Below are 140,388 nucleotides of genomic sequence, written 5' to 3'. Positions count from 1 at the left end.
TTTTGCTCTTTGGCTGATGCGAGGGGAAAAGCTCTTGTGGGTTATTGTTACATAGAAGAGAGTGATGCCAGAGGATGTGACCCCTGGGGAATTAGTATGCCAATCAACAGCTAGTCTCCCTGCAAGGCTGGACCAAACTGCCATGGGTTAAAATGGCCCTGGTCCCTGTGAGCTGACTCCACATTGTAGGATACCAGCACTTCTCCTATTTTGGCTACTTCTGTGTGCCTTTGGTTACCTCTGGCCACTCCCCTTCCTGCCATGGACAGTGACACTGGCCCCATTACTGGGCCTCAGGCATGGGCCCTTGCTTAGCCCAGCCTAGCCCCATGATGCTGTTATCCATGTAGGCAGCCATCAAGTGGGAGCATCTGGAGGGTTACCACGAGTGACCTCCCAGGTGGATCAGTAGATGGAAGGTTGGCCTGCCACCATCTCAGGAGCGTCAGGCCAGCTTGAAGCTTTGCTTGGCATGGCATAGAGTGCCATCAAAGGGCAGGCTCAGATGGAGGGGGTCTTGGATGCACTGACCCACTCTGTGTAGGCCCCTAAAACAATATTCAGAAAAAAATGTGCAATAATCTTTGCACTCCAGCTCTTGTACAAGGCAAAAGAACTGTGTCGTCAGTGTAAAATAATATTGGAACACTATGGTTTGTTTTCTTTGGTGGATGAGAAACCTCTTGAAAATTCACTGCTAAATCATTCAAATATAAATTAAACAATAAAGGAGCCAAAGGGCAATTTTGTCTAACTCCCCCACCAAGTCAAAAGGCTTGGTCAATTCCCCTTGGTCACCACAGCAAACCTGAGCTGTAAGATTCATATGAAATGAGCCATAACAATCTTCTATTCACACTGTAATTAGATAATTTAATACAGAGTTTCCCCCTAGGAATAGCACTGAAGCCTCCTTTAAGATTCATGAAACAAGCATATAGAGCACCATTGGGAGGGGAGGAATATTTCTCTGCTAAATGTGAAAGTACCAATAGACCATCCTCTTCTAAAACTGATCAATTCTCAGCCACAGTCACTATTTCTCTCAATCCAATCAAGCAATTTCCTTAGCAAGTATGAAGAATAGAGTTTGCCCAAAGACGATAATGGGCTGAGTAGGCAACAGCAATTTGGGTCAGAATGCTGACATTTTTTAATGATTGGAACTATTTTGGCATGTCTTGGGATGGCTCCTGAAGCATTGGTCTGGGTGAAAACAGGAGCACGAGCACCAGCCCCCCAACAAGGGTCCCCTCTAAATATTTCCTTTAGGGTTAAATCAGAATCTGGGGTTTTGCCCTGATGCAGGCAACCAATGAGAGACTTAATTTCAGCAGGGGACACATACAGCCACATGTGGGAAATGGTTGAGGGTTAAATAAGAAAAAAAAGGATTCTTAAAATAAGTTACTTCTACATTATTGTTATACCACTAACTGTCTAGAGCAGGGGTAGGGAACCTGCGGCTCGAGAGCCACATGCGGCTCTTCTGCCCTTGCACTGTGGCTCCACAAGCTGAGCCGCCGGCTTCATCCTTGCCCGCCCTGCAGGCAGCAGGGCGGGCGCATCCACGCGCTTCTCAGAATGAGCGGGTAAAAAAACCCCTATATATATAGTGTTATCTTTATTTTACATGTCAAAAATTATTTGCGGCTCCAAGTGTTTTCTTTTCCCGTGGAAAACGGGTCCAAATGGCTCTTTGAGTGTTAAAGGTTCCCTATCCCTGGTCTAGAGGCCTCTGGCCTCCTTAGCAGAGTTACATTCTCACAAGCCCTTTGACTGCAACAAGTTTAGAGGGATGTAACTCTGCACTGTCAATCACTTACTATGTATCTGGATGAAATGTTATTACTGCCTCTAATGATGTTGTGATTTTCTGTTTACGTAATAATACAATGCTAGGAGGAATAGTTCCTCATCCCCTAAATCTTAGATTTCAAACCACTACCCACAATTCAATGAGACTCATGTTTTTTTGAAAAGGGTTTTCTTTTACATCCCAGATACATGGTGGTAAGCAAGAGCAGGAAGAATGGAATGGCCATGTGTCAGCTTTTATATTCCTTCTTGATGCAGTGTTCACAACCCTCACTCTAAGCAGTTCATGTCCTTTTGCCTTGCAGAGATGGTTCCCAGTGAGGAGCCCTGCCATTTCCCTTTTCGCTATCATGGTGAAATGCACTATTCCTGCATTCCAGGCAGCTTTTCTCATCCTGAGCCCTGGTAAGAATCTGTAAGGTAGAATGGAGATTGCTGAGTGGTGTATCAACCTATGAAGCTGCCTTATACTGAGTCATCCCACCGGTCTATGTAGCTCAGAACTGTCTACTGTGCTTGGTGGCAGTCCTCCTGGCTTCTAGGCAAAGTCTTTCACAATGCTGTGCATGGATTGTTTTAAAAAGTGGGGAGGTCAGGGATTGAACCTGGGATCTTCTGCAAGCTGAGTACATGCTCTAACTGAGGCCTTGCTCTCCAAAGCATGTGTAAGGGAAGAGGGGCCATCATGGGCCTGGCCAGACCTGTCTCTTGAGGCATATGGGGAAGTCATCACTTGCTACTTTCCATTTGGGGTTAACTCCAGCTTCCAAATATTGGTTTCCTGATTCTCAAAGTCTTCCCTATCAGGTGTGCCACCACAGAGAATTATGACCGAGACCACCAGTGGAAGTACTGTGGGAAAGAGGAGAGGCCAAGAGGTGAGTCATTGGTGAGAAGAAGCCAATCTAGCAATAGCTGCCATAAGGGCTGATCTCTCTCTCTATAGTGCTTTGGTGACCTCCAGTTCTACCTCCCTTCCTACTCATCTCTTTTTGTGTGCTTCTTTGTCTTCAGAAATCAACAACTCCATTTCCTGTGAAATTGATGCCTCAATGGAGCATCAAGTTATGAACTCAGCCAACTCCAGCAGCAGAGTTAAGGTATCTGTGCACTTTCATACTTGGTCTGGTTGCAGCTAAATTGGATGAGTCAGTAAGAAAATCTCCCCATTCAGAGTTAAGACATCTCCCAATATCAGTGCTAGGAGGCAACATCATAGGAAGGCCTTGACCTCCATTCCCCGTTTGTTGGTCCTCATGGGCAACTGGTTGGCCACAATGTGAAATAGGATGTTGGAGAAGGCGGACCATTTGTCTGATCCAGCAGGCCATTTTAAAGTTCTTAAAAGAAGTACCACATTCATGGGGTCACCAGCAGTGCTATCCTAATGACCAATGGCATGTGGTGCCCAGTTCTTACTGTGGTGGCCACATAGCCATAATTCTGAGATTTACTGCATATTGACTCTTGCCATCTTTTTTGCAGGACACTGTGACCCTAACCCATGCCAAAATGGAGCAATCTGTGAAGCTCGGCGAACTGGGTTTCATTGCGTTTGTAATCCTGGTTTCTATGGGAAACATTGCGAGAAAGGTAACAAAGACTGCATCCTGGAACTATGGGCCCTGCTTGGCTTCCTCATAGCCTAATGCTAGCATTTAATAATTTGGCAAACAAATTATGAGCAACAACACCTTCATCTTTACACAAGGGTAAATTTGTCATCATTGGCTTTCTCCCTGGGGCAAAGACCTCAGCATACAGTGCACCAAACTGAATGGCTGATGTCATGATCTGGTCCTGTTCTGGCTTGATCCCGTTGTGTCTCCTGGCTGGGATGTGGGATCCTCTGATTGGGACTGTTATCTCTTGCCTGCTTTTTAGTTTTGCTTCTAGACATGGGCTAATCAGCTCGTTAGGCAGCTGCTGACTTCTGCGCTTCAAAGCACTGGGGAGTATGGGTTGCTTTGTTTTGGTGAAGGCCAAATCTCCGCCTTCTCATGAGAATGGAGGAGTGCTGCACCCCCATAGGAACTGGCACTTAAGATGTCAGGCGACATAGAAGGGGAGGGAATAAAGTGAGGGTATAATGGAAGCTTAATCTTTGGCTCCGTCAATGGAAGTCTAAATGCTTAATCCTGATTCTGTTTTCAACAAAGGAAATCTTTTAAATATGAAGTCTCATTATTGAACAGTCCAGGGACATGACAGCTGAGAGCTGTTCCTCCATTATAATGTGTTCCACTGGACTTTATAGTCCCATCATCAAGTCTGACACTCCCATCTTATTATCCTGGTGCCAAATTGACCAAATTAAGCTCTTAATGACCACGAGGAAGTACTGGCAGCTCTGAGGAACTTTGGAATCTGTCATGTATTGTATGCTAAAGGAGGGGTGGGCGGGCAAGGGATTGCTATAAATGAGGAACTGCAATTATTGCTGTTTGGCTGTTTCCAGAGGGCAAGTTGAATTGTGCGATGTGGGTATGACCTTGTAATCTTGCTCTGTAGAAAGCTGCTTTGAATCTCCGGGGCGCCTCCACATTGGTGAAAAGGAGACCTGGCTGCGGCATCAGCCTGCTGGACTGGAGGAGTGTCGTTGTTTGGGAAAGAAGAAGATTGTTTGCAAGCCTGTGCATGGAAAGGGTCAGATCTAGAAGAATCAGGTTGGGGGCAAGGGGGCAGGAGAGATTTGTTGATTAGGCCACAAAATATTAAGTAATGCCTGGAGTGGGAAACATGAATTTAGATCAGAGTCACAAAGCAAGGACAGGGGTATTTAACAGTTTCCCCAGGTGCCATTTCCCAAGTAGAGCTCATTCCTGTTCCTTGAATTCCTATTATATATGATGGTTTTAATGCACAAATTGTGGTATTATGTTAGCCGCCCTGAACATGGCTTGTGCCAGGAAAGGGTAAGGTAGAAATCTTAAAAAATAAAATAAATATTTAAAATCAGCTTGCAGGCAACCAATTATTATGGACAGGGCTTCCAGGTCAGAAAATAATCCAAATTAAATGGCAAGAATACCATTAATGCCATAAACACCTGTGCCATACCTGTCATCAGGTACACCACGGGAATTATAAACTAGACACAGGCTCATTTGGATGCCGAGAAGATCAAGGACAAGGTAGATAACAAAAAGACCTGACTGCGGTTAACAACTGGAACTCTGACAAAGGAAAGTGAATAACTGATTTTAGTCGCCATTAGGACAAATACGATTTTAGTCGCCATTAGTCGCCATTAGGACGATCTAGGTGAGAATCAAAAAATCCTCAGATAACGCAAAGTGCAGATTGTGCAAAGAAGCTGATGAAATTGTAGATCATGTTCTCAGCTGCTGCAAAAAGATAGCCCAGACTGAATACAGAGTCACAACTTGGTGGCCAAGATGATCCACTGGAATTTATGATAGAATTACAACATTAGGAGAGCTAAAAACTGGTGGAAACATTGTCTAGAGCAGGGGTAGGGAACCTGCGGCTCGAGAGCCACATGCGTCTCTTTTGCCCTTGCACTATACCTCCACGAGCCGAGCCGCTGGCCCCATCCTTGCCCGCCCTGCAGGCAGCAGGGCAGGCACACCAATTGCCCAAGGCCGGCCGCGCCGCACCGCGGGCTTCCCCTCTCACCAGCTCCATTGAAGCGGGGCAGGCGCTTTCCCAGTGGCCAGCGAGGCCAAGCCACCGGCTTCATCCTTGCCCACCCTGCAGGCAGTGGAAGTGTGGCGCATCAATTACCTGCTGGCCGGCTGGGCCTTCCACCCTCCGCTGGCTTCTCCCTCTCGCCTGCCCCATTTGAGCAGGGCAGGCGCTTTCCCGGCGGCCGGCGAGGCCAAGCTGTTGGTTCTATTCTTGCTCCGCCCTGCAGGCAGCAGGGCGGACGCATCCATGTGCTTCTCAGAATGAGCGGAGTAAAAGGTAAAAAAAACCAATATATACAGTGTTATCTTTATTTTAAATGTCAAAAATTATTTGCGGCTCCAAGTGTTTCTTTTCCCGTGGAAAACGGGTCCAAATGGCTCTTTGAGTGTTAAAGGTTCCCTACCCCTGGTCTAGAGAAAGTCACAGAAAATGAGAAAGCCAAGATCTTGTGGGACTTTCGAATCCAAATAGACAAAGTGTTGGCACATAACACACAGGACATCACAATGATAAACACCCAGAATACAGTAACCATCATTGACATAGTGAAAATTCCAAAGTAGACATCTGTGGCCTCATTGAAAAATAACATGAGTAGGTTAATACTTGAAATACCATGATTTGAAATCCCAGACATGTTCACTATGGTATAAACCAGCTGAGGTTGTCCCAGTGGTAATTGGCCCCCTTGGCGCCATTCCGCAAACGCTAGGGTGGCGTGGCAATTAAAACATCTTCAAATCAACAGAATCAACATTTGTTGGTTAGAAGGCAGCCCTACTGGGATCCGCATGAATACTACACTGAGGCTCAAGTTGTAATGAGTTGTAATGAGAAACCAGCAACAACCAGCTAAAGTACTGGCAGCTGTAATATTAAACAAATTAAATAACAATAACAATATTTTTCTGCAAACCTGGGGTCCTTTTCACACTTTTAGAAAGAGCTGTCTTTCACGCTCAGAGCTCCAGTCACTGAATTTAAGTATCCAAAGATTTTGCCAACTGCTACTAGAATATAAGATAGTGTAAGAACTAAGGAAGAAGAATGAGGCAATCTTACAAAGAGTGGAGCAGGAGGGATGCTTAATGGGTTAGGATCATTATAGATGAGACACAAAAAGGAGAAAGTTATGCCTGGGCTGGCTTTTTTAATAAATGCTTTATTGGTGTTCCATAAAAAATACAAAGTAAAAAAATACATTTTGTTGATAGTTATCTTCACTCTTACAGCCAGAAAAGAATGAAATTAATAAAATTGGTCTTCCATTAAAATAAAATATAGAAATATACATCAGTTTAATACAACTTAAATCAAACTGGCTGTTACGTGAGTTTAGACTTGTCTCCTCCTAAAAAAAAATAAGTATTCCCTCTCCAATCTTATCCTTACTAATAGCTTACAACTTGTATACTTTGTTTCGGCTTCTCATTCATTCCTCAGAATTTAACTTTTATCTACAGTATTCTAGTCTTTAAATAAGACCATCTATTCAAACAAAGTACATTTACTATGACTGAGTAAACTTGAAAAAAGATGCTACATAATCCACATTCTAAATTGTGGGTTTTACAACATTGTTTCCTCTTAGACTGATAATTCGTCCAATGTAGCCATAATTTGTTTATATTCATCTGCCAATTTCCTTTCCCTCTTGGATCTTGGAAAGGATACTCTGTCCATTATGTACGCCCCAAAATTTTATTCACCAAATAAGTAAGTGTATCAGATCTGTCTCCACTGCCTTGCTACTATACCAATAAGGTCCCTCTCTTAGAAATTTTCTCAACTTCTTGCAATTCTTTTACGGTAACGGTTAGAATATTATAGTTCTTTTTCCTTTCTAACATGAAGGATATTCCTCTTGGGACTAACCACCTAAATGTAATGTTGTTAGATCTTAACATGTCCACAAGTAGTTTATAATCCTTTCTTCTTCGTTGAATTGATAGAGGTACTTCTTTAAAATAATCAGTCTCTTCCCATCTATTTCCAACGCTGTCTTGAATGGAAGCGCAGTAATTTCATCTCCAAACATTTCCGGACGAACTTAAGATGATGTCCCTCATGCTTTATCTCTGGCTACCCTTTGTTCACCCCTGTACAAACGGGTCTATTTCTCTCTTAATTCTCTTCTTCCATGTCCCAAAACTCTGTAACGCGGCACTAATTCCATTAATACTTCCTTCCACCTCTGTGACTCCTCTAATTCTCACATTTCTATTTATACTCCATTGTAGCTATCAAGGCTCTCTTGTCATTAGGGAGTAGTCTCTCAGCCTCCATATTGTCTTCTATGTCAATTATTCTTGTGTCATGTTCTTTCAAACCTTCTTTCATTAACTTTAATGTCTCGTCAATTTTTTTGAAATGACCAAGTTCTCTTTTGATGTCAGTTAGTTCAGTCTCCAGTCTGGCCATCCTGTCTTTATTTTCCTGATGGTATATTGCGTTGTCTTTTTGGGAAGTCACAATCAGCTCAATAAGTTGTTCCAATTTTGCATTGTAGTCAGGGTTCTTTTCGGGTGTTGCTAGTTCTTGGATGACTCCTTTAGCTCCCTTCTCATTCGCATATGGACCCCTTCGCGTCGCCATACTCCTCTCCTCTCGTGTCCCTGGCGTCTCTTACCGGTGTCTTTATGTTCAGCTGTGGCTCTTTTTCCTGTTGTCCTTGGCTTCGTTCTCTATAGCAGTTCGCTTTCTTTTATTTGGAGCGCTTTCCTAAATCCCTTTTGAGAGGAGGGGTTTATTTCCGTCAAGTTTGGAACCGTAATGGTTATAAAATCCATGCCTGGCTATTAAGGAAAGTCTGGCTTGAATTATCAACTGAAGCAGTCCTTGAACTTGATGGCTGTAGCAAATTCATGTGTTTTTTTCTGTGACACACAGCATGTGCAACAAACCCTTGTTTGAATGGAGGCCACTGCATACAGCTGAGGCATGGTTGGGTCTGTGTCTGTCCTGAAAGGTTTTCTGGACCGCTATGTGATATAGGTAAGGCTATTCTCCAATGCAGCAATTGCCTAGATTGGGGAAAGTACTGGGGAGACTAACACAGATTATATGGATATCTTGTTTTGGATGTTCATCACAATGGGGAAATCTGGGCTACCTACAGTCTTTGAAGTTGGGGAAATGACTGTGGGGCTTAAACCACCCTTTCTCGTGCATATGATCCTGATCTCAATCTGGCCTCCATATACCTGATATATTTTTTTAAATGCTGGGCACTTCCAACACACGCCTCTTAGCATCTTATCCAGTTTGGCCCTCCTCCTGAGTCAGACCATTGGTCCATTCAGCTCAGTACTGCATATTGCTGTGATCAGTGACTGTTCAGGGTCTCATGCAGAGACAGGTATTTCACAGTCTGCTGCCTGAGATCCTTTAACAGTGGAAGGCCACAGCCTTCTATTGACCCACAGCCTTGTCCCAGAATGATGTGATGGTGAGAAGAGGTTGTCATCTTCCTGGAAAGGGCAAGTTGGGGGTTCAAAACCCCCGCCAATTTTAATCTCCAGTCTTCTTGCTCCCTAGATCACTCTCACACCTGCTACAGTGGGAATGGGCACCTGTACCGAGGTATGGCTCACTTCACTTTCTTAGAGGAGCCCTGCCTGCCTTGGGACTCTCCCACTCTGTTTCATGAGTTCTCCAGTAACACTCTGGAAGATGCCCTCAGTCTGGGTCTGGGGGAACATGCATTCTGCAGGTGAGCTGCGTTTTTAATGACCTGGTGGGTATACGTACCAAGTAACAGGGTAAGAGACAACAGGACAGACATGATGGAACTATCTGGTTGAGGCAGAATCACAGGTATGGCAACATGGAGTGTGGTATGGAAGAATGGAAACAAATGATGGAATGGATAATATTTGCTGAGTGTGGATCTTGTTTGAGACAGAACTGGATACTTTGCAGAAACCCCGATAATGACATCCAGCCATGGTGTTATGTGTTGCGAGAGAAGCAGCTCAGCTGGGGATTCTGCAATGTCCCCCGTTGTCATGCTAATGGTAAGGCTTGCCTTTCTCTCTGGATGAAATGAATGGGGTGTGGGTGATTGAACTAGAAATGAATGTGCTATGCTGCTTTCTTTGCAGACAGTGAGACTACAATGAATGAGGAAAAGCATGTGGAACCAGTAACAGAGTCCCCAGACAGGACCAGTAGCACCCAGTCCAGTGCTGGCTCAGCTTTGGTGTGTGGACAACGCTATACAAAGACTGCCTCCCGAAGTCGTGTGGTGGGGGGCATGGTGGCACATTCTGATGCCCACCCTTACATGGCTGCCATGTATGTGGGGGAGCAATTCTGTGGAGGGAGCCTCATTGCCTCCTGTTGGATCCTCACTGCCGCACATTGTCTGGAGAGAAGGCAAGTCTTGTTTCTCAGAACAGTTAAAAGGCCTGATAGTGAATCTACAGCACCAAGCTCTGATGGTGAAAGGTTCTGATCTGATCAAAGATTATGTACTCTAGGCCAGACGTCTCCCAGATTTCAGTTGTGCTGGGCCAGACCCTCTACAACGTCACCACAAAAGGCTCCATCCGATTTCAAGTACGGGGGTATCAATTGCATGAGAACTACTCTCAGATCAACAAGCACCATGACATTGGTGAGAACCTATTCCTATGTCTCCCACACACACATGCACACATACACATGGTGCATTCATCCTTGCCTGTGCCCCAGGACATACACAGTATAGCCCCGTGGTGGCGAACCTTTGGCACTCCAGATGTTATGGACTACAATTACAATCAGCCACTGCCATGGCTAATTGGCCATGCTGGAAGGGGCTGATGGGAATTGTAGTCCATAACATCTGGAGTGCCAAAGGTTCGCCACCACTAGTATAGCCCCACCTCTGTGCCTGGCTTCTTTATGGGCCATTTTTTAGTTCTCTCTGTACCACTCAACCCACCCAGAAATGCTTTTCCTTAACCTTTCAGGGGAGCAAAGAATCCATACAGTTGTAGGACCAAACATGGATCAAAGGAAGAGCTGGTTCCTCCCTTAATAGAACACATACCTCCAATCCATGCTTTGCAGTCCCAGAAGGGAATAGAAAGTATACTGCTGGATTTTGGCCATGCCAGAACTCTGTTTCAAGTTCAGTCATTCTCCCTAAGGACAGTAACACTTTCACTCACTACTTCCCTAGGAATCCTTTCCCCTGAGCCCAGTTCACTGTACTAAGGGACTGTCATGCTAACCTGATGCCTGCACTCTTTCCAGCACTGGTACAACTGAAGGAAAGTGCACCAGGACACTGTGCAGAGTTTTTGCACTCCATCTCACCTGTGTGCCTGCCCAGTTCCATGGAGGTATACGAGGAAGGCAATCAGTGCCAGGTTGCTGGTTGGGGACATCAGTATGAAGGTGAGAAGAAAGCAGACAGTGTGACAAGACTGTATCCTTTCTATCAAAATCCAAACCTAAAGTCCACCATCACCTACCAGTTTTTGTTGCAGTGAAAGGTATGATGCTGTCTCATCCCTCCTCAGACATTTCCAAAGGTGGCATTCATTTTAGTGGAAGCAGAAGAGGCTATAAGCTGCCTGCAACCTGTCTGTATCTTTTCCACCTGTAGAGCCAAGATGATTTTATTCATATCAGTACTATGAGTGCACAGGCAGCCAATAAACATGGCTGTTGTGCAGGAGTGTTCTCTGCGGCCGCAAGGCCAATGCACACGACCTTCTAATTTCAACCAGACAAATGCCAGCCATCTTTAGGAGAATCATGACATCCCAGCCATAAACTCCTGCTGTCTAGCACCCTTTGATATGAACAGACCACATTTTGTTCTGATGCACTGGTGTCTCTGGGCCCTGTTCTTTCCCTCCAGGAGCTGACAAGCCTTCACTGTATCTGCAGGAGGCAGATGTGCCTATCATTCCTCATGAACAGTGTCAGTCCCATAATGTACATGGGACTCGTGTTAAACCAGAAATGATGTGTGCTGGATATATGGATGGACGAAGTGATGCTTGCCAGGTGAGCCCATCGGAAAACAAAGGGCAAGGCAACAGGGGATGTCACTGGCATCCTTATGCCTACTGCCCAAGTTTAGGGTTGAGCCAGCAATCTGCTTTGGTAGATTTTCCTATGAAGCTACTACATTTGGAGAATCCAATCAAGCTACAGGCCACCCACTTGCCTTTATGTTCTGCTTCACTGTCTGTCCTATTGAAGCCGCATACCTAAAACTGCCTGATTGTTTTACTTTGCACTGTTGTCAAGAGCCATGCTATATTTCTCCTCAGATGACTTTGGATATTCCAGCCAATCTCAGTCACACTATCCATCTATATGTATGCTAGAGTGCTTGGGATATGTATGTTAGAATCAGTGGCGTAGTGCCCAGGGAGCGAGGGGGTGTCTTGCACCGGACACGTGCCAGTGGGGGGGGGACATAGCAGGGGCGCAGGGCACACACGTGCCCCGGGCGCAGTTCCCCCTCTGGTTGGAGTGCTTGGGAGCTCAACAGCAGATTAAATAGGAGTGTAAAACTCCTTTCCCAAATATCTTGGAAGGGCTTGGGGTTTGGCAGGACCTTATGAGCTTGATAAACCATGAGCTTGACAAACCATGAGCATACTTTTTTTTTTGGTCAAGTCACAGTTGACTTATGGTAACCCCTGGTGGGATTTTCAAGGCAAGAGGCATTCAGAGATGGCTTGCCATTGCTTGCCTCCCTGTCACAACCTTGGTATTCCTTGGAACTCTTCCACGCAAGTGCTAGCCATGGCTGACCCCACTTCTCTTCTGAGAACTGATTAACTCAGGCTACCCTGGGGCAATCCAGGTTAGAGTGCTTTCCTCTTAACACCTCTCCCAGCCCTTCTCACAGATATTTCATTCCCATACACAGGCACTGACTTGTGCACTCTTTATAGTATGTTTAGGCTTATCCAAAATGTCCTCAATTTCATATAATGTTTATTAGCCAGAAATTCAAACCATTTCAGTAGCTGTTAATTCCCCCCGTCCTTACCTAATAAGCTTACCTTGCCAAAAAAAAAGGAAAAAAAACCTGTGCATGGAAAGCAGTCATATCCAACCAGCCAAATCCTTCAGTGGACAATTTAATCCCTGAGAGATATATCAGTGAAAGGCAGACTAAACTTGTTGTGGTAGCTGACAACTAGTTATCTGAGGGAAGATATTCATATTGGAAACATAAATTTTGGCAGGTGGTTTGTCATGAAAAAGAGATTCCTGACTTACAGTCTGTCCTTGCAAAAAACTAGCTAGAGGTCCACACAATATCTGAACCTGTGAACGAATGTTTGCATGTGAAGGGAGAAGATGGATATGGAACCACACTGCTAGGGCTTAACACTTCCCCCTGCTTCACTTTTTATTTTTGGTGATTCCCCTACCCTCCACTTTTAATCCAAGTAGGGATGGAAAAACATTTAACATATTGTGCTTGTATTATCCCCTCCTGAGATTAACAGAGGCTAAGTGGCCATTTTCGACCCCCAGCACCAATACAGACAGATGCTTTTTATCTCTACATACAAACTGAAGAATCTCATTGCTGATCTCCAACTTCATGTGTAGTTTGGGCCCTAGATAACTATGAGTATGTGAGTTAGACTTGTAATTACATTTACAGCATTGCCATTTGGCAACAGCATTGTTCTTAGCCTGCCACATTGCTTGTTACTGAAAATCTTCTTTCATTCATTATAACTAGGATTATAAAGTTTTGTAATTATTGTGTGGGTTTTGGAAAGCAGTGATGCTAATCAGATCCTAAAGCACCGAATGACAGCTTTCAACCATACTAATAAAATATCAAACCATGGTAGTGGTAGCTCCTGCTGACCTGTTTTTCTCCTCTGTGCTGCAGGGAGATTCTGGTGGGCCTCTAGTGTGTGAGGAGCGCAATAAGGCCACCCTGCGTGGCATTGTCAGCTGGGGCATAGGCTGCGCACAAGAGAACAAGCCTGGAGTATACACCAATGTTGCTCACTACCTTGACTGGATCCAAAGCAAGATGCACTAGCAAATGAGAGACTGCAAAACTCCCTCACTAGGCTAGACAATGAATATTGTACAGTCCAAAAACTGTTGGTCCTGTTTGTTATCACAAAAATAAATCAACAGCAGTGTCTTATGAGTGCATCGTTTTTCTGAGATACACTAGTGCCATTGTGACTGATGTCTCTCTCACACACAAATGGCTACTCAAGGCAAAACCAGATGGATCTCTTCCAACCTATAAAAAGTACATTTATATCTGGGCATTCCAAAAGAAGATAAGTGATTTAACTTTTCAACTCATACATGAATTTGTTAAGCAAAACTAGTACTCCTGCAAAAGGTTTTAAAGGTGTTAATTATCCGTGCATTCAAGAGGAAGAGGAGGAGTTTGGATTTATATCCCCCCTTTCTCTCCTGTAGGAGACTCAAAGGGGTTTACAATCTCCTTGCCCTACCCCCTCACAACAAACACCCTGTGAGGTGGGTGGGGCTGAGAGAGCTCCAAAAAGCTGTGACTAGCCCAAGGTCACCCAGCTGGTGTGTGTGGGAGTGCACAGGCTAATCTGAATTCCCCAGATAAGCCTCCACAACTCAAGCTGCAGAGCTGGGAATCAAACCCAGTTCCTCCAGATTAGAATGCACCTGCTCTTAACCACTACACCACTGCTGCTCCATGTCTTGGACCATGAAGTCATTGACCATGAAGTCCATGTCTTGACCCCCTTTCTTCTTTGTGCCCTTCTTCTTCCATCCAAAGCACTGGCACAGCTGTTTCCAGCATACCCCATGTTCTAATGCTCTGGAGTCCACTGTGCCATTCTGAGGGAGCTGAGGGAGAGAAAGGGAGCCTGCATAGGAATGTCTATGTGCATAGAACTGGATCTGGCATTAGAAGTGGGGCTGCTCAGCTGCCAGGGTTCAGGCCTTCCAGGAGGCCCAGCACTGTCATCACCACCCCATTCACTTGCTCACACACTATCCCCTGTACTCCCAGGTGCACATACTGCCCAGTGCTACCAGGCAGGGAAAGGATACACAGGAAGGCAGGGGGCATGAGGATGGGTTTGAGGGAATACGAGCAGGGCCTTGTGGTGGGCAGAGGAGGGGCCATGGCAATTCTGTGCCCAGGGCCTCCCAAAAGCTGAAATCTGCCCTGAATAGAGCCATGGAAACTGAAGACTCATTCAGTAGAATCCACGGAAGATCAATTGTGGCACTCGGCAGAAAAGCTTTTAGCATGGAAGTGCCAAGAGAATGAGAATAACTCAAGAATATTTGCATTTATGTCCCTCTTGGATAAGCCAGTGAAGAAAAAGATAAGGAATGAAGAAGAGCACCCCCCTCTATGCCCCTACTTGTTACAATGGAGAGATTTATAAATAACTCTGAACACCAGAGGGCAGCCCATATTCAGACTGTCCCTAGTCAAGCTCACGAAGGGCCAATTTGCACTTAGATGAATTAAACTGATTTGTTAACACCCCCTTCTGGCACAGAGACATACTGGCGTAATCTTGAAAAGATGTGAGAATGCTACAGTGTAACAAGATCTGCTGTCAAGGAAGCAGAAAGACAGAACCCACATGAAGCCTTAATGGTCACTGCTGAATCGAGGTTTGTTTTCCAGGGAAACTCATGACAACAGAGCTCCAGTTACCAGCAATATGGTACAATCTGTGCCAGATTTAGAATCTGCATCCCGCCACAGAGTTGACAGGCAGGAAGAAGAGATCTTAATCAGCTGAGCTGGGCCTGGGTTGGCCAGTTCCAGATTAGGACTTTCCCAAATAATGGGGGGGGGGTGTAATAAGAGGGGGGGTTTGGCAAGGTAAAGGAACTCAGGGTTATAATGTAGGGTTGCCAGCTCTGGGTTGGGAAATAACTGGAGATTTTGGGGATGGAGCCTGGGAAACAGGGGCATAACAAGGCAGCCCTGGGCAAACTGTAGCCCTGGGCAAAACCTGAGTTGGATGCGCCCCCCCCCATGGGCGGCCACTCCACCATGACCAATTTTTTTTTTTTTTTTTTTTGCAATCTTTTGCAGGACATTGGTGTTCGTGCAGAAAGCGCATTTTTAGATATTACTCAGCACCAATATTTCCAGCATATCAGGAGACTGTCCTTATGCTACTCCCCGAAGTGTTTGGTGAGGTTTGGTCTCAAGGGAGTCCAAAGTTATGGACTCCTGTGCTGGGTGGCCTCGCATCCCCATTGTTTCCAATGGGAGCTAATAGGAGATGGGGCTACAGCCTTGAGGGTCCATAATCTCTGGTCCCTCTGAACCAAACTGCACCCTGGAACTTGGGGGGGGTGCCATCATCTCCCAAGGATGATACTCCTGGAAATTTGCGCTGGTGCCAATACATCAAAAAAATGCACCCCCTGCAGGAACATCCTAGAAATTTTCCCAAGAATCTTCATTCCGCATTGAGTTTTCTGCATTGCTGTCAATGGGGGTTGCAGGCTGTGGGGGGGGCCACATTTCTGAAGGCACAGTCTCAAAACTCTCAGGGTCATTAGGAAACTGCCCTAATGACATACCCCCCCCAAGTTTTAGGTGCAGCTTTGGTTCCTAGGGGTGCCAAAGTTATGGACTCCTCAAAACTGTAGCCCCCATCTCCTATTAGCTCCCATTGGCCAAACAATGGGGGGGATAGGGGCACTCTCCTTTGGGGAGTCCCATAACTTTGGACTCCTAAACCAAACTCCTCACTCAAACTTGGGGTGGTAGCATAAGGACAGTCTCCTGATGATACGCTGAAATTTTGGTGCCGCTAGCCTACAAACTGCGCCCCCTGCAGGCCAAAAATGGAAAACCACTAAAATACCCCAAAACGAACCCAGCATTTTGATGCCCCCCATAAGGTGATGCCCTGGGCAGCTGCCCACCTTGCCCAATGGGCATTATGCCAGTGCTGGGAAAGGTGGGGTTTGGGGAGGGAAGAGACTTTAGTAGGGTATACTGGCATAGAGTTCATAAGAACATAAGAACATAAGAACAAGCCAGCTGGATCAGACCAAAGTCCATCTAGTCCAGCTCTCTGCTACTCGCAGTGACCCACCAGGTGCCTTTGGGAGCTCACATGTAGGATGTGAATGCAATGGCCTTCTGCGGCTGTTGCTCCCGATCACCTGGTCTGTTAAGGCATTTGCAATCTCAGATCAAAGAGGATCAAGATTGGTAGCCATAAATCGAATTTCTCCTCCATAAATCTGTCCAAGCCCCCCCCTTTTAAAGCTATCCAGGTTAGTGGCCATCACCACCTCCTGTGGCAGCATATTCCAAACACCAATCACACGTTGCGTGAAGAAGTGTTTCCTTTTATTAGTCCTAATTCTTCCCCCCAGCATTTTCAATGTATGCCCCCTGGTTCTAGTATTGTGAGAAAGAGAGAAAAATTTCTCTATGTCAACATTTTCTACCCCATGCATAATTTTGTACAGAATGCCTTCCAGGCCTTCCAAAGCAGCCATTTTCTCCAGGTGAACTGATCTTTGTTGTCTAGAGACCAATTGTAATAGCAGGAAATCTTCAGGCCCTATCTGGAGGTTGGCAACCCTAGGTAGAACTGTCCACTATAACACTCATGGCCAAAGTAGCATCTTCACTGTGTGCAGCTGAGGCTACAGAAAAATGCCAATTCATGGTCAAATCTTCTTTTCTTCAGAGCTGTAATGTCATAAGAACATAAGAAACAGTCTGCTGGACCAGACCAGAGTCCATCTAGTCCAGCACTCTGCTACTCGCAGTGGCCCACCAGATACCTTTGGGAGCTCACATGCAGGATGTGAAAGCAATGACCTTCTACTGCTGCTGCTCCTGAGCACCTGGTCTGCTAAGGCATTTGCAATCTCAGATCAAGGATCAAGATTGGTACCCATAGATCGACTTCTCCTCCATAAATCTGCCCAAGTATCTGCCTTTAAAGCTATCCAGTTATTTTTTGGAGAACTGTGGGGCCTTTGAAAGGGAGCTGTTGTGTGTTTTCATTCATGTTTTGACTCTGGTAAATAAGTACTGCAGGATCCTGTGGAGTGTATGTGAAGTTTGGATTTTTTGCCCCTATGTGCATCACTTTACATTTTGCTACATTGAACTGGATTTGCCATTTCTCAGCCCACTCACCTAATTTATCAAGGTCCGCTTGGAGCTCTTCGCAATCCTTTGCGGTTTTTACCACCCTACATAATTTGGTATCATCCGCAAACTTGGCCACCACGCTAACTACCCCTGTCACCTGAATATTAATTATAATAGCGGATCTCCAGCCACCACCTAGCTGGACCTGAGGAAGCAGCTGTTCTTATTGTGGTCCAGAAAGGTATCCATTCCAACTACTAAAGCTTTGTCATGGAGATGCTCCTGCCTGGGATAGCTAATGAGCAGGGTTGTTAATCTACTGTAATTCTGCAGGCAGCACGTTGACGGAGGTCCACTGTTAAACACAAAATATGAATTCCCCCAAAATCCAACTTCTGATTTTTGGGAGTCTTGAGATGGTAAAAATATGCTCGTTTCCTATGTATTTAACTGTCATTTTTCGTCACCCAAGTTCATTTATTTAAATATAAGTTCATCTTTCTTCCAAGCAAATAACAAATAATGAAAAGCCTAAACAATAATGAAGCTCCACAGGATCCTGCAGTACTTATTTACCAGAGTCAAAACATGAATGAAAACACACAACAGCCCCCTTTCAAAGGCCCCACAGTTCTCCAAAAAATAACTTTTGTCTGTTTCCAGCCTTGCATGTTTAACTATAGTTAAATGTTCCAGAGTGCAAAAAGTGTTACTAGCAGCTCCTGGCTACACAGTTGAAATCACAGGAAGAGAGCAGAAACAGTTGACTCTAATAGTCTGTACCAGACCACAACTGTGATGGATATCAGACAAATCTCTATAAGAAGCCTGGTGGTTCCAGGCCTGCTCCTTATCTTATAGCATCTCTGGTCTTGGAAGATATAATGGATGTTGGAGTTTGGAGCTAGGCCCTAGCCTTGTGGAATCCAGCTCCCATGGTGCCGACAGCTGTTTTTAGATAGGTGAAAGGTCATTGTTTCAAGTTTTTCTATTTTGAGCCACAAAGCTGGGGAAATTACTCAGCCTCTGGCCTCTGGGTGTCTGAGCCAAGCATCGTGGCCAGCTTAGCTCTCAGATGTGAGCTGCATTGCTTTAGATTCCCAGCCCAGCTTGTACGGAGCCCCAACGTACTCCATCCTAATTCTCTGAGGTCTACTTTTCATCTCCCACTTTGCACATTTTGGCAAGCTTCAATCACAGCCTGCTCAGCCTCATCTCCTGGACTGGGAACTTCTTCACGTCAATTGAGCAGCTGCAGTAGACCCTCCTTTGTGTCTTGGCTCTGACCTGCCTTTTGCCACCCCACAGAAGGGAACATGCAAGATCTGTGGCAAAGCGACAGTCTGTCTTTTTGCCTTTCCTGCAGCTGCCTTAGAAACAGTAATAAAAAAGGCTTTGCTATTGCCTGACGGAACCCAACCACAACATCATGATATGGCTAGAATCCAAGCACAAGTTCTCTCTCTTAATGAAGCACCCATTTGCAGCTGCAAACCCCCCCCCCCCCCCCGCTTGGTGAATAGAACAGGAAACAGATGAGCATAGAAGGGGAGGAAGGATTAGGACTTGTGGGTCATCTTGCCCCATCTTGTTATGTTATTGACCTTGGTACTCTTTGCATTACAAGACTGGAGCTGGATCCATGAACTGAACTGCAAAGCACATTTCAGAGAGAATTCCTGTCTCTAGCCTTGGACACCATAGACATGCCCACAACATATTTGAACCAACACCTTGACAGGGAAACAACCAAGAACAGGGAAAGAATGTGAGAATAACAGTAAGGTCAAGGGGTAGCCAAGGAACTTCCTGAGAACATATTGCTTTTCCTATCTCCTTGCTCTGCCATTAACTATACTGCTCCCTTGGGGACTGTCCATCCACTCAGACATCAAAGCCCCTTCCACTCCTATTTTTGTCCATGTCAGCTGGCTTCAGTTCAGAGTTGTAGTGAGGGAGGGGGTTATTAAGACAAATATTTGAATGTAACCTCAACCTTCTTGCCTGGGATGCACAGTCACACAGACACATAAGCCATGCTTCAAACAACAAACTGTTCTTGGTCAATCCTTTAGAGCACAAAACCCACATAATCTCTCATGCCATGTGCTCTTTCAGTGACAGAACTCTTTGCAACAGGGTGTCCCAAGGATAGATGGAGAAAATAGAGAAGCCAAACAGTGCAAAGTAAAAGCAGTCCTTGGAAAACCCTCCACAGAAAACCAGAGGTGTCCCACAGCCAATTGCAACAATGAGACTGGACAGAAGGGTACCTAGGCAGCATGTAGGTACACAGATAAGATGGATAGACTGTCACAGGTAGACTGTTTCTGAGAACCTTTTCTATGTCAAAATCTGTAATTACTGTGATGTAAACGCTGCTAGTTCTGCCGGCAGCATCGGAACATATCCTGTCAACAGGATCACAATCCAGAAAGAACTTTGGTTCCTCTAAGCTAACAGTTTATTAGGAAAGGTAACCATGGCTGGGAAGGCACACACATGAAGCTGACTTACGGAGTCAAACCATTAGTCTATCAAGATAAAAATGGTCTGACTGGAAACAGCTCACCTGCATCTCAGAAAGCTAAATTTGTGGACAAGCTAATTAAATTACAGTTACGGCCTCAAATTATAACATTTTTTTCTAAATATAGAAAAACTCTTACTAAATTATCACTTTTGGCTAATTTTATGGGGTCTCTGAAACTTGACAAAGCTTAAGGCCTTGGTATGTTCTGTCTGGCCGTGTAGGCAAAGGCCTTTTGCATCACCCATTACTTGATCTTTTTAACTAAAAATGTTCAGGACAGAACCCAGGTCTTTATGCCTGCAAAGAAAATTCTCTACTGCAATGAGCCAAACCATTTATTTTCTTTTTCTACATGTTTTCATGCATTTCCTGCAATTACACAGCAACTGCTTCTAAAAAGAGAGAGAGCCCAAATGGGCATAGAATAGTGCAGTGGGGCAGAAGAGTCCTTCCTCCCCACACACAGCAGTTTTTCCACTCGAAAACACACTGGAGGTAAGTTATTTTGTTGCTTCACATTCACAGATACTGAGGCCATTTGGGCTCTCTCTCTCTTTTTAGAAGCAGTTCTCCATAGCTGCTGTGTGGCAGTGTGGCACGTGTAAAAAGTGTGGAAAAGGTCTCTGAGCCACAAACCTTACTTTCACCATTCCTTTGTATATACCCCACCTGCTGTGCATACACCTGGAGTCTTGATTGCTACATAGGTAGGGAAGGACTATAGAATAAAACTACGGAAGGGGAAAGGGAAAGTCAGGGCAGCTTTGTTTACTGCTTACCCAGTAGTTAAAAGGCCAGGACAAATCTCTGGGTTACAGTCCGAAAATCCTATCTTTTTATCATCTGACACCAGTTTGGTACCCTGCAAAGAGACCTGCTTTGTCAGATGGACTACACTACAAAGGGCTAATGAAAGCCTTTGTGGCAAAATGCCACCAAGTCTCCATGGGGGAGGGTGTAAGCTGAGCAGACAATAGCCAGGCACTAGTTGATCTCTATTAGCCTCCTGGAACTGGGGCAGATTCATAATAGAACCTGTCTCCGTGGATACCTGCCCAATTCAACCCCTCTCTTAAGTTGCTCTGCTTTGGTTTCTAGCCTCTGGAAAGAGTGTGTCACTGCATGTGAGTTAGCACTGGTTGTTTTCTATCACTTGTAATGTCTGAGGAATTTAAAATGTGGACTCTTGGTGGGTATGTATGCACGTGGGGTTGGCACAAAGTTCTTAGCTGTCAACATTTACCCTTATTGACAGTGTAAACTTGGTTCACATATTGAATTATCCAATCACAAAGTTGCTTCTTTGGCAAAACTTGTAGGATGAAGGTTGGATCTGGATGCCAACCTCCAGGGGGTGGTTGGAGGGATTACAACTGATCTCCAGGCGACAGAGATCAGTTAACCGGGGGGTAGGGGGTGGGTGGCAACTTTGGAAAGTGACTTTGTGGCAATTTTGCCCCAGTGAAGTCTCTCCCCTACCCAAACCCTGCCCTCCTCAGGTTCCACCTCCAAAATCTCCAGGTATTTCCCAACCCAGAGCTGGCAACCTTAAAGTTGGAAGAGCAGAACAACAGAATTATATTTTTGTACATATAACTTTTCTCAAGGTGTTTAGAAAATTGAAAACACGTAAACAAGAGCCTTTGACTAGAAAGTACAATTAGTGGCAGTGACGTACTGCCACAAAGTGGTTCCCAGCTCCCGCCAAACTCCCCTGCCAAACTCCTCCTGCCACCCCCACCCCCCGCTGCTGCGCCACTGTCCCAAGCCCCAGCAAGGGGTAACAAAAAAAAAGGACTCTGAGAAGCTGCTTTCCAGGGAAAGATCCAGACAATCCTCCTCCCTTGAAAAAAGTTTGGCTGGGAGGAGAAAGATCAAACAGAGACTTGCAAAAAAGAGCCCAAACAGAAAGGCGTGTTTGCAGTCCTTCCAAGTGGCCCAACTCACAGCACCCAGGATGAGCTGCGGGCCAGCGGGAGCGACTTCTCCATGCTCTGCCGACTGCTCACCACACCAAGTGGGACACAAGAGGTGACACAGAGAGGCAGCTGCCGGGAAACCCGTTTGCTCACTCATTCGCACACCCAGAAGTAGTGACAAGGAAACATGACAGAGTTTCCATCGACTAGAAACTGAAAGTAAACTACCCAATCTAAGAGTATATTGAACTCTGTCGTTGATAAGGACTTGTAATCCAAATTCAAACAGGTGACCATCAGAATGTTTGCCTGCTTACTTTACTGCAGCAATGGCCAGGAATGTCAAGTTCAGCCCCAAATATTAGAACTCACCATTCTAAGGCACTCCTCAAAATGTGAACAGCATCTCCCCCCCCCCCCCCCCCGCCCCATTCTCCCTCGACTCCTTTGAGACTAGGAGAAGGAAAACAGTTCATGTTCCAGAGGCAGGCAGGAATACAAACTTGGCACTATGCTATGACCAAGCCTATCAGTCCTCCATATCCTGGTCAAGCATCCCAAGCCTGTTATTTTTGGCATGTGTATCCTTCACTGGAAGTTCTTCAGCACACTTACAGCCAAACTGTTCCTCCGCCTCAAGTTACCTTCACTGCAACCTTAGGATGACATTTCAGACTCAGGCCCAAGAGCTCTTTTCAGCCTCCAGCCCTAAAGAAGAACCCTCATTTTCGACATGAAAGTTGGCAGGCACGAGACAGAAGGTGCTGGAAGGCCCGACGGAAGTCCCGATTGAAGACAGTGTAGATGATGGGGTTGAGGCTGCTGTTGCAGTAACCAATCCAGAAGAAGAATTTGAAGAGAGTCCTGGAGATGCAGCAGTCTTCCCCGAACACGGATTCAAGGCTGTACATGAAAAAGAATGGGAACCAGCAGAGCACAAAAGCCCCAATGATGACAGCCAGGACAAAGGTGAACCTGCGCTCTCTCAATTGAATCAGTCGGTTACTGGAGATGGAAAAGTCCCTGCTTCTGCGGTGCTTCCGGCTGGAGGGAATTGACCAGGAAAGCCTCTGGGTCTTTTGAGGTCTGGCACCGCTATTGCTGGCTTCTTCTGCCCACCATTGCCGAGAGGGCCGGGGCAAGCTGGGCAGGTTGAGAGAGAGCTGGCCTTGCTCCAGATCGGGACTCTGCACTTCTCCGGGGGGCTGCTGGGTGTTGGCTTGGAAAGTGGCACACTTGACGGCAGTGATGAGGGTGGGGTGAGAGGCACGTCTGGCAGCTAGGACTATCGAGTTCCTGTGCTTGGCCACGTGATAGATCCGGCAGTAGACTGCAACCATGATGAGGCAAGGGGCATAGAAGGAGGCGGTGCAAGAAGCCAGAACGTACCAGGTGTCATCGTGCAGCTGGCACTTCCAGGCCTGAGATGTCGACTTGAACAGCGGAGGCAAGGACACGAAGGCGGCGATGGCCCACACAACCCCGATCGTGCACTTCACCCTCCGGGGGCTCCTTTTGAGGTTGTAGCGGGCAGCCCTGGTCACAGCCCAGTATCGATCCAGGCTGATGGCACACAGGTGCATGATGGAGGCGGTGCAGAACAGCACATCCAGTGACAGGTAGAGGCTGCACCAAAGGGGGCCAAAGCACCAGTAGCCCATGAGCTCGTTGACCAGGGAGAAGGGGATGATGAGGGTGGCTACGAGGATGTCAGCTGCAGCCAGCGACACCAGGAAGAGGTTCTGTGGGGCCCGAAGAGCACGGCTGGTGTACACAGCCAGCACTACCAGCACATTCCCCATCAGCGTCACAAGTGCCACAGTCAGCACCGCCAGCAGAATGAGTGCGGTGGACAGAGGTGAGTAAGGGACTCTAGGGGTCGCCTGGCAGCTCCAGTTGGTGGAAGCGTTGCAGAGGGGCTCCATCCCATGCATCCCCCGACCAGGCCATGGGGGTGCCCCAAAGTGCCTCAGTGCCGCTCCCAGGCTCCCTGGTTGCCCACGCCCACTTCCAGGGCACTTCTAGCGGCACAGTCATGAGTCCAAGTGAGTGTGGTGCCAACAGCCTTCCTCACAAGGCCCCATCCTGGGTTGGGGCACAATCCCAGTGTTGTGTGCCAGATGTTAAAGCAGAAGCTGAGACTCCTTGGGTCCGAGGCGGCATGGTGGGCCTTGGAGCGCCATAGTGGATTCCAGGAAGGTTCCTCTGACCACAGACACCACCATCCAAGACAAATCTGGCATCCCAGGCAGGGACTGGCGAAGGTGCCCACTTCCCTCTGGGCGCAGCCCCCTCCCAACCTTTGTCTCTCTTCGGAGTTGCCTGGATGGCAACCTTGTGGGTGGGAGAGGAGAGTCCTTTCTTCCTCGGCTGAGGCCTTCCTCTCCTTGCAGAAGACTGGAGCCCGTCGGAGCTGCCCCAGCTCTGAGCTTCTCCTAGCTTCGGTCTCCGAGCAGAGCCCTTCGGGAGGGAAAGGAGGGGTGGGCGGCGGCGGCGGCGGCGTCTGGTTGGGCTGCGGCGGCCAGCCAGCTCCGACTGGTGGGAGAGGCTGCTTGCTGCCAACAGTAACAAGCCCTCAGCCCCGCTCACCCTTGCCCAGAGCACCTGGCAGCCGCCCACACCCAGGGGAAGGGCTGGGCCAACTGGCTGGGCAGGCAAGGCACTGCCCCAGCTTTCGACGGGACTTCCTTCCAAGGAAATCTTCGGGGGATCTTAGCCCGCTGGGAGGGCAGCGGGGCGACAATGGAAGGGAAAACTCCGGCCAAGAAAAGTTTTCGGTGGGAAGAGAATGGAAGTGTCGCTTGATTTTTAAAAAGACAGCATCTTTCTCGATTGCCCTGATGGGTGGGGAGAGGGGTCGACAGTGTCTATGCCTTCGCACAGCATCGCCCCCGCTGCACCAAAAGGATGAAATGATTCTACTGCTGCAAGTGGACTTTTGAGGGAGCTCGGGGGGGGGGGGGTCTTTCGGATTCCCTGGATGAGCCGAGGTAGGGCCGGTCGAAGCTGAACTACAGCAGGGGGGAAGCAAGCATCCCCCCCCGCACCCCCCCCCCCGAGCTCCTGGGAAGTGGGGTGTTGCAATCTATTGTATTGCTGCTCTGATATTTTTTTAAAAAAATGTTTATCCTGCACTTTCCTAGGAGGCTTTTTGACTCTGCTTAGGCAATACGAAGCACGGGCTGCCAAAAGGGTCGGGGGCTGAAGTTTACGAAGACATCATGTTTTTGGGTTTAGAATTCCGCACCCCCGCCTCCGATGTATTGCTGGGCTCACTCACTGCTGAAGGGAATAACTCTGTACATGCACAGGAGTAGTGTCGCAGCTTTATTAATTCATCATCTGTTTCTGGTTAGCACTTTTAAGAGCGGCCTGGGCCTGGCAAGGGCTAGCTCAAATTCAGTGGCATCTGGACTGGAAATGTCTGGCTTGCATTCTGAAGTGGCGACAGGCTCATTACAAGTCTGCCTTTTTGCTGCCCGGGCTGGAGGCCCCTCCGGTGTCTCCTGGGAGGGCACAGTCCGCCAGCACCGTCTCCGTCGCCTCATCGCTGCGCTTTATACAGCTCAGCATTGCCACCTAGTGGCCAACTCCATCTAGGGTGGCCGGCCTCTGTTCCAAGCACTCGCGTTCGCCCCACTCACCCACCCCCTCCAGTGATTAATGCTTAAAATACAGCTCACCTACTCGCAAGAGTACGGCGAGCGTGGGTGGTTAACTTTTTTTTAAAGGCCAGGTTTAAGGAACTGCTTGTGAGCCACTTATAGCAACCATTCCATATTCACGTCTAGAGTGCACATTAGCAATGCAAAGGGAGGAGATCCCACAGAATTATTCATATTTGGCATTAAATATTGATTCTCCCAGAACAGCTCCACAAGCAATTAACGATCCTGTATCTGATGTGAGGTTGGAATACAGTGTTGTAAGGCACAGAGCCACAAACAAATAATACTACGCAGCTGCCTCATCTGCTGGGGAAGTTAATCATCTGAAAATGTTAATCATCTATTAAACCTACTGCTTTTTCTTGTAGGTTTCTCTGGTATGTGGCTGCGCACAGTCTCTTCTGAGCGAGTATAAATGAGATGACGGATAGAGGCTAATTGGTTTGGGAATGTTTAAATATGAAACATCCTGCTTCAGTACAAGCTGGTTATTTCTGGGCCACCAATTACCATTGAATATCCATGGATCTGGTTGTTTATAGTTCCCTTATTTTAAAAATCAGTTTATTAATGGATAGTTATTTTTGGGACTAGTCAAAATGATGTAACTACACATGTCAAAACACAAGCGCTATTTTCAAACTCAGGGGTACCCAGCTACATCTGAGTAAAGGTAAATATCCCAAGTGATTCTCTCTCCCCACCAATGCTGACATCTTAACAGGTTTAATTCTGCCCTGGATAAGGTTACCAGCAGAACTGGAGAAAAATGTCTGTCCCTTTAATAGAGGCTTTGTATGCAGAAATGAGCTGCTGAAGATTTTCATGGAAGAAAATAACATCGCTCCAATAACATCCCATCAATCTTCTGTCAAACTGAAAAGACATTTTTCTTCTTCTTCAGGCAGCTGGCAACCCTTGTCCTGGCATATAGGAACAGCACCGAAAATGAAGTAGTAATGAGAAAAATCCTATGAATTAAAACGTTTCTAAAATGCTTTGAGCAAGCCAGTAAGTTACTGGCAGCACATAGTCTACCTGTTGGAGGCCCCTGAGCTCTCTCCAGTCTTTATTGACTACTAAAGTAAGAACAAGTGCACTAGAAAGCCAGTGTAAGATAAGTGGAGAAAGTTTTGGACAGATCTGGTTCACACATGTGGGCATGTTATTCATCTTATGCTGGGAGTGCAGCTGGGTGAGCTGAATAAAGACTCAAATGCAGTGCATTTTTTTAATGGTAGCCAACTGCTAACAACCCAGGGCAATCTCAGATCTGGTAGTGTTTATGTGTGAATGGGGGGATCTATTAGACTTTTTCACACTGTAATCAACTACACCAATGATTCCAAATATGGCACCTACAGATGCCATGGCATCTATTTTTGTATGTCCTGCTACCTGCTTGCTTCTTGAGTCTTGGGGATAAAATCTAAAGAGTTTTAAACAGAACAGAAGAAAGGGGAGCTTTGGGGAGCTCTGTACCAGCTGATAATAAAAGCATGGGGTTTTTGTCACGAGCAGTTATGTCTTGGTTTTGCCCCCATTCTATAACTTGACCACGAATAGTTTCTTATGGCCATGGGCATGGCAAACTCTTCCTATGGCCATTCTAGGAGCCAACCCTCCCTTTTATTGGAAACAAACAAACATCTCATCTTCTCAAACTAAAGGGTTAATACTAGGTTTTTCCCTACCTTATCGGAGCACACAGTGTTTCCAAAGAGTCCAGCAGGAATCAACTTTGCATCTGCAGGAAGCAGGCATTCAGAAGCAGCTGCCTTTTGTAGGAGGACACTTGATTTGGGACTTCCTAACATTTTGTGAATGGTCCTGCTTCCAAGGCAGCCATTTTTTATAGTTCTTCCTCAGAGTTGCCAGCTGCCCCACTATGGGGGACAGAGGTGGGATCCAGCAGGTTCTCACAGGTTCCCGGGAGTAGGTTACTAATTATTTGTGTGTGCTGAGAGGGGGTTACTAATTGGTGATGTTGCCATGTGATTTTTGCCTTAGTTACGCCCTCCTCTCAGCAGTAGTGTGCAGAACTTGAAGCAGTCTAGCAGGAGGTGTACCGGCGTGCGTGGCAGCTTGCGCCTGCATGCATTCGTTTCCCGCCCAAGGACCGGCGGAGCAGCTGAGTCCTTGCCACAGCCCCGCCCAGGAATGCCCTGCCCCCGGAATGCCCGGCCACGCCCCCGTCGTGCCCCGCCCAGCCCCATTGGCACTACGCCACAGTTTGAATCCCACCACGATGGGAACCTGTTACTAAAATTTTTGGATCCCACCACTGGTGGTAAACCTCCTACTAATAACCCTCTCTTCATTCAAGCTGCTGGCCTCAAGAGCCAGTCCAGCACACTAGTTAAGAGAGGCGAACTCTAATCTGGAGAACCAGATTTGATTCCCCACTCTTCCACATGAAGCCTGCTGTGTAACCTTGAGCTAGTCATAGTTCTCTCAGCACTCTCTTAACCCTATCTACCTCACAAGGTGAGGAAAAGCTGTTTTGGGGCTCCTTAAGGATAACGAAAAGTGGGGTATAAAAGCCAACTTTTTTTCATCAAATGGCAAAGATTTTTTAAAAATTGCTGCCTTTGTGCACAGTGAGAAGTCACTTCCAGGAAAAATCCAGAAATGGCATCACACCACTCTAGGACTCGAATTTCTGATTCCTAGAGTGACATGACTCCACTTCCAGTTTCTCCTGGAAGGGACATCATGATGTGCGTGGCACTAGCGTCCCTTGTACCCCTGCCCCCCATATTTCACCTGATGCCAGACACTGGCTGGTAGATTTTTCCCAACTCTCCCTGACAGCCAACTCCTGTAGGATCAATAAAGGTGAGGAACCATGGTGAAAAGATTTAATGGCATCTTTCTACTATAGTGCATTCAGGATTCAAGACTGTAGTTTAATTGTCTTTATAATGATATAGATTTAGCTGATTTATTGTCTTGTTTTTAACCATTCAGTAGCCTTTTTTGCTCAAAACAGCCAACATTTGGGGGATGTTTAATATTAGTTTCTGTTAACAAGAGTCACAAATGCTTCAATTCTGTTCCCAATTAAAATCCCAAGTTAGAACTGGTAGTTAATGAATTGATCCAATTAATGTTTTCAGCCCACTTAACTGATTACCTGAATTTCACGGTTCCGTATATGCTAACAGCACAGAATTCCGATGAACAGAGGTATTATGATATAAAAGTTGTTCATTCAATAACACTGCAGGTTCATGGCTCCAATACAGAATAAATGATATCACTCCAGAACTTTTCTTGTTTTTGAAATTGTTTTTGAAATTTTGATTTGGAAACCCACTCTGGGTGATGAAATACTACAACAGTAAAATTGTACTCTTGAAGTACTTGACTGCTGTCCCAAATTGTTAAGGAAAGGCTGCAGAGAATAAAGGAATCCTTGCAATTCTATGTGACTGGGGAAAGTCCACTGATTTCAGAGTAGAACATCATGTGTTTGTGTTTAGAGAGGGGACATTGGAACCCATGCCTTATTGCATCAAAGCATTTCCTGTCAAATACTAAAAAGTTTTTTTAAATGATGCCAAAAGTTAAAAAGTCATGCCAAAAGTTTTAAAAAATTGAGTCATTCTAAATTAAGCTGGTCCATTCTGCACAACACAAATAAAATGTTTCAAGGCTGGAATATAAAACATTTTGGGCAGGAGTTCTGCACAGCTTTTAGCCAAAAACATTTTGAACACTCACTCTTCCAGCCTCAAAAGGTTTTAAATCTAAAACGCTAACTAGCATTTCTTTTCCCCTAAGATATTGTCAAAATGTTTCCTGCTAGCTGTGCAGAAAACAGGAAATGTTTTATTTTTCCCGCCCGAGTTATACATTTTTCTAAAGGAATTTTTAAATTGTACTCTTAATAACAATCCAGATTTTTTGCTTGAACAGGGAATCTATCTGTTTGCCAGGTTCTTTCCTATTTTTCATGTTTAAAAATAAGGGCCAAACTAGACGTGTTGGCATTCCTGGACCTGATCTGTAGACTCTGCCATCTCAAAGCCTAATGAGGTAATTTTAAAAAATACCACAAGGTAAGGTGACCAGATGGTCACCTTTGTGATCCGGGACAGGGGAAGCGGCCGCGTGAGCGTGCGCAGTCACAGAAGTGCCCTGTGACAGAGTGGCAAACTGCAAGCCCCAGAAGGCCATGCGCTCCTGCGGCCGGGCACACGGGAGGCTGCCGCACTGCCTTGCGCCCCAGAAGGCAGTGCAGCAGCCTCCCAAAAATCAGGACAATTTGCACAACGCGCGGGACGCGGGACAAATTGTCTAAAGGCGTGATGGTCCCACCAAAAGTGGGACGGCTGGTCAGCCTACCACAAGGGCATGGTCATGACTGAGCCAGGAGTGTGGTGGGATGAGATGCTCTTGCTCCTCCCTCCTCCAGCACCATTTTGATCAGCAAAATGGCTGCATCCCCACACCTCACTGTTGCGCTGCAAGTCCTGGGCCCTCCTGAGATTTCTAAAAATCACCTCATTAGGATTTAAAATGGCCTTTCATACACAGTACCAAAAATACACCAGGAAATGGCTTCCTTTTTATGAACAAAGGTTTTAATTAGCCTGTTGGCTGTTAATCTGCATTGTAATAGCTCAGCTGTTCTTTAAACAAGGTAGGGTAGGGACAAGTTTTATATATGATAAACATCAAAATCTTTACAATGTGGATTTACATTTGAACAAATGAAAATTGTCTGAAATTAAGGAGTCACATGACAAAAGAGATCTTTTGTCACATAAACATTTTCTACAATTTCTGTGGATGGGCAGCATATTTTGTAAAGATGTAACGTGTAATAACCGGAATACAGTTGAGATTTTCTAACTGGATACAGGTCTCTGTGACGGGGGGGGGGGGGGAGTCCTAGTAATAAGGAGGTGCAGCACAGGCTGTAAAGTCATTACTGTGACTTAGAATACATGTATGGGGTCAAATCAGTGGAAAGATTACAGCCTGTACTGGTCCTGAGTATTTGGACCCAGGTCATGTATCCATATTGGAATTTAACCTACTGACATCTGTGGCTGCTGTGTGATACAGATTCATCCTTTAATATACCTCTTTCTCAAGAACTTACTTAAGACTTTTGAGCTCCCATTCTGATCTTATGCAACATTTATAGCCTGTCTTGAAAGAGGTCAGAATGAGAGCAATAGATCTGTGAAAGTAGAGTCATCCAGAGATTACTTAGTCATTTTTACCATTTAAAAAAATCACTGAAGCATTGTTTCAAGTGCTGACAAGGAACTACCATGCCAGGTGCTGAGATATTCCTTACAAAAGGCAAGAGGTAGGCAAGAGGCTATTAATACTATATTGGGTCAGTTAAGAAGGTGAAGAATGCTCTCCAAGCACCACTACCCAACTGTGTCTAATATGGCATCTATGTCCTGCATCCTGTAAAATGCTATGTAGGAAAATCCCCAGCAATGACCAGATAATGCCTCTACCACATGGAATATTTGGAGCACAGGCATTCCAAGATTCACCTTGGGCATTATATCCAATGCACTATATACATACACCCTCATACATGAGAGGCACAAACAAAACTGCAATGGCTGAATTTCAGCTTTACATGCATTCATGGATGCAAACATACATATACACTATGGCAGTTATGTGCATAATCACAAGGCATACAAACATCCCATACGCACAATGGCAGATAGTCTAGATACACCCACAATGCCTGTAAAGAAGATGCACACACATGAATCCCAAATGGCATTGATAAAGCTGCAGTCTCACAGCACTCAGCCCCAAAATTCTTTGCCATAGCAATTGCACCTTCATGTTCTCAAAGCTTGATCCTATGACAGCTTTTCCACTAAGCAGTGCTGCTTGCAGGGAAGAGAGGGAGCCATGCTCCATCATAGGTTACAAATGAGTAGCCCTTTGCATTTGCAATGAATTTAGCTTGGGTGAGGGCCCCGGGGATAGAGACAATTCCTCCAAGAAGGTGATTGCAGGGTTGTGCAGGCCTGCTGTGGTCTTGATGCAAGAAGACACATCTCTGCATTCTTCTGGGTTGCTTGAGTCAGCACAGCACAACGTGGCTCTGGCGATGATGGCATCCAGGGGTTGCAGAGAGCGTACCCAGTATGGCAGGAACTCCCAAGTCCGAAGCCAGCTTGGCAGCCGACCAGGGTTTCGTGATTGCATGACATTGACAAAGGCCAAGAAGGACAGAAGGCTAAGGAAAGGAGCGCCCACACATACCAGGATCTGCCACCCTGCCATGGAGAGCCCAAAAACCAGACATGGCAACAGTAGGAAGCAGAGGATCAGGTAAAAGACAGCAAACCAGCGGTATTTGGCTGTGCACTCTCCTAGTGCCCTAGCCATCCGAATTGGCAGGCGGGTGCAAGGCAAAGGGTACCACAGCAAGATTCCAGAAATGTTGAAGAAGAAATGGCAGAGAGCAATCTGAGGAAAGAAAGAAAACCATATCAGTAAACCATCTTGGAGGCAACCTTGGGCAACTGACGGGGCAGCAAAATAAGAGAGTAAGTCATGTAAAATAGCATCGTTCCCTTTTCCCTTGGTTCTTTTAGTGCCCCTCAGCTCAAACCTGTAGTCCTTATATCAGTCTGGACTTTCCTAAGCAAGTTAAAGTTATGCCAAACCAAGATTAGTTGGTAGTAGTAACAAAAAAAATACCATTAGCTGTGGACAGATTACCCTTGAGGCTAACTCCAGTTCAGAAGAGTGGGGAGTAAACTTTTACTCACCTGGAAAGCACTGGCCAATTTGTCTCCAGGACTTGTCAAAGCAGCTAGGATAGCAGTAGTTGTAGTCCCGATGTTGGAACCCAGGGTAAGTGGATAAGCACGCTCTAAGCTAATCACCCCAAGGCCTGCCCAGAGAGAGAAAACCAATAAGCATAACAGAACATTTGTTCCCTACAATGCACATCTACAACACTGCATCCATTCTAATATGAGCTATTATTACTAACAACATTTTCTAACTGAAAGATTGAGGGATACTGACACTGTATTTCACCAGCAACAATAACATTTCTTGGTTGTGGGTTTTCCGGGCTGTGTGGCCGTGGTCTGGTAGATCTTGTTCCTAACATTTCGCTGCATCTGTGGCTAGCATCTTCAGAGGTGTGTCAGTGTGTGTAACAGACTTCCCTCTGTGATATACCTCTAAAGATTAGGAACAAGATCTACCAGACCACGGCCACACAGCCCAGAAAGGCCACAATAACCAGTTGAATCCGGCCGTGAAAGCCTTCGACAATACAATAACATTTCTTATTTAACCAAATATTAATGCAAATCTTTATGTCATATGATCTTTTCAAGTGCTGATCTTCTATATGCCCAATGTTAAAAAAATGTCCACAAATCTTGACTTCTCAGTACCCAGTTGAACAGAAAAAGTTGGAACAATATACATTATATACTATAGGCTGCTTGTCTCTCCCTTCTGATGTAGCTATAAAATGTGAGACTGCTCAATTTTCTGTTAGATGCACACAAATGCAATTTTTTCCTCCCCTGGCCTTGCTAGCCATCCCAATAGGCTCTCTCTAGTGTATTTGGGCCCCCAAGAAAAGAAAGTGATGGCATGTTGACTTACCAATGAGTGGAGTGATTGCTGATGTGAAGACCGAGCTGCTCTGTACAACGAAGGTCATTCCAGCACCAACAAGCATGGCGAAGTAACCAGTGACCCAACTGAAAGGGGATGGCAGATCTGCCCACACCAATACCAATGTCAGAAAGAACAGGGGGACACAACTGAGGCCCAAGCTGCAAGCACATACTCTGCTCTGACAACCCACCTGTTGCCTTTAAGGAAGGCGGGATGCCTGAGAAGGTCAGCTGCCCTGGCTGCAGTTAACCCACCTGTATTGATGACCTTCTGGATAGCTCTGGCCACCTGGCCTTTGAGCACAGAGTTGAGCAGTTTGACCAGCATTATCAGGCAGGTGCACAGCACAATCAGAGAGCCAGCCAGCAACATGAGGCCCACAGCTAAGTCTGGCAGAGAGGAGTCCACAAACAGATGATTGCCTGGGTGAAGGAGCATTGGTCAACGCAAGGTGCAGAGAGTACACTGGAACCAATCTAGTTCTTTATGCTTGAAATCTTGCCCTTCCTGACTTGTAAATACTTCTTATTGCCATCACAGCACATTTATAGCTTCCAGGGTTGTCAGGGCCCTGTCGCCCAAAGGTTGACAATTCTTACATTTATGTTGCAAGGCATTGCTGAGGTTCCTAGCACTTTCCACACTGCCTGGGGCAAGGGAGCTGCAATTCAAGAATCTTCCTTTAGTTCCTGTAGAAATCTATAAAGAAAGGGCAGGGCAGGGCAGAGAAAGACATCAGGAGCCTTAATTCATGAGCTTCAGTAGATGCTTTGTTGACACAGGTGAGGATGGAAAAGGTCCTATGACTGTGCTATTAATATTTTAGTGTCTTTGTCTATAATGAAGACATTTTGATCATTTCGTCCCATAAAATATTCTGCTTCTTTATTCTGACTTGTTTCTTCCTGATGAAATAATGTCTTCTAATATGCGAATTCCAGCATCAAATGTTCTTCCAGCATCAAATGTTTTCTCTTACTTCAAAGTCCTCCCCATAAAAGATTGTTAAACCATCTACACAATCTCTTTCTTGACCTAATGGATCACTGACCTTTAAGCATTAATTAGTTCATGGTTTCTAGTATACACCTCCTACAATGAGCAATGCATGATCGCCATCTTTAGACCCTTCCCTATCATCATAATCCTAATCTAGGGACCTAATTACATTTGAGTACCTATCCCCAGCATGGTGACATGTTGCCTGCCCATGTATTTCCTGGCAACCACTGGCTTCTTTGACAAAGCGTCTCTTCCTCATGTTGGCAGGAGGTAGTTCAGAAATGCTCAGGAGGTGTCATCTTTGTGTCTGCAGGAACTACCTGTTCAAAAACATCTATTTCCACCAGAGAAGGACGCTTGGCTTGGACCCTCCCAGCACTTTGTGAGTGGGTCTAGCCCCATGGCAACAATTTTGTGATTTGTCTCACTACCCTATGTTGGCCAATTTGTTTTGACACCCACTACTTGTTCTAAAAATTCCAAAGCACTCACAGGTTCAGCAAAATTTATCTACCTGATCACTATGTTAGAGAGGTTATTATTACTCTGGAAACCTTCAGGTTAACTTAACAAATAACATATGTCATTGAAAATGCATCTCATCTTTATTAATTCACTAGCTTTGTTGTCCAAGAATCCAGATCTTGTTTATTATTTGAAAAACAGCTTTGCTTTGTAATCACAGAACACACTTGAACTAGGGTTGCTAGCTTTAAAATTGATCCTTTCAGTTGTTTCTTTAGTATCAGTTTGATTTGCAGGATTATCCAGTCATGTTATTTAGCTCCATGACAATAACAGCTTCATTTGTCCTTTTCCATATTTTAAAATGCTATCAAAGGGACAGGACATTTTTTCCTGGCCAGCTGGAAACTTTACTAAATATGTAGTAAAGTATGGATTTCTACTTCTACCATGGTAACTGAAGAGGTTTTATCTTATATGCTGAAATCTTAGATCTGAGTTGTATGTTCAGCAAAATCACTTGATAGAGATTCCTTCTGGGATTGTACTACAGAGAATGGCCCATGGAATGCTTAACTTGCAGAGGGCTCTCCTTGTGTTTCTGTGTTTGCACGCACCCCCAACTTCTTGCTGAACCCTCAAATGGGCTCTGGTCCTTCTGGTTCTCTTAATGCCGCCCACCAGCAGCCTTAAAGGCACAGATCTCATCATATGGGGGAGCCTCAACACTAGAGCTGACATTTTCCCTGTCCCCTTCCCCTCTACACACACACACTCTCTCTGGCTGCTACTACCACAAAAGAAGAGAACAGAGAGAAGAGTAAAAAAAATTATCCTCTCAAAGACCCATTAAAAGCTAGGAGTGCTAAACTAGACTTTTCCTTTTCTGTTAGTATTCTATGAGTGGGGAGGTTTTTTAAAAAAACATTTAGAAGGATTGTGTAAAAATTTGAAGTTGTAGCAAACGCAGAAATGTTGTCACATGATTATGCCATGTAAATCATCCTTTAATCTGGGGAATTCACTCCCACACATGCCAGCTGGGTGACCTTGGGCTAGTCACAGCTTCTTGGAGCTCTCTCAGCCCCACCCACCTCACAGGGTGTTTGTTGTGAGGGGGGAAGGGCAAGGAGATTGTAAGCCCCTTTGAGTCTCCTACAGGAGAGAAAGGGGGGAATATAAATCCAAACTCTTCTTCTTCATGCATTGCACTAGGATATATTCTCTTTATAGCTGAATCTTTGCAGTTTCCTTTTCCCAGGTGTATAAACATTGTTTAAACATGCTGAAGTTCTATCCATCCTACAAGAGTTCAGCCACATTGGTCAAATGCTACAGTGTATGAATATAGCTCTTTGGTTGAAATACAAGTATTCAAACTGGTGATCCTAGCTTTATTCTGGTCCATTAAAGGTGGAGCTGTGCCAACTGTTCAATAACAAGACTTCGTATTCAGTTGAATTCTTTATTATGAAACAGCATCAGGAATAAGCATTTAGACTTCTATTGCCAGAACTAAGCATGACCAGCAATGTCGCCACCATTAAACCCCACATCATCTTCCACATTACATCACCCTACCCCTGACTACCAGTTCCCTAGGGGGGATGGCACTCCTCCAGTCCCATGGTCCAAGGACGAAGAAATTCCCCACCTCCCCGGGGTCAAAACAACCTACATTCCACACTACTGATAGAGTTACAACAGCAGGTGCCTAATGAGCTGATAAGGAATCGCCTGAGAAACAAAGTGGAAAAACATAAGCACAGCAGCAAAGGGGGAATGAAGAGAAAGGTTCCCACGTCCTGGGCAAGAGACAGGAGACATAGGATCAAACAGGGGCTGACCATGACATTAACTGAGGGAAGGCAAGGAGCTTAGATGAGGATTTTGGCCCCATGAGAAAAACTGTTCTTTCCCACATTCTGACAATGTTGCTGAAATATCACTGGAAAGCTGTACAATCCTGTTTTTCTAGCCTTGAGCGCACACTAACTGTCCACTGTCCAAATGCCACCCACCAAGATGTCCTCTGAACCCATTCCTGTTCCTTGTGGTTTGGTGCTGAGCCACTGATTTGAAACAATTTGTCACACCATGTACACATTCTGAAACACATCCCTCCATGTCCATCCATGCCCAAAGTATTCTCTGACAGAACTCTCACCTGCGAGGTTGGTGCTTCACACCACACACGGATCAGACTCTTGTTCTTCAAGCTGTCATCCCCTACAGCGATGCCTGTGATTACTGACTTATCCAGCTATTGGGAAAAAAGGAAAAGGTCATGAAAACATGCTGGAAGGGCCTAAAGAGTCTTGCCGGGGGTGTAGGAGAAAGAAGCTCCAATCTAGAGTTTCAGGGATATCAAATTCCTGAAAGAAGCAAACCTACAATGATTATATTGTTCGGGAGTTTAGGCTATATTCTAAGGGATTTGCCTGTAACATCTGCCTTTCACACTTAAAGAGCATAAAATAACTAGCATGTTGTGAGAATCTCATTCCCTCCAAACACAAAGTGTAGTTAGCATGTTGATGTATTCAGGAAAGCTGCTGGATAAGGCTCACTACTGGGAGTTTGGCCTTGTGGGGCCAAAATTTCAATCTGCTGACAAAGGCTCCAAACATTCAGATGAGAGTGAAGCCTGGGAAACCAAGAACTTTTCTACCCTTTCACTGTTATTGCAGGATCTCCTGGGCCCTCATTGGATCTGTATTGGTCCTCTGATTGGCTGGGAGCCGACTGCAAACATGTTTGGGTCACCAGCTGAGTCTTTAACATTCTGTTGATGATGTGAAGCAAATTAAATTTTCATCACCAAGATGTTGTCTTGGCTTTTTCTCGAAGCCCTTGGCTTCCAACCTCCTTTCTTATTTGCCTGACTGAATTGCCTCCTGGATATCAGCTCTTCATCTATGTCCACAGAACTGGCCACAGCTTGAAATGCACTGGAAATGGGGTTTCAGCTGATCCCAATTGATTGCCAGTTGACTTTAGACAGGGGCTAGAATCCTGAGGCTCCCCAGGAAGTGAGGACTGAGAGGTGGAAGGGAGGATGGAAACACTGCCAATCACAAGGAGACTTCAGAGGCCATCCCTGACTTGCCAGGAACACAGACCTGAATAATAAGGCGGGTGAAGGGCTCTGTGATGACCTTCAGCAGCTCTGGGGCATCCTGTCCAGTGTGGAAGTTGAGGGTTGTCACAGCAATCTTGGTGATGTGGTACAGGTAGCCACTAACCACTTCAAGAGGCAGCAAAACCAGCACGGACAGCCAGTTGAAGCAATCATGGATGGTTGCTCCTGCAAAGGCTCTGCCAGCCAGCAGAGAAGCCATTGTTGGTATGATGCATAGGGAGATACAGGATAGAAAAAAACATTATACCACATAGTTATTCCCTCCTTGACAAATCTTGCCCTTTGTCCCTCAGCCTTTCTTGCTTGACACTCCAATGTACCAAACAATCCCGTTAAAATACACATGTTTTTTACTACTCCAACTCATAATACATTTACCTGCTGGACCTATCTTGTAATCTTTAAGTGTTACATTGTCCTGATTTGCACTTAGTAATGCTAGTTTCCTGTCGATTCCACGCCCCCCCCCCCCCCCCACAGCAAAAAACCTCTGTTTTTACTTCCTCAGTTCCTGGCCCCTCCATGCATACTCTAATACTCACCTCTTAAATTCACTTCGATCACCAGCCTGCATGAGTGCCACAATAGTGCTGGTGACTGAGGTACCAATGTTGGAGCCCATGATGATGGGGATGGCTGAATGTACCTCCAACACTAGGGAAGTAAAGGACAAAGAATGTCCATGTCTCCTTCCTCCCCAATCCACTTCCATTCCCAATGGACACTCTGGTTGCACCCAATTAAACACAAAGGTGTCTTCTTATCAAGGTGTCTTGTCTTTTCAAGACAAAAAAATCCCAGTGTTGTTAGGAGAAGGACAGATGCCCATGGCATCCAGAGATGTCAGCAGACATATAGGAATCAGACTGGAAGACAGTGGGAAGGAACCCAGAAAAATCCTGTCTTTTGTACTTTCAACCCCACTTACATCCTGAGGAGACCATGCTGACAATGATGGAGGTGGAAGTGCTGGAGCTCTGAACCAGGACAGTGACGAGGATTCCTACTACAAGCCCTGCCACTGGGTTGGAGAGGATGGCATTGTCCTTGAAAATGTCCCCTGCTACTTTGCCTGGAAAAGAGGCACATTGCTAGTGAGCAAACTTCAAAGCCTGTGCATATAACTTTTCCAAAGGTCAAGATAAATCCACGCTTGCTTACAAAGAAAGTTCACAGAATTCCATGAATGTACTTCATCCAGGTCAAATCCCACATCCATTTCTTTGCCTTTCATTTCACAGCCTTTTCAATTGACAATTCAAGCAGCAGGGCTTCGAAAGACCTCTCCCCTGAGAAGTGCTGCCAGTCAATATTTCCTTAAGAAGGGCTAAAAGCAGCCCTGGGGGGCACCTGAGATCATGAAACTGGCATGGAAGGGTTAAACAGGGTTGCCAATTCTGTTTTGGGAACTCTGTTGATTTGGGCAGGGTGACATTTTTGTTTTGTTTTTTAGGTAAGGTATTTTCGAAGTTTTGAATACTCAATATTGAAAACTGACAGTGATTAGTGATTAGTTCCCCCTGAGAAAATGGGAGCTTTGGAGGGTGGGCTATATCATATCACATCACAGCTGAGATCCCTTCCCTCCGCAAACTCCACCCACCCCACATTTTCAGGAATTTCCCAGTGCAGAGTTGGCAACCCTTCCTGAGATGAGACAGTAGAAGGGAGCTTGTGACTGTGGACAGCACCATGGAAGGAAGGGAGAGGGTTAAGCAGTCCCATGCGATCACTGCTGCTCCACTCCTGGTTGCAACTTCTGATCTTCAGTTCTGGTCTTCAGTTCGAAAGAAAAGATCGGGAGAGTATATCTCCCGCAAAGGGAACATTTGGGCCTCAAGCTGTTGCTCTCAGGCAGCTTGATATGCTTGGTGTTTTGGATCTGTTTTTCATGTGCAGTGATGCAGTCTGTTGACTGCTAGAGTTGCCCCTGCGCTTCCTTCCTTGCTATGGCCTCCCTTCTCCCCCCAGGCCCAGCCTTACCAGCAGCACAAGGGGCCACTTATGGCATGCCTGCACTTCAAAGGAATAACATAGTGCAACAACAGAAAGAAGTATATCTTCATATGAAGAATAGTTTGGTGGGTGGTTAATGTGCCCCCCCCACACACACACACACACTAATGGTATTGAAATTCTGAAAGCCTGATCAACAGGCTTAATCTTTTTTTCTGAGGAAAGCAAGATAAACCACTCTCAAAGTGCCAAGGACTATAGTGATTGAGAACAAGGGAGAATTACAAGTATGGGTGATACAGCAGTATAGATGGGAAGGGTTTATGTAGGGAGCTCTGCAGACATGTGATCATTGAAGGCCTCATTTTTGGCATCTGAGCATTTAGCACATTTGGTTTCTTCATGGCTACTTTGGAAGATGGACTCCATGGCCTTATACCCTGCTGGGGTCCTGCACTGGTGGGCAATAGCATACCACCACAACCCCCCTCCCCACACTGCGAGCAATCAATCAAGTGGTCTCCCTTCCAGCTTCCTCCCCAGCTTACCAGAAGGCAAGGGGGCTGAGAGCTCACCCCAGAGAGGCTTTTTTGGGTGATGGTGGAAGTTTGGTGGGGAGGGGCAGCAGAGGAGTATGGCTGGGGTGGGGCAGAGAGTTCAGCCATGGGGTGGCTGCAGGGGAGGGGGTCAAAATGCACCCCCATGTGACCCAGGTGGATGCAGCCTGAATCAATTGATCCCCCCACCCCCCAGATACGCCACTGCCAGTGGGAGATTGGGGGTAGAGGGTTGCCAGATCCAGGTTGGGAAACTCATGGAGATTTGGGGATGGAACCTGGGGCAAACAGGGACTTCAGTGGGGTACAATGCAAAGTATTCATTTTCCTCAGAGGAACCTATCTTTGTAATCTGAAGATGAGTTGTAATTTCAAGGGATCCCTAAGTCTCACCTGGCGGCTGGAATCCCTAGGTCTTTCCCTTTCCCAAACCCTGCTTTCCCTAGCCTCCACCCCCAAATATCCAGGACTCTCCTACCCCAAAACTGGCAGCCCTAATTCATGCTAAAACTGAAGAAGTACCAGTTCTGTGCCAAATTCTAGAACATACACAAGGACAATTTTTTCTTGAAATCTAGAAGGCATCAAGAAGAAGGAACTGGGATAGAAAGGTGAAATGTAGGAAGGCTTGATAGGAGATGTAACAAAGAAGAATAATTCTCAAGATTAAGGATGATGTGATTCCTAGCTGAAAACATACTGGAATCAGCCTGCAAGAAAAAGCAAGGAACATGATAAGACAGCTGATTTCTGTATAGAATTGACAGGTAGGGGGTCCTATGCAAAGCAAAATGTTCTTCTGCTACGTAAAATGTTCTTGCACTACTAGCAATCATATTATATTCCCTTTTACAGAATAATTCAATGTTGAAGTGGCAGGACAAAGCAAACCAGAAACACTTGAAAACGTGTACTATTTGAAAGAGTTCTCTATACTGCTCATAAATAAAAAGGTTTGTTTTGGAAAGATGCTCAGGAGTCTCACTGCGATTGACTTGGGACTTTTTCATAACAGCGCTTGAACCTATCAGGATCCACTCCAGTTTCAGTGTATGACAGAAAGTGGAAGAAATGAGAGTATCCTCCCAGCGTCCCTACAGAACAAGGAAGCCAAAAGAAATGCATCACAACCCTCACCTCCTGCCAGCTGGAAGGCAGAGCTCAGCACATCGAGGGAGCACACAAACAGGTACAAAAAGCCAAACATCAGGGGTACCTTAAGAAGGTTCGTGAGGATGGATTTGGTTCTTGCACATGTGCCAAGTGCTGCAAAGGAATTACACACATTAAACACCAGATGTGCATCAGTGTTATCTTAAACAAGCCACGGTTATTTCCCCTCTCTCCCAAATATGCAACAGCTTCTTATCTCATACTTTATTTTCTTCTTTCTGCAGGGAGAACTTTCTAGTGAATCTGTGTAGGGACTGTTTGGTGGTGGAAAGTACTATCAAGTCACAGTTCACTTATGGCAACCCCATAGGGTTTCAGAGCTGCCATGCCTGGGCTGAGAGAGTTCTGAAACAACAGTGATTGGCCCAAGGCCACCAGCAAGCTTCATGTGGAGGAATGGGGAAACAAACCTGGTACACCAGATTAGAATCCACCGCTCAGGCAGAGGAGTGGGGAATCAAACCTGATTCTCCATATTAGAGTCCGCTGATCTTAACCATTAACCACACTGGCTTGTTTAGGGTCATGTAAAAGGCCATGGTGAACTATGCCTGTCACAGAAGTAGAGGTAGGGGGCAAAAGGAAAGAGTTAAAAGCACTAGAGTCAGTTTATGCCCAGCATCCCATGTTTGAAAAGTCCTTTCTGCAACAAGACGGGAGGGGTGTGTGTGTGTGTGTGTGTGAGAGAGAGAGAGAGAGAGAGAGAGAGAGAGAGGGAGAGAGAGAGAGAGAGAGAGAGAGAGAGAGAGATGGAGGGGAGGGGAGGGGAGGGGAGGTGTCATTTCATCAGGCTGGCGTGCCAGTTCTAAAAACAAACCCACATCACTTCAATTCCAGCTTAGGTTGCTTAGTAACTATAAAGAACCTGCCAATCATCTTTCTATAAATGCCTAATGCTTCACAGCAGGGAAATGGACAGAACTGGGTACAGCAGTCCTACAGCACCCACGCAATCAGCATGGGTGAATGAGAATAAAGCCCAGGAAGTACATTCTGACTCAATTCAAGCACCTTAACTCTAACCCAAGACAGTGTGAGACAGAAGGCCAGCACAATTTTGAGCTACTTTACATGATTTTGCCTCAGTTGCTACTCTTAGAAGAGACTTCCCTGTGGGAAGTGCTCTCTCTCAGTATTTATCAACTGGAAGCAGATTGTGTATAGTTGTTGGTATTATACAGCCTCAGTGTTTAAATGCTAAAAAATAGGGCATCATTACTGATTCAAGACCAGTTCCATTTATGGCTTTGCATGCAAGACTGTTCAGGCCTTCTGACTATTGCTTTTACTTTTTCAGGTGCTGGGGAGGGCCCAGGTTCAAATCCTCTCTCTGCTCTGGGTGACTTCATGTCAGCCTGTCTTGCCCTGCTGGCCTGCTTTACTGGCCTTGCAGGTGGCTGTGAAGATAAAAGGGGAGCAGGATAGATGGGAATATTCTTATCTGGGGGTTGATGGTGAATTTTAGTCTTTAAAAAATTGGGCCCATTGTGTAGGTTATGTGGAAATCTGAATGAACTTGATTCAGATAATGTTGTTCATTGGTTGCTGATGAATATTTAACAAGCCAACGTTTTTCCTTGTGCAGCCTGATCTGATGCATGTTCTACTGGCGTCATTAAAACTTAGTCACAATTAAGTGTATATAGGATTACTGCCTTAGAAGGAGAATAGTCACCAAGAAAATGCTGAGCAGTTCCAAAGTAGGTCAAATTGACCACAATAAAATTTAATATAAAACAAAAATGTTGCGTGTGTATTAATAATTGGCAACATGATCATATGCCAGCTGAGAAAAAATTTCCCTGACTCGGGTCCAGTTCCAATCATCTCAAATTTAGAGGGAACTGTGTGTGAACTGTTTCTCTGATTTGTTTGGATCAGATGCCAGTTCAACCCATTTTGAGTCCCCCTTGCAACTGGTAGACTGAAATACATTCTTAGAAACCCTCGTCATCAGCAGAAGAGAAGCTGAAGAGTAAATGAGTTGGTCAAGTCCCATGCTGCCAGGGAGTGAACAAACGAGCCATATAAGTAAGGATTTCTGTAGCCTGGCATTATTTCTTGTCTTTCTGCCCAAAAAGGAAGTTTACAACACAGTTTAAACCAATAACTCCTCTTAGCTAGGATCAGCACAGTACAACAAGGCAGAAGGCTGCTCAGCAAGATACAAAATGAAAGGAGGGCCAGGGCAATCTTCACTTTCTGGGTGAAGAATTTTTTTCACTCTCAGGGTGGATTTGGATGACTACCAAAGACTAGAAAGACTCATATTCTCCCCTGCTGCGGGATGTGGGAATGGTGCTTTTCCCCAGGGAAGATATACACATTTCCAAGCTTTGGATGGGACAGAGAAGCTGGCAAGGAGAAGGATACATCACTTCTGGTGCAGCCTTACGCAGAGTCACACCATTTAAGCCAATTGACTTTGATGGACTTTGGTTGTAATTGCACTTTTTCTGTTCTCTGTCTTCTCCAAAGCTGTCTTCATTAAAAAGTTGTAATGAATGTTGTGTCTGAAAGGCAGTCATTGTCTCTACATCAGATGACTGAGGTTTAGCTAATTTTGAGCTAAATAATCTAAATTACCTTGTTTCTGCATCTTGTCCAAGCCTGTGTGGGAGTTCTCCCATGGTTTTGAAGAACAGCTGTCCAATTCATACTTTTCTGTGTTTTCAGTCAAATGCCCAGGAGTTGCTGGGCATAAGCAGTCAAGGTCAGGATGACTCACAGTATTGACTGTGGGGAACAGATATGGTCGAGGGGCAGAATGCTTCTGGAGGGCTATAGAGAAAGAGGTGCTGATTATTCACCAATATCCCTTGACTCTCAGACATCCCCTGCTGTGACTTCAAAGGGGAAAAAACCTAGTAGCTTCCCTTAGGGTTCTCTTGACCCTTACACAGAAATGAGATCCAAACTGAATTTCCATGACCACCATTATCCCAGTATGGAAGGCTGTTAATCATCTCTAGTCTGTAGCAAACTATGAAAGTCCAGTATCACCAATAGCAGGCTATCATCCAGACCCCACATGGGAGAAAACAAAAGGTTGCAAAAAAACCTAGGAAAATATAATGCCAATGATGCAAGCAATTCCTAGCACCATTTTTAACCATTATCATTGTGGTGCTGTACCTCTTGTACCCACTGTGGCTTACTTCTAGGACCCTTCTGCTTCATCACTATATCACGGGGGTGGGGGTGGGGAGAGTAGCCAGCAGAAGCTCCACAATCCCCTTCGGGGATCGGGCGGTATATAAATTTAAGAAATAAATAAAAAATAAAATAATAAACATGCAGAAGAATCTGTGGCCAGAGCCATATTGTCTTAAAGTTCAAACTGTACCAAAAATAAACACACACTCAAGGGCAAGAGGAAAGGTACAAAGAATGCAAAGTGAAGGACAGAAGGGATAGATAATCAGATCAGTATGGTGAAATGCTTCAAATCCTTAGACACTGTAAAAAAAATTAATGGATCCCTGTTCTAAGTACCTTGAGGGCTGGGACAGAAGGTGTAAGGTGGTGCACCTAAGTCTCTTCCTCTCCCTGCAGGTCGGCGGCACTGAAGTGGACTTTCTCTTCCATAAGGTAGCATTATTGCCTGCCAATTTGAACAGACATAGATCATAAACATGGCACCTGAACTAACCCTCTTGATTAAGCAGAAGTCTGTGCTGCTCCACCCACAAAGAGCAATAGATTTTCCAGGCTCAAAGATTACTGTGGATTAAGTAGCTATCATTTCAGGTTGGATCTGTATTATCTCCAAGGCTACACCTGAGTAACAGAGTGGAATCCCAATCTGAGACTTCCCCTCTGGTCTCTTCTGATAACCAAAAGGTTAGATGAATGCAGTCTCATATGGCAGGGGGCTTGCTTTGCATTGTGCTGACCATCCTTCATTCCATAAATTAATGTGGACTTCATCCCATCTGAAGGCCAAGAACCCATTGGTCTAAAGTCAGTTGCCAAATCAATGCCAGCTGAATCTGCCCTGCATGCAAGTTGTTTGGTCTCCCCAGTGTTACCTGGGGTTCTTGGTTCCTGCTGGTTTTCTTACCTGCTGCAGGTAAGTCACTCAGAGCAATATCTCAAGGGTGCACACACTAGTGCCTCACTAGGCTGTCTGGTTGGTGAAGTACAATGTGTCCTTTATACTGCTGATAGGAGCAAAGTCTAAGGAGTCTCATATTATGCCATGCAACTTTTCCACATTCCCCTCCTATCCAGAAATTCTTTTAGTTAATTGCTAACCTCTGCATCACCTTCTGTTGTGAGGTAAGATGGCTTGTGCTATGTTGGAAAGACACTGATATAGGCTGAAATAAATAGGAATCTTGTTGCATCTGTACAGCTAGTAAAATTTTATTCCCAGCATATCTTTTCATGAACCATAGCCCACTTGTTCAGACTAAGTACAGGATAGCAATTGCCCAGGTCACAAATTTGTTCTTGACCCCGTGGATACTCTCTACGTATTCAGATCTGAAAAGGGACACCCACTGTGTCTCTCTGTTACTCCCTGTGCCTCTGGACCTCACTGTTACTTCTCAAGGAAAATCATATTCTTTATCTGTAGAAGAATTCTCTCACTTCAGGTAATACTAATGACTTCTTGGCTGGATTTTTAAAGAATCTAACTGAAGTATCTCATTTACCTTTGAAATGCAACTAAGGGATGCATTGCCATGAACAAGAAGTCATTCGTCTACAAGGACCACCATGGCCTACCTTTTGCGTTATGTGCCTACTAATACTTGTAGCTGCTTAGTAAAGTAAGTATCATTCCCATCTGCTCCAAAATAGGAACTTTTTTATTGGATCACCTTATTTAATAGCAACCTGATTAAACAGATGCAGCTGATACCAGGCCAGCTTATAGTCAGTTGCGGGGGGTGGGGACATTTTTGCTGGATCAGTTACAGTGGCCTACCAGTCATAATCTTGATATCATTTCAGCCTAGCCTCATTGGGCAGAGCAAGGGTAAGATGGATGCCAATCTTAATTCAAGGGTTTGATAACAACAGGGTTTGCCTGACACATTACATCATTCTTCTCCCTCAGGGGTCAGCAACCTTTCACATCCAAAGAGCCATTTGGACCCATTTTCCACAGAAAAGAAAACACTTGGAGCCGCAAATACTTTTTGACATCTAAAATGAAGATAACACTGTATATATTCTCATGCAGGGAGAAGCAAACAATTCCCACCCACCCCTGCCTCCCCATCAAACAGCCCCGACAAGTGCAGCCTTGCAGGGCTGCAGGTAAGAACTCCTTTAAAACCTGACATTGTATTTCTCACCTGGACTCAGTCAGACTGCCATCCATCAGGAAAGTCCCTGGAGCTCAGGGGGCTCCTGGGGGGTCTGCAACCCAAGGTGGTACTGCTGGGGTCCCCCATGTGGTCCTGCCCCCCAAGAAGGATTTGGGGAGGGGAAAATGAGGCCACCCAAAGCAGGGTCGACCCCTGACCCCCCATTCAAGGGGGACAGACTGAGGTTAGGATTGCGCTGAGAATCTGAGCTCCTGCAACTCCCTCCTGTTTCCCACCCTTCGGCGCAGGATCCACCAGCGGTGCTCCGCCCCGCGCCGTCATCACTGGCATCAACCAACCAGGCAGCTGGGTCAGGGTAACCGGAAGTGGCTTGGGATAGCCGTCTCAGGTTGTGCCTCTCTAGGAACGGGGACTCTTTCCTATTAAACCTTAGGGTAACTCTCCAAAGGAGGCTGAGAGGACCCAAGCCATGTGGAGCCGCAGTGCAAGGACGAAAGAGCCGCATGCAGCTCTGGAGCTGCAGATTGCAGACCCCTGTATCTCCCTCCTGAATCAAGACTGCAGAGTAACAGACAATACCTCTCCTAAGGGCACAACCGCTTGAGTCTGGTTAATAACAGCCCAGCCTTGAGATCACACACCTGGCTCCGGTCCCACAAAGAACTTGCAAATGTCCACATGCTGATACCATCAGTGAACCTGCTGCATTGCCCTGCACCCTTTCCCCTAAACATTAGCTTAACCTCAGAAATCTACTGTTAAGGGTCATTCCAGAGTTTCTTTGCTTTTATTTCATCACAACAGTCCCAGGTCTTCAAGACTTGGAATGTCCCTGTTTTAATTTCATCACCACTACTGAAAACTGAGCAGATCTTGGGCTTTCCCAGGTTTTAATCTCATTGAATCACATCCTGCCATTGCTTTCACATCCTGCATGTGAGCTCCCAAAGGCACCTGGTGGGCCACTGCAAGTAGCAGAGAGCTGGACTTGATGGACTCTGGTCTGATCCAGCTGGCTTGTTCTTATGTTCTTATGAATCATTTCCAACAGTATTGTCTGTGCCAGGGAATGGAACTTTGCATTGTTCCAGGAGGATTGCCTCTCTTATTATCACCAGAGGGTCAATTTTCCCTATAACTAGACCTCCAAAATCCATGGCTCTTTGCACTTGGATTTCTTTCTTGCACACAGTGTTGTTCTCTGCAAGAAGAGCTGGCAGTTTCTCTTTTGTTTCCCTTGAACCTCTTCACTTCTGGAACAGTAAATATCACTCTCCCAATACCCTCACCTGTTCCAGCTATCACTCAACTCTTTATTTCCTAGGCTTCTTAAATTCTATGTGCTTGCAAGTGTATTTTCATTATTTTTGACCCTTTAATAAAGTTGTACCCTTTTTTGCCTCAATTTTTTTTGAGTGAATTTCTTAAGGGACAGATCTCTGTATACACTGGTGGAGACTTCCTACCCACCTCACACATTGCTGGTCTGTTTCCAGCTAATTCCCCCAACTAATTAAAGGAACAGACCAGACGAAATTTGGGTAACTCAGTCATCACATCACTTTATGATGACTAGAAAAGTTTTCAGATCCAGAAATATGCTTCCATTCCTGCTTTCCAAAGAGGAACAACACATGGTATATCCATCCAACATATCTGGCAGTTATGATAACAGAGCTGTGTACAGCCCATCTGAATTATAAGCATACAGACTGTACCCAAACCTTGTGTTCGATTAATTGGCTCAGCAACAGGAGTTGCCGGTTCCTAATATGTCCATCCTCAGTAAGGATTATATTTTTTTAATTTCTAAGATGATGTTCCAAGGACATAGGTAAGGGGGGGTTTCTCGGGTTCACCCCCCGATTACAGGTCTGAAGCTCCACCCCTTGTTTGTGGGGTTTTAAAAATATTTTAAGTGTTTTTTTTGGTTTTTGGCCTGCAGGGGGCACAATTTTTGGCTAGCAGCACCAAAATTTCAGGGATGTTTAGGAGACTCTCTTTATGATACTACCCAGGTTTGGTGAGATTTGGTTCAGGGGGTCCAAAGTTATGGACTCCCAAAGGGAGTGCCCCATCTCCCATTGTTTCCAATGGGAGCTAATAGAAGATGGGGGCTACACCTTTGAGGGTCCATAACTTTGGGCCCCCTGAACCAAACTTCACCAAACCTGGGTGGTATCATTAGGAGAGTCTCCTAAAGATACCCTGAAAGTTTGGTGCTGCTATCTTAACAATTGCACCCCTGACAGCAGGCACCCACCAAGTTTCCTCAGATTCTCCTTCGGCATGGATTTAAAGGGAGAATATGAGGTCCCCAGTTAAAACATTGAAAGTGATGCTATTCCAGGGTGGGGGATAATCCACCCCAAAACAGCATCACTTTCAATTTAGTTTTAACTGGGGACCCCAGATTCTCCCTTTAAGGTGGATTTAAAAGGAAAATTTGGGCTCTCTAGTTTAAGCATCACAGCGGCCGCCTGGGGGAGGGTGGGGCACAAAACTCAGATTTTTAACCAGGTTTTATTTTCCCTAGCTATGCCTCTGCCCAGAAGGGAGGGCAGAAGGGGCTGCTGGCTGGGAGCCGGCAGGGGAGTCTGCTGTCCCTGGCCTCGGAGAGCTGGTTTTACAAGCACTGGGGCTGGGGCAGGGCTTGGGGAGGTGTGGACACACCCCCAGGGGCAGGTGGGGGCATAGCCCTGCCCCCGAACCCTCCCATAAAAAATCTATACCTACATTCCTGTGTTGTTCTCGACATTGCCAGGTCCACCTAGAAGTCAGCAACCATAGGAAAAACATCAGGCCAAGATGGCGTGGAAGAACGAACGGAGCTCCAGTTTATCAGCTGTCTGCTGGGCAATCTTTTATTGTGCTGGCACCCATCCACCTAATCATATTCCTATGATCCAGTTGCAACCTAGTTCTCATCAGAACATGATACAGGCAGTATTCATGTTTTTCATTCTTTCTCTCTTTGTATATTTGTGTGTGTGAGTATAGTATGTATGTTTGTGTGTATGTCAAAAATGTATGGATGTGGGAACAGCTACCAGCTTCCCAAGCCACAGTAAGCCTGGTTGTTTACAAAAGAGCTGAATGTCAGGGGCCTGGAATAGAAGGTCTATTATAGTAAAAGCAGAGTTATACTTGTATTAACCCCTTACCTCCCACAGTGGGAGGGAATACAGCAACACATTCTAAACTAATCTTGACTGGCAACCTACTCATCTAACCAATGCCTCAAAATGACAGGTAACACCTGCATGTCTGTCCACTATCTGTGAAAGCTAAACAAATATGGGGAGAGAAGGAAAATAATATATTTTAATCTTAGGGCCATGTAGGATAAAGGGATAACACCTCCCTTGTTTGAATAGTACATACTTTCATGAACAACAAGTGCACAGGTCACAACATCAGTTCCACTTCAGTGGCCAAAGAGATGGCAGAGGAAAGAGATACTGGCTAATAGCAAGGCTGAGGCAATAAGCAGCCATTCGCCTCCCGCCTTTCTGACGTAGGTGTTCTCTAACTACACCTATCTGTGAGTCTTCTCAAGCATAACAAAGAGCTGCAAGGCAGCCTGAGACTTCGACAGTAGGAACTCTTCCATTATCGCTTGAATTGAATAGCACTGATTGTCAACAAGCAGCTCCTCTGTGTGGTCTTCCCCATCATTTTCCCACAATGCTCTCTACTTCCATAGTTACTGTATGATCCCAGAACCCTTTCTTTGGAGGCTTCACCAAGTGCAGACTGTTAGGTCAGGTATACTGTACATCAGGAACCTCTGTAATACATCTGTACTCTGCATGACATTACTTCTTCCTAAAGTTGCCAAGTCCAGGGTTGTCAACCTCCATGTGGGGCCAGGTACTTTGTTGAGTGGACTCTAAGGCATTATACTCCTCAGAGCTGCCTCCCCTCTCCAAACCTCATTCTTCCCAGGTTCAACCACCCAAATTTCCAGCAATTTCCTAACCCAGAGTTAGCAAGCCTATATAACAACTATCTGCTAGTTGGGCAGGTCCTGGGGGCAGAGCCCACTGAAGTCTAGTGGTGGAGCCTATCATTTTTGGCAGGTCTGTGGATAAAGCCCAGCTGCCTTTGCAGAGATGAAGTTCACTGGTTTTTGGTGAGTCCAGTGGAACAGAGCACAGTGCAAAAGCTACTTGTACACCTACTGTGTTTGGCTTTTAAAAAAGAAATTGCTGAAGGGGACAAAGGAGACTTGTTCTCTTGTTCTTCTGGCAATTGGCCCAAAAGAAAAAGAGAGAGATAATCCTGCCAGCAAACTGTCCCCCTCCCCTCAGCAGCTTGTCATTCTATCTTGCTTGCAGCATTTCTTTGCTGAAGCCCCTGAAGATGTCAAACCCACATAACCTCAGCTCCAAACCCTGTTCGCAAACTCCACCCTCATTACTGTTTATCATTACTTGTTATGTGTTCTGGTAACCAACTTTCCATCACCTGACAAGCTCTAGATCACTCTCCCTTTGGGGCGTGATTTTGAGATGCCAAGTATCAAACTCCACTGAAATCAAGTCCTGAAAAGCACTTGCAGTATGGAAAAGACAAGTTGAGTGGCCAATGGAATTGAACTTCTAAGATTCTAGAATTCTAATATATTTATTCCATTTAATATATTTATATGCCCATCTTTTTTATGGCCATCCCAAGGCAGGTAAGAATGTGAAAACTATTTCATAAAACAAACATTAAGAATAATAATTACAAAACATCAAAATCAATCTAAAATCACCTTCTGCTACTCACCCACAGACATTTGTTCTCTGTCCAAACTCAGACTGCTCCCCAAACTCTCCAAAACTGCTCTGTTTTCCAGCCTTGCTGGAAAGCCCAGGAGCATAGGAACCTTCCTACATCTTCTGGGAGGCTGTCCGAGGTGCATATGGGCCCCTTGGGGATGGGCGGGGTAAAAATGCAAAAATAAAAAGAAATAAAATATGGTGGCCACTGAAAAGGCTCAAGTCCTCAGGTTGTGGCCAAATGATTCTTGGACAAGAGAGGTGCTGACAGCAGACCCTTATGGGAAAATTGAAGGTGCCTCACAGGAGATGCAGGAAGAGGAGGTTCTTTGTGAGCCCCAGGTCATGAAGGGCTTTACAGGTAAGTACTAACACCTTCAATAGGGTTGGGGGAATTAGTTGGCAGCCAGAGATGGGACCTCAGAATAGGAGAACTCCTAATAACAAACAATCTGGTGAATTTTGCACCAAATATAGTTTCCGGACAGTCTTCAAGAGCAGCTCCATGTAGAGTACACTATAGTAATCTAGCTTCCAGATTCCTGAAGCAGGGATCAGTGTGGCCAGATCAAGCATTTATAAATAGGAAGCCAGTATCCTAATTTGATGCAGCTAGGAAAAACATTTTTCAATGTAATGGATACCCATTTCTCCAGCAGGACACTAGGATCCAACAATACCCTTAACAGAGTTTTTCACAGCACAAGCTGTGCACCATCAATGACAGGAAGTACAGTCCCATTTAAAGCAGTAGCCCTTCTAGCAAGCATGACCTCCATCTTATGTGGATCCAGTCTGTTCTTTCAGCTGCTCAGTCACTGCATTCAGACACTGGGCAAGGACAGAGATAGCAACAGCCAGCTGCTTTTCCAGAGTAATATATAGCTGGATGTCTGTAGTATATTAGCATAGATAACTTATTTCAGAACTGTGGAAAATATCATTGAGGGGCCTTACATGGATATTAAACATGAGAGATTAGCACAGAGCCTTATAGACCCTTCCCCCATGTCAGTTCCAGTCCAAACAGGCAGAAAAGACTGGAACCATCTCAACTCTCTTCTTCACAGACCCGCCCTCACCTTCCAGGTGCCTCAGCTGTACTGCATAATGCCCCAAACTGATGGCTGCTGACAGATCTACAAACAGTGGTAGAGATGTATTCCCTTTACCCATCTGAAGAGGGGGCTGATGGGAATCGTAGTTCATGAACATCTGGGGCACCGGAGTTGGACACCCCGGGCCTAAGGCAACCATGTGGCCATATTGAATTAGAACTGAATAGTACCTCCTGGATGATATGAAGCAGAGGCTGGGAATCCATTCTCTGTTACAATGATAAAGTAGGGGACAATAATAATTAGATGGTAGAGAAGTAGGATTTTTAATTTTATTTCCTTTAATAATATCCAGCCCTTATACAAAGTATTCAAGGTGGCATACAAATTAAAAATATAAACACTACATTATAAATAGACAAAACACCCATAGTCATTAAATATATATAAAGTTATACCATTTCAAAAATGTATAAAAATAAACCAGCAAGGAGAACAGCTATAAAAAGATCTCATCCAAAACAGTCAAAGCACAATGAAGTCACAGAGACCTAAAAAGAGAGTTTAACTGAAATAAAAGAGAAAAAACAAGTAGAATGAGTAACTAAATCATGGCATGGGGTTCAGTTCCCATCATGAGCCATTGAGAAAATAACTGGTCTTTTGTAGGCTGATGACAAGGAAGTTGGCTAGGCCTGGGTCAGATAGTTCCAGAGCCTGCAGTTCCCAACTGAAAATGCGCTCTCAAAATGTGTCCACCTACCTCACATCACTATAGGCCAGCACCAGTTGATCTTACTGGTGCGCAGCCTTGTATTGATGGTGTAAATGGAGCCTCAAGAGATCTTATTGTGTGAGGAGAATCATGTTCAGTTGTTAATGATGCTGGTACAGTATATTCAGCACTGGATTACTCAATAGGGCAGTGATGGCGAACCTTTTAGAGACCGAGTGCCCAAATTGCAACCCAAAATCCACTTATTTATCGCAAAGAGCCAACACAGCAATTTAACCTGAATCTTGAGGTTTTAGTTTAGAAAAAACGGTTAGCTCCGAGGCGCGCGTTACTCAGGAGTAAGCTTGGTGAAGCAACCATGCAATTCTTTGCACGGGTCGTGCCCAGTGGCCCAGGCCAGCCTATATGTGTGTGTGGGGGGGGTGATTTTCCGCTCCCCTCCACATGATGAACTCTGTGCGTTGTGAACTCTGTGCTCCACATGATGAACCACTGCAATAGGGAGTCTAAGCCTGTGCTATTAGGGCTGCAGCTAAGCAAGACCACACACTCAAAAAAAAAGGAAAAGATTTATTAGGAGACATTAATATTTCTTTAAAAAACCAGAAGTATTTTGATTTCAGCATACCAGTAACTTTTGTATAATTTTGAAAATGCATTTTATTGCAGTTTAGTATTTTTTCTAGTTTGAATCACATATATGGTGGAGGGGGGCACCATAATGTTTTCAGTGCTTAGGACTTCTGATGGCAGTAGTCTAGTCTGGGTTTAGGGTTACCAGCTTTTGGTTGGGAAATACCTGGAAATCTTGCAGGTGGAGCCTGGGGAGGGTGGGGTTTTGACCTCAGCAGGGTATAATAATGCCATACAGTCCATCTTCCAAAGCAGCCATATTCCCCAGGAGAGCTGATCTCGCTTGTCTGGAGATCAGTTGTAACAGGGGGAGATCTCCAGGTGTCATCTGGCAGAACTGTCTTAGCTCATGGGCATGTTGGGCAGTTGCCCAGGGGCCCCACATTCATAGGGACCCCATGTTAGTTACCTATGTTGTGACTTGCTGTCAACAAATAAATACTATACTATATTAAACCATAAATATAACTATTACAAGTTATTGGAAAATGCATATTTAGCATGTTTTACTAAAAATAATGAACAATATTAATGTTAATTTTTATGATAGCAAGTGTACCGTGGCATTCGCCTCTGATTTAGTATCACGGTCACCTCTGCAACCACAAGTGCATGTATGTGTACATCTCTCATGCATTGCTTTGCCCATGGGCCAATAATGCTGTTAAGACAATCCTGCCACCTGGAGATTGGCAGCCTTACCCTGGTATAATACTTGGACATTAGGTTGGAAGTCTTAATGTCTCCTTAGCCATGATCTCACTTGTCTTTGACCAACCATCATCCCTGAGCCTCATCCACTCCATACAGGACTGCTGACAAAATTATCATGATAATGTAAAGTGCTTAGATTAGTATAGGCATCATTAAATATTGATAGAAGGAAATCAGTATTCTTGGCTTCTTTTCCTTGTGACAAGGGAGACTGAGACTAAGTACAATTTCCTCTATTCCCCCCCCCCCCCCCCCGAGTACACAAAGTAATATGATGAGCACTTATTTCAAACCTATAGATATATAATCCCCTTCCAAATCCGCCTGGACAAAGATGTAAACATATATCTTCGTGAAAGATTGAGTGAAACAATGCTAAGGATTTACTTAATGTTGAGGCAGATATGGAAGAAGAAAAAGATTTAGTTTTTCAAAGCAGACTCTGGTTGCACAAATAGATGTACAATAAGCATCCTTTTTAGAGAAATGTTTGATTGATAAAATTTTATTATAAGCCACTTGGGCCCATTGACCAAAAATCAGCCTTAAAATGTAATTCAGTAAATAAAATGCCATCAAATTACAGAGATAACGAAAGCATGCACATTATGAACAGCAAAATCCTTTAAAAGTTTTGCTTTTCTGCCTTTTGATCGCTTGTGTAAGAATTTCACGCATTGGATATAGTTTCCATCATTTGCACATGCTCCCATGATAACTGGCTGCTTCTTTGCATTTTCAAGACACATCTTTTTAAAGGTTTAGAATTGTGTGTAACCAGATTTTATTCTCTAGGATCAGCCAGATTATATTCTCATGAGGAAAGATGTCCCTGTTATGTACTGCAAACAGGTGGCATAAACAAAAAGAACACGGAATTGAAGTAGCGGCTGTGGTTAAGGCTAGTGAGTAGCAGGATAAAGAATAATTTAGAACAGAAAATTTAAAACCCGTTGTAGATAGACAGACTGATATGGTTGACAATAATGCTGGTGCTGTGAATGTGCCTTATAGAGGAATGCATCCCAAGGGAATTTCTGGATCTTCAGGCAAGTACAAATTAGGAAATTTGGGTTTCAGGATTTTCTCCACTTCACGTTGTGGGTTTCAAATAGCAAATGCAAAAAGCACTGTTAGTGGAATAAATACACATCAAAGTCACATACTCTGCAACACTCATGAGAAATTCCCCAAGGCGACAGTCATTACAATAAGAATGACTTTTTTTCTATAGTGCTTCAAGACCTCTGGCATGTGGAACACTTTATATAATAGTGGGAAGAACACTGGTCCAGAGAGCTGCATTTAACGCCTACTTGTACCTGTCAGGACCTGCTAGCATTGTATCCACCTCAGGGAGCAAACAGTTCTCTTTCCAGAACCCTTTACAATCATTAATCTGCTTTGCCCTGGCCAATCACTCATTGATTGACTTGGGGCCAAAGTCCTGGCCCAGCTTGTGCCGTGACTTTCCATCCTCCCTGCAGACCTTGCTTCCCACCCCCTTCTAGTATGCAAAGTCAAGGGATGCGATGAAAAAAGGTAGAGGCTGTGACAGTACTTTATTAATAACACATCTTGTTCTATGGACACACAGTGAATCATCCTTCTTTTGTGTTCTGATGTTTGCAACAAGGCAAAATGTCTTTTTTTTTCCTCTCAAGAGTAGCCATTTATCCCAGAGGCATGTGACGCATGAGCCCGGAGGAGGTGTCTCCATCTATTTTACCTGGATGAGAATGTTAAGAACTGATTCATAGGTACAGGGGAGGACATGTGGAACAGCCCTTTCATGAGATAGTTCCACCTAGAGTAGAGAGATTCTTGACTGAAAACAGCCCTGCACCAGCTGTCCATGGGTAGAAAAAATTTCTATATGCTAGCAGGCTTGGAAATTGTGGTGCCTCACAGGCATTCCAAGATCGTATATGTCTGTGATGTGGCCTTACCAAGCACCTCCTTGTACTTTTGAACTGATTCTGAAAGGGGATGGATCAAGAGCTAATCTCAAGAATTTCCCACAAGTTTTACTAGCTAAAAAGGTATCAAATGAGGGATCCCATTCCCACAAAGTTCTGTCTCCCGCAAGCAGGTCAATAAAAGGATAAACAAGGCTGGAATTAATCAGGATACCAGGTTCTTTATCAGGAACGAGGGCTGTGTAAGATCATCAAGACAAATATCTTTGTATTTTGGTGCATCTCAGCACTTATCTGGGTGATCACTGCACTCTTAACCTTCATGAAATAATCCTACACATTACTTTGCATGATGTCCATCTGTACACAATAGATGGGAAGCAAGAGTCTAGCAGTGCCACCAGGAGGCAACAGTACAAGGTCTTTTAGCAAGTTGGACCTCCAGTCTCATGGTCACTCCTTCCCATCCTTTTCAAACCGCTACTACATAAATGTGACCACTGAGAATAAAACAGATTCCAATTTACTTTATTTACCCAGATCTCATTTCACACAGGGGACAGACAGATAGCAACAGCTTGACAAACAGTACCACAGTGACATCCACAAGGGCCCAAAGTCTGAGTAGCACAAGGAATGGTCACACCTCCACTCCTCATAACCATGACCTGCTCCTCAAGTCTGCTGCTGTTGAGCAGTATTTGGTGATGGTACAGGACAGGAACCCTGTAGAGCAAACAACACATTCAGAAGCAGGGAGAGACAACCTGGAATTCCCATAACCCAATGAAGTTCAGTCTGGTAAGTGTGTTCTTATAAGAACTGAAGGACTGAATCCTGATTCATGGGATTTCTATTTGCCATCACAGACAAGGGAAACCTGTATTGCCATTTCTTTCACCATTGTGAGTTTCCTTGCATTTTCCCATCAATACTTCTTGAAGTCTCCGACCCTCTTAAGAAACATCTCTAGTACTCATAAGATTATCATATTGGGAATAGTATTTCTTGGAGCACAACTGAAACATTTATTGTTTCAGCCATCTAACAGACCACCTGTGAATCTCACCATTTATTGTTATGGACAGTCACATTCTACAATGCAGCAAGATATCTTGTTTTGACAAAGAAATTATTCTGCTTTAATGTATTTATTCCAAGTTAAGAACTAACAGGCACAGTAGGCACAGAACATACCTTGGACTCATCTGCATCCATTTGGTTCGGTAAGGACTTCTGGGGAGTATGGAAGGCCTGTAATGAGGGTCAAGTTCAGCCAAGTCGTCCATTTGTTTCAACCTAGACTGTAGTCTGCACTACCACCTAGATATGATAATGAAGCAAGGGCAACCCTGTCCCAAAGAATTCATAAGAGAATAAGCACCTGCCCTAGTACGGGCCTCTCGACAGTTTTACTCCGGAAACCTAAACCCAGGATGGAGGAACTCCACCCTGAACGCCATCATATGGGATGACTATACATGATAATTCTTCCTTCCAGAAACCCACTTGAACTCTACGGTGGAAAACTCTCGCCTCTTAGGAGACTACCTTATCAGAGGCCAAACTCTTTTAGAATAATATCCCAGAGGAATTCTGTGCATTGGCTTGGAAGCCTATCAAGGATCCACCCAACTGACAGGGCTACACAGTCAAAACTATTGGGTGTTCCAAAGGAGGCTCACCTGCTTGAAAGGCAAGATAGATTGCCTACAGACTTGTGAATGAATGGATTCATGATCAGGGCTGCCTGTCTAAGAAGCACAGCTTATAACTGTTGTGTAGTATTATGAAGACTGGCAGTCTGAAGGAAGCAGTTGGAGATGCAATATCCTTTATTAAATAAAGTGCTAGGTTTGTTATCAGAATTAACTGTTTGCTGTCTGAATTCTTGGCACAGCCAAGCTCTTAATCACATTGAGTTTAACCCTTGCCCTACTGGATTCCCTTGCTAGAACTTCTCTGCTTCCAGGCAGCCATCTAATAGACCACCTGTGAATCTCACCATGCATTCTGGACTCTTTACCCAAGTGTAGTGGGGCTGGCAGAGTTACCTTCTTGGCAGGCTGGATCTCCTCTGTAGATTTGGACCGAGCTTTTACTCCCTGCCTTTGTGGGGAAGTAGACTGTTCCTATGGCACAGAAAGGACATCTCAGATCAGAGGAAAGTGCTTTAAAGTTCTTCTCCTTTTTTTGCAATCTTTTGCAAGCTTCTATTTGGTACAACCATGTTAGTGGAAGGAGAGATTCACAGATGCACCATTCAAAGGTCCTGCTGTTAGAAGCAGCTATGTTTCTTTATAGTCACATTCCATTGCACTGAACTGAGTATCTGACTTGGGCCAGGCTAGTTGCACTGATAATTTCCATCAGATCGTAACCAGCTGGATAATGAGAAGGACCCATGCAACTGCCCATGCCCATGTGGTACAAGCATCTACATATATAAGATTTTGGCACAGCAAAGCCTCTCTCACGTGTCATAAACAGTATGAGTGAATAGGATTGATCCATTTGCACCATTTGAAATGGCATGCTCTATTCTCATTGTATTATAAATGCCTGCCTACAGTGAAATATTTTCTTGTACTTGGCCTACATTATGAGGTGAGATGAGTAAAGCAGATAAAAGCATGTTATCTGAAAGATGAGTCACATGAAATGTCATAGAGGATGCTGCATACTGTTTACCAAAGGTTGTTGTGTGATAACCAGGAGTCCCAGGATTGCCTATGGTGGGGTACACCTTGTGGATCAAGTTCTGAAGCCAAATGGCAACATTTATAGGACTGCCATTGCATAGGAAGAATAATACTACCTGGCAGCCAGGAAGAGAGATGCAGAAATTTAGATGTCTTCACAGAATTTTCAATAATCAGTTAAGTTCCTCAGGGAATATATATATTCCATTCCTCAGGGAATATATATATTCCATATATATATATGGAAGCTAGTCTTTTGGTGCATTGAACTCTGTGTTGTCTGTGCCAAAAGGCAGCAGCTTTCCAAGATTTCAGGTAGAGGTCTTTGGTAGAACCTGCTACTGGCAATCCTTTTCTTAACTGGAGCACCAGAGAGTAAAAGTGGGATCTATTGCATACAGCTGAGCTATGATGCCTTCTTAAACAAACTACAGCCCAACAACAACACCACAATATTCTGTACAAAACTACAGATGTGTACTAGATTATACTGGGGAGGACCTTTCTACTCACTTAGTGGCACTAAAACTCTTTCACCCATGAGCAGAGAACCCTGGGATTCTTTACCTAAATCACTGCTCTTTATGGATGAAAGTTTGGTCTCTTCCTCAAAGCTGGTTAGCATCTGTAATATTATCTCAAATGAGGGACTTGACAGACCCTTTGGGAAGAATTTCCCTGCAACATGACTTGGGCTCCCCCAAGGTAAGCTCATCCCTGCATTACCTTTGCATTCAGGTCCATGATTTCACCTTGGTGAGCAATATGAAGATCCTTCTCTTGCCAGAAAGAAGATTCTGCAAGGAAAATGTGCATCATCACATCATCTTTCTCTCCCTGCTCTCTTCTCTCGGCCTCTGCCAGGAATGGGTGGTATGATAGACATCAGAAAGTAACCTAGTTACTTGTAATGGCATTTGCATCAAAGTAATATGGATTAAATTCCCCATTTCCCAGCAACAATATGTGTTTTAAGCGCTACAGAATGCTATTGTAAGCAAAAGGTTGTTTGTAACAAGAGCACAGCCTCTATTTTTGCACAAAAAACAAAAGGGCTGTGCTCCTATGAAGCTACCAGTATATTTTTCATTTCTTCCTGGATGGAAAAGTGTCTCCTGCATGAGAAAATGGGAGCAGTGTTGGCTCTGACATCCTTTACATGGCGTTTGTACGTCAACATAAAAAATCTATACCACCAGAGACTGAGCTATAATTGCTTAGGCAATTAACATTTCCAAAAAAGAGACAAAAATATTATTTATGAAATCTCAGAAAGGAGAAAATGGAACAATATGAACCCCAGAGAGAGAAACGATGGCTTCATTTGTTTGGCATAGTTGTGTTGGCAGGTGCTTTGAATATGAGTGGCACTGTGGCCCTCTATGGGTAGATATTCTTGAATATAACCATTTTGAATAAAGGATCAGGGCAAACTAAGAAATAAGATATTCCGTGCCATGGCGTATCTGTTTCATTTCACTTTGTCCCAGTCAATCAATGGTGTATCTGGGGAGACAGGGGGGACATTCAACCCAGGCACCACTCACCTGGGTCATGTAAGGGTACATTTGGCCGCCCGCCCACCATTGCTCACTTGCCCCATTTGCTCACTCACTCACTCACTCACTCACCCATCCTGCTTGCTTGCTTGCTGCAGCCATTTGCCCTGGTCGCCTGCCCCATTCGCACACTTGCCTGCCCACCAGCTCTCACCCACTCCAATTGTGTGCTCATGCGTTGCTGCTCGTCTCCCTCCCAGAGAACTTATTGGCACTGCAGCAGGGCAAGATGGCCTCTACAGCCTCTCTTGGACAGCCCCCTCTGGGGAGAGGGGCTCTGGCTTTGGGGGAGATCCTGTGGGGGAGCAGCGGTGGCAGCTCTCCCATGGCTCACCCTTTATCTCCTCCCCCCCTTGTTCTCTCCATTCACCTCATTCTGCTGTCCTTTCTCTCTATCCCCCTTTCTCTCCCTACCCCCCAATTCCTTTTTTTCCCCTACTTGTGTCATGGAAGTTCACTGGGTTACCTTAGGCCAGTCACTCTCAGCCTAACCTGCCTTGCAGGGCTATTGTGAAGGTAAAATGGAAGATAGGAGCATGATGTAAGTCATTTTGGTTCCTATTGGGGAAAAAGGTGGGTTGGGAAATTCCTGAAGATTCAGGTATTAAGTTGGGTGTGCGGGGGGACGGGGGGACGGAAGGAAGCTGAGCAGGAAAACACTGTCATAGAGTTCACCCTCCAAAGCAGTCATTTTCTCCAGGATAACAGATCTCTCTACTTTGGGCTCCACCTGGGGATTGGCAACCTGACTTTAATGTAATTTCTCTGAGTATATGTAGATTGCTCCAGGAGTGAAAGGAACCTTCCACAATCACTGCTGCCTCTGTAGGTGCTCAAAGGGTGGGTGGGTGGGTGGGTAGGGGAGCAAAATCAGTTCTTGCCCGGGCTCCATTTTCTGTAGATATGCCACTGCATACTGTTGTCCTTGCTACTATCTGCCATGTTTTTCCCACTCCTATTCCAGAGAGCTCAGTGCTCAGAGCTACATGGTTCCCATGTGAGGTAGGCTAGGCTGAGAGTGTGACTGGCCCAAGGTCATTCAGTGAGCACCGTCATTACGCGGGGTTGGAATCAGGTTCTCTCGTACCCTTGATCAGCATTCCAGTCACTGAACCATACTTCCTCTCATTGGACACAGTCAGAACATGCGCCCATTTTAACCTGGTCTTTTTTTTTTCTGATTGTTAGTGGCTTTCCAAGGCCTTGCTGCTAGAATCCTCTTCTTTAATATGTTCCATTTGGGTTTACTTGGATAGAGAGCCAAGGTAAACTCATCATCCAAGTGCACTAGGTGAACATTTGAATGTTGAGTTTAAAACAAATGTGGCACGCAACTCAGCCAAAGTAAAGCACACTGGCTTCAATGGTGGAATTAAATACAGGATTTACAATGCCATCCTAAGCAGTTACACCCTTCTAAACACGTTGGCTTCAGTGGATTTAGAAGGGTGTAACTCTGCCTAGGGTGGCACCATAAATCTCTCCCAGGGGAAACTACTGGAAATAAAAATACTTGGCTTTGGCTGAACTGTAGCCAGAGGTTGCACAGCAAAAAATCATGCCAGATTGCCAACTCTCAGGTACTATAGCTGCAGGAAGAGGAGGAAGCCGTGTGGTTCTTCACTATTATGTAGAAAACATCTACCATGTATTGCAAAAAGGCTGACTCTACCCCCACCCCGTTGTGAGCTGTTTTGCACTACTAAACTCTATTTGTAACTAAGAGGAAAACAGTACACCCTGCCTCTCTATTCTACCTTTTGCTCACATTCCTCATGGTCACAGCTGAGTTGTCCCCATAAGAAATATTGTTTTCAGCTCAGCCATTATGCTTAGTGGAAGAAACACTGAAATTCCATGTTAACCAAATAGTGCCCAGAAGGGACAGCACATTTCTGTACTTTGATAAACAGTCCTTTGCCATCTTTGCAGTATATAAGCGTGAGGAGGGAGTTCAATCCACATTTTATGACTTTGTTGCTCACCTGGCAGAGGACAAGGACACTCTCTTGCTGAGGTACACCTCACCCCCAGGAGGGTGAGAATCTGCTTTAAAAACCAAGTGTAGTACACAAAAAGCATCAGGTCCATTTGTGGAGGGGAGTGGGTATGGTGGTATGAATACGGTGGGAAGCATTTCTGTGTGGATGCACCCGCTCCTATAAAGGTAGTTCAACACAGATTTGTTAAATGTCTTGCCTGGCATAAACCAGGCAAATGTGGAGGCTTCCCTCCCTTTATTTTGTTTCTGATGTCTCTGGTATTTACCTACAGAATTCTTTCTTTGAGTGCAGTTTTCTGAGAGTCAGAACATGGGAGCCACATCCCAGCTCCTAAGAAAGTAGCCCAGACAGTCAGGATAGAACATAAAAAGAACCTCACTCTGAAGATGGGATCTGATCAAAGCATTATTTGAGGTCATCCCTAGTACCCATCAAAGTCTTCCCAACTGAATTACTAGGGCTCCAGATTTATGATCGCCCTACGGGCAGCAGCAGAGCACTTCAAAACATCACACCACAACACTGAGCAGAATTCAAATCTATTCTACTTTAGAAAAGAGAGCTCAAAGGTAAGGCATTGAAATAAACTCCAGGCTCCCAAGGAGAGACCTGACCCACCTCCCCTTCAGGATCCCTGTACCACAGCATCCCCTAGTGCCATATGGAGGAAATGGGGACAGTCCTGTCTCTGAAGCGGGTAGGAGCGCCCTCTGCTTTGCTCCCTACAAGCACAGCGCCCTCTCCCACTGCAGGGCTCTCACGAGAAGGGCTGACATACATACTGAAGAGAGATCTTTACTCCTTGAATGACCCTCCCCTTTTTCGTCAGCCACAGCCCAGCTGCGATCTTTCCTCGGCAAGAGCCAGCTCTCCCGCACTTACCTGTCTGTCTGTCGCGGGGGTTACCGGCAGCTTCTACCTTGCCGGCTTGAAGCCTGTACTGGCTCCTTCCCTCCCCATGCTCATTCAGATGGTGAGGGGCTGGCACATGCGGTCAGGGGCAGCCAATAGGGAAGCAGCTATTGCCTCTGCCTTACTTTGCATGCGAGGCAGCGGATTCGCAGACAGCTCAGTGCCCCTGGATGAATGGGGCAGGGGGGTGGCCGTCAGCTCTGGAGCTTCCACTGCCGCGTGCCTGAACTAGCTCATTCTGAGTAGTAGAACAGAACAGGCCTAAAGATGCGCAGGAAAAGTTTTAAGAACCTAAGAGAGAGTGTCCCACGCCTGTGGCTGCAGCAAACCTCCAACTACAGGCATGCAAAAGAACACCCTTTTGTTACAGAAATTACAAGGTGGGCTAAAAGCATTTTTGAAAATAAACATATTAATCATGTTTGGTGTTAAAAGAGAGAAGATACAACTCAAGGATGTGTTTTAGTGGTTTCCAGATACATATTCCCAGAAACTGTGATCTTTGCATACAGTCAGGGCAAATACATGCCTGCATACATGCACTCCTGGGTCCCATCAAATGTGACAGACACACCTATAGAAATGGCTTGGGATCCTGGAGATTAAAGTCATTTTTAACCAACTGCACAGCCTGTTGCCCCAAGAGACGTGGAATAATCCTAGAATACTGCTGGGGGGTGGGGTGTAGAACTGCAACGGTTTTGACCCCATGGTTCACAGCATGCACAGAGGGAAACATGTCAGCCTGGAGGTCTTGTTTGTTCACCAGTGACCACCAAAACTATCTGGAAATGTATATGGAAAAACTCACAGAGACTCAGAACTTCATTTGCAGTGTATCTTACATTCCAAAATGCTTTACAAATAGACTGAAAAATACAAACTATATACAGGCACCATCACCACGAGCCACGGAGGTGCAGTTGCCATTGGAACAGCCATGGGCAGCAGTTGTTTTACAACACAGCAACACCTTACAACAGTCTGGTACAGGAAATGAGCAACACTGATGTTTCCCTGCCATCGTGGGCAGTTCCAAAGGGTGAGACTCAGCCAGAACATTAACACACTACCACTCTTGGAAGACAGGCCAGGGATCCCTAATGCTGGGTATGGGCCCTCAGAAACAATCATATCCCTATGCAAAAAAAAAAAAGTCTGTAAGGCAGGGCATGATACCACACCAGATGTTAAACAGGAAGGATATGGCTGTATGGCTAGGACCATAAGACTGACTAAACATCTTGGCTGGCCGGGGGAGGGGGAGACTTAGGGAAGATCTCACGTGGCTCATGTTTGCCCAGGTGATGATGGACATCCTGTGTTTTGCTTTGAAGTGGAAGCTTGAGTTTCTGACTGCTCCTGGGACTGACACTGGGAGACAGTGCTGGGGGCCTCTGGTGTATACTTCTTGTCTAGATCAGGATTGGATGGGATCTCATAAGAGATGCCATCTTGTTCAGGCAACTGAAGGAAGTCAGGTAGTACAAGATCCTCTTTGGACAGGATCCCACGCTGGTCATTGACTCTGCAGTTCTGTGCCCGGTTCAGCAGCTCCACTAACCCTGAGGGCAAGAAATAATTCATGGTATTGCTTAGCATTGTCACTCTCCAGATCAACATCAATATTCTGGACTCTACTAATGTCCTAATCTTGTGACGCATTTATACAATAATTTGTTGACAATTCTGTGTTAAATCCCTAAGTCCTTCTTCAGCACTCCAGTTCCTCAGAGTAAAAAGGTACAAGGCGATAAGATAAGAGAGGAGAGATACATGGCAGAACTACATGGTAGACTTAACTGCTTGCAAGTCTGATGTGTAGCAATGTCTTCTCCTCTCTTGCACTAACCACCTTTTTTGTTTCCTCTGTTGTACAAAGTTCTTCTATTCCCCCTGCCACACACACACACAGACACTTTTGTCTATCAATCCAATTCTTCTATTCTTTTAATTCCATCCTGAACACCAGAGAGTAGCTTTGAGTAGTGGCTAAAGCAGGAGCTGAGTTCTCTGGGTCAAACCTCATCTGAACCAGGAAGAGAGCAATCCTAAACAAGTGCCAGTGTGGTGTAGTGGATAAAAGCAGTGAACTCTAATCTAGAGAATTGAGTTTGATTCCCCACTCCTAAGCCTGATGGCTGACCTTGAGCCAGACACAGTTCACTCCAAACTCCCTCAGCTCCACCTACCTCACAAAGTGTCTGTTGTGGGGAGAGGAAGGGAAGGCTGCTTTGAGACTCCTTAGAGGTTGACAAAAGTGGGGTACAAAAACCAACTCTTCTTCTTCAGGTCTACTTAGAATCCTATTCAGGTCTACATAATGGAAAATGTCTTTATGGTCCACTGGTACCTGCTTACTATAGCAAGCCATCATTTTCTCAGCCTCAGCTACTCTTCTCCATCATAAGGATGATAATAGTGGCCTGCCTCACTATATCATAGTGGCCTGATAGTGGCATGTAAGGACTGCTGAGAAAGTATTCGAAACATGGAACCACTGACCTTGACTTCCTTCTTAAAAGGAAGCTACAATCCTTATGATTTTGAATTATGTATAGGTTTCCATGCTGGATAATGTGAATAAGGAAGAGCCCCATCACTGCTGGAAATGCCTTTTTCTTCCAGCAAAGCTGTAGCCTTTTTTTTCTTTCTTATCTGAACTGCCAACTGACTTGCTCAACCCAATCCTAAGTATTACGCTCTTATACTGATAATTCCAATTGTCAAAACTCTGGATAGGGACTGTGCCACTTTTATGTTTGATTTTAACTAAAGTTAGATAGCTGAAGTAATAAACATGGCTTGTATATGTTGCTGATGAAATGTTTTCTTTTCTTTTCAATTACTGTATGCATTTCGTATTTTTATTACAGCATACATTCAAGAAATAATTTCTGAAGATCTCACATCTATTTACATTAGTTTAAACTCCTGCATTCTATGGCTAACATTGACTGAACTCAATGAGAATTTATAGTGACATGCGTGATTCTTTAATATATATTATATTTAGCCATCTACTAAAACTGATGGCTCATCTTGGCAGCAAGTCAAACTGTCCCGATCTCATTTTCACCTTTACAGGATGTAAAGTCCTGAGCGAATGGCAATCGAGTTGGTATCCACTTGTTATGGGAGGGGCAAGGATAGGACAACAGTGTGTTGACAGCCATACTCTTATTTGTGCATGAAAAACCAAACCTGCAAGCTGACAAGCAGATGTGTACTCCAGTACTAGAAAGGCAAAGCACACAAGCTCAACTTTTTCACCTTGAAACTGAAAAATTCTTAGCATGTCTGTATCGTGCCCAGTCATATTAAGCATCATAATTCTATGTCGCCGTATATTTATGTGCATGTTAAGTGCTACCAAATCACAGCCAATTTACACAGACCTCAGGAAGGGACTTTCAAGGTAAGTGATTAAGCAGAGGTGCTTTGCCATTGCCTTCCTCTGCACAGTCTTCCTTGGAGGTCTTCCTTCCAAGTACCAATCCAGTTTAGCCTCTGAGATCAGGCTATACTATACCATTCCTCATCCCAAATACATTTATAGGGATTAATTAACTAAAATGTACACGGGTGGTTCTGCACTGGCTAGCTCTTTCCACTTCCACAAACCCATTCCTCATCCTCCCCACTGATTACTTCCCTACCAATAATCAGCATTCCTTGGCCTCTTTTGTCTGAGAAAGACATGACAAGTGGTACAACATATTACCTACCTTCCAGGTCATATGTGCGTTGGTTCTGGTTACTCCTGGTGGGCCTGGTGAAAGAACAGTGCATCTCTGAGAGCGACTCTGCCTCAGATTCTACAGAGCCATCATCCTGGAATCATAGTGGAAGAGGGCTAGATTAGAGGTACAGCCATTATATGAACAATCCTGTGCTAGGATTTCTGAAGTCTTCTCTATGACAGCAGCAATAAATACAATGTTAAACGAGGTGTTAAAAGTGTCCCCAGACTTTAATACATCATATTGCTGGTATAGAGATTTCAAGAATGGAAAACACATTCTCTGCACATGCACAAATTAGAATAATCAGAGAGAAGACCAGGCCAGAAAATTTAGTTTTCAGTGCATGGACAAGGTTGATTTTTTTTTTATAAACTAAAAAGAAGCATTCCCTCATATGATCCCCCGGTGCAGTATAAATTAAAACCATTCAACTTATACCACATCTGTGGTCAATCTCACCTCACTTTGCCCTCGAGATGGGCTTCTTACAGCATGACTGACAACAGCAGGTTTCGCCTCTGTAATAAAACACATGAATATAAAACGCTGATGGGTTAGGGAAGCAGTAAATGGAAGCTCTGGCAGCAGTGGGAACAGGGCTGGAAGGCTAAGAACTGGGGTAGCCAAGTAAAACCTAGTGGAGGTTTCCAAGAAGCTCAGAGGATTCAGGATGATAGAACCTCACATTTCAGAAATGGACATGGGGAAAGTAGCCTCCAGGTGGGAATCAACCATAATGCTAAGGGGACAGGTTCACCCAGAAGATAAATCCAATGCTACACTGTACCAAATGAGCAAGGGTCAGTCAGACCTGTTAACCCTTAAATGATGAAATAACTTAAAACATTCTTTTGGTTCTTCTTTCACAGGTAAAAATAGAAAATATAGCAATTCTGAAGACTGTAAAACAATATCTTTCAACAAAGAAATAGATTTAAAAATGCTTTCTGGTTTTGTATTGTTTTCAGCAGTGTAGAAATAAATGTCTGCTTCCACTCATGCTTCCACTATGCATTAGTTTATTTAGATCATTGGTATTCTACTGTTCAAAATAATTTGTCTTTTTAAAGTGATGTACAAACCATGATCACATACAATAAAAGAACAATAAATGTCTATAAAACTGGCTGACAGACCCAATAAAACAGAATCACAGATCAAACATTCAGCGAGCACACTGAAAAGTAGCAGCATCTTTATAAAAAATGTAGGGAAATAAAATAGTTTTGAATTGGTTAAAATGTAATAAAAGAGGCAGAGGGCATTTCTAACTAGAATTATACCTCAGAAAAGACTCTTTGGCCCTTTCCCCACTTACCGTTTGCGGCGCGCTACTCTCAGTGCGAGTCATTTCTGGCACGGGGTCGTGTTCCCCACTGTCCCGTGCTCTGCACGGGGTCATCAAAAGGTACTGTTTTTTTAGCGCCAGAAATGACGCTTGCGCTGCGAGAGGATCTGAGAGTGACAGACTGAGCTTCGTGGGGGGGGCCTTGGCTAGACCCTTCACTATTTGGGGAGAGTAGCACACAGCAAACGGTAAGTGGGGAAAGGGCCTTTATGTGGTGTTCACCCACTGTCATCTGGGGGAAGAATCTCTGAATGACGAAGATAACTTGTTCACCAATGCTGGTACCAAGACCACAACAAGCAAGAAGGAGGAAGAATTTGGATTTACACCCCACCCTTTTCTCCTGTAAGGAGTCTCAAAGTGGCTTACAAACTTCTTCCCGTCTTCTCCCCACAACAGACACCTTGTGAGGTAGGTGGGGTTGAGAGAGTTCTCAGAGAACTGTGACTAGCCCAGGTCACCTAGCAGGCTTCATGTGTAGAAGCAGGGACACAAATCCAGTTCATTAGATAAGAATCCGCCATTCATGTGGAAGAGTTGGAAATCAAACCCGGTTCTCCAGATCAGAGTCCACAACTTTTAACCACTGTACCACACTGTATATTGGCCCTGACACTTTTTGGGATCCACACAGTAATCATCTTGGGACAAGGAAGGAGACCTTGTCTCATTAGTGATGCTGAACGGTCCACTAGCTATGCCTCGGGAAATAAACAGGGCCATGGGAATAGAATCTTCAATATGTCCCTTTGACCTTCACACACCTGTATCTGACTCCAGTACAAGCTTTTGAGAAGCTACTGTGCTGACCTTCTCCTTCAAGTCTAGAGCATGGAGCTCCCCAGGCTGCAAGAAAGTAATAGAGTTAGAGGTAAAGAAAGGGCAGTTACAAGGGTTTCATGCCAGCACAGACACTTTGCATTCATACTGCAAAGCCAGGCGCCTTCTCAACAACAGGTTGAATAGAACTATCTACATATTGCAGGTTGCCAAAAATAATGTAAGGGCTCTGAGATCTTGGTGATTTGTTTCTTGCCTGGGATCTACTGGATCTGAAAATGACCACCCAGGTCTGCAGAAAAATCTGAAATTTACAAAAATCCACAATGGGGGTGAATGTGAAGGGAAGTGCACCATCAGATCCAACCACCTTCAGACCTGCCTCTGACCCACAACAGCCCAGTCAGATGCGGGATGCCCAGCTGCCAAGTCACTGCAGTGGTGGTGCCTGGAAGCTGTTGGCAGGGCTGTCTGGCTGCAGCCAGGCTGGAAGGTGAGCCAGGATGGAGGGAAGATAGGATTTCCCCTTCCCCTGCAACTTTTGCAAGCCTGCCCCTCTGACACGGGGTGTGTGTGTGTGTGTGTGTGTGTGTGTGTGTGTGTGTGTGTGTGTGTGTGTGTGTGTGTGTGTGTGCGTGTGTGCCTGCGTGCATGTGTAAAGAGGCTTCAGGTGAGCTGATGAGTGAGTGGGACTGGGGAGCGGGGACCGAGGGGGGGGGGGGGAAGCAGGCCTGGAGCTGCAATGGAGGGGTAGAGAGGATTCCCACCCATACACCCAGTGAGTTTTGCAGGTCTCTACTTGTTGCCTCTAATGCTGAACAAGAGTGGTGACAACAGGTAGCAACTGTAGTCAGCAGTTCTGTCCTGACAGATCCTAATACTCAGCCAAGCCTTCAGTTACCCAGACTTAATTTCCCTTATCCCACTTCTTTCAAGGTCACTCTCACCCGCCGCAGTAGCATGTGTGTAACATCCAGGCCGTACTTCCCCATGATGGGCTTCAATGCCTCTCGCAGTTGTTTAGTAGACTTTGCCATAATGCACACAGTTTTATTAATGGGTGTGATTTCCAGCCTGCAAGGAGAGGGCACAGCACACAGCGGAAAACAGACGTCACTTTTACTTCTCACACAGTGTGCATCCTCATCAGTCTACCCCATGCTGCTTTCACATGGATGGTTCACTCTTCCCTGGTTTCCACACTGAAGCAGGGGTTCTTGAGGCTTCCACAAAAGCCATCCAGCTTCTGTGACTCTTCAGTCGCCTTCTGTGGATTCCCCTCATTTGCTCTGATTTTTTTCCCCTTAAAACCTACTTTGAGACAACATGTTTTTGGAAACACAAATCTAAGGTTGCCAGCTCCAGCTTGGGAAATTCCTGGAGATTTGGCAGCAATAGTTGGGAAGGGTGGAGCCGGGGAGGGAGCTCAGCAGGGGATGTGCTGCCCTGGAGTCCGCCCACTGAAGCTGTCGTTTCTTCCAAAGGAATTGGTCTCTGTAAGACTCCAGCTTGAAGTTAGTAACTCTGGTCAAATCAATGCTTTCATGCAGTGTGGATTTCCTCATCTCCCTGCTTACATCCAGTGCCATTTTCACTTCCCCCTTCCATTGCGCCTGCCATTTCCCTTCTCTGCCAGTGGGCGTTTTTCTCATTAACAAATGCTATGACATTGAAACAATGCACCTGCTACCTATTTTTTAAGGTTGCAAAAAAGCCCTTCATCCATGGGGGAAGGGAATGGTGGGAACAAGGGAATTGAGATGGAATTTATTTACTTGTTTACTTCATTTATATCCCAACATTCTGCCCCTTGGGGACCAAGACAGACAGAGTGAGTGACTGGCTCATGGTTACCCAGCAATCTTCAGTGCCCATCACAGATGCAGAGTGGGAATGTCACCCTTGATCTCCCAGCACCCTAACGACTATACCACACTGACTCTCCCAGTGCTGATGCTCTGCTGCTACTTTAAATTCCCATACTATAAAGTAACTCAAAATAGAGAATCGCCCCTGTGTGGAAGGAGCCTCACATGAAGGACAATAAGGTGCATCTTACCTTTCTGAAGGTTTATGTCAACAAAACTAATTGCTACCCATGAGTAGGAACACAGAAATTGAGAACAAAGGAAAACAGCAACAGACAGGGTCAAGATGTTATATTGGGCCATTATGGAAGCCAAGCTTAAGATGGGGAGAAGAGAGCCCTCCAAGACTTGTTGCTGAACTAAAATCCTATTATCTATCTGTATGTAGCAAAATAAGAAGGGATTTTTCTTTTCCTTTTGGTTTGCAATCTGAGAAAAGGAGTCCGTTCTGAGACTGTGATTACAGTCCTGATTCATACTGGCTTTGAAATGTCCATACATTTCTTTAAAGGATGTATTTGTTTGTAGCACTGATAAACAGTATCTCCAGGCCAGCAGAGGCAGTGATCTCGCACAGGTATCTATTCAGGCACTGACAGCCTGCAACCCTAATTACTCAAGTAATTTGACTGTCCAGTCAAAACAAAGCCCCCAGAGGAGTAATAAAGATAGAGAAGGCTTTTTGGAAAAAAACCCACCCACAATGCAATACTATCAACCACACCTTTGCATAGCAAGTTCCACCCAAACACTTACTGATTGGTTCCCTACCCTGGGACATGGACAATATATACCCCACTAAAACATTCCCTTCTCACTGGACACAGTGTGTAACAGACTTCTGTCTGTGATACACTTCTGAAGATGCCAGCCACAGATGAAGGTCACCAGACCACGGCCACACAGCCCGGAAAACCCACCAGAACCAATAGAGAAGGCTTTTAAAAAAAATTTTGACAAGTGTGGATGGGCTACACTCCAAGGGCAGGAAATTCTGGCCCCAGAAGGCAGAAGCAGAGTTTGTGCCTGCTGGGCGCAAGATATGCAAGTCTATATAGAGTAGGAGAGGCCTACAACAGAAAATATACTCACTCAAAGCTGACTCTGGTCTCCAACTTCACCTCCTGGTCCATCAGAACTACACTATCTTGGCTCAGTGCCAGTGGCTTCTGGGGGAAGTGGAAACCCAAACAAGGCAGACATATTAATACAATGGGGAAACTCTTATGTACTATTCTATGTCTATGTACACATTTGGTTTGGTTAATATACACATCTGTATATTACAGATAAAAGTGAATAGAAAGCAAAAGTAGTTTTAACAACATGGTATCAAAAGCATCCTATTATGACAGACAACGTTCCTAGTGATGCCAGTTTTTTGCTATATAATATTATGTTTGTTATACTCCTCTAATTGGGGGTGGCCCGGCTTCATAGTATTTCATGTCGTATATGTTATCAGTTCCTTCCTTCATTCCTTATGAACCACAACATTGCACAGTGATATCCCAGAATTCTTTCTCCTGGATCATGTTTTGTTTTATTTTACCTGGGAATGTTTGTCTTGGATATTCTAGATAATATTTTGATTTATAGATTTGGGCATTTGGGCAGGAGTGAGAGCTGCCTGTAACCAGAGATTACTGAGGTTAGTGGGAAAATAAACACAAAGCTTGAGGTGCCATAAAGATTTTATCCAAGCATATATTTATGCAAATAAACCCAGGTCTTCAGATATCATGAATAGATCCTAACTTTTCATACATTTTATGTAGGCAATTAAAAAAATCCTATGTGGTCAAACGGCCATGAAATGCATGAAGTGCAGAGTGAAAAGTAATTATATAAAATTCAGATTTAATCAAGAAAAATGCCAATCACCAGTTATGCTAAACTAGTTAATACCTATAATGGGAGGGGAATCCTAGGTTTTGTAGATAAAATTCAAAGTCCTAGTTTAGCTTCCTGGTGGGTATTATATGAAAGGAGAGACTTGTAAACTAGGCAGAAATCCCAAGTGTATTATAGTGAGGTTGAAAGATTACTGCAGATCCACCTTTCTCCTTAGCCATCAACTAGCGTTGCCAAGCTCCAGGTCAAGGAAAGAGATTTATTGAAATTACAACTGATCTCTAGTCTTCAGAGATCAGTTCCCCTGGAGAAAATAGCAGCTTTGACGGGGGCGTTCTATAACACTGAACCCCACTGAGATCCCCCCCTCCCCAGGATACAACTCCCAAACATGCAGAAATTTCCAAATGCAAAATTGGTAACCCTACAATCAACTGACTCAGTGACTGAATAAAAGTACATTCAGAACTGCCTTTCTGTGTCCCTCATACATATGCACTGTGGAAGAGGGACTGAACAAAAAATTAGTCAATTACCACCTCTTTTCTAACCTGCTATTCCTAGGCAAAGTGCTTGAGAGAACAGGAGCAGACCAACTCCAGGTCTCCTTGAATTACTCCTCAGCCCGAGACCCTTCCCAATCTGGTTTCAGACTACAAGGCTATGGGACAGAGACAGCTCTGCTGGCTTTTGTTGACAACTTCTATCTAAATGCTCCAGCTGGATTTACCTGTTGCCTTTGACACAGTGGACCATGCCAACGTGTTGAGGCACCTGAAGGCAGAAGTAGGCATCAGGGGTTGTGTGTTGGACTGGTTCAATCCATTCTTCATGGACCAGGACCAAGTAATTGTCACTGGAGACCACTTATCAGTATGGGACCTATCCTGCGGGGTCCCACAGGGCCCAATCCTTCCCCCATACTCTTCAGTCTTTATGGAAAGCCCTTAGGCCAAATCATTTGTAGTTTTGGGGTTGGCTGTCATCAATATGCAGATGATACACAGTTATATATATCCTTATCCAAATATGGTAATATGGTAGAGGTCCTAAATCACGGCCTGGTAGTTGTGTAAATTGGCTAAGAGCGAACAAATTGAAATGAAATCCTGAAAAGACCAAAGTAATACTGCGAAGGCAGGGGTTTTGAAGGACATTGTGCTCCTCACTTTCAATAGGGTTTATCTTGCTCTAGAGCCCTATGGAGGGGAAATGGCACCTGGGGACAAAATCTCCTCCGGGTGCCCCCCTGCGGGTCACGGAGCCCCACCCCCTGCGGACAACATCTAAATAGGCTAAAAAGGAGACTGGCAGGCAACCAAACAACTGGGGGTCTCACCTTGTGCGGTTCCTGAGTTCCGCAGCTGGTGGCAGCAGTAACACGAGTGGAGGGGAGGGTGCATATGTATTGAGCCTCCATGACTCGCTGGTCACATGGGGGGGGGCGATTTTGCGCCCCCCACGTGATCAGATGGCGTGCGCCCGGGGACATTGGGTACCCCATGTTACTGGGCAATTACGCCTTTGTCTTGCTCTTATTGACTCAGTTAAGAGCCTCGGGGTTATACTGGACCCAGCATTATTGCTGGAGAAGCAAGTTGATGGGGTTGTAAAAAAGGCTTTCTTCCAATACAGCTTAGCTCAAAAGATGGTCCTCTCTCCCTATGCTCTACCATGACAGCTTTGCTCACTGAACAGGGCCTTCTCAGGGTATCAACCTGCAAATGGACAAAATCAACAGCTGCCCATTTACAGGCCTTCTCTGTTGTGGCCCCTACCTTGTGGCATAGTCTGCCTGAGGAGGTCAGGAAGGGTCCCACTCTCTTGACTTCCAGCAAACTATGCACAACTGCATTATTCAAGAGGCTGTTTCTACAAATGCAAGAGGGTGGCACTGTAAAAAATGATTCATGAAATTACTTGGACAAATTATTAGGGACTGTGGTCTATAAGTATATAGTTTGTTGTAAGTTGGACCCTACTGTATATTTTTGCAAAATTTAATGTGTCATGTTAATACCTATACTTTGCTTCAGTACTTTTCAAAATATTTCTGGTTGGTTCTACAACCCAAATCCTATTTCGTTGTTAACTGAATGTCCCGTCCTGTGGATTGTATTGACTCATTTTATGTAATCTGCTCTGAATCCCAGGGGAAAAAGTGGACTATAAATAATATACATGAATAAATAACAAATATCCTCCCTCTTAATTCTTCCCTTTTCTATATAGGTTGGGCCTACCTTCTCATTCCCAACAAGGTAGAGCTTGATATCAGGCAACTGGAAGCCACGTCGTTGGCAAATTCCCTCCAGCATCTCCTGGATGGAGATGCCAGGACGCACAGGGACTAGAGAAGCAGTCCCGTCAGGAAGATAAATACAACAGTATTTAACAGGTTGGTTTTGATTGTCAGCTTCTGGATCTGTCAGGCTCTTCCTGTGACTCTAAAGAGAAGAGAATTATATTTTGTTATCATGATTTGAGCTGTGACTTTGAGGTTAAAATCACAGGTTAACTGTGAGGTGAAAATCTTAGGTTTTGAGGTTAAAATCTCAGTCTCCACCATAGGATTTCGAAGAGCCATGGACCTCTAATGCATAATATGTTTTGTTGCCTGCTTCGGGTTGGGAAATTCCTAGAGATTTAGAGGTGGAGCCTGAGGAGGGCAGGATTTGGGGCAGGATCTCAGTGGGGCACAATGCCACAGAGTCTACCCTCCAAGGCCACCATTTTCTCCAGGGGAACTGAGCTCTGTAGTTTGGAAATAATTTGAAATGCTGGGGGATCTCCATGCCCCACGTGCTGCCGCTTTGAAAACAACAGGTTAGCATAGCTCTCTCTTAAGAATGTAAGAAGAGCCCTGCTGGATCAGACCAAAGGTCCATATAGTCCAGCATCTGTCTCCAACAGTGGCCAGCCAGATAACAGCACCTCCAGGGTTATTTGTCTCCGCTGCCTGTGTTCAGGGTTGTTATACTGTCTCCAAAACACCGCATTTCCACTTTGCAGTCTTGGCTAATCACTGTTGATAGACACATCTTCCAAGGATTCGTGCCCTCTAAACAAATATCCATCACCACATTTTATCACACTGAATTCCATAAATTATGTATGGATTGAAGAAATACTTTCTTTTGTCTGTCTTGAATCCATTTCCCGTCCATGTAATTGTAGTACATTCTGGATAGGGGACTGTTGGAGGAGAACATCCAAATATAGTACTTGACTTTCTTTTTCACTTTTTGGCTAAAGCAGCATAGTGCAGAATTTTATCACTTCAAACTGCCAATTCATGATGTATAATCTGCAGATCAGTTCCAAGGCCTGGATGTTACACAATCAATCAGAATTAACATCCCTTGTTTGTACCGCTATGAGCTCCCACTGTCTGTGGCAGCCCTATTAATAGACTCTTCCCTGGGTCTGCAATCGATGCTGTCAATGCAGTGCTCAATTATTTTACACACACGTTACAAAATTAACACACGTCATTATCTGGATTTTGTTCTTTAATCAAAAGAAGAATCCAATTAGTCATGCCAAAAAGAAGCGCTTTGTGTGCACCACCTGCACATGCACACGCTTTGCACAGCCACAAAAGAGCAGGCCTCTTTGCTCCCAAGCAGCAGGGGTTACTAGAAAATGCTGTGAAACAGTTTTAAATAACCCCTCTTATGCAGTTCTGGCAACCCTATAATATTCTGATACACACAAACAGAACACACATGTACCTTCAATTTTCCAGGGATCTCTTTGCATTAATACCCTTCCTGATCTAATGTCACTCTCAGTTCTTATTTTATTGGAAGGTATATTCAGGAGGACGAGCTGTGACTCCACCAGCTGGGATTGAGCATGGCTGTAAGTGAAGTCTTTTTAGCAGTTTGCATCTAAAATGTCTGAGCTGCTTCAGTAGCAATGACAGAATTCCACATTGTGGAGAACTCCTCCACACAGCACACTCATAGCCCATTATAGATTGAGGGTGTGTGTGTGTGGCTGGATAGGGTTGGTGACAGTCACGATATAACGTTAGGCGAGAGCCATATGCACCCACGCTGTAATGAAGGGAGTCTGACCAAATGAGTAGGGTATGCATCAGCTTATTTTTAGCCCAAGGTCTCAAAGCTAAAGTATACCCTCTACCCACAATAACAGAATAACGTAACAGAATAACGTAGTAGAATGTAGGTGGAGGGGATGCAATTTTTGATCACTCCTCCTGATAAAAATTCCTTGCGTATGAGAAGAGAGCACAGCATGCAGGAAGGCTTTAATCTGTCTTATTCCCTGCTATACTACTTTCACATTTGCAGTTGGCTTTTTAAAATCGGATGTACAGGGCATTTTAAAATGTGTTTCTCGATTTGCACTAATTTTCATACTTCATCTTTTGCAGGTGTAAGGAGGGCCTGCACCCTAGAAGCGCTCACCTCTGTCTGGGAGCTGCTGGTTGCACAAGATGACAGGAAACCCAGGTCCAGGCTAGCAGAGGAATTCAAAGAGCCTTGGGATTCACGCCACAGGGAGGGCCCCTCGCTCCCATTTCTCTCATCTGGTAGGACAGACATTCAGCAGGCTAGATCAGGTACTTAAGAGGATACATGATCCTTGATCGTAGGGCAGTTCTTATCCACATATGCTGCCAAATAAACTAAACAATGGTTCTATTCCCCCACCATCTTTAGCCTTTGACTCACCTCCCCAGGGACATTCTCTTCGGTCCGCTTTCCTGAAGGATCTCCTAGGACTCCTACTGCCCAAGTTGCCAGCCACCTCCACACCCAGTGGCAGCGATTTCCCAGGCTTTAGTTTTGTTTTCTAGGGGAAAGTCCAAGAGAGCATCAGCTAAGGACATGTTGGACACAATTAGAAGGAAAATGGATATCCCTGAAATTCCCTGTACCCCACACGACTTCCACTTTGAGGCTCTCTACCTTTCCATGATCAGATGGAGGGCTGCCGCTCCGAGAGTGGGGCCTCAGCTCTGGCAAAGGCTGTCCCTGGCTTTCAGCCCTTGCACATTCCTGGTACAAAGGAGACTTGACAAACCGTGCATAGCTATCAAACTTCATCAGGTTGAAGATCTGAAGCAAGAACACTGAGTTAGTGCTATCACAGGTCCTCTAGCATACAGCTCTCCCTTGTTATCAGTTCTTGAGTCAACCTTATCAAAAAGGGAGCAGCAGATATAGGTACAGTATCACAGAAACATACTCCAAATTAGAGTGGAGGAGCAGATGATGTCCCTGTTTCCTACTAAGCCTTTTCCTTACATAGTCCATGGCCTTGGGAAAGTAGATAGTTCTCACCTGGAGCTGTTGGACATGAAACATGTCAGGGGTGGGTGCCGCCAACATCTCTTCACCAATCCAGGCCTGCCTGTCAATGTTTACTGGGCTTACTGAGTGACTTGACAGGAATTCATCATAGATCCTCCTAGCCTCCTGGGATAGCTGTGGAAAAAGGACATGGGGTGAGAGACAGATATCACCATCCTGGCCTCACATTAGAGAAGCAGGAGAAGAACCCAACACCGCTGCAATGTGTGCAACTTCTATTGTTGGCTTGCCATCTCCAGGTGTGGCCTGGAGCTCTGCAAGAATTATGATGGGCTCCAGACCACAGAGATCAGTTCCCCTGGAGGAAATGGCCACTAAGGAGAGGAGACTCTCCAGCATCACATGCCCACGGAACTCCTTCCCCTCCCCACACTGTGCCCTCCCCAGGCCCTGCCCCCAAATCTCCAGAAATTTCTCTAGCTAGAGTTGGCGATCCTACTCTATTGCCGTCCTTGGAACGGGATGCTAAAGAAAGACATTCTCGCTGTTTTTCATCTTGTAGGGTGGTACATCTTCAACGTATTTAGTGTTAACCTTGGTGTAGAATTCAGCATTCTAAGAACCCCATCTTTCCTTTTAAATTAAGTTCCTATATCTAATGGTTATGCAGATAGTCTGAATGTGCAAAATTCAAGACAAATGTTTTTATCAGTGGGATTTCTTTATACTGGGTGTGGTACTTCACAAGGATGTAGGTAATGGGGGGTTCTTGGGTTCAACATGTCCAAAGCTCCGCCCCCTGTTTGTGGGGGGGGGGTTGTTTTTTTTTGTTTGGCCTGCAGGGGGCCTAGTTTTTAGGCTGCTAACAGCACCAAAATGTCAGGGATTTGTTGGGAGACACTCCTGATGATACCACCCAGGTTTGGTGAGGTTTGGTTTAGGGGGTCCAAAGTTATGGGCTCACAAAGGGGGTGCCCCCATCCCCATTGTTTCCAATGGGAGCTAATAGTAGATGGGGCTACCCTTTTGAGGGTCCATAACTTTGGACCCTCTGAACCAAACTTCACTAAACCTCCTAGGTGGTATCGTAACAATAGTCTCCTTCTGATACCACCCAGGTTTGGTGAAGTTTGGTTCAGGGGGTCCAAAGCTATGGCCCCCCCAAAGTGGGTGCCCCCATCCCTATTGTTTCCAATGGGAGCTAATAGTAGATGGGCTATCCTTTTGAGCATCCATAACTTTGGACCCCCTGAACCAAACTTCACCAAACCTGGGTGGTATCAGAAGGAGAGTCTCCTGAAGATACCCTGAAAGTTTGGTGCTGCTAGCTTAACAATTGCACCCCTGACAGCAGGCACCCACCAAATTTCCCCAGATTCTCCTTTTAAATCCACCCCCTTTGGCATGGATTTAAAGTGAGAATCTGAGGTCCCCAGTTTAAACATTGAAAGTTATGCTGTTTCAGGAAGGGGAAGAATCCACCTCAAAACAGCATCACTTTCAATGTTGTTTTAACTGGGGACCCCAGATTCTCCCTTTAAGGTGGATTTAAAAGGAGAATCTGGACTCCCTAGTTTAAACACCATTGAAAGTGATGCTGTTTGGGGGTGGATTACAGCATCACAGCGGCTGCCCATGGGGGGGGGCAAAACTCAGATTTTGCACCTGGCTCCTTTTCCCTAGCTACGCCTCTGCCTGGAGGAAAGGGCAGAAGGGACTGTCGGCTGCCAGCTGGGAGCCCAGCCGGTGGGGGGTGGGCAGGGCAGGGAAGTCTGCCATCCCTGGCCTTGGAGAGCTGCTTTTATAAGCACTGAGGCCAGGGCAGGGCTTGGGGAGGCATGGCCCCGAACCCCCCCCCCCCTAAAAAATCTATACCTACATCACTGGTACTTCAATTCCTTTCATAGCTTCTTAACTTTTTATGATTAGCAAAAGCAAAAAAAACTTTACTTGATTTTCTCAAAAGTTATATTCAAATCATTAATAAAAGTTAACTGCTTGTTTGTTTAAAAATTGGGAACAGGGGAGAAATAAGCTTTTTTTGGAAAAGAATTTGGTTTCCCTGGGTACAGAACATTCTGAATCCTGTTCCATACAGCCTGAAGGGCAGAGTAATTCTCGTTATTCTTGGTGTGTCCACATCTCCTCTGTTCACAAGAAGTACAATGTGTATTCAGATCATTTCACAAATGAACTCAACATCAAGCAGTACAATCTTTTCCTTCCTGACAATTTAGCCTTCATTTTATGAGTCATTTTCTAACCCTCATTCAGTGCTTGTTAGAAGCAAACTAACCTAAACTTCACCAGTTTTTTAAATTTATTTGGAGTGTAGATTTTGGAGATCACTTGGTATATAACTTGGATTTCTCTTGCTTTCTTTACCCCAGGCAAACTTCTTACCTGTTGGGTGCTATTAGCTGGAATCTGATGGAATCGTTCACATGCTTGCCAAAAATACACATTCTCCGCACTGAATTCCTTCTTTAGAAATTCCTGGAAAGAGAGAGACCGGAATGATAATAATCCATCTCTGATCCAGAAATCTTCTGTGATGGCCAGGATAGAATCAAAGTTTCCATGCAACATTAGGTCGGATTCAGTTAATATTTTTCCAAACAGTGCATAATATCCTGGCAATGCAGCCAGTGTTGACGATATCAGATTCAACAAAAATCTGTTTTTGGAGGAGCCCAGAGAGAACAGAGGACTGGTTGCCATGTAGCCAAGGTGAGAAGGGCTTGAAAGAGGAGAGGAGACAGCATGATCCCTATCAGACAGCCATAATATGGGTCTAAACAGGCTGTATGTACGTAATATAGTAGAAAAAAAGACATCAAGAAAGAAATAGAATAAACAACACAGAGCATGTACAGGTAGAGCAAGACAGACAGAAGCAAAGCGTAGGACTTACTGTGAAGTAGGCAACACCAAGTCGGTCCTGCAGCAGCGTCTCAAAGGACTCCGCCCAGCGGGCTACTGATTGTCCCAAGGAATGGGGGGCACTCTGGTTACTGGGTAGGCTGGCCACACTGTTATTACTGCCCCGAGTCCCAGAGCTGTTTAACTCTGTGGTACAGAGAGATATTTCAGATGGCATAGTGGCTGCTTACAAGGTAGCACACCCCCATGCTTCTCACTCCAACAAAAGCTGAAACAGCTGGGAATGACGCAGTAGAGCCGCCCAGAATGGCAATGCTCACGATATACGTTGAAAAATCTTAGGCTTGGAAATGGCTGACATATGTCCTTAGTGCCTAGGTCACGTCCAGTCTCCTGGGACAATATGGCCAAAACTGGTTTACACTTAGTAGCAAGGATTTTATGTGGTTCAGGATGCCAAATTATTAATGAACACTGATCAGGTCTTTCTTTTCTATTCCTTAATAAATCTACCAAACTTCTTACAAGTGCACACAGCCTGATAATGAGCAAAGACACCTAAGGCCTTTAAACCCACATTTCCAACACTATTCTCCAACACAGAGGCCAAACTTACCCCCATCCGACACAGCCAGGCCCTGTAAAAGAAGGAGGAGTTCGGTCAAAAGGTTCTTTGAGGTGGAGAAGATCCCAAGCAGAAGCAATCCTCGGAAGAACAGATACTACATTTTTATCCCACCATTCCTCAGATTAGTGTATATAATTTTCTGTCCCCAGTTGACTTTCCCAGCCCTCTGTGAAATATATTAGACAGGGGTCTGCAATCTGCGGCTCTCCAGATGTTCATGGACTGCAATTCCCATCAGCCCCTGCCAGCATGACCAATTGGTCGTGCTGGCAGGGGCTGATGGGATTTGTAGTCCATGAACATCTGGCGAGCAGCAGGTTGCAGACTCCTGTATTAGACTGAGAGGGTGTGACTGCCCAAGGGGTCTGTGAACTTTGGTCTTCCAGAGATTCTAACCACTACACCACACTGACTGGAGGGGTTCCTGCCTCTTGTGTTAAAAAACTTCATAGAACAATTGTTCATGCCCAGGCACAGGGCAATCATCTCCTTCCCCAGCAGTCTCAGTTTCAGGACAACCTTTTCCCACTCCCATACACTACCATGGAAATTTGGTATAATCAGAACCATCTGCAAGTAATATGAGATGGTATGAGGGGGACACTCTGATGCCTTTGACAAGAACATATTCACTGAAGGGATACTGTTGTTTTTACAGTAGGTTGCAGACTTTGCATAGTCAGTGTTTCCAGGCCCACTGCTGGTGATATTAGTCAGGATCAATGATATCCATAAGATTACTCTGTACAGTCAGGAACCAAGAACCCCATTACAAGGACCATTCAGGTGCCACATAGACACTTTACCAAATTACAATCTACTCATACAAATAACACATTGGCAATGTAACAATGTTGGTGGTATTATTAGTTCATTCCTCTAAAATGATGTATTATGGGTCCTAATACTTCAGTTCAGGTGTTTTAGATCACACAGCATTGAAAAGGACTAATAGAAGCAGTGTGGTGGAATGTGCATGACAGCTTTGTCCTCCGCAAATTTGGCTCATGAGCAGCCATTTTCCCCAAAAGACTCAAAGATGGCTGTATCCTAGAGGGGATGAATCTGACATAACGCTACATAGTAGGGGAAGCTTTCAGTGTAAGCTTTCCGAAGGTGTCAGTCTGCATATTATGATTTCTATTATGTTTGGGACTACAGAACAGGGTTACAGGGCTACATGAGTCAAAAGAAATGTTTTCACATACTGGATCAGAGATATCTCTGAAGGAGTCTACAAGTAGATAACACATATCTGAGTTGTTTCCTTTCCCATTCACCACAACAAAAGGACATGGCCTCTTTGCCAACAACCAATTGGAATTCTGAGCTTGGCTGTCAGTATTTTTCCCCACCAGTACCTGCAGATTCCTTGAACAAATGTCTACCACTTCCCCCACATGTAACCTGCAGCGCCTTGCTTTTGTTTTGCTTACCATGTGAAACTCCCACTCACAGTTCTATCAGCCCATCAAATCTGATTACAGCCCTTTTTTGCCTTTTGTGGCTTCCAGCCATGCTTAGTTGTGCAACATGATATCAGAGACTTCACATGCCAGAACTGTCTCTCTGTTCTCCCAGTAGTGCACTTCAATGCAAGCCAGAATCTCTAAACAGCACTGATTCTTCAGGTCACAGAAGTGCTCACATCCAATCTAACTTCAAAAGCAATTCTGGAGCAATGGAAGTAACTATCCCTAGGACACTACACAGACCTCTCTCACTTAGTTTAACAGATCACTTCCAATGAGCTTGGACTTCTGCAAGTTAAAACAAATAGGGTGGGGAAAACAGGTTAAATACGTGCTAAAAAGAAAGTGAGCTTTCTTTCATAATATCCCAGCCTCTTCATTGTAGAAATTTTACAGTTAGAGTTTCACCTATAACTCTCTACATCTTAGTGATCCTTCAAGGAGGATCTTAGTGATCCTTCAAAGAAACCCTAAAAGTTGCAGCTAGCCCAGAGGCACTGCCAGGAGAAAGGAGGCAAATCTAGCTTTCTTGGAAAAGAACTATCCCACCTTCAAATGCCAAGATCTTAGCAAATTCCTTCCTTAGATCATCCTTTACCAGGGTTAGAAGAGACAGATAGAAGCTTGTTTTCTAACTGCTTCAGAGTCTCCTGTGGCCTCTCACACTTCCACCCCAAACCCCAGCAGTATATTCACTCACCATTCGGCCATTTTGGACACCCAGGTGTTTGGGTTTTCCCAGCATGCCTCGTACTGCTGTCACAGGTAGTCCCTTAAACCCAGGACCATCGGCCCAGGAGAAGCCCCCCCCCTGAGGCTGCAGCTCAGCCCTCAGAGCATCCCTGGCGGAGAGAGAAAGAAAGAGTGCAGCTGCCTGCAACGCTCACAGTGCTGCACTCACTACCTCTTTTCTCTACCACAGGAAGTGTCACTATGGAAACCAAAACCACAGCTCAAAATGGGGTTTAGAAGAGAGACTCCCTCCCTTTGAGAGCAAAGCCCCACACCTTCAGCCGGGCTCTAAAAAACAGCCAAGGCAGGGGCACTTGGTACTTAGGAACTTAGGAAAGAATCTGTTTCTGGATAAGGAACCTTGAGCATCACAAGTTGAATCCAAATAAATATACTGGCATCCAAAACAAAAAGCCCCAGAGGGCAGGAACTGAACAAACATAAGCAAGGTAACAGGGCATGTTTCAGAAGAGCTGGAGAAAGAGCAAGAAGGCAATGGGATGATGGGGAGACTCTGTTTCTGGGCCTTAGGACAGAAAAGTGGAACCTTCATAGAAGGCCCTGTGAGTCACCAGGAATTATTGAACTTTGTACTATTACCATTTGCAGCAATGAGGAAAAATGGATACCAATAATGACAAAACTTGCTGTAATAAAATCATGATGGGAAAATGAAAGGGCCATTGTGTGTGTTGCCTAGTTCAAATAGTGATATGTGATATCCTGCTCATCTATTTGATATAATGACCTAATAACTATTGACAGCATTTCTGCCAGACTTAACTCCTGATGCAACTTCACCTGGTTCCATGTGGTCCAAAACTGATCTAGGGTTAGATCCCATGAATTCATTTTGTTAATTTAAGCACTTTGCTCCAGTGCAAGGACCTTTATACTAAAAAACGAGTCTCTTCTGCTGGCAGAAAAACCTTCCATGTGAGGCAAGGGCTCTTCATGCCAGGAGAAAGCAGCATCTAATCCACAGTTTTGCTCGCAAGGAATCCCCATGTGTTTCATATAAATATTATTGTATTGCAATTGCTTGCATTTTCTGAAAAGGTAGAGGATTCGAGTCACTCTGTCTTGTAAGGAAGTACGCTAATTCCTCAATACCCCTGCTGGTGATCTCCCATCACATAAGAGCAAGTGTCTTGCATGATGCATCTCATTGATATCTACTAATATATATACTGCCTGGCCATCTGTGAGGAGTCTAGATTGTCTGATGCTTTGACTAGTGCCTGAAGGATATTCATGGCCCCTGATCTAATGCAGCACTGTTAATGTCAATAAGCAAATTTGAATAGAGATACTAGAGTGCAATGCAAACACCATGCAATCAGTGGTAGTTCCCATGGAGGGGCATTACTGCTGGGACTGCAGGTAACACTGAATGAGAGAATTCACCAGGGAAACTCTTGAACTGTAAACATTCTTAGGATTGTATAGGTGGGTAATCAGGACTCTCAGGTTTAAAAAAACCTTTAAAAATCTACAGGCAAATCAATCACATGCAACCACGGCATGAAACAACTATATGACTATCTATAGAATATTTTCCTTGATTAAAATTAGCTTTAATGTAGGGCCAAGGCACCCAGGTTCTATTGTAACAACCTATCATAAAATAATAATACATGTCATTTAAGCTGTATGTTCTTCTTATGGTAATTTCTAACAGACAGTTTTCATCAGATAACAACAAATGGCGGGGGGGGGGGCATGAGGAACTATGGTGGGAATGATTTGGAAATCAGATCTCTCCCCCTCAAAATCACCCCTTCAGGGGTACCTTGAAGTTTACTGGGTTTTCTTAGCTTTTATAGACTATTCAGTCCTCATTATGCTATTTTTCTTGGGGTGAGGTACATGTGTTGTTATCTTTTGGCTATTTTATTAAGCCATATTCTTCTGTGTACATGGGGGGTGGGATCCCCTGGGTGTGTAAAAACTGCTTATGTTGCTGCTTTCATGATCCTATTGGGGATCAACCACTTTAGTGTTACAAATAGACGTGAAAAAGCCATCACTTCTCTCCACTATCAGCATTCAAGAGATCATAGTGGACACAATAAGGAGAAAGGTAGGATGATAATTAGCAGGAAAGACAAAATCACCCCAATAGCTATGTAAGTCCATGAGGCCAGCACAACTGCCATGCCTAGACTCCTTGAGAGAAATTGTAGCCCTGCTTGTGTTTTGCATTAATGTATGGTTGCTTCCATATGGCTAATAGGACCACAGCATGATGTGTTCTGTGTCACACAACCGATGACATCCTTAGCCCACATATATCGCCTCCCTCCTGTCACAGCTGCTGCAATCAATGTGTCCTTAACCTGTTATTAGATACGCGAGCTGTAGCCTCTAGAACACTAATGCAGTTGGAACAAGAGGTGACAGAACAGATTTACTTACACATTTGTCCGCATTCCTCAGGGTTTTGGACAAAGACTGTGGGTGGTTCTTTTCCACTTGGCTATGTATTGTATCTATATATACACTTCAGCAAGCGTTTAGTATTCATATTTGATATTTCAGCAAATGTTTAGGTTACATTCTGCATTCATTATTAGTATTGTAGCAATCAAGGCATATTTTTCATGTTTTATTCCCATGTTTCTTCAGTTTCCATGTTGTTAACTTGGTTTAACATGGAATATATATATACACACACACATACAGTGTTCTCCATATACTTCATTCGTCCATAAAAGTAGTCTGTGATCCCTAAAACGTGGACCATAGTACATTAAGACTTTCCTAACAATATTATATTTGGGGAGGGAATTGTGCAGTAGTTACCGGTACTCATTTGTCTCAAATTGTCTACTTCTACAGAAAACTGGGAAGGGGGAATGAAGTGAACAATTAAGAAACTTCTTTAACCTTGGTTGGAAAAGCAGGGAGCAGAGAAACTGTTACCGCCCAAGAAAATAGCCAAAATATTTTCTTGAAGTCAAGTTACATGACTACACTGGTTCCATGTCAAGACGCAGAAACTTGTGTAGTGCAGAAGCCTCCACAAGGCTCACAGGGAACATATATATGTGATTGTGCCAATGTTATATGATTTCCCTCTTGCCTTTGCCCCTTTTGGATATAATGAAAGCCCCTTTTGTGTTGGATTTATGATTTGCCCACTGTTTAAGGTTATATTTTAAGCTAGGTTCTCCAGTTAGTTTAAGGTTTCATTATTGTTAATTTAGGAGATTCTTGCCTATAAGTATATTTGTTCATTCCTTAAGGTTTCCCTAATGTTTAAGTTTAGAAATGTTATTTTAGATATTTGTGTATGTTAGTAAAAACAGTAGCCTGTAGAAGCTGATATTAAGGGACAAGGAAGTTAGCCCTGGAATACAGCTTAGACCAACACCCAGCCGACTCCTTAGCAAAGACAAAGACCCTATTTGGTTTTGCAAATGAAAACTGATAGCAACACCCAGAGGTTCCAGCCGTTGGAAAACGTGTCGGGGCCACCATTGGACAGTTTGAACTCTACTTTGTTGCAGGGCTGAGGTGCGGGAGCCTCAGGTCATAACTGAAGGAAACAGCCATCTGATAATGCAGATAGCTGGGTGCGGTAGCAAGCCCACCCAGATTCTCTGAATGGACCTTATCCGCTCTCCCTTCAGCATCATTGCGAGATCTCACGGGAAGATGCTTGACAGCGGGATTTCGTGATCCCATTCACAAAAGTTGTAATTGTATCTTTCTTTTGTATTGATGTTTCCTTATTGGTGTTTGGTAAGGGACTTGCCCCCTTACCTGCCCCTTTTACCTGCCCCTTTGCCCCCTTTGATGTTGGTGAATAAAAGTTCTTGCGCTTGTTTGCAAGGCGCGATTCTCCTGCCCGAGCTGTGATCCTCACCTCCGAATAAAATCCTTTGCTTTGAAGAACACATATGCAAAACAAAAGAAAAGCCCTGCTGGCACAGAGGTCCAAATGTTCCCCTGTTCCTTCCCCCAGCAGCGATATTCAGATGTACACTGTCTCTTAACATGGAGGTTCCACTGTTCTGTGAGGACAAATACCTATTGATGGATCTATCCTCCATGAACTTGTCTAACCCTTTAAAGCTGTCTAAACTAGTAACTATCACAGTATCTTGTGGCACTGAATTCCCTAAGCTAGCTGTGCCTGAATTATTTCCTTTTGTCTGCCCTGATATTAAGTACTCCTTAACATGTTTGAATTGCTTAGTGTAGCTAAAGATGATAACAGTGGGATTTTTCCTACCATTACAGGCCTTTTCAGGGTAGGGGAGGCTTATTCTGGATTAATCAACATAGAGATAAAATCTTGTACATGTGGCATCAATCAAAGCCGGTGTGCCTTGGATTCTCACGACCTGACAATGCTTCAGTAGGAGCCCTGGGATTAGCTCACTCCCGCCCTCTTATTTCCATGGTGACAGTAGCAGGAAGCAAATGACAAATTCTGACTTCATTTCTGCAGGCAGCCTGAGACTCCGGAGGAACTCTCTGCCCCCCTGCCGCCTGGCTGTATCTTTGTATTTGGGCAAGTCTCAGGAAAGGGGTAGTGGGGGGGGGGAGCTTTTCAGGGCAGACTGAACCAGGATAATCTAAATAACAGATTGAGAGCACCACACTTTTAGCAGCCTTAGAAAGCTGTGGGAAGTTGTGCAATCCCCTTCTTTACCACAGGCAGAGGGAAGGGACTGGGGGGATATCTGTGGAGTCCTTCAAGGTTGCAGAATAACTTGTCCTGCTGGCTGACTGGATGTTGAGGGCAACAGGGCTTCTGTTCCTTTGACAACTGTAAAAAGGAGAGAATGCTCAGCGTAACATAGATGTAGGCAGGCATGAACAGTCTCATGGGTCCAGAGATAATTTCCTTGGGAAGCTGTTCACTTGCCAGTTTCATTTTACAAAGCAAATGCTGACCAGGTGTAAAGCCAGAGCAGTTAGAAACAAGAGAGGGATAGGAAAGCTTACATGGTGCTAGACAGAAGCTCAACCATGCATTAGTCAGAGACGGTTCAGGGCTGTAATAGAGAAAGGAAACGCTTCTCTGCTGCCTCCCTGCACCTTCTTCCTTCTTCTCAGGGCTGAAGTCTGCCTACTACTGGAGTCTTCAATTACCGAATATGGTACCTTTCATAGTTTCTGAGGATTTATTACAGCTTAAAATACATGGCATACGAAAACACTGCTGCTGTGTGACCTTTCAAAAATCATGTCACAGGTGGCTAAACAGTGGTTCAAAATAATGCTACTACTACTTGCAGACTCTAGTGAGGTCGCCATGCTGTTAGTCTGTGGCAAAAGAAAAGAAAGAAAAAGAGGAGTCCCGTGGCACCTTAAAGACTAACTGACTGAACTAGACCAAAGCACAAACTATCATTGGCGAGAGCTCGTGCTTCAATAAATCAAGCAGTCTTTGAGGTACCACAAGATTTATTTCTGTTTTTAACTGTTTGCCATGGATTCACCTCATGCTAAACTTGTCTCCACACTTGTAGAAACCTCACAGTGCCATCCTAAGAACATATTTCTTAGGATGCTCACTGAATAGACCGGAGTAGGATGCTGAATAGACCTGCTAAGGATTGCAGAATCAGTTATGTTTCCGACATTCTGAGATTTGTGAACTGGGAACTTGTCATAGGTGATTCTCTTCTTTCCCCATATTGTCTTTCTTCAGTATTAACTATAGTCATGGCGATGCAACAGCACTTGCGTATAAGGGAACATCACCGCCGTCCTATCACAGCTCTTGGCTACCATGCAGCTCGGCGTGAGTGCCTCACTGGCTTCGAGGGTGAGAGAGTTGGAAAGGAACTTGATTTGTTCTGAGCGTTATGAAGATTAACTATATTCCAAAGCCATACCTACATATGGTCACAATCCGGGGTGGGTGGGTGGGCGGAGAGAGATATCTACATAGTAAAGCCACTGTTTGTATTCCCCTTAATAAAGCACAGATGCATTAAATATCCCCAGAGAAAATCATGAGGACCTATGAATAGCAAAAGCCCAACTCATCCATGTATTTTCAGTGTATGTTTAACAAGCAGGATTCCACATCCAAATGCTCCTTCTGGGGGCATGCTTCAGCTCATCTGAGAACGCCATGTTAGCCTAGTATCTGGGTTAGTCAAAACCTGGTAATCTTTTCCTGCAGAATTTTTCCATCTATAATGGAAGCAAATGTACCGTGGCTTTTCCTAACATGGTTCTCAGGCAAACCTTGTGTCATTCTTTCTTGCTATAATAGATGGAGTGATAAAGTGGTGGGACATGGAGAATGGCCGCATGTCCTTGTGCACCAAAGAGCATGCTGGCCGGGTCACACAGTTCCTGTCCTGGATACAGGCACGTCTCCTCTTCTCTGCCTCCAATGATAGCTCTGTGATCGTGTGGGCTCCAGGAGGCACAGTCCTTGACCGAATTCAGGTAGGAACTCCCTCCTTATTATAGCCCAAGACCAATGACAACTCACTAGAAGGTATATGTCATCATGTAGCACTGCATCACATATCCTTCAGTGGCAATGCCAGACCCTTTTCTGTCGCATAATGGGAAATTTGAATATTGCCTGTGATTATAATTTGGAGCCCCTCAATCGGCAGTGAGATGTTGATTCTGCACAACAAACTCAGCATTGGATGGCCTTGTGTGCCTTACCAGTCCAACTCCATGAATATATATATAAGGAAGGGCTCATCCCTAAGAGTTCTGAGGGGCATTGACTAGGTGCCAACATTGCTCATCCTGGTCCCTGGAATCCCTGCTTTGTGCTTGCTGTGCTTTACCTCATCTCTTTCTCTCCAGCTAGGCTACCCCATCTTTACCTTGGCAATTAGCCTGTCTCGCCACCTACTGCTGTGTGGGAGCAAGGGACGCCTGGTGGCCTTCCCCTTAGATGAAACGAGAAAGTCTGGGCATGTTGTCAACCTGAGCCAGAGCTTTTCAGACCAGACACACACAGACATTGTATCCTGTATTGCCTGCTTAGACAACCACATATATACTGCAGGGTGAGTTCCGAGGTGAGGGTGAAGACTTTCATTCCATCTGTTCATGGGCTCTAACACCAGATCTCTGTCAAATGTCAATGAAGGTTGCTGCCATTGGCTAGATACCAGCTGATGTTGATGCTTTGTTAGTTCTGACATTTTTAACCACTTATGTCATGCTGAGCATTACCACAGCCTTGAACAGCACTAGAAGGGAATGACTGGTTTGGGAAAAGACTACGCTTAATGTGGCTCCCCAGATGGCTCTGAGGTAAAATGCGGTGAGTCATGTGGCTTTCCTGCTAACTGGAAGGATCTGCAGTTCCCTTTTGCAAGGGAGATCTTGCTCATAATGGCCCCACTTCAGACAGAGGTTGAAATTCAGCCTACTGAGACTAGCATCTCCTTTAGTAGATCAGTTCTCCATTTCTTTTCCCAGGTATGACAAGAGGCTGCTGATCTTTGACACATACCAGTCTCCAAGCAGGAAAGGCCTAACAACTAAGCACTGCATCTCACGTGCCCACAGGGCAGCCATCACCCATCTGCTGCTAGTACGCCAGCAAGAAACCACACGGTACAAGCTCAGTGGGAAATGAAGGATAAATGGAACAGGTGGTGTCTCAGAAAGGGAATCTGCCAAGAGGTGTTTGAATGAGGGGAAGTATCTAGATCTTCCCCAGGACAGAAAGGAACAGTGAAGAGTACCTATTTAGTCACCAGCAGATACCCTGTGAAAGGGAATTTCCACTGCCGAAGGATAGTTATAGATTGCACTTTCTGCACCCTAGGCTGTGATCACTCATATTAGTGTAAAACCAGACTAATGGGGAAGTGCACAAAGTCTGATTACTGCTATCCAAACCACATATCCATGATTGATCTTGCATCTGAAGGATGTGCGTGCTAACACTGATGTTACCTATGGACTGCAAAAGTCATAGACACACTGAATGAACATTTAACTCATTTTGAAAGTGCTGAGCAGACACCCTGTTTTCATATGGACATTCATTCTTGCCTATTAAGTGAAGTGTTGGAAGTAGTCCACATAGAAAACTTTGTCTTTGTCTTAATGGGATACAAAAATGTAGAGCTAGAGGAAGGATGGTGCTTACCACAAAGAAGAAGTGGAAAGGCCTGAATATCAGTGGAATTACTGCCAGGGTGGGAGCTAATAGAGGAGACCTTTTGATATAGCCAAGGCTGAAGCGGTTTCTATAATATAGTGGAAAGACAGAATTGGGTATATGTGGGGTGTAGCTTGGGAAACCCAATTACTGCTCAATAAATACTTTCCCCTCTGCTTCATGGTTGATTGCTGCTTCACTAAACCCCTGCTCTGTGATCAATTTTGCAGGGTGCTCTCAGGTTCCTTTGACCAGATGGTTGGCATCTGGTCCCAGGATGGTCAGCTAATCCATCGCCTCGGCCCCTTCACCGGGAACATTACTGCACTATGCTATGTGGCAACTGTTGGCATAGTCTGGATTGCCAGTGGCACATCCCAGCCCACGCTTTATGAGCCCCAATCTGGGGAGATAGTAAGTGACTCAGCAGGGTGTTTTTCTCTATTGATACAGCCCACCTCAAAATCTCTACTCCATAATGATCAACAAACTTGCTGTTATAAGGTGCCCTCTGCTGGCATCGTGTGGTCATTTCAGTCTTAATTAAAAGTACACATTAAGATTATATATAGTAGCGATGATCAGTTTTCTTATCTGCTAAAGTGGCAGTCAGACTGAAAAGCAAGAATAGCCAGACTTTGCCATGCAGTACCTTGCAACCACCCATATTTTCTCCCCTGGCTTGGGTAACAGTGGCCTACACGGGTGCTTTCAGCAGGAAAATGACAGGGGGAAAGAGGCTTAGGGAGAACACCCACCCACATCCTGCCATGCCATTCTACTCTTTGAAAAGGCAGCTTCAGCAGCAACATAGTTTGAGGAAAGCCATGAAAGTGGGAGCCTTTCTGACCTTCTCAGGCAGGCTGTTCCAAAAGGTGAGGGGCATCCCAGAGGAGCATGTGTGCCAGCAGTTGTAGGTTTTGCCTATTTACGGGTTAGCACCTGCAGAAAACCATGATCCAACGTGCAAATCTGTCACGGTGGACCACAACAGGAGATGCAGTCTTATATATATGAGGTTCCGAGGCTATGAAGGGCTCTGTGTGTGCTAGCTAATACTTTGAATTGAACCTAGTCACTTTTGGGCATCCTGCAGGATGGGAGTATATGCATTCTTCTTCCCGCTCCTGATAATAGATGAACTGTGGCATTCTGTACCAGGTGAGGTTTCAGAACTGACTTTGAGGGAAGACCAGCGTACAATATCTCAGTCTAGTAATTTGTCAAAATGTAATAGTTTGTACCAAGTGATTGCTCAAGGATCAGTGACCTGCAGAAAGCTGCTACCTGGGATGATTTTTCTTTAAAGGGTGCCCATTCTAAATTGGCTTTAACCACACAGAAATTCTTTATTCTCAGCTGAAAATGACCTAAGTTACAAAGCCAAGTCTTTTTGTTATAACAAACCAATGAATAAATAATATTACGTACATAACAAAAACACCATACACATCTATTTTACATTAAAAAATTGTTCCAGTCCTCTTAAATATCACGTATTAGACAGAAGAAAGATTTAATTTGGTCTTTTCAAATAATCTCCCTAGTTGTATTTTCCCATTCTAAGCACAACTAAATTTACAACTCTTATTGCATGGATGCTTCAATATTATATTTCTTAGTTTTCAAGTTGCTCCCTAAATATATTCAAAACTAGTGGTACCCGGCCACGCATTGCTATGGGTTATTGTGGTGAAATGGGAAAGGAACAGTAGCAGCAAATCAATTGCAGAGGCCAGCAGTACGTGCTCATGGAAACGCGCAGCCTGATACTGTGCGATGTCATTGATGTGTATGACCGCATTCCTTGGGGGGTAATGGAAAGGCACCCCTCCCACACATCTAGGCTGGCTGGTCATGATCCTTTACCTGGGAGTAAGTTTGGTTGGTGGCAATGGGTGTCACTTCTGAGTAAACCCTCTGAGGGGCGCGACGCAGCCATTCAAAGTATGTCATGGTTGCTTTACTGAGCTTACTCCTAAGTAACGCGTGCCTGGTTTTCTGAACTGTAACCGCAGTATTCAGGGAATGTAGGCTGGCTGGCCCCTCCCTCCCGTCCCTTGCATGCCACCCATTCTAAGGCTGACAGTTAAACACAGGCAGCTTCATGTCCTTCACCATGGAGTGCCAGGAAAAGGTGTTTTACCTGGGCCAGGTATGAAATTTCAGGTATGTTAACATCTACAAACACTCTTGCCTGGCTGACTGCAGTGGCTGGAAATTTTCAGAGGAATTGGCCCAGCAGTTCCTGTGCTAGACCATCAGGAACAAACTCACGGTTTGATTTTTATATACATAGATGGAATTTCCTCACTTTTGCATGATTAGCACTTCAGAAGCGAACCACTGCTGAATTTTCTGTGATTTAACATTGCTGTGAACCTACTATGACAACAGTAATTCACAGCTCTATCAAGAGTTCTGTCATGTACTATAGGAGGCAGAGCAGACTGGATTGGTTCCTCTTTCCATTATGACTTTGCCTGACTCCCAAGTAAAGATGGCTCTTGTGGACCATTCCACAGTGTAAGACAGAAATAGAGAGCAAGAGATGCTAAAGCTTTAGATTCTCTGTATTGACCTGTTTTCAGGTTTCACAATTCATATCTACATTTCGAGGCCAGCAGATGGAAGGGCTTGTTCTTCAGCAGCTTTTCAGCCTGCCAGACTCAAGGCATGTCATTGGTGAGTATCTCAGAAGGATGCCTCCCTTGGCATCTGCAGTACAAGACCCTCCTTGGCCTCCTCCTAGTCCCTAGCCTAGTGTGTGGATTCTGAAAGTGAATTCACCATCCTTTCTTATTGGTAGGCCATGTCTTTGTGTGTAGCGTGGAGGTCATAAGAGCTCAGTGAGAAAGACTGGTACAAAAGGGATGCATGGGAAAAGATAAATTGGCTGATTAAGACTGAGGCTACAGAAGGTGGGGAAAGGGTGCTTAAGCCTTCCCCGCACACCATTTTCCCTATCAGAGATAGTCCTTGGAATGTACTATTTACCCTATTGGAGAAACTACATGTATTGATGGGCTATATCAGGGGTCTGCAACCTACAGCTCCAGTGTCGTATGCGGCTCTTTCGTCCTTGTAGTGCGGCTCCGGGTGGCTTGGGTCCTCTCAGCGTCCTTCGGAGAGTAGCCCTAAGGGTTAATGGGAAAGAGTCCCCATTCCTAGAGAGGCACAGCCCAAGGCGGCTATCCCAAGCCACTTTCAGCTTCCCTGCCCAGCTGCCTGGTTGGCTGATGCCGGTGATGACGGCGCGGGGGGGGGGGGGCAGAGCATTGCTGGTGGATCCTCTTGAATAGGTGAGCGGCGAAGAGCAGGAAATAGGAGGGAGTTGCAGGACCACAGATTTTCAGCGCAATGCTAACCTCAGTCTGCCACCCTTGGATGGGGGATCAGGGGTCGACCCTGCTTTGGGTGGCCTCATTTTCCCCTCCCCAAGTCCTTCTTGAGGGGCGGGACCACATGGGGGACCCCAGTAGCACCACCTTGGGTTGCAGATCCCCCAGCAGCCCCGCTGAGCTCCAGGGGCTTTCCTGACGGATGGCAGCCTGGCTGAGTCCAGGTGAGAAAGACGATGTCAGGTTTTAAAGGAGTTATTACTTGCAGCCCTGCAAGGTTGCACTCATTGGGGCTGTTTGATGGGGAGGCGGGGTGGGTGGGAAGTGTTTGCTTCTGCATTGCCAAGGAGGGCAGAAGCGCATGGGGAAAGCCTTGCACGTGGATCTTGGAAGGTTTACTTCAGAGTAAGCCAGTGGAGGGTAAACTTGTAGATCGTGGAAGGGAGGAAGGCCAGGATCATCCTCAGCCATGGTTGTCACAGGTTGCCAACTCCTGGCAGGTAAATCCCCGGACATTTGGAGGTAGATTCTCAGAAACTGTGGCTTTTGGGACCAGGGCGGAGGCCATGTTCAGTGAGGAATATGGCTGTTGAGTCCACCCTCCATGGCAGACATTTTCTCGGGGGGGGGGGGAGAAGTTCAGCCCCCCCAGAAGTTGACAGCCCCATTAAAGGCACCAATTTTGATCCACCATCCAAGTGGAATTTGAGGGGGTTCTTTTGGAAGGGGGCATAATCAGTGTTTTTCAACACAAGAAAAGAGAAATGTGTGAAATGGGGGTTCTATTGCTGGTCATTTGAATCATGTACAAAACAACAGGCTTTTTACACACACACCCCTCCTTTTGCTTTGATGGGTAAAAATGGGCCCCAAAGAAGGGAACTTCTCCCTGCATGAGAATATACAGTGTTATCTTCATTTTAGATGTCAAAAAGTATTTGCGGCTCCAAGTGTTTTCTTTTCCGTGGAAAATGGGTCTAAATGGCTCTTTGGTTGTTAAACGTTGCTGACCCTTGGGCTATATGCATAACGTTGCCATATACCCTCCCACAGTAGATGAATTCCTGCCTCTGTTGCCTGCACTCAGTACGGTGAGCAGAAGAAAATTTCAGGGACAGGGTATTTACTATAGAGTTTCGGGAAATTCATAGAGAAGGGTGAGCGACAGCATCAGTGATGTGTCTATCCTCAACAGCTCCCAGGGTTTGTGGAGGGAGACCTTACAGCCCATGCATGTTTTCCAAAAAGATTACATAGTGACTTCCTGGGAGTATTTCAAGTCAGGAAATTGTCATGAGGGGAAGAAGACTTACTTCCCCATGCACCACAGTCCAGGTCAAAACTCTTGATGGTCTTCCTTCATTGCTTAGCTTCCAAGATGGGACAAGATCAAGCTATACCATGCTGCCTTCTTTCCCACAGTCTTTAGTAACCCAAACAAAAGCCACTAATCTTGTTTCAAGGAAAAACAAACAAAAGACCTTAAAACCCCCATGCTAATCTAAAATTCTGATTTAAATTCTGTGTTCTGCTGAACAATAAGATGTTTACCTTCTTTTAGGTTCTGCAAAACCCCAGCAAACTCTGGTCTGGAGGTACAGTGAGTTGGGATGCCTGACGGTGCTGCCTTGCAAACACGCCTCAGAGTGCCTTGCTTATGGTAAGGGGGCCAAGGATATCACAAGCTGCGTCAGCCCCGCATCATCCCTGGATGGGTCAGGGAAATATAATAAGCTCCATCAGTTGAGGGGTACGTCTGCAGTAGCTGAAAGCCAGGAGAAGCTTATTTGGCAGGGCCGTGCCAGCTGCTGACCAGAGCCAAGTCTGCACTTTGTGAATCGCGGAATAATCTCTTTGATGAGTTTCTCCAAGCCCTTGTGTTACTGCTGTTTCTCAGGTAACAATAAGTTATTCCAGCTCAGCAACGTATTGAGGCTCAGGGAGCCGGTGTTTCTTCAAGGCAAAGTATTTTATTTGGAAGTGGTGGTGACAGCTCGGGCAGGAGAATCGCGCTCTCGTAGCCAAGCGCAAGAACTTTTATACACAAAACATCAAAGAGGGCAAAGGGGCAGGTGAAGGGGGCAGGTAGGGGGCAGGTCCCCTACCGAACACCAATAAAGAAACATCAATACAAAAGACAGATACAATTTCAACTTTTGTGAATGGGATCACGAAATCCCACTGTCAAGCGTCTTCCCGTGAGATCTTGCAATGGTGCTGAAAGGAGAGCGGAGAAGGTCCATTCAGAGAATCTGGGTGGGCTTGCTACCGCACCCAGTTATCTGCTTTATCAGATGGCTGTTTACTTGAGTTATGACCTGAGGCTCCCGCGCCTCAGTCCCGTAACAGAAGAGAGTTTAAACAGTCCAATGACGATCCCGACACGTTCTCCAACAGCTGGGACCTCTGGGCGCTATCATCAACTCGATTTGCAAAACCAAAGAGGGTCTTTGTTTCAGCTGGAAAGTCGGCTGGGTGTTGGCTCGAACTGAATTCCACAACTTCCTTGTGCCTCTAATATTCACCATTCTAAGCCATTACATTTTTCCAATACAGTTTACCTAAAATGACATTTTACTTGACTTAACCAAGGCTAAACTTAAGCAGGGCATACTAAACCTAATACAAGAAGCATAATACATATTTAACAGAGCAGATCAGGGGACAAAACCTATTTGGGAACATCAATAAAATGGGCTACACTGGTCTCTGCGTCTTGACTTGGAGCCAGTGTAGTCAGGTAACTTGACTCAGGAAAATATTTTGGCTATTTTCCTGGGCGGTATCACTTGGTTGACCTTCTGAATGTATCTCCTCTAGCTAAAAAGGAGCCTGTTCTGCTCTTCAGTGGAGACAGCAGGGGGATACTGCAGAAATGGGAGAGGAGCTACATATCACCTTTGATCTACAGGTAATTTTTTATCTATTCTGTCCACAGTCCAAAAAGAGCTGCCAATCTCTCACAATGACTGCAAAGAGAGGCATGTCAATTTGCTGTACAAGTATCTTTTATCTGCATGTGAAATTACACAGATCTCTTCCTACATCTTATCTACTAAAGATGGTTCCTTCTGTCCAGGGGCGTTATTTACAGGAAATGGTCCTCAGGGCAAACACTGAAATTGCCCCCTCCCGCACCCCAACACTGCAGCTTTGCCAGGGCCAAGGGAGGGGGGATCCAGCAGGGTGCCTGTAAAAATCAGGAGAGTTGTTCCCATCTCATAAGAACATAAGAACATAAGAACAAGCCAGCTGGATCAGACCAGAGTCCATCTAGTCCAGCTCTCTGCTACTCGCAGTGGCCCACCAGGTGCCTTTGGGAGTTCACATGTAGGATGTGAAAGCAATGGCCTTCTGTGGCTGTTGCTCCCGAGCACCTGGACTGTTAAGGCATTTGCAATCTCAGATCAAAGAGGATCAAGATTGGTAGCCATAAATCGACTTCTCCTCCATAAATCTGTCCAAGCCCCTTTTAAAGCTATCCAGGTTAGTGGCCATCACCACCTCCTGTGGCAGCATATTCCAAACACCAATCACACGCTATGAAGAAGTGTTTCCTTTATTAGTTCTAATTTTTCCCCCAGCATTTTCTCAATGAATGCCCCTGGTTCTAGTGACAGAGAAAAGAGAGAAAAATTTCTCTCTGTCAACATTTTCTACCCCATGCATAATTTTATAGACTTCAATCATATCCCCCCCTCAGACGCCTCCTCTCCAAACTAAAGAGTTCCAATCGCTGCAGCCTTTCCTCATAAGGAAGGTGCTCCAGTCCCTCAATCATCCTCGCTCTTCTCTGCACTTTTTTTCTATCTCTTCAATATCCTTTTTGAGATGTGGCTAATTGTGAACTGAACACAGTACTCCAAGTATGTCGCATCCACAGCTTTATATATAAGGGCATGACAATCTTTGCAGTTTTATTCTCAATTCCTTTCCTAATTATCCCCAGCATAGAGTTTGCCTTTTTCACAGCTGCCATAAATTGAGTTGACATTCCCATGGAACTATCAACTAAGACGCCCAAATCCCTTTCCTGGTCTGTGACTGATAGCACTGACCCCTGTAGCATGTATGTGAAGTTTGGATTTTTTGCCCCTATGTGCATCACTTTGCATTTTGCTACATTGAACTGCATTTGCCATTTCTGAGCCCACTCACCTAATTTATCAAGGTCCTTTGGAGCTCCTCAAGAATCCTTTGTGGTTCTCACCACCCTACATAATTTGGTATCATCTGCAAACTTGGCCACCACGCTTACCCACCTACTTCCAGGTCATTTATGAATAGGTTAAAGAGCACTGGTCCCACACGGATCCCTTGGGGACACCACTCCTTACATCTCTCCATTGTGAGAATTTCCCATTTACACCCACTCTTGCTTCCTGTTTCTCAACCAGTTTTTAATCCATAGGAGGTAATCCATAGGAGGACTTCCCTCTTATTCCTTCATTGCTGAGTTTTCTCAATAGTCTCTGGTGAGGAACTTTGTCAAAAGCCTTTTGGAAATCCAAGTAGACAATGTCCACTGGTTCCCCTTATCCACATGCCTGTTTACATCCCTCAAAGAACTCTAGTAAGTTTGTAAGACAGGATTTCTGCAAAAGCCATGCTGACTTTTCTCAGCAGGTCTCTGCTTTTCTACATGTTTTATAATTTTATCTTTAATGACAGATTCTACTAATTTACCAGGAACAGATGTCAAAACTGACTGGCCTGTAATTTCCCTCGTCCCCCCCCTAGATCCTTTCTTTTTAAAAGATTGGTGTGACATTGGCCATCTTCCAGTCTTCAGGGATGGAGCCTGATTTCAAGGATAAGTTGCATATTAAAGTGAGAAGATCAGCACTTACAAGCTTGAGCTCTTTAAGAACTCTTTGGGTGAATGCAATCTGGGCCAGGGGATTTGGTAACATTTAGTTTATCAATGGCTGCCAGAACTTCTTCCCTTTGTCTACCACTATCTTTGTTAGTTCCCTCGGATCTTCTACTTCCTAAGAAGCTTCTGGTCTCAGGTGCAGGAATTTTCTCACCTCCTCTCCTTTGGGTGAAGAAGACAGATGCAAAAGAATTCATTCAGCTTTTCTGCAATCTCCTCTGTCATCTCTTTTTTAGCACACCCTTTGTTCCTTTGTCATCTAACGGGCCTACCGCCTCCCTTTGCTGGCTTCCTGCTTTTGATGTACTTTGAAGAACTGTTTGTTGCTGGTTTTGATGTTCACAGCCATGTGTTCCTCATAACTTTTTGCCTGCCCTTGGCTACAGCTAACTTGCTTCTCTTTGCCACCATTGTGTGTTCTCTGGTATTCCTTATCAGTTAAGTTGGACTTCCCATTTTCTAAAAGACATCTTTTTTTTTCCTAATAATTCCTCAACGCCCCTTTTGTTAACCATGGTGGCTTTTCTTGGACTGGGCTGCCTTTCCTAACTCAAGTGGAACACATTCTCCCAGCTGAGCTTTTTTGTGACTGTGTGTTCTTAAATAACCTCCAAGCATCTTGGACATTTTTTGACTCTCTCTTTGATTTTCTCCTTTCAGCTTCCTCAAGCAGACTATCCCTCTCATCTCTTTTGAGAAATTTCCTTTCTGAAGGCAAATGTAACTACATTAGTAGTTGTCACTTGTCTCAACATGCAGAGATACTGGAATCTGACAGCATTGTGGTCGCTGTTCCCTATCGGGCTCAACAACACTGACTTCCCCATCTCAGGTCCTGGGGTCCCTACATATAGAATTAGATCTAGGGATCACATCTCCCCTGGTTGGTTCTGTACAACCATCTGCTCTTAAGCCACAGTCATTTAGAAGGCATATCCAGGAATGTTCTCTCCTTACTATGACCTGAACATGCATTTTTCCAGTTTATATAAGGATAGTTAAAATCAAAATATTACTAATTTACATACATTTTTGCTTTTGTTGGCCTCTCTAATTTCTTTTTTTCCATCTCAGAATCCTCTGTGCTACTTTGGTCAGGGGACTATAATATATTCCTAATGTTAAACCATGCTTCACCCCTCTGGTATTGATATCCACAGTGCTTCTCTGTAGGGGAATCCTCAGCTCCACCTGCATTGTCTATTTTATGTGACACTATGCTCTCTTTGATGTAGAGGGCCACTCCACCCCCCCCAATACTCTTGTCCTATCCTTTCCTTCCTGTAGAGCCTGTAACCTGGGATAACAGCATCCCACTGGTTCTCCTCTCACCCCACCTCATGTCTCCTGTGGGATGCCCACTTAAGTATCAATGTCCTCCTTCAAAACTCTGTACTCCAGCTCCCCCATTTTAGGTCGAATGCTTCTACTATTAGCATAGAGACACTTGTATACTCTGTCTCTGTCCCTAACCTGGGATTTATGTGTTTTGCCCTCTAGCCTTTTGTAGACATCTATCACCTCTATCACATTGTTGTGCTCTTTTCTAACTTCTGTAAGTGTGGTTGATTTAAAAAAACCTCCTTCTCTGTCTGCATCCCCATGGACTCTGTATTCCGAACCGAAGTCACCTCAGCTCCTGTCGGCTTTCCCCCAGTATCTCCATAGGCACACACCCCTTTGCAAAGCTGGATCCTGATTTTGCAAAGTGGGGGTGGGGGTGGGAGCCTGGGAGGAGCCTGGGAATGAGAACAAAGCCAGGAAACTAAGTTAAACATAATTAAGCTTAAAGCAAATTCTTTGGGCTTCTTATTCTGTGGTGGTGCTGGTGGTGGTGGTGGTGGGGCGGGGCGGGGCGGGGCGGGGGGAGGAACTGGCCCACATTTCTCTCCCCCACAGCCCCACCACCACTGCCAAAGAAGCCTAAAGAGTTTGCTTTAAATTTAATTATGTTTAACTTAGTTCCAGGCAAGTGGCCAGGATGAAATTGGGGATAGGGACAAGGCTAGGAAGGGAGCCGTTCCCTGGCCTCGCCCCTGCTCCCAGTCTCTTCCAAGCCACTTGCCTGGAACTAAGTTAAAAGCAATCAAGTCAAGTTAAAGGAATTTTGGCTGTAGCAGCGGGGGGCGGGGGGCCCCACAGCCAGTGCATCCCAGGCAACTGGCACCCAGGGCAAGAGCCCTGGCTTGCCCCACCCACATTATACCCCTGCTTCTATGTTTAGAACAGTCTGGGAAGTGAAAGCAGGTCTAACCAATTTGGTGCCTAGATAAAGGGTGTGTGCTAGTTTGAAGACTAGTGGGGAAAGTTAACTAATGCTGCTTTCTAATTTACATTGATTAATTTACAATTGATTATTGGAGCACCTTCCTTATGCGGAGAGGCTGCAGCATTTGGGACTCTTTAGTTTGGAGAGGAGGCGTCTGAGGGGGGATATGATTGAAGTCTATAAAATTATGCATGGGGTAGAAAATATTGACAGAGAGAAATTTTTCTCTCTTTCTCACAATACTAGAACCAGGGGCCATACATTGAAAATGCTGGGGGGAAGAATTAGGACTAATAAAAGGAAACACTTCTTCACACAATGTGTGATTGGTGTTTGGAATATGCTGCCACAGGAGGTGGTGATGGCCACTAACCTGGATAGCTTTAAAAAGGGCTTGGACAGATTTATGGAGGAGAAGTCGATCTATGGCTCCCAATCTTGATCCTCCTTGATCTGAGATTGCAAATGCCTTAGCAGACCAGGTGCTCAGGAGCAGCAGCAGCAGCAGAAGGCCATTGCTTTCACATCCTGCACGTGAGCTCCCAAAGGCACCTGGTGGGCCACTGCAAGTAGCAGAGTGCTGGACTAGATGGACTCTGGTCTGATCCAGCAGGCTAGTTCTTATGTTCTTATGGTCCTGCCTTTAGCTTAGGATCTTTGGCCCTGCAAGAGACAGAACGTTAGGAGTGCCATGATAGGAGTGGAATCTCCCTTTTCAGCTCTCACTAGGATCTCTAAAAGGTTTTTCTTTCCCACCATCTGCCTCTGTGCTGACCTGTTCAGTAGAACTATCCAAAAGTCAGCTGTCAAATAAGACTTGCTTTCCTCTTCACCTTTACTACTCTCCTCTTCCTCCTTGTTGCCTTCCACTATCACCCCTTGCCATGCCACCAAGACTTCCTTCCACCTGCCCCCTGCTACTTCCCCTGTTGTTATATAACCATCCTATTTCAAGCCTTTGGAAGCTCACAGTCCTCTCACCTATGGCCAATCAATGCCCTGCTCCATCCTCTCCGCAGTAATCTATCACCAGCCTAGCCCTCCCCATTCATTACCTTTCATTTAGCATGGAGTCCTTCCACATCAGTGAGGCGCATTTGGAGCGACGAGGCCCCTTTGCACAGCAGACGGTGAAGAGCTGTAAGGAAGAGCCACAACCCCACCTGTGTTCCTCTCGAAAATGGGGAAAGGCCTATAGTGGTCACCAGAGTGGCTATAGCGCATTCCGGACAACAGCCAAGGACACACAAAAAGAAGGCATAGGCTTCACGAGGTAAATACAAATGGGTACTCTCCGGGAATATGAGTTGCAGCAGGAGGTCAGCCAGGCCATTTTCACCAATTGGTTTATTTATTTCCTCTTGCATTTAGCTAACGGATTTTCAAAGAGACAGTAAGAAGAGATAATAGTCTCATATGCTAGGCCATGCATGTAGGAGGGTCAGTGTGGTATAGTGGTTAGAGTGGAAGACCTGGAGAAACCAAGTTCAAATCCCCCCTTAGCCGTGAAGGTTCCTGGGCAATCTTGGGCCAGCTACTTAGCCTAAAGTACCTCACAGGGCTGTGAGGATAAAATGGAGGAGAGCCATATATGCTACCCTGAGCTCCATATAGGAAGGGGGAGGCTACAATTGTGCTTAATTGATAGATAGGACTGGACTTGGCATTCGGAAGATGATTCTTGCCAAAAGGAATGAGAGAACACGCTGGATGGATCTAGCAGTTGCAGCCTCAGAACTGCCCAGCATATGCAGGAGAGATTAAAGTGGTGTTTTGTCATCAAGTTAGTGTGAACAGAAACCAGAAGGGCTCCATCAATCACAGCAAAAAAAAAAAGGCTGAAGAGCCATTGGTGCAGTTGAAGCATGATATTTTACTGTACAAGTAAACAATTATCTACGCAACGCTTTCTCAGGGGGATCTGCTAGTCTTTCAGCAAGAATTTTTTACTTGAACTATAAAATTTTACTTGTACTGAGCCCTATTGGGAAAGGCCGGGCAGGATATAAAACTAAAAAATAAAATAAATAAATAAATAAAATGTAATTCTTAATTTGCACCAATGTCTCTCTGGCCTATTTTTGGTCAAAGAAATTATGGATGAGCATTTGAGTAGGATGCTGCCACAATAATAAAACCCTGGACCTTTGGCAGGGCCATTTTTGCTGAGGAGCTGGACATTCTGATGGTGTCAGCAAATAATGGAAACATTTACCTCTGGGAGTTTGAGAGCTTCAACTCACCTAGTCAGGTGAGAACAAAATTTTACCCTAAAAAATTCCAGTGATTGGAAGGAGGAAGGCAAATGTTTTCTCCTTGTAGGTCATCTGCAGGGAGAGAGTGGCAGTTACTGACAGGAAGTATATGCCAGCCATTCACATGCATTTAATTGAAGGATTTAAGAAAGTACCAGCAGACACTGAGCTATGGTGTGGCATGGTAGGCTAGTCCATTCCTAGCAAAGGTCCGTGCTTGGGAAACTTCATTCTCTCTTCCACCATTAGTAACCTGGGACAATCTTGAATGATAAGGAGGAAAGGCAACATCAGAAGTCATGTAATGCTTTGGTATTTAGGTCAAACAAAAGGTCACAAAACTGTGTGGAAGCTTTTGAGGTCCCCACAAAACTTCAACAGGGTGGGAGAAAAAGATGTTCAGCGCATGGTGGAAATCCCCAGTATAGAGCTTCTAGACTAGAGTCTTGATGGATTACAGATTGTATTACAGACTAAATTGAATTGCATTATGTTGAATAGAAAAACAGGTTATACGCAGGCATATTTTTCTGCATGCAGGTTGTTTTTCTGCATGTTATCTTTAGTTTAATAGTTGAAGCTTAGCCTAGTGAGGCATTTGTTATGTTGTATGAAATTCTTCATTAAGGTCTTTTTAATTGCAACTTAATTTTGACCAAAGTCATCACGGCTGAATTTGTAATTGTCTGTCAGTGTTGCCAGCACTTTATCACCTATTTGGTGTCCAGTCATACCTTCAGGGTATGTAGCAGGTATCAACTGTTAAATTGTCATGACTGTTCTCAAAGGTATTTCTCCGGGATGCAGTAGTTTTATGAGGGTGCTGATAATTCTCAGGGTTCTTGGGATGTGAGTCAGAGTTAAGCATTTATATTTGTAGGATAGATTTGTCTTAAGAACCTAGTGCTCAAAGATGCCTTGCAGAAGAAGATTTAAGCGACTCCCTTAAGTGTTTGTGGTCCCCCCCCTTGCATGCTGTAATGATGATGTCTTTACAGGGTCAAGATTCTGGAGCAGCACCAGCCTGTGCCCAAGATGAGATGGCTCAGGAGTCTTCAAGAGAGTGTGTAGCAGGTGAACAAAGTGGTTTGACTGGGTTGGCTAAGGATACTTTTGCAGGGGTAAAGTCACCTCAGCTCTATCCAGGGGACTTTACTGGCTACTTAAAGAGCTTTGCTGCCTCCCCTATCCCATGACTACCTCACTTGACAATTTTTCTCTGAATAGGTTTTGCCTGTAGAACTGTGCTGTGTGGGCATACAGGCATGGTAACAGCACTCACGTTGGTAGACAGTGACAGCACCATTTGCTCCCCCTACCTTGTAAGTGAACAAGAGGACAAATTTTTAGGGATGCCAGGAGACAATTCCATTTCTGTCCTTGGGCAGAAGTAATAGACGGGAGAGTGCAAATTGAAGGCCCCACGCACAGGGACAGCCTTCATAATCCATGTTGTGGACAGAGGATGTGGGTGGGCAAGATAAACAGCTTTGGGGAGGGAAGGCAATGCTGAAAGGCAGCCTCACCTTGTTGCTTTTCATTGTAGCTCAGTGGGGGATGGGATGGAAAGCTGTGTCTCTGGGATCTGCAGAACCGCTCCTTGCAACATGAGTTTTCTAGCATACCTGGGAACAGTGGGCCCATCCTTGACATGGCCTACTCCCCAAAGAGGTGGGTGAGTCTTTCTGCCTCTGACGTGGCACAGCTGCAGAGTGCTCATGAGCTGTAGTTTTATCCTTTGAAGGCCCCTAGTGAGAATATAACAAAATCTGCCTCTTGGCTCAGGGGTAATATCAAGCTCAAAAACCTCTATTGTTGGGTTTGGGCTTAGGACTTTTCGCCTCCATTACCATTCTTACATCCACAATCCACACTCTCCTGACCCTATCAGGAGAGAATTTGCTTTGTCTTCTAGCACTGGCAGAATTTTTATCTGTGCTTTCAATCCTTACTGTGCCAATCTGATACTCCTGGCTGAACTTGGGCACCAAGTTAGTGTTGTAGCCTTGGTCTGGCATCCATTAGAGGACAAGTGGGTCAGCGGTTCTGAAGATGGCTGCATTCGACTCTGGGTAAGGGCTTCATCAAATAGAGGCTTCATCACATTTTTCATATGCTGAGTATGTGTGTGGAGTAGAGAGTTGGGCCAGGATTGCAAAGACCTGGTTTCCAACTGCCTCTCAGCCATGATGCTCTTTGGGCCATTCTCTGTTAGCTTAACCTATTTGACAGGATAAAATGAAGAAAGGAATTTACATTTATGCTACTCTGAGCATCTTGGAAGAAAGGCAGTATAAAAGTGTAATAGATACTGCTAAGCTGTCTGGGAAGTAAGAAAATAATTTTTCCTCAACCACTGATAAACTGGGATGAATTCCTGACCATATTTGGCTGAATCTGAGGTGTAGTAAGTAGGTCTGTCACAGAACAGTTAGAAAAACAATGTCTGGAACAGATTGTTACAAAGGTCCTTGCTCGGAACTGACTAGAAAGTATTGCTTGCTAGTGGTATGGATGATAGAAGTTCTGTCTATGGTGCATACAGAGTGAAGATGGAGGATGCTGCATGAAGGAGCTGAGAACCCCCAGAGGCATCACCTGCCTTGGCATTGATCAGGTCAATGGCTGCATTGTTGCAGGGGTCCATGACACCATCAGGTAAACAATTCAACTGGGGAAGGGAGGTTGAGAGGACAGGAGATCTGTGTACGGGTTTATGGCTCTGTGCTCTTTCTTTTGCAGGGTTTATGACACTAAGTCTGGGGTGCAAGTACAAAGTCACACAGGGCATCAAGACTCCATCAAGGGCCTCATCCATGTCCCAGAAATGGAACAGGTAAAAGGGACAGTGGCACCACCCTGTATGGAAAAAGATCAGTGAATATGAGGTTGGGAGTTTTATCATTATTAGCACAGAGGACTGTTTAAAAGTAGTTGCCCTGACCACATTCAGGCCAAGTGGTGTGCTCAGTCTGTATCTATCAGTCCCCTCCCCCATCAGAGGGCTGGGTGCAAGTTGGTATTTCATTGCAAAGTGAGGTCATGCCCACTTTACTGAGTATAGTTGCACTGGCACAAGATCATCCTACACCAAACTATTCCAGTATAAACAGAGATATTTTTTCATGCTGCCACTCCAGTCCTTTCACAACCAAGGTGATAATGCAGACATGGGTCACACTTAACTGATCATTTTCTGTTTTCTGGGTTGGTTGTCAGTTGTGGCCTTCTGGGGAGGAAACATTTCTGTTGCCCACCCTAGTCTGTATCTAAGCTGCTACAGCTGGTTCATGCTTTTTTCTTTAAAAATATACCCTAGGAAACCAAGAATGTGCCCAAGAACTTTCCATGGCTGGTGGGAGCATTCCCAGTGTGTTGCATGAATGCATCCAGTCTTTGAAAGAAACTATATGCCTAGACCCTTGATTTTATCACCTCTCTGTTTCTCTGCAGTATGTGTCAGTCTCACTGGATGGCACAGTGTGCATGTGGAAGGCCTATCATCAGGGGGACTAGCCAATCACCTTCATCAGCTGGTGACATATTCTCATGCTGCATATTAGCACACCTGGTCGTTGGAAGTGCCCACTTTGTTACTACACCAGAAAGCTCAAAAATATATGAGCAGTCTGTGCAAAATGTTCAGAAACTAAGAAATATCTGGGTGTCCAGATATTTCAGTGTCCTTTCCAGTGGTCAATGGTGTGGTTTGTTTGCTGTGATGCTTTCAAAAGTGTGGCTTCTTTACTTTGATGCTTCTGCATAGCTACTAGCCCCTGTCCATCTGCCTCTCCTTCCTTTTTCTGAAAGCTATATTTTATGAAAATCCAAACTTTGGAGCGAGAACAATTTATACATACTGAATAGTTTCAGCAAGTGTTTCTGCTGCTTGTTTATTCAGCCTATGAGTGGCCAGAGTATGCTGCCAGGTGCCTCCCTGAAGAAACTAGCAGGTTAGAGTTGCCAACCTATAGATGGCGTCTGTCATTGTCTCAGAATTACAACTGATGTCTATCGATAGAGATCAGTTGTCCTGGAGAAAATGGCAGTTTTGGAGGGTGGACTCTGTGGCATCACATCCTTACCCAACCGACAACTGCACCCTTCCCAGGCACCACTTCCAAATCTCCAGTAATGTATGTGAAATGAAAGCTGGAAAGAGAAGACCCAATGGAAGAAAGGACCACACTCAGAGTGGTCTCCTGGCATCGACCACAGCCCAGACCTTTTCTTTACAGTTCCTAATCCATGGAATGGGCTCCCTGAAGAAGTATGGGGAACCCACTGATTGCATCTTTAAACAGTGATGCAAAGCTTTCTTCTTTGTCAAGATTTCTGGGAAAGGAGCAGCAGACATTTATTGAGGAGGGAGAGGAGTATCTGAGGTTTTAACTTGTAATTTGGTTACAAGTTAAAACCGGAGTATTTGGTTTTAACTTGTAATTTGTTCATTATTGCATGTATGACTCACTGAACCAAGAAAAAAGGTGGAATATAAATATTTTAATAATTAATAAATACATTTCCTCTGGCAAAGGAAGAGAAAAAAAATCTGGAATTGGCTGGCAGAAAAATTACCTGGGCAAGTGCTCTTGGTTTTGTACTGATGTTATTCTGCCTCAGATGCTGTGTGTCCAATTGTATAACTGCAAATAAACAGTATTAGATATAACTCTTCAAGTCTTTGCCAATTTCTTTCAAAAGGAAATTGATCCTTTAATGCTGCCCTCAAACTACTTGGAAAGCATGAAACCATATATTCTGATCACCAGACATTAAATATTTCGCTGTAGGGTTTCTAATGAAGAGGGAAACAGTCTGTTCACCAGAAGTTCAGGATGTCATCCAAAGAATTGCTTTGTAACTGTCGGGGCGGGGGGGGGGGGGCGGGCTGAACAGAATAGCTCTGAAGAACCAGACCTACATGCACATGAAAGATGTAGGCATGTTATAACAACACCTTTCCCTGAGATATGGAATGTCTGAAATGTTTGCAGCTGAAAGCTACAGAGTATGTGACTGTGGTAACTATAGTTTGGAAATTGTTTATGACTCTTTCAAATATTACTATGCTTGCCTCCAAAGTATCCCTGGGATAGCACAGGCCAGCCCTGCTGTTATCAGATCTCGCAGGCTAAGTAGGGTTGGCCCCGATTACCATTTGGATGGGAGACCACCGAGGACGTCCACTGTTGCTTTGCAGGGGCAAACTACCTCCCAATGACTCTTGCCTTGAAAACTCTATATAAATCAGCTTTGAGTTACTGGCAAAAAAGTGCGTCTTTGTAGAATCATATGTCAATCTGTCCTTGGGCTGCATGAAATAGGTGCTGTTACTAATGCCTATTGAAAGCACACCATCTTTGATTAGGCAGTGATAAAAGCTTCATGACCAAACTAAAAACTGTGTTGTGGCAGACAAAGCTAAAGAGAGGGCAGTTCTCTCTGTGAAGCCTATTTTAGTTCCCTCTTGGTTGCCAGGCAGTGGTATAAATAGCGGAAAACATCTTGTGTGTGACAGAATGGGCCCTGGGTGGGTTGAATAGGCAAAATTGGCATTTATAAACACACAGGCCTGAGAAGCAAAGGCAGAAAGAGCTTTACACTCTTTCCCAAAGCGTCATTGTGTGAATGTGTTGCAGCAGAAACAAAGATTAACCATTTATTGTGGCATGCACTTTCAAGGATCAAATGCATGAAGTATGTTCTCAGTTGCCTCCCCCTCTCTCTCATACACACACATTTGAAGGGGAATTTATGCGTATAGTTTTTTTAAAAGGATTTATTCAATATATATGTATTATTTTTTTCATTAAGCAGTTCTTTTTACCTTAATAGAAACCTTCTCCTAAGAATATGATGCCCTAGTGAGTGAGAGAGTTTACTTTTTCTTATCTTTCCTAGCAACTACTCTGCAGTTGCAGTTATTTTCCTTGCTTTGTTATGGTTAGTGCCCATTTTATCTTGTTTCTTCATTAAAGGATGTCTTCTTTTCAGGCATCTGTGCTGTTTATGAAGATGCCAAAACCCCACTGGGCTGAGTTTTGGGAGGGATGAGACTTCTTTCACTGATATGCTCATCTTGATTAATGGTTATTGGTTATATATAAACTGGCAGGAAAGTTCACTGCCGGGGAGGTGCAATGGGCTCTAGCAAAGGATCTAAGAGGAAGCATCTCCCCCGCAGTGGGCTTTACTGGGGTTGGAGCTGCACTCTTCCTCGTGGTGCACCACTTATCTGGGTATGGTTCTGTGGCTCGGAGGTGGGAGAGGTGTGACTTGGGATGGGGGGAAGTTGAGGATAGGGGGAGGGTAGAGAAGATTGGCTTGGGGTGGGGGAAGGCAGAAAGGTGAGGGTTGGGTGGGGGAAGGGTGGCAAGGTAAGCGTTGGAGTCGGGGTTGAAAGGTATGGCTAGGGGTGGAGGAGGGTTGGATAGTGTGGAAGGAAGGTTGGATGGTTAGTTTTGGGGTGGGGGAGGGTGTCAAGGTGAAGCTTGGGTGGGGGGAGAATTGGGATTAAATTAAAGGTAAGACTTGGGATAGGAGAGGGTTGGGAGGTGAGGCTTGGAGTGGGGGAAGGATTGATAGGTGAATATTAGAGTGGGAAGGGTTGAAAGATTAGCATTGGAATGGGAGAGGATGGCAAAGTGTGGCCTGGGGTGGGGTGAGGGTTGGAAGGGGTGACTAGGGGTGGATGGAGGGTTGGAAGGTATGGTAGCAAGGTGGGAGGGTGGAATGTGGATGATTGGGTTGGGGGGGCTGCTTCGCCACCCGCCCTAGATGGTTGGGGAGACAGGAGGCCAGCTGTTCTGTGCAACCGCTGCTCTGTGTCAGGACGATGCCCAATCAAATGTCAGGACGATGCCCACCAACGAGAGAGCAGGACTTTGTGAGTCCTGCTCCCTCATTTGTGGAGGGTTCATCTTTCCAACATTCTATTCCTTAGCATTTTACTGTTTAGGATATACATAACTAGTCCCTATGTCATCATGACGTCAGAATTTCTGTAATTCCCTAAATTGTTCTTTGAATCTTTGCAACTGCTGTGGATTCCTTTGGGGTATCAGGTATTTGCCTTAATGCATCAATAAATTCTTTTTCTAGATGGAAGACTTGGCACCCGCTTATTATAACTGAGCTCAGGCTGCCTTTGCTTCATTAATTTTTCCCAATCATTTACAAGGTCATAGAAAAGCATACACTGTGAACAGTGGAGTCAGAAGACAATAACATGGAAGAGTGCAACATATTATATTTCTTTGTAAAGCTCAGTCTGATTACCTCTGCTGTGAACATTCACTATGCTTACCTTGAAAACATCTGAGCTTTGTTTAAAATGTAATAGTGTGTCTTTTGCATTTCTTTACTTCCAACCCCACTGTTTACAGTTTTTCCTCTAAGCCCATGAATACGTCTTTTCTAACTAAGGGCACACTTAATGCATCTGATTAAATAAATTGTCACAAAAGTTTACAGCACAATAAAGTTATTAACTGCAAGACTCACTGCAGGACTGAAAAGCTGAAAATAGCTCTGCAAGACTGAAAAAAGCTCTGGCCTTAAGCTACATAGATACCATTGTGTTATTGTTTGAGAACTATTTATTTATTTTATTCTTTACCTAATTTGTATCCCACCACTCTGCCTTCACCAGGGTCACCAAAGCAGCTTATAAATTAAAACATAATTAATAAAATCACATTTTAAAACCATTAAAAACCCTGAATCACTGGAACAATCAAATCAGAGCTAAAATAAATACCAAGTATAACAACAGCTATTACAATATTGTGTAAGAAGGAGAGATCACTGAGGCAATGCCAAACAAAATAAAAATGCTTCACTTGCTGGAGGTGTTGGAAATTGAAGTGTGCAAAGAAACTGAGGGAAGCAGTCAACTAGATTGGGCTGTAAGGTTAGTGACTGCTCTGTCCTATTGTATCACCTCTTGTCTGTCATCAGATTGATATTTTCAGATTTAATATCCTGCTTCTTCTCGGACATTAAGTAGACACCTTCTTCCCTAGCTGGCAAGGTAGCTGCATACTATCTCTGTCCTCTCCTTTTGTATCTGAAATGTCATTCTCTAATAAAAATTTAACGTTTATCCATTCAGTCAGTGTGTTGCTGCTTCTGTGTGCACTAATCTGCCAGCATTATTGGTTATGTGGCCCAGGATCAATTACACTGATTGAAAAGTTTGCCCTGAAGCTCTGAACAGCAAGTGGACAAAGACAAAAGACGGCCTCGACTCGTGATGATGGCTGCGGGCTCCAACCTGAACCATTAACAGAGTTGAACTTTCGCATGTGGCAATGACGAGTGAAAGGGATGTTTCAACAGGAAATGTTATGGAGATTTCTTTCAACTGACAAACCATCTCAGCAGGCCCAGCAAGCAGTGTGGGATGACAAAAGGACCAAGCCAGAAATATTATAGTTTCAACTCTATTTGATGTCTTGCTAATGAAAGTAGATGATTTTGAAAAAGCCAAAGAAATTTGGGATGAGTTGGGGAAGAACTCCGCACACGCAAAATAATGCATTTTCAAACCACTTTCACAACTGTTTGCAAGTGGATTTTGCTATTCCGCACAGCTCCAAAGAGCACTGAAAGCAGTTTGAAAGTGCATTATTCTGCATGTGCGGAATGAGCCAAAGTGTTGGGGAAAAGAAATCAAAGAAGATAGTAATTGGGGGAAAAATCAAAGTGTGGAGGAAAAGAAATCAAAGGGGACAGTGATGTTCCTCCAGCGAGAATTGTTTACAAAGCGATTGCTCATGGAGGGTATTTTGAATCAAAATTTAAACAAAATGCTAAAATTGGTTGGTCAGCTCAAAATGGGCGGGAAGACTTTGGATTATGATAATGTAATATTACTGTTGCTGATTTTACTTCCCAAGAGTTATGACAACAGAGCAAGGAACATCTACTTTTGGCAAAAGGTATTAAAGAATTAAAAGAGGAGCATATCTGGAGAGAGTTTATTCAGGGCACAAGTAATTTACAAGCCTTGACCATACCAGACAAAAGGCAGTTAACATGCCATGCTTGTGGAAAGATTGGTCACTTTGCAACTGAATCCAAACATAAACAAGGAGACCACATTGATGGTCAGTGAGGATTGACAGGCGAGCACAATGAAAGGATGACTGTATCACCTTGATTTATATGTGGAGAAAGCAAATATTGTTCAAAACTGTGCTCAGAGACAATGCATACATTTTTGGCACAGGCACTTTGGACACCAAGATGTTGCTGCAATTAAACAAATTGAAAGCCAGGATTTAACTAAGAATATGCAGATTGTTGAGTGCACTCAGCAGAAAGAGAGGTGTGAAACTTGCATATAAGGAAATGGCCTGAAACTGTCTTTTGTAACTGGTAGTGGTGGGTTTTCCAGGCTGTGTGGCCATGGTCTGGTGGATCTTGTTCCTAATGTTTCGCCTGCATCTGTGGCTGGCATCTTCAGAGGTGTATCGCAGAGTGAAGTCTGTTACATACTGTGTCTTTTGTAAAATTCTCCAGCAGAGGGAGCACTCAGCCTCCTCTGGAATTTATACATAGTGATGACTGTGTACCATTTAAAATGCCAAGGCCATCTAGGAGCAGGTATTTGCTAATCTTTACAGTATATCTTGAAAAATAATTTATAACCTATTTCCTCCTACACAAAAGCCAAGTGCTGGACAAATATAAGGCTTATTATACTGCACTGGTTAATAACCAATTCCAGAAAGTCCCATTGGCCATCTGCATAGACAATGGTGGTGACTATGTTGGGAATGAAATTAATGCTTAGGCTCAGTATGGAATAGAGTACCAGTGTCTTACTACCCTAAGATGAATGGTTGTGGCAAAAGGGAAAATAGATTACTGACTGAGATGGTTAGATGCATGTTGCATGAGGCAGCATTGCCAGAAAAGTACTGGGCAGAAGCTATTAATACAAAACAGACTGCCCACAAAGGGTGCAAGTAGCTGCATGCCATATGAACTTTGGTATGGGCACAAAGACCATGTGAGCCATTTGAGAGCTTTTAGATCAAAGCATATGTTTGCATTCCTCGGGAAGAGCGCTCCAAGATGGATGAACAATGGGTGCCAAAAGAGGCAAGAGCAGAAGAGGAGAGGGATGCCCTGGGCACTTTCTCCTCATGGCCCCTCAAAAGTAGGAGCCAGCCCTGATTTGACTAACACTGCTCTGCTGACCCTGCTGTCCTAACAGGTTAAGAACACTGCTGAGAAGCGCTTACTTTATCCAAGCAGTAAATAGGAAGCAATGGTCACAATTAAGAGGCAGAAGCTGAAGCAACAGAAACACAACCAGCTCAAAGAGAGCAGGTAGTCTAATAGTACATGCACCAAACTGTTTGGGGAGAAAGTCAGATGCCATTCATTTTTATTGGTAGCTTTATATGGTTACCCCCAATTGTTGATTTTATACTACATGTAGACACCATACCAGAGAGAAATAATAGAAATTATCTCTTCTATATGGAAATTGGAACTGCCAAGTAAGGAAATCTCACAAATTGCAAGCATTCCAAGAAGTGGGATGAGACCTGAAATTGGGCAAAAGGGTCACTCTGAACTCCTTGGAGAAAGGAAAAGGTAGTAAATAAACTGACTAAATCCAGGAGAAGAGTGAGTTGTTCTGACAGAATTCCTAAATAAGTTTCTGAACCTGGATTCCACCTGATTGTTTTGTTCTATAGCAGGATCTTCTATCCCTTTCATTTTTGGCAAGGACCGTAGCCAACCTGGAGAGATGTTATTTTCACTTAAACTGTTCTCGAGAAGCGATTCCAGTCTTCATTGAATGACTATAGCTATGTAAGCAAAATCTCTACAGTTCTCAGGTATGTGTATAACATTGGCTGGGCAGACATGGCTTTTTATCTTATAGATTCAGCAGGGAGGCCTGATCAGGCTGAGGTGACAGCTGGCAGCAGGGAATTACATAGGGTATTACTAAATAGCCTAGGTAAATGGAGAAACACAAGCTAATCCTGGGGTCATAATCCTCTTCCTCCCGTAGCTGGAGCCGGGCATGTCAGTCACACAGCAGGGATCCAGCCACTGGTACTGGCAGTTTCATCTCTGGATCGGCAGAGGATGTAGAGGGCCTGATCATGGGTGAAGCAAAGAAGGTAAGTAGGTTCTTCAGATCTGCAGCAAATAGCATGGGATAGCAAAGAGCCTTTTTTACAGTGTGGCTCAGTGTGGCTAGTTAGCCGCTGATGCTTGCAGCCAACTTGTTCCTTGGAACAAATTTATGTCCTCTGTTTCAGAGACATGTCCTGTTGGCATTATGGGGTAATCTGTAATATACAACCAAAAGTAATAGAAAGGAACCCTGGGGCTGGTGAGGCAGGTTGGTACAATTGTGAGTAGAGCAAATATATATATGGGTCAGAACAACGTAGTCACAAAAGTAGAGCTAAAATTGTATGTATTTTGCTATGGCCTAGGAGCTCAGGGTCAACTCTGAGGTCTTTGGAATCAAATGACAGTTCAGAAGAAGGTTCTAAAAGGCCAGCTTGACCCTCTAGTATGACCCCATCCATACAGCAAACCCAGGAGCACCCCATTGCGCTTCCATAGAATCCTTGCCCTCTTGCTTTTTTCTTGGCATGGATACAGGGCCCTATCCATGAACACTTTCTTCACACCCCAGGGGCTTCTGTCAGTCATCCAAAAGCTTAAAGGCTCCGAAGAGCAAAACTTGCGGATTGTTCTACTGGGGCTGGACAATGCTGGCAAGACCACATTGCTGAAGTGTCTGGCATCTGAAGAGGTGGACACCATCACCCCCACACAGGTAAGCACTGCAGCAGAGAGGATCTCCCTTGAGGGGGTGGGATGGGACATTTAGCTCTTGGGTAATTAATTACATAGAGACTTAAAGAAGCTGGTTTGTGAGCAGGAGGATCCAAACCACCACCCTTGCTACAGCAGTTACACTATGCCCATCTCCAACAAGTAGAACTGAAACACTCCCCAAACAATATGCCAGCAAAAACACTCAAGTGTCCTCAGCATTCTGCCCATGGTCACCATGGTGCCCACTGACACCTTTTGTGGTACCTGCCAAGTATTTTTAGGAGCTGGGTGAAGCCAGGTAGGGCTTTTGCCCATCAGACTTCTGGTTGATTATTGGAGAATTGTTTGGCTGTGCAAATTTTTTTAATGTTGCTTTCACAGGAGCTGCCATCACAGCACAAGGTTGAGCCATTTTGTTGCTGCACCGACCATGTCACGTCAGAATTCCAAATGTGCCTGCAGGCTCAAAAATGTTAGAGTATTCTGCCTTAGCCATTATATTCCCAGCCCACCAACCCCTACCCCTATGCTGTAGTGGCTCTAAGGTTTGGTAATGATAGATCTGTAGCTCAGGCATTTAGACAGGAAAGCTGGAAAGACTGATTTTTTTAAAAAAAATCATATAATTTATTTAAAAATTCTCATCTGAATTCTCAAGCATCTTTAGACCCATATTACAATTTATATGCTAGTTTTCTCTAAGTTGCAATGAGGAAGTGGAACAGTGTTGTGTTTTAAAAACTACTTTGGCGGTTTTTAAATGGAGGCCTGGATGACCATCTGTCAGCAGGGGTTTGGTTGTGTCTTCCTGCATGGCAGGGTGTTGGACTTGATGGATCTTGTGGCCTCTTGAAACTCTATGATTCTCTCTCTCTCTCTCTCTCTCTCTCTCTCTCTCTGTGTGTGTGTGTGTGTGTGTGTGTGTGTGTGTGTGTGTGTGTGTGTGTGTGTGTGTGTGTGTGTGTGTGTGTACAATTGCTTGTAATGCGTAGTTTGTTCCTGAGTGCTCAAATGTCCAGACTACGGATGATATGCATGCACCTATAAACAGTTCTTTGATTATCATTTTAGATCCAAACAATGTATTTCTGATAAGGATGACTGGAAACAAAGAAGCAGCCAGGACTGCCAACCTGAAGGCAGGGCCTGGAGCAGAGATGGAGCAAGGGGAAACTGCACCTGGGGCGCGCCTCCACCTGTGCCCCTGCTGTGGCACACCCGCCCTGCCCCGGAATGCCCCCAAAATGCCTTGCAACACCCCCTCCACTGCTGCTCTGCCCGGGGCATCATGCATGCCCCCCCCTCCCAGCCCCGTTGGCACTATGCTACTGGCCTGGAGTTCTCCCAGAATTACAGCTGACCTCCTGACTATAGAGATCAATTCCCTTGGAAGAAATGCCACCTTCAGAGGGTGGATTCTATGGCATCCCATCGCTGCTGAACTTCCTGGCCAAACTCTGTGCCTCCAGACATTACTTTCAAAGTTTCAGGAATTTCTCAAGCTGCAGTTGGCACAAGCTGCCCCAATCAGAGGAGACAATGCCTTCATATATTCTTCTTCGCTTTGAATGCCTTAGGGCACGGGTGTCCAACTCTGGCACCCCAGACGTTCATGGACTACAATTGGCCATGCTGGCAGGGGCTGATGGGAATCATGGTCCATGAACATCTGGGGCACGAGAGTTGGACACCCCTGCCTTAGGTTTTCCAGGTACCCTTTGGCACCTGGGGGAATAGGGCACAAGCAATTTACAAGCCTTGTAAATGTAGGGTTGCCAGATCTAGATTGGGAAATTACTGGAGATTTGGAGATGGAGCCAGAGGAAGACAGAGATCTCAGTGGGCTACCATGCCATTGTGTCCACACTCCAAAAATCCATTTTCTTCAGGGCAGCTGATCACTGTAGTCTGTAAATCTGCTGTAATTCTGGGGGATCCCTAAATTGCCTTTACCAGAAGTAGCTTTCCCAACCACAGAAGGCTATCAAGCCATTATTATACTCATTCAGGTCTTAGACAGTTGGTGTCTTAGACAGACTCACTGACTGTCATGTCTTGCTGCTTATCTTTTCCCATTTTGCCTTCACAGGGGTTCAACATTAAGAATGTCCACTCTCATGGTTTCAAGCTCAGTGTTTGGGACATAGGGGGACAACGGGCCATCCGGAACTACTGGAAGAAGTACCTGGCCAGCACGGATGTATTGGTGAGCATGGGGACCATCCCCCTACCTTGACTGCCTCTGAAGTACAAAGGAATCTAGGATAAGGTCAATCCCCAGCAAATGAGGCTTCATGTGGCAGACTATGAGATACCATTATAGGACAGTGTATAGTCAGTTCTTTATTTTAATATTCTGCGTGGATTATTATCCTACTTGGATTCTCTCACTTAGGCAACAAAATGTCTTGGAGTCAAGTGAACCATGTATGAGATGCTTTAACCCCCAGTAGTACTGTTTTTGGATAGGAGCTGATACAGAAGACCTGGGACCAATAAGGATAAAGGTAGACAGTAGATTACTCTCCTTTTTCTGATTGCAGATCTATGTTATTGACAGTGCTGACCAAAAACGCTTTGAGGAGACTGGGCAGGTAGGATATCCAGGCTTTTTCAAACAGTCTCATAACTCCATCCTATAGCAGAATCTTTGGCAGGCTTTGCCCCCATCAGTTTGACTGTATAGAACTGTACAACCATGGTTATAAACGAAAAACACTGAAGGTAAAAAAATTCTATCTGGAGTTACACAGCCTAACAGTAGAACTAGGTTTTCAGAGTTCTTACTTAGTGCTTTATTCTTACATTTATTTTACTCTGTTTTGGTACAGTAAATAAGATATGAGGCCCTTTCAGATCTTGCCCTGACTATAGATGCCCAAGTGGCATCCATGGTTTGGAATGCCTTTCATCAACTTCATTTCATGAACTTCACTTGAGGCAGCAGCTGTTTCTCCTCTTGGAAGAGGGTAAACTTACCAGTTACCCATCTTTTGGTCACATCCAGGTTGGATTATTACCATGGGGCAGCTGCATTTCAAGAGTATTCAAAACCCCAGACTAGTTTGGAATTTTGTTAACTGGAACTTCCTGTACTGAGTATACCTCATTGATGCCAAAAGAGCTGCACTAGCTTCTGGTGTATAATGGCCTGTTAACCTTAAGGAGTTTGGGACTAGACTACACGAAGGACAAACTTCTTCTGTATGAATATTCCTCTTCACAGAAGTCGTAACCTGAGGCTTGTTCCAGGTGCCCCTGACTTTGGAAGACTGGTGAGAGGCAACCTGGAGTAAGGCCTTTATTGTAGTGACACCCTAAATACCCTCCCGGGAAACACTTTTTGGTGCCTATTCTCTTCTATTTTCATCACCAATGTAAAACAGTTTTATTTCATAGTGGTTTGATTAGATAATTTTGCCATTTGTCGCCTGCTTGTTTTGCTGCTGTTGATTTTCTTACCATCTTATGTGTATTTTAAACATTTGTTTGATTGTTTTAATTTATATGACTTTTCTAATGTCACTGGTGTATATCCTACCTGTGGGAAGTTCTCCAGTTTAAGGAGCCTTCCTCCAACTTTAGTGGCTCTTTCATTGAAGGAAAAACCACTTAAATTGGAGGAAGTTCTGGTGGAAGAGTTCAAACTTTGCATAGTGGAGTGGTAGGATATATGCCATTGCGCTTTGGGCTGGAAACCTTGAAGATTGTATGTTTTAAGTGGGCTTTTAATTCCATTATGTAAGCTGCCCTGGGGCTTCAGTGTAGGGTGGGGTATAAATAAACAAATAAATAAGAACATTGTGTGTGTTTACCAGGAGCTGTCTGAACTAGTGGAAGAGGACAATCTCATTGGTGTCCCTTTGCTGGTATTTGCTAACAAGCAAGACCTGGCAACAGCATCCCTTGCAGCAGACATTGCTGAAGGGCTGAGCCTGCACACATATCGAGACCGGCCATGGCAAATCCAACCGTGTTCAGCCATATCAGGTGAAGGAGTCCAGGTACAAAGATTTCTGTGTATATATGCACATAAGGAGATCTCAAAGTGTAAATTAGAGCCCACGCAGCGGTCGAAGCGTGGAAGCGAAGACGAGGCGGGAGATATGCATCTGGTGAGCTCCTTCAGCAGCAGCCGGGGGCCGGAGGTCCGTGTTCCTAAATCTCCCGTCTGCGGTTCCTGGCACCTTTTATTGTTATCTATTGGGGAGAGGGAGGACGGGGGGGGAGTTCGGGGAGGCGGGAGATGGGAGATGTGATGCATGATCTCATCTGGCTCACGTCGCGGCGGAGGAAGGGCGTGGCGTCTGAGCCTGAAAATAATCCTCTACCTGGGGGGCAAGACCATTGTCCTCGCCGGTGATGGAGTCAGACATGGTTATGACCGTGACTCATGGGGGGATGAGGAGTAGAAGTGCGATCGACCGGCGGCAAGGCAGCGGGTCAAGTTGCTAGCACGTTCTACCCGCAGCTGCTGAATTAGGCAGTGCACTACCATCAAAAGTGTAGTGGAGCCGCAGCGGTCAAAGTAGAAGAGCGAGCGAGCCGGAGATAACATCTGGTGGAGATCGCCAGGCGGGAGACCAGTCCATTGTTCCTACTAGCGAGTCTCCACTCTGCCGGTTCACAGCACCTTTTATTGTTATCTATTGAAGTGTAGGAGGGAGGACGGGGAGTTCGGAAGGCGGGAAGTCGAGGAGATCATCATATGATGCATGATCTCATCTATTTCGATCTTGAGGAAGGAAGCGTAAGCGTCTGAGCCTAATCCTCACCTGGGGGCAAGACCATTGTCCCTGCGCCCGGTGATTGAGTCAGACAGTTCATGACCCGTGACTCATGGGGGGGATGAGAGGAGTGAAGAGTGCGTCATTTGCCCGGCAAGGCCAGCGAGGTCCGTTAGCGTCCCCAACGTTCTACCGCACTGGCTGCTGGAGTGCGAAGCGAAGTGCACTACTACATCAAAGAAGTCTGTGGAGGTTTTAAAGCTGGCAATGATAAATGGAAATGCTTGGTGCTGGAATCAGGGCCCAATAATGGCTGTTGCTCACTTTTATCTTTCTAGGATGGGATGAACTGGATGTGTAACCAGATCTCAAGTCGGAAGAAGTAATACTGCTGAGTACAGGAATGGAGTTGTGGCTCTACAGAATCTGTAGGCCTCAGCATCAGTCCCAGAGGTGCACAACATTTACAGGAAATGTACCATCCAGCACTGATTCCAGGGTAGAAAAAGAAGTTGCCTTTACAACATCTCAGAACTCACTGGAGCTTCTCAATTTAAGTTACATTCTCCAGTTAAATTCCATGAAACAGTTCCTCAAGTTTTCTGAAATGGCTAAACCCACCAGTGAATAACCATCCCATCCTTCATGGTTAATGCACCTAAGAGATTGAATGTACTACAGGGGCACAAAGGCCTATTTGAGCCACTTAATTACCAGACAATTTGTCGGATGACTCTGAAAAGACAGGTCTCCTCCAAAAGGAATGCCCAATCTGGGAAGAAAGGCTGGAATTAATTTAGGAACAAACTAGGAACTGTGATTGTGACCAAATTCCTACATGAAGAGATGAAAATCCAGAGCAAACAGGAAGCATAAAGGGAATATTGTCATAGCACATATAGTGAATGTTGACTTTGCAATCATCTTCATAGTATCAGCTGATCTACCAGAATCCAGGACTCATCTTGGATGTTCCCTTTTTTCCTGGAGCCAGCAGTCAAAGGACTGGACTACGACTGGGAAGGCCTAGAGTCAAATCAGTACTCTGCTGTAAAGTCTAGTGAGTGATCTTGGGCCATTCACAACCTTTCCATCTGATTTTTCTCACATGATTTTTGTCAAGATGAAGTGGGAAAGAGAACCCTGTATACATAAAAAGAAAGAAGGACCCATTAATGTTATCCTAAGCTGTCTGGGGGAAGGGCAAGATAAAAATGTAATAAATAAATAAATCTGCTTTAAACAACAATTGCATTGTCATGAAGATCTCTGGACCACTAGGACTGAATTTTAAAACTCCTGGCCTTTGCTATTTCCATTCCCAATTCCTTTTTAATTAATTGATTATAAATTAATCTAGTGACACTAAGAAGTCTCTAAACAGCTGTGTGTTCCTTCCAATATCCTAAACTTTACCAGAAAAACAAAAAGAAAATAAACAAGAAAATACTTCATAATGTGCTTAATTGCTGCTATTGCGTGATTGACTGATGCAAGAATCCCTGAAAATTAGGGGAGTATATACATTCATTCTTGCACTTCTAGGAGCTTGCTGGGTGACCTTGGCCCAGCCATGCACTCTCTGCCTAACCTTTCAAGGATGTTCTGAGGATAAAAGGCAGGAGAGGAGGACAATGCAACTTTTTTTAGATTCCCAAAGGGAGGAAGATGAGATATAGACAGAGTAAATAAACACATGACCTGTTGAGCTCCATGAATTTCCAAGAAGACAGGAACTCCTGGAATTCTCATTTCATTTATTTGGGGAAGAGCTCAGGGTGGTGAACAACAACAAATATAAAATATAACTTTAAACACAGTATAAAATAACTTTAAAATATAATATAAAACCAGCTCAAACCCCACTTAATAAAACCAGGAACCACGTAACATCAGATGGCGGCATTTTCTTCCCCCCTCCCCACCCTCTGCACCTACAGGAGGCCAGATGGAACTGGAGCAGTGTACTTAACCAGGCTGGCCAAATGCCTGGTGGAACAGGTCCGCCTTGCAGGCCCTGCGGAAACTCTGCAAGTCTCCCTTGGGAGCCTGTTCTACCAGGCGGGGCCAGGGGAGTAAAGGAATCTATTTTGTCCCCTTAGCTCTCCCATCTTGGCAGCACTGCCTCCAACGTAGCATGTCCTTGCTGATCAAGGATCTCCTACTAAGGCGAGTCCTGAAACACAGTAGAGGCAGATTTCTTCCTGAAACACAATAGAGGCACATTTCTGGGCTATAGTCTCCAGACTGGTATCCATTTTTGAGCTGCTACTAGTGAGGAAAAAGTATGGTTTGATAAGCTGTCCTCTAGGCTCTGATGACAACAGCATGACAAGTTCAAATGAGGGACATTGCCTGAGAATAGAATAATCCACTTAAGGGCTGGTGGTGAGTTAAGAGAATTCAAGGTCACTCCAAGGAGAGAAACATAAGATCTTGTACTGGAAAAAGATACCAACAACATTTGTCTCATCAGTGTCAGATGCAAAACAATATTATTTGGATTAAAACGGCAAATAGCTGTGCTGGTCCCTTGGGAGGGGCGGGGAATCAGAAAGCAACAGTAGTGAAACAACTGTTCAGCTCAATTTAAAATGTTAGAAAGTAGCAAGTAAACATTTGATTTCCCCCAGAGCTCTTCTTCAGGCTAATGGTTACAAACTAATTTAAATGTGTAAATATTTTCATTATAGGAAATTCTTAGATTTGTTCCCCGAGAATACAAACACCATGCTTATATCAAACACAGTCCTCTTCAGTAACCAGATTGCACAACAAATTTGCACTTCAAGAAGAGACACATAACTGATTTTGCCCCTTTCCACCCACCCTCCCAAGAGGACAATAATAAAATAAGGAGAAAGGAAAAGAAAGAATGAGGGGGAGCAAACGGAGTACTGGTTGTGAGAGTAAATTAAGCCATTACACCCTTCTTGGTACATCAAAGTAAAAAAGCTTAAAAGAGTGTAACCCTCTTTAGGATTCCACAGTCTCATTAGTCATTTTATGAACTCCCAGGAATAGGACCTGCTCAGTCTCCCTAAAAGTCTAGAAAAGTCTGCCAGATTGCCTGCAATCTTTCTAAGTTCTCTCTCTTGATGTAATTCTATCATATAGAAATATGAGCAAGTACGTAGGCTGGGATGGGTTATAGCTCAGCAGGAATTCTCCAGGTTCACCCAATTAACCAAAGTCACATTTCTTGCCAACTTTTATAAACTGTCTTGGCACAAAGTGCATAGGGCAAAACCCAGGTATTGAAACTGGGGAGAAAAAAACCCTTCATTATGAGGAAGTGAGCTCTCAGCCTTATGAAAGTTTATGGCAAAATAAATGAACTGTAAATTCCTTGGCGCAGGCATCTCCTTTATTTAGGATACTGTTTGTAAAGCAATGCACATTCTATACCCAGTAACGATTTGTATTCCCACACTCAGCCTAGTAGTCCTAATTATTTTGTCTGCAGATCACTTTTCCTGGTTATTTTTATTTTTCAAATACTGACAGTGGAGAGAACAGCAAGAACAGCAAAAAGACATCCGTGATTACATCGCAGCAATGAATTAGGTCCATCGTGTTCTTCAGTTCCCCCGCCCCCGCCCCCGAGCAAGCTTCTTTCTTTCGGATCACAGCGATGAACTGTGCGGTATATTTCCAACTATTTAACATTTTTTAAAATTTTCATAATGGATTGATAAGGCTAAGAAGTTGGTGGTAAACGAAACTAACATTCTAAATACTGCAGACTTGAGGGGGCGGAATGGCAGAAACGCTGGATTTGCTTTAATGAAAACCTGGCTATTTCCTCCCGTTCAGCGATTTGTGGAAACCCTATCCCGGCCTGCCACTTGCAAGCATCCACATGTTACGCCTTTTACCAAAGCTCTGCGAGACTTTCCACGACGCCGGAAGTAAAGGAGGCGTGTGTCATTTTATCCTGTCTCTGTAGCGTCGGAGGCGACTTTTCCGCTATAGAGACAAACAGACAAGCTTTCTTGAGTCTCTGGTTGCCGCTTGCTTCAGGTTTACATCCGGGTCAAGGGCTAACCGGAAGCAGGAAGAAGAGAGGCAGGAGGGAGTAGGATGGTGGTAGGTCCGGGAGGTGGTGGTGGATCCGCTCGAAGTCCAGCGGCCAGGATGGTGCCGCCGCGGTTGTCGCTCCTGCTGCTTGTTCTCCTCCTCTTCCTCCTGGCCTTGTCGGCGCTGCCAGGAACCGCGGAGCTCACAGACGGGAATAGCGAGCATCTGAAACGGGAGCATTCACTCATCAAGCCCTACCAGGGTGCGTGCGGTGGGGCCAGGCGCTGACCCTGGTGATCCCTCCTCCCTTCTCTTGACCTAGTTCGCGTTCCTTCTTAAAGTCCAGTCTGTTTTGAGCCAGCGGGAACGTGCCATTTTAGTCAGTAGGGAGAACAACCCTTTGGCCACGGAGGAGACTACTGGCCATCTTATGCACCTTTCTTCCCAAGGAAGTTCAAGACAAACCTAGAAACTTGGTTTAAATCTTCAGGACAGTCTGTTCCAGAAAATAAAGTCTTTGCCAAGACCAATCAAAATGATACAATGTAGTGTACAGTCTTTTGAGTTCTCCAGAGTTCATCATTGGGCTTCCTGTAAAATGATGGGGCAGGGGACTTGTTTCAGACTGTAATCCTGATCTTGTGTGAAGAGTCCTGCAGTGTTAGTAGCAGGAGTTCTTGGCTTTGTGGGGAAAAAGATTATGATAATGATAGGTTGCATCATGAATACGAAAACTCAGTATTGATTAAATGAGTGCCAGTAAAAAGGAATAGGGAAGAGTCTCTAACTTTATTATTTACTTAAGTAGTTATATGCCTATTGTTCTCTGGAGCGAAGGCCAATTTTTGTCTATTGTAGACAGAGGTAGATTCAAAGCTTATTAAGAGTCAGAAAAAAGTTTGTTGCTCAGTAAAATAACTTGTTATAAGCTTGTTAGTTCCAAATTCCCATCAAGTTTACAAAATATTTACTTCTGCTAAAGAGAATACTGTCAGAAGGAAAATCCTGGCTATCTGTGTCGTTTTAATGATAAATATGTCCTTCTCCAAAGCAAAGCCTCAGTAGCATCCTCTGTGTTTTAGGAGTTGGCTCCAGTTCAATGCCTCTGTGGGATTTTCAAGGGAGCACAATGCTGACTAGCCAGTACGTTCGACTGACTCCTGATGAACGCAGCAAGGAGGGTTCTATCTGGAACCGAGTGGTAAGTGTAGTTGCTTCCTGGAAGGAAATGGTAGAGTGTAACCAGAAGAGAAGCCTATCTCCCTATTTTAGCTGTCTAGTTGAAATAAAACTGTGTACAGTTACTAAAAGTATGTGAGTCTTCCATTTAAGGGATTTTGGGACACTTTCTCCAAGAGCTGCTATATTTTGCCTTTCAGCCCTGCTTCTTGAAAGATTGGGAGCTCCATGTCCAGTTCAAGATCCATGGAACAGGAAAGAAGAATCTACATGGGGATGGATTTGCTCTGTGGTACACCCGGGAGCGCCTTACTCCAGGTACTTTGCTGAAACCACAATAGCACAGTGATTTAAACTTTTCCCCAGATGTTTAGGGTATTTCTAAATGTGGAAAGATTTTTTATATGTAAGAACTTTCCATGAGCTCACATTACCATTTGATGTAATATAGCCTAGACAAGGGATTTGTAGCAAGTTAAGAAACTTGGGTGGAAAGTGTTGCTAAAGTATTCAAAACTTGCTTGTCAGTTGTTTGGTTATCTTTATCCATGGTGCATATTGGTGATAGCTAAAGAAAATGCAGCATATGACCCCTCTATTTTTATTTCCTTTGTTCTAACAAAAACTTTTGAGATTTATATTCTTGTTTTGCTGGTGAAATGGAAGTTGTCATAATAACTTACTTCTATGGCCACTTAGTACATTCACAAATGAGCAGATACTTGAACTGTATATCCATATATATTAGATGATATCAACTCTTTCCTGCAGCAGATAATTTGTATGCCTCTCCACAGCCGTTGCTGTTCCCAAGTTCCATGCCAGTTATTTCCTCTGCATGTTTGAAATATGAAATGTTATTTCTATAAAAGATTAAATATCCAAGTGCTTTTAACTGGTGGGCTAATTTATATGGTTTTATCAGTGGTGGACCAGACCATCATGGGGCAATAATGTTGCAGGCTGGAAGGATAACCGAGTATTTTGTGGAGGCCTCAGAATTGAAGTACAGCAGGGTTCATCATTTTTCCAGGCCACACCATTGCCCTTTCCAACCTAGTTGCAAAATGATAGGCAAAAAATAGTTCATTGGCTGTCCTTTAACTCCTCTGACCAGGAAGGCCCAGTGTTTTTCCCCAAACTCCCCCAAGAATTATAAGAGTTCTAATCAGCTACCTGTTTTCTGACAGCTCCTGCATTGTGCTGGGTGTAGGCTACTGGCTCCTGAGTAATGTACCCCAGCAGTGGCCACTCAGAAGGGCAGGAATCCATGCTTCTGGACATTATTGAATTTTGCCTTGCTTGTAAAAGTAGATTAGAGGAAATATGTTCACCATGTCCAGACTTTGGATTGTCAATCCATGATGCAGACAAACAGCAAGGATGTGACCTTTAGGCAAATCTGGATGTCTGAAGGCCTAAGAATATAATTTCCATCTTACTCTGCTTTGCCTCTCTCAGGCCCTGTGTTTGGCAGCAAAGATAACTTCCATGGCTTGGCTATCTTCCTGGACACATATCCAAACAATGAGGCTACAGAGGTGAGAAGTGCTGTCATGAGAACTATTTCTACGTAAGCTAAGTTCTATAGTAGTAGGAATGTGCAGGTGGAGTGCACACATAAGCTTCTGTATGTAAATTTCTGAAATTTCTGAAATATTTAGGATACATACATCATGGTAAAGATACTGATCTACAATTTCTTATACAGCGAGTATTCCCGTACATTTCTGCCATGGTAAACAATGGATCCCTAACCTATGATCACAGTAAAGATGGCCGCTGGACAGAGTTGGCAGGCTGCACGGCTGATCTTCGTAATCAGAATCATGACACGTTTTTGGCTGTGCGCTATTCTCGGGGCCGCCTGACAGTAAGTTGTCATTTATGTCTGTGAGTTGCTTTAGCTGTATGCGAACAAGGTTTTACAATGAGTGTGTGTGACCAAGCTGATTCATTATTACAGCTTTTGCAATCACTGAGGGGTGGAAAGTGGAGTGAGTAGTATTGAATTTCCAAGCCTAGTTTATCCAATATTGTTGACTTGATCCATTTTATTTTGAAGTGTGTTGATCTTTTTTTAGGTGGCTGAGAGCTTCATTGACACTCATATCCAAAATTACATTTACTTTGTAGGTGATGACTGATGTGGAAGACAAAAATGAATGGAAAAACTGCTTTGATGTTGCAGGAGTCCGACTACCCACTGGCTACTTTTTTGGGGCTTCTGCTGGTACAGGAGATCTGTCTGGTGAGAGGTTTTTTTGGCTGCTAACATGGACTTAGCCACATTGCCTGGATGTGGGATTCTAGATAGAGTGTTCAGATAGAGTGTTCTGTGCTATTGTGGTGGCCCCACTCTGACCAGCAGGCCCTGTTTCAATAGCATGCCCAGAGCAATGGAGTTCTACCAGAATTGAAAAGTATTTATTAAGAAGAAATGTCTCCATGCATACCCTCTGCATGGCAACAGATTGAGCAAGGGATCCAAAAGAAAAGTGTAAAATGCCATTCCCTCCCTCTGTATGCCAGGCTCTTTAGCTTAAAACATTGCAACAGTTTTAAGGGTGCCTATTACCTTGAAGCCTGCAATCCCGCACATGGAAATGGTCCTCACCAATAGACCCCAGGTGAGAACTCTGACTGCCTTGGTGGACCCTCCTCCTCCTACCCAAGAACTGTTTCAGCTCTTTCCCCTCCCACTGGCCAGATTAGGCCAGGTCAAATAAGCTTTTCCTGAAGTGTTTCTAGTCCTTAAGACTTCCAAATCTCTTTCCTGCAGGGTGTTGCCTTACTATCTGAAGGTGTGTGTGTGACTTGACCACCTTATTGTATTTAGCCAGGCTAGAAAGAGCGGGAAGGCTTCCAATAGTTAAGGGTTAGGTGGTGGCGAACCTGTGGCACTCCAGATGTTCATGGACTACAGTTCCCATCAGCCCCTGCCAGTGTGGCCAATTGACTGGCAGGGGCTGATGGGAATTGTAGTCCATGAACATCTGGAGTGCCATATGTTCGCCACCATGGGGTTAGGCTGATGATCTGCTCTAGCTCCAACCATCATACTCAGAACTGAAGCATGAGACAAATGTTTAACTGCAGTTTTGCAACTTGACTTTTTGTTTTCTAGACAATCATGACATCATCTCAATGAAGTTGTTCCAGCTGATGGTGGAACATCCACCAGAAGAAGAGAATATTGATTGGACAAAGATTGAACCCAGTGTCAGCCTCCTCAAGTCACCCAAAGGTGAGTTCTAGGATCTCTCGATGCTCTGTGAATCATTTATGAAATCACCCTCCAATACAAGTGAGCATCCCCTGTCTGTTCAATAAGTGCTAAATAGTCAGGATGAATTTTCAATGCTTGGCATGAAAGACTGAAATGAAAATATGGCTGCCTTCTGCTAGGCAGTCCTCTTTGAAGTCCAGGGTAACAGTTGTAGTCCTAACCATAGTTTCCATTAACTCTGCCCTATTGAATTCAGTCAAGCTGTTGTAACAGATCATGTCATGAAACATGAGCCTGGATACATGAGGGTCCAAGGCCACGAAGGGCTTAATATGTAATAGCTAGTACAGATGTGAACCCAGTAACTGACTGGTAGCCAATGGAATGCCTGCAGAATAGTTGCAATATGCATATTTCACCTAGCTCCCAGTCACAACTGAGCTATGTCGTTCTGTACCTGCTAGAGTGCATTACTGCAGCCTAGTCTCAAGACTGCCATGGCAGGAATCCAAACAGCCAAACTGGGCAAGTTGAAGTAGGGAGCCATCCTCCCTACTTTAGTAAATCAAGGTGTAAAGAAATCTTTTTTTTTGGCAGCAGCACTGTAGCAATATGGTGGAATTTAAACACTTTACTGCATCAGCAAGGATCAGGTGAACCTCATCACCGAACCCCATCATCATGGTTTTTCGGCTTCTTTATGGCTTAAAAATGTCTTAGATCATTTCCTGTTGAGCATATGTGTTGGAAATGCTTTCCTAAGTTCTCCCCCCTTCCCCCCCCTCTTTAGATAATGTGGATGATCCAACAGGAAACTTCCGTAGTGGACCTTTGACGGGCTGGAAGGTGTTCCTATTACTACTCTGTGCTCTCCTTGGCATCATTGTGTGTGCTGTGGTGGGTGCTGTGGTCTTCCAGAAACGGCAGGAACGGAACAAAAGGTTTTACTAGTGGGGAGCTGGGCTACATTCTGGGCACTTTGGAGCATTTTTTTACAGGGGAGGGTGGAAGGGGGAATTGTATAGACTCTAATTTCTAAAAGGCTCTTTTCGGAGAAATATATGGATTATTTTCATATCTTGTTTTGTTTTTTCCTGGCCACATGAGCCAGACAACCTGTGGCAAACAATCAAGAATGCAGTGTGGAGCCCATTTTCCTCCTCTTTTAGATTGCTGTTCAAAACATCAGACCCACTTTAAAAAAAACAAAGACTACAGTCCTGTGATTAGGGCTTGGAAGTGGCAAATGTTCCTTCTCCTTGGGGCATGGTTCTGCTTGACAGGTAGAATCTACTGGATGTTTCACTGATGGAGGTAGTAGTATTTGTCTAGTCCGGCCTAGGTGCTGAGGAAATTCAGTTGCCTGGCCTAGGCCCAAGGTGGGTGTTTTGAAGTGAATGTATTTTGTTGTCTCATTGGCCCTGGAACTTGTATTTAATGTTGGCCATTTCTGTATAGCAGAGAGTGAGACTAATTTACGCCAAAACAACTGGTGACCATCCAATTTGATAATTCCCTTTTGGTGATGGAAACTGATGCCTTTGGAAAGGGAGAGAAGGGGCTTAAGTTTTCCCAGTCACTGTGAAATATGTGCCACAACTTGTTCACAGAGGTTCAGACCCTGCTCTGATCTCTCCCACTAAGCATTGTTGTGATTCCAGTGATAGGATTGTGCTCTGCGTCAGAGGTGTGTATGCAGGGTGATCGGTGGATGAAAGGCTGTGTGAATAAAGTGGAAAATTTACTTGAGCTGCTGGTCTGTCATAATTTGGGAGATGAAAGGGGGGAATGGGGGCATCAGTTATAGAGGCCTTTCGTAGAGCTTTTGATGTAATATAGTTAAGGAGCTTAGGCTGGGTTTTAGCAAATTGCAAACTTGTGTTCATGGATGGAATTCAATCAAGAAATGCCTCAATTCACTGCTCTTGTATGCTAATGCACTTTCTCGCACTTCACAACAACAAATTTACTGAGGTGCTGTGTGGTTTTCGGGCTGTATGGCTGTGTTCTAGCAGCATTCTCTCCTGACATTTCGCCTGCATCTGTGGCTGGCATCTTCAGAGGATCTGACAGTAGGAAAGGAAAGCAAGTGGAGTATAAACAATATACAATCAAAGGGAACAAAGGTCAGGCTACTTCTATTCAGATGCCCTCACCTTTTGACTTTGCTATCTTCATTGTTACTCACAGGTATATATACTCCACTTGCTTACCTTTTCTACTATCAGATCCTCTGAAGATGCCATCCACAGATGCAGGTGAAACATCAGGAGAGACTGTTGCTAGAACATGGCTATACAGCCCAGAAACCACACAGCACCTCAGTGATTCTGGCCGTGAAAGCCTTCGACAATACAACATATTTACTGTTCTTCACATTCCTGGAAAACAGAGACGTTAGCTTTGGCTCTAAATTTCCTCTTGAGTAGTATGATTCTCAAACTGTGGCATAATATAAAACATACTTGTAGTAGTACAGAATAGCTCCACCAAGTCTAATGGCATCAGCTTTTACCAGAGAGATTGAAAAAAAAATGTAACAAAGTGGTCTACTTTAAAGCTTAGAAGCCATAGGACCAGCTATAAATTAATTCTACTGAACTTCAAGCAAATGTACAAAATGAGGAGCAAAGGCAACTAGCCATCTGATTCGAATTGAATTAGAATACAGGGATAGAGAAAAATTAAGAGGGAGGAAAAAATTAGGCTACAGTGTTCCCCCAGTCTAGGCTATTCATCCTCAAAGATGTCATCCACAAGTTTTCTGTAGGGTTCCCATTTGCCCACTGAAGGCAGGTGACCTCCAGACAATTGCAGCCCATGTCCACCAACACTCAATGGGCAGAAACTGGGGTGATTTTCCTGGGAAGAAAAACTTAAAAAGAAAATAAGGGCTTTATCTGTTTACTGGAAATTCTGGCCATGAAGTTCCTGACAATTCTGAAGTTGGGTGCTGTGTGGTTTCCAGGCTGTATGGCCGTGTTCTAGCAGCATTCTCTCCTGACGTTTCGCCTGCATCTGTGGCTGGCATCTTCAGAGGATCATGCCAGCCACAGATGCAGGCGAAACATCGGGAGAGAATGCTGCTAGAACACGGCCATACAGCCTGGAAACCACACAGCACCCAAGTGATTCCGGCCGTGAAAGCCTTCGACAATTCTGAAGTTATCCAGAAGTGACAAAGGTTGTTCTAGCAAGGATTGCTAGAGATATCCTTGTCACTTCCAGACAAGGTTTTGGAATTGCTAGGAACTCTATAGTCAAAATTTCCTGGAAAAAGGAAATTTCTCCCTGGATGTTGCCCCCACCACACAATCCTAGTTATCTGCACTGTTCATTCTTTTGAGAAAACCTTTTTTCCTGCTTCCCCACAGTATTATGATGCATTCATTCACCTCTACAAAATTACTTGGCTTTTCTCCAGTCTTTTTCAAACCTGCTCTCTGCTCCAGAGTTCTGGGGAAAGGCTGCGGTACAGCCTAGATGGCTGCTGTTCAGATTTTCTGTTTCACATGATAGCCATTTTCCCTGATCAATATCCATAGGGCAGCCATTTTTTCTCACCCCCACCAGAGGAGTTTCTACTTTTTGTTAAACTCTACACTAGAATATTATATTATGTTATTGTAGTAATAGCTTCCATTTAAAAAGTCTCTAGCTTGTTGCCTTGAGGTATATTTTCACAAGTGAAGTGGGTAGAGGTTTTTTTAAAGCCAAAACCGGCAATTCAGAAAATCTGCTACACCTATTGTTGCAACAGTATAACAATATTGATATTCCACAGCTGATTTTTTTTAATGCAAAAGAAGAAGAATTTGGATTTATATCCCCCCTTTCTCGCCTGCAGGAGACTCAAAGGGGCTTACAATCTCCTTGCCCTTCCCCCCTCACAACAAACACCCTGTGAGGTAGGTGGGGCTGTCTACAAAATTACAGTCTACCAAAAAAAGCCAGTCACCCGGGGATGGGCACTCTTGGGACTGGGGTAGGGACATCTGTCATGTGAAAGCTTTGTAGCTCCTACTGCACTTTATTTGCAGGCAAAGCTGCCCAAGAAACGGAGGAATCACAAACCTGCGCTAGAAACGGAGGAATCACAAAATCCACTACACTACCGATAATCCTCTTGTAGCCGCGGGGTTTTTCATTTCCTATACTTCGTACTTATACATGAAGGGTTTAAAAATAAACAAGGGAAATACTAACTCGTGCAGAATCATAATAATTTCTAATACCAGACAGCAGCTGCTCCAGAGGATAGTGAAGCTTGATTGGCAGTTTGGTTGGAAGCGGGCGTAATGCACTGCAGACGGGGCTGGCGCGGCGTACCTGCACTTGCCCTCTGCTTTCACGCTCCGGCTCCTACACCTATCACGCGGTCCTGCCTCTGTTTGAGCCGTCCCGCTTCCTGTTGTCTGCGTCATTTCCGTTCAGAGGGCTGCTGGGCTTTGTAGTTTCTCTCGGCGAGGGCAAGCCTTTTGCTCTAGCAATTACGTGGCTTGAGGGTGTACGAAGGCGCGGTGCGATGGCGGCTGTGGAGTGCTGGTCGCGGGTGCTGTTGCAGCTCCTGGTGGTGTTCGGGATTGCATCGCCTGGGTGGGGTCTCTATTTCCACTTGGGCGAGACCGAACGCAAGTGTTTCATCGAGGAGATCCCGGACGAGACCATGGTCATCGGTGCGCAGGGAGCATATGGCCCAAAAACAATGGGGTTGATTGTGCGGGGTGGGGGTGTCCTGGGAAGTCCCCTTATATAGGATGCTTGCATCAAGTTGGGGGATTAAGCTTTAGGGGGCTGCTTAATATAAAGTGTCCGCTGAAGTCCTGGTTGAGATGGGAAAGTATGTATCGAAAGCGCTGCGGGGTATTAGTCCCGCACAGAAATCCATGTGGGTACTTCTTACCTGTCCTCTCATTTTGCTTCCTTCTGCATCACAGGGAATTACCGGACACAGCTGTATGATAAGCAAAGGGAGGAATACCTGCCTGCAACTCCGGGACTAGGCATGTTTGTGGAAGTGAAGGATCCTGATAAAAAGGTTTGTGAGCACAAGGGTTTGTCCTGGGGCATTTTCCAGTCTAGGGGCTATTGTGTACTTCAGAGGAGAACAGAACGTTCTACGTGTCCTCTTGGAGTTTCTTTGCTGTAAAGTGAAAGTCCTTGTTTTGGTTACCTTTAACTGGGGTGAAGAGGCAACACTAAATCTGAAGTACTTTGTCACTCTTTGTGGAAGCAATATATTAGAATCACTTCATAGATACATGTGATGGCTGACTAAGGATAATCAGAGACTTCCTTTCAATTATAATCTGTACTATATATCAGAAATCCTCTTTGCAGTCTTCAGCTTGTGTTCTGCCCCAGGATAAGCTTCCACTTATGACTGTGGATACACAGCTAGCTATTCTGGAGGCTATTTCTTTTGTTCTTAAAGAAGCATAGCTTCTGAGGTAAAAATGTAATGATATGTAGTCAACTCTGTCACAAATGTGTACGTTTATTATAGAATTTCGTGATAAGCCTGAAATGCTAACCTTTTGATACTTTATATCTGTTATGTAGTCCCTTAGAGTTCTAGAGCAGTGCTGTTCAGCCTTTCCAGAGACTCAAGCAGATCACCTTTAACCTCCAGACAGCAGCATAGGTCCCACTGAGCTGCAAGCACATAACGGAAGTCACCTCACTTGACAGGAAGTGTGGGGTAGAACTACGACCTTCTGTGTCAAGGCCACAATTTTCCATCAAATTGAACATAACAGTTCTGTTCAGTTAAATCAGTGGCCCATCTGTTCTGGTATACTGTTTCACGCAGCCAGCAAATTGCTATGGAGTGCCAAGAGTGTGTAGAAGCTAAGGCCTTCCCCTGATGTTGTCTCTTAGCAGTGATATTCAGAGGTTTGCTGCCTCTGAATATGGAGGCTTCCTATAATCATCATGGCTAGTAAGCCATTAATGGACCTATGCTGTCTGAATCAGTCTGATTCTCTTTTAAAGCCATGTATGCTCATGACCATCTATATATTTGCTGGCAGTGCATTCCATAATTTAATCAATTGTTGAGTAAAGAAATATTTCCTTTTGACTGTCCTGAATTTATTAAATGCCCTCAGAAAACTGCTTCTCCTCCTAACGTGTGTGAAGAGAGGCAGGAGGCATAACACCCTTATTGTCTACATATGTGTTGTAGGAACATCTCTTTCCGAAAAGCAACTTTAAAAAGCTACTCCAGAAGGATCTGCAGCTCAGTAATTGGCTTTTGCAACCTTCCTACGGGTCTTGACTGATTTATTGAAGGCCATTGGTTGTGAGGGTTTGTACTGTTTGAAAGACAAGCCACAATGTTGTTGACTGAGTATCAGGATCTGGGCCAGATATGACCTGAATGTAACCTGAAACTGAATGTCTGTAACCAGCTTTGATATCTGTAACCACTGATATATGTAACCACTGCCATCTATGCATTCTTTCCTTGTCCTGAGTTTTATGGCTTTGCTACGCTTGTTAGAGAAGTAGACCTCCCCGGAATGTCTGACCCAAGGGAAGGAATTATTGTGGTTATCTTGTCGGGCGTGGACAACCAGGTGACTCCAGTGTTATTGCTGCTGACCTTGGTGCCGGACACAATAGTAATCTAGGCACCAGATGCTTGCTCTGGGAAATTGGGAGGGATAAACCTAGGGGGCTAACTTGCCAATTCATATAGAACTGGGTTTCTTCAAGTTATACCTGATCTGCCTCTACAATAAAGGCTGCTGAGAAATATACCAGAGTCCGTTGAGCAAAGATCCAGGGAGCAAAGATCCAGGGATCTAACATTGAGCTAGACTGTAATCTTTAACTAGCCCTAAGCATGGGCTGTAAGGTGGGACTTCAACAGGTTTTATTTATTTGTGTACTTTTATCTCACTTTTCTCCAAAATGAAGACTCAGAACAGGTTGCAACAAGCCTCTGTCAATCAGAACAGGTCTACTTGTCATCTACAAGAAAGGGGGGGTGCAGGGCAAATCATAAAGGCTTTGTCCTCAGTAGAAACAGTTTCTGTTCAAATGCTTCCTTCCAGGAGATAGCTTCTTTTTAAGCTTCAAGAGTCAGAGGGAAGTAGCTGGTAACAGCATTGCCCATGATATAAATAAAATTTGAAGAGAATTAATAGGAGATGAAATGGAGAGCTTGTAAATTCCTAAGATTTTCTAACTGTGTAAACTATCGTGAAAATATTATGCTCACTCTGTTTGCAGGTGGTGCTGTCCCGACAATATGGCTCAGAGGGCCGGTTCACCTTCACGTCACACACACCTGGAGACCATCAGATCTGCCTGCATTCCAATTCCACCAAGTTTTCTCTCTTTGCAGGGGGCATGCTGGTAAGAGGCTCTGTGCAATTGTTTGGGTGGTATGTACTCAGTTTTGCTTTCCAAAAAGCTCATGGGGCATCTTGCCCAGATGTGTATGTGCATACCAAAAATGTTTACTATTCTTTCTTATCTAATCTCACTGCAGCGGGTCCACCTTGACATCCAGGTTGGTGAACATGCCAATGACTATGCTGAGATTGCAGCCAAGGACAAGCTAAGTGAACTGCAGTTGCGTGTGCGCCAGCTTCTGGAGCAGATAGAACAGATCCAAAAAGAACAGAACTACCAAAGGGTAAGAGGCCTTGGGCAGACCACCAATGGTTTCTTTGTACTGTAATGTAAAGCTAGGATAAGAAATGGGAAATGCACGTTTCATTGCGTCATTCTGCTTGTTCAGGAAATGTGGGAAACCACCTTTAAACATCTGCCTTGAAAATCCTATAGGGTTGTCATAAATCTGATGTGGCTTGACAGCAAAAAATAAGTAAATAAAAACTGCAGCACTGGTTCTTGAACAAAGGCAGTGCTGGGCCTCTTTTGTTTATATGTGTCACTGAGTCAGGCCATGGTGGGAAAATACCCATTTGTTGCTATTATTACCATCATCATACCACTCTTCCTCCAGTGAGAGTGTCATCCATGGTCTTTCTTCTCCCTCTGCTTTTCATCACAATAACCTAGGGGGGAGGGTAAAATAAGCTGAGAAACAATCAATGCTTCAGGGTCACCCAATGAGTTGCATGTCTGAGGGATCTGAAATTAGGTCTCCATATTCCATGCCCAACGCATGTCCAATGCACGATGCTGGCTTTTGGTCATGAGGAGAATCCTGAACTATTATTTTTTCTTTGTTCAGTGGCGAGAGGAGCGCTTCCGGCAAACCAGTGAGAGCACGAACCAGCGGGTTCTGTGGTGGTCCATTGTCCAGACCCTCATCCTTGTCGCCATTGGAGTCTGGCAGATGAGGCATCTCAAAAGTTTCTTTGAGGCCAAGAAGCTGGTGTAAAAGGGTGGTGATGTCAGCAAAGGGCCTGCATCTTCCCCAGGAGCAGTTCCTGGCGCTTCAGGTGGTTGCACTGGTCCTCCTTCTCGCCTCAATCAGCCTTTCCTCAAGACAATTGTTGTCCAAGATCTGTGTCATCTACCTCTCTCTGCCTGTCTCCCTCCCACCACTTCCTCATCTCAGCCTGCTGTGATTCCAACACAGTGTTGCCCCTTGCAAAGCGTTATTCTCTCCAGACAGTTGGGGATTATTTGCTGCTGAGGCACCTTCAGTTTTTTAATACTATGTGAGAAATTCTTGGGAAGGACCCTATGTGCAGCATTTCCTTTTGCTGAAAAAGGGTCACTTGTCCAAGCTGAGGTCTGACCTGGATGGCCCAGCCTAGCTGAATCTGTCAAATCTCAGAAACTGAGGAGGACTTTGGGTGGGAAACCACTGAGGAAGTCTAGGGGTGCTATGCAGAGTCAGGCAATGACAAACTATCTCTGTTCATCTCTTGCCTTGAAAACCCTTTGGGGCTGTCATTAGTTAGGTACAATTTGATGGCAACTTCTGCCACCGTCACCCAAGTTAGACTCCACTGTATAGGGCACTTGGGATACCTTCTTTAGCCAGCATTTCAAATATCATAAGCCAAGAAAATGATGCCAGTTTTGTGTCCTGCTGAACTTTTACTGGCTGTGATTTCTTGCCACTACCAGCCTGCAGCTCCAAGAGAAAGCGCTAAATGAAGATATCTGGACTTTCTGTTCACAGTCTTCTTCTGCCCAGTGTATTCATAATGTGAATAGAATGCAAATTATTTTGTGATTGCCTGCTATGCTAAGAGGCAATATTGGGATTATTTCTAAAATACTGTTTGTGTGTGTATGTGTGTGTGTTGGGAATGGAGGGAGAGAGGCAAATGTGATAACCACTGAGATATTCATCAGGAGCTAAGTATTAAAATTTACTTGATTTTCTTTATGTCTTCCTCCTGTTGTTTGACAGAATTAAATGAGTTTTTCTTGTTAAAGTGTAGCTAGTTCTTTTGGCAGATTTGGTACTCCATTTCTACACTAATACAAGCTTACTAAATAGTTGTAAGTTTTGTTTCACAAAATGCTACTTTTACAGTCAGAACATTTGATATTTTGCTATTGTTTCAACAATTCAATCCTAATCGTACATACTTGGAATTAATGCCTGCTGATTTCAGTGGAACTCACTTCCTTCCAAGTAAGCTTGCTTTATATTGCAGTTTAAGACTCTTGGGATTCATTTCTTTAAATTAATTTTTAAGCACTCCGCAAATTGGTGTTGTATAGATGACATTTCCTGATTATTCCAAGGATTCTCATTAATTGCTCCTCTCCAAAACTTGTGACTGTAGTGGGGAAGAGAAGGAGAGCAAAAGTACTATATTTAAAAGAGTGAAGTGAAGGACTTGTTTGTGATTTCCATTGTTCTAAGCATTAGCCATTTGGTGAAGAGCTTCCCTGGCCTGTTGTTGTCAGGTTGTGTGAAACTGACACACTCATAAGGAAAGGACAAGCAAATGATATGATGAAAGCCTTTTCCATCTATCTTTGTCATACAGACCTCAGACTTTTTCATTTACATTTCTTGAGACTAGTGGTAACAGATGAGAGGATAATATGTTGTTTGCTCAGCATTAGTTTCACACACTATATAAATTGATACCATTTATAAGCAGGTCCT

General features: G+C 44.6%; 9 protein-coding genes and 1 long non-coding RNA gene across 13 annotated transcripts in view; 6 read left to right on the top strand and 4 right to left on the bottom strand.

Annotated features, from left to right (window-relative positions):
- F12 (coagulation factor XII) overlaps positions 1–13,492 on the top strand; it is a 28,213-nt gene extending 14,721 nt beyond the window's left edge. The window contains exons 3-14 of the mRNA XM_048487220.1: positions 2,124–2,223; positions 2,626–2,696; positions 3,304–3,411; positions 4,330–4,464; positions 8,359–8,463; positions 9,007–9,181; positions 9,391–9,485; positions 9,573–9,846; positions 9,951–10,087; positions 10,711–10,854; positions 11,324–11,472; positions 13,337–13,492. Of these exons, the coding sequence (XP_048343177.1) occupies positions 2,126–2,223; positions 2,626–2,696; positions 3,304–3,411; positions 4,330–4,464; positions 8,359–8,463; positions 9,007–9,181; positions 9,391–9,485; positions 9,573–9,846; positions 9,951–10,087; positions 10,711–10,854; positions 11,324–11,472; positions 13,337–13,492 (1,647 nt within the window). The 5' untranslated portion in view covers positions 2,124–2,125. The remainder of the gene's footprint in view (positions 1–2,123; positions 2,224–2,625; positions 2,697–3,303; positions 3,412–4,329; positions 4,465–8,358; positions 8,464–9,006; positions 9,182–9,390; positions 9,486–9,572; positions 9,847–9,950; positions 10,088–10,710; positions 10,855–11,323; positions 11,473–13,336) is intronic.
- Positions 13,493–22,488: 8,996 nt separating this feature from the next.
- On the bottom strand, positions 22,489–24,433 carry LOC125427671 (alpha-2Da adrenergic receptor-like). Its single transcript, XM_048487221.1, has one exon. It carries the CDS (start codon positions 23,935–23,937, stop codon positions 22,726–22,728), a length of 1,212 nt encoding a protein of 403 aa, XP_048343178.1. The 5' UTR covers positions 23,938–24,433; the 3' UTR covers positions 22,489–22,725.
- A 5,813-nt stretch (positions 24,434–30,246) lies between these two features.
- On the bottom strand, positions 30,247–45,727 carry SLC34A1 (solute carrier family 34 member 1). Of its 3 annotated transcripts, none has more exons than XM_048492175.1 (13): positions 45,674–45,727; positions 45,106–45,214; positions 44,197–44,391; positions 41,575–41,703; positions 38,853–38,996; positions 38,467–38,578; positions 37,905–38,100; positions 36,950–37,045; positions 33,915–34,014; positions 33,570–33,737; positions 33,301–33,417; positions 32,442–32,566; positions 30,247–32,136 (listed from the first exon to the last, which is right to left on the bottom strand). In XM_048492175.1, the coding sequence occupies exons 2-13, from the start codon at positions 45,206–45,208 to the stop codon at positions 31,588–31,590; spliced, it is 2,034 nt and encodes a 677-aa protein (XP_048348132.1). In that variant the 5' UTR covers positions 45,209–45,214; positions 45,674–45,727; the 3' UTR covers positions 30,247–31,587. The 3 variants fall into 3 exon arrangements, with proteins under 3 accessions (XP_048348132.1, XP_048348133.1, XP_048348134.1); XM_048492176.1 differs by having other exon boundaries at positions 45,642–45,720; XM_048492177.1 differs by lacking the exon at positions 44,197–44,391 and having other exon boundaries at positions 45,642–45,720.
- An 11,506-nt stretch (positions 45,728–57,233) lies between these two features.
- Positions 57,234–63,967, bottom strand: LOC125427660. The gene is made up of 5 exons (XR_007243750.1): positions 63,868–63,967; positions 60,150–60,220; positions 58,776–58,853; positions 57,919–57,975; positions 57,234–57,447 (listed from the first exon to the last, which is right to left on the bottom strand). It is a non-coding gene; the product is annotated as an uncharacterized LOC125427660 (long non-coding RNA).
- Positions 63,968–64,721: 754 nt separating this feature from the next.
- RGS14 (regulator of G protein signaling 14) lies at positions 64,722–84,667 on the bottom strand. Its single transcript, XM_048491931.1, has 15 exons — positions 84,462–84,667; positions 82,278–82,299; positions 81,693–81,847; positions 81,182–81,274; positions 78,809–78,952; positions 78,434–78,583; positions 78,197–78,317; positions 77,930–78,051; positions 75,737–75,940; positions 72,732–72,808; positions 70,719–70,845; positions 69,756–69,837; positions 68,103–68,161; positions 67,626–67,731; positions 64,722–65,462 (listed from the first exon to the last, which is right to left on the bottom strand). The coding sequence occupies exons 1-15, from the start codon at positions 84,504–84,506 to the stop codon at positions 65,188–65,190; spliced, it is 1,782 nt and encodes a 593-aa protein (XP_048347888.1). The 5' UTR covers positions 84,507–84,667; the 3' UTR covers positions 64,722–65,187.
- Positions 84,668–90,175: 5,508 nt separating this feature from the next.
- Positions 90,176–106,743, top strand: LOC125427799. Its single transcript, XM_048487354.1, has 12 exons — positions 90,176–90,278; positions 90,735–90,913; positions 91,292–91,497; positions 91,916–92,053; positions 92,837–93,020; positions 95,198–95,291; positions 97,509–97,607; positions 98,768–98,858; positions 104,159–104,365; positions 105,247–105,343; positions 106,346–106,421; positions 106,575–106,743. Exons 1-12 carry the CDS (start codon positions 90,176–90,178, stop codon positions 106,739–106,741), a joined length of 1,641 nt encoding a protein of 546 aa, XP_048343311.1. The 3' UTR covers positions 106,742–106,743.
- Positions 106,744–106,907: 164 nt separating this feature from the next.
- Positions 106,908–110,019, top strand: LOC125429754 (flowering time control protein FY-like). The gene is made up of 5 exons (XM_048491154.1): positions 106,908–107,018; positions 107,239–107,419; positions 107,893–108,005; positions 108,090–108,183; positions 108,801–110,019. The coding sequence occupies exons 1-5, from the start codon at positions 106,999–107,001 to the stop codon at positions 108,861–108,863; spliced, it is 471 nt and encodes a 156-aa protein (XP_048347111.1). The 5' UTR covers positions 106,908–106,998; the 3' UTR covers positions 108,864–110,019.
- Positions 110,020–116,401: 6,382 nt separating this feature from the next.
- LOC125428231 (ADP-ribosylation factor-like protein 3) lies at positions 116,402–123,149 on the top strand. 2 transcript variants are annotated; one of them, XM_048487993.1, is made up of 6 exons: positions 116,402–116,500; positions 117,028–117,171; positions 119,263–119,379; positions 119,717–119,767; positions 120,992–121,177; positions 122,239–123,149. In XM_048487993.1, the coding sequence occupies exons 1-6, from the start codon at positions 116,483–116,485 to the stop codon at positions 122,284–122,286; spliced, it is 564 nt and encodes a 187-aa protein (XP_048343950.1). In that variant the 5' UTR covers positions 116,402–116,482; the 3' UTR covers positions 122,287–123,149. The 2 variants fall into 2 exon arrangements, with proteins under 2 accessions (XP_048343950.1, XP_048343949.1); XM_048487992.1 differs by having other exon boundaries at positions 116,403–116,500; positions 116,994–117,171.
- Positions 123,150–125,983: 2,834 nt separating this feature from the next.
- On the top strand, positions 125,984–132,077 carry LMAN2 (lectin, mannose binding 2). The gene is made up of 8 exons (XM_048487989.1): positions 125,984–126,182; positions 127,003–127,121; positions 127,300–127,417; positions 128,561–128,640; positions 128,811–128,972; positions 129,236–129,350; positions 130,227–130,346; positions 131,119–132,077. The coding sequence occupies exons 1-8, from the start codon at positions 125,984–125,986 to the stop codon at positions 131,277–131,279; spliced, it is 1,074 nt and encodes a 357-aa protein (XP_048343946.1). The 3' UTR covers positions 131,280–132,077.
- A 2,696-nt stretch (positions 132,078–134,773) lies between these two features.
- TMED9 (transmembrane p24 trafficking protein 9) lies at positions 134,774–139,702 on the top strand. The gene is made up of 5 exons (XM_048487990.1): positions 134,774–135,004; positions 135,266–135,366; positions 137,568–137,693; positions 137,830–137,976; positions 138,541–139,702. The coding sequence occupies exons 1-5, from the start codon at positions 134,854–134,856 to the stop codon at positions 138,688–138,690; spliced, it is 675 nt and encodes a 224-aa protein (XP_048343947.1). The 5' UTR covers positions 134,774–134,853; the 3' UTR covers positions 138,691–139,702.
- The last annotated feature ends 686 nt before the right edge of the window (positions 139,703–140,388 follow it).

This window comes from Sphaerodactylus townsendi, linkage group LG03, assembly GCF_021028975.2.
Source record: "Sphaerodactylus townsendi isolate TG3544 linkage group LG03, MPM_Stown_v2.3, whole genome shotgun sequence".
Lineage (NCBI taxonomy): Eukaryota > Metazoa > Chordata > Lepidosauria > Squamata > Sphaerodactylidae > Sphaerodactylus > Sphaerodactylus townsendi.
Note: the sequence above shows the minus strand (reverse complement) of the source record. Positions and strands in the feature narration are given on the sequence as shown.

What these genes read in the sequence shown, in the direction of transcription:
- LOC125427671 (XM_048487221.1), bottom strand. Translation starts at nt 23,937, where the DNA reads ATGCATGGGATGGAGCCCCTCTGCAACGCTTCCACCAACTGGAGCTGC.
- SLC34A1 (XM_048492175.1), bottom strand. Translation starts at nt 45,208, where the DNA reads ATGCTACCTTATGGAAGAGAAAGTCCACTTCAGTGCCGCCGACCTGCA. An exon ending in AGCAATCACTCCACTCATTG is followed by an intron (nt 32,567 to 33,300) that starts GTAAGTCAACAT and finishes CTCTCTGGGCAG; the next exon opens with GCCTTGGGGTGATTAGCTTA. An exon ending in AATTGGCCAGTGCTTTCCAG is followed by an intron (nt 32,137 to 32,441) that starts GTGAGTAAAAGT and finishes TTCTTTCCTCAG; the next exon opens with ATTGCTCTCTGCCATTTCTT.
- RGS14 (XM_048491931.1), bottom strand. Translation starts at nt 84,506, where the DNA reads ATGCTGGGAAAACCCAAACACCTGGGTGTCCAAAATGGCCGAATG. An exon ending in TGTACTGGAGTCAGATACAG is followed by an intron (nt 68,162 to 69,755) that starts GTGTGTGAAGGT and finishes GTTTTATTACAG; the next exon opens with AGGCGAAACCTGCTGTTGTC. An exon ending in CATCTCGAGGGCAAAGTGAG is followed by an intron (nt 67,732 to 68,102) that starts GTGAGATTGACC and finishes CTATGATTCCAG; the next exon opens with GATGATGGCTCTGTAGAATC.
- LOC125427799 (XM_048487354.1), top strand. Translation starts at nt 90,176, where the DNA reads ATGGCGATGCAACAGCACTTGCGTATAAGGGAACATCACCGCCGTCCT. An exon ending in AACCACATATATACTGCAGG is followed by an intron (nt 91,498 to 91,915) that starts GTGAGTTCCGAG and finishes TTCTTTTCCCAG; the next exon opens with GTATGACAAGAGGCTGCTGA. An exon ending in CGCCAGCAAGAAACCACACG is followed by an intron (nt 92,054 to 92,836) that starts GTACAAGCTCAG and finishes TCAATTTTGCAG; the next exon opens with GGTGCTCTCAGGTTCCTTTG.
- LOC125429754 (XM_048491154.1), top strand. Translation starts at nt 106,999, where the DNA reads ATGGCCTACTCCCCAAAGAG. An exon ending in GGGGTCCATGACACCATCAG is followed by an intron (nt 108,006 to 108,089) that starts GTAAACAATTCA and finishes TTTCTTTTGCAG; the next exon opens with GGTTTATGACACTAAGTCTG. An exon ending in ATGTCCCAGAAATGGAACAG is followed by an intron (nt 108,184 to 108,800) that starts GTAAAAGGGACA and finishes GTTTCTCTGCAG; the next exon opens with TATGTGTCAGTCTCACTGGA.
- LOC125428231 (XM_048487992.1), top strand. Translation starts at nt 117,004, where the DNA reads ATGAACACTTTCTTCACACCCCAGGGGCTTCTGTCAGTCATCCAAAAG. An exon ending in ACACCATCACCCCCACACAG is followed by an intron (nt 117,172 to 119,262) that starts GTAAGCACTGCA and finishes TTGCCTTCACAG; the next exon opens with GGGTTCAACATTAAGAATGT. An exon ending in GCTTTGAGGAGACTGGGCAG is followed by an intron (nt 119,768 to 120,991) that starts GTAGGATATCCA and finishes TGTGTTTACCAG; the next exon opens with GAGCTGTCTGAACTAGTGGA.
- LMAN2 (XM_048487989.1), top strand. Translation starts at nt 125,984, where the DNA reads ATGGTGGTAGGTCCGGGAGGTGGTGGTGGATCCGCTCGAAGTCCAGCG. An exon ending in CCGGGAGCGCCTTACTCCAG is followed by an intron (nt 127,418 to 128,560) that starts GTACTTTGCTGA and finishes TGCCTCTCTCAG; the next exon opens with GCCCTGTGTTTGGCAGCAAA. An exon ending in CAAACAATGAGGCTACAGAG is followed by an intron (nt 128,641 to 128,810) that starts GTGAGAAGTGCT and finishes TTTCTTATACAG; the next exon opens with CGAGTATTCCCGTACATTTC.
- TMED9 (XM_048487990.1), top strand. Translation starts at nt 134,854, where the DNA reads ATGGCGGCTGTGGAGTGCTGGTCGCGGGTGCTGTTGCAGCTCCTGGTG. An exon ending in GGACGAGACCATGGTCATCG is followed by an intron (nt 135,005 to 135,265) that starts GTGCGCAGGGAG and finishes TCTGCATCACAG; the next exon opens with GGAATTACCGGACACAGCTG. An exon ending in TCTTTGCAGGGGGCATGCTG is followed by an intron (nt 137,694 to 137,829) that starts GTAAGAGGCTCT and finishes ATCTCACTGCAG; the next exon opens with CGGGTCCACCTTGACATCCA.